The 113,151-nt window shown below is 36.9% G+C and overlaps 3 protein-coding genes across 4 annotated transcripts; 2 read left to right on the top strand and 1 right to left on the bottom strand.

Annotated features, from left to right (window-relative positions):
• Window positions 1–6,455: 6,455 nt before the first annotated feature.
• Window positions 6,456–40,736, top strand: LOC129268195 (tetratricopeptide repeat protein 17-like). The gene is made up of 22 exons (XM_064104821.1): window positions 6,456–6,666; window positions 9,852–10,111; window positions 12,371–12,482; window positions 12,613–12,729; window positions 14,695–14,804; window positions 15,642–15,789; window positions 19,176–19,315; window positions 20,042–20,199; window positions 23,884–24,059; window positions 24,860–25,197; window positions 25,430–25,604; window positions 26,787–26,870; window positions 27,265–27,489; window positions 28,287–28,451; window positions 30,533–30,700; window positions 31,294–31,378; window positions 32,008–32,134; window positions 32,880–33,045; window positions 33,706–33,780; window positions 35,168–35,287; window positions 35,939–36,082; window positions 37,207–40,736. Exons 1-22 carry the CDS (start codon window positions 6,553–6,555, stop codon window positions 37,339–37,341), a joined length of 3,342 nt encoding a protein of 1,113 aa, XP_063960891.1. The 5' UTR covers window positions 6,456–6,552; the 3' UTR covers window positions 37,342–40,736.
• Window positions 40,737–42,651: 1,915 nt separating this feature from the next.
• On the top strand, window positions 42,652–62,878 carry LOC129268201 (cholinephosphotransferase 1-like). Its single transcript, XM_064104822.1, has 8 exons — window positions 42,652–43,043; window positions 45,793–45,940; window positions 47,916–48,057; window positions 50,956–51,040; window positions 51,497–51,628; window positions 52,674–52,832; window positions 55,197–55,322; window positions 55,711–62,878. The coding sequence occupies exons 1-8, from the start codon at window positions 42,786–42,788 to the stop codon at window positions 55,870–55,872; spliced, it is 1,212 nt and encodes a 403-aa protein (XP_063960892.1). The 5' UTR covers window positions 42,652–42,785; the 3' UTR covers window positions 55,873–62,878.
• Window positions 62,879–67,887: 5,009 nt separating this feature from the next.
• LOC129267638 (zinc finger protein 652-A-like) lies at window positions 67,888–99,065 on the bottom strand. Of its 2 annotated transcripts, XM_064104823.1 has the most exons (5): window positions 98,580–99,065; window positions 82,596–83,904; window positions 80,007–80,041; window positions 74,241–75,151; window positions 68,056–70,313 (listed from the first exon to the last, which is right to left on the bottom strand). In XM_064104823.1, the coding sequence occupies exons 1-4, from the start codon at window positions 98,774–98,776 to the stop codon at window positions 74,284–74,286; spliced, it is 2,409 nt and encodes an 802-aa protein (XP_063960893.1). In that variant the 5' UTR covers window positions 98,777–99,065; the 3' UTR covers window positions 68,056–70,313; window positions 74,241–74,283. The 2 variants fall into 2 exon arrangements, with proteins under 2 accessions (XP_063960894.1, XP_063960893.1); XM_064104824.1 differs by lacking the exon at window positions 74,241–75,151 and having other exon boundaries at window positions 67,888–70,313.
• Between the last annotated feature and the right edge of the window lie 14,086 nt (window positions 99,066–113,151).

Consider the following 113,151-nt stretch of genomic DNA (forward strand, 5'->3'; position numbering starts at 1 on the left):
TCCGCCAGTCAAATAGAAGGATTTCAGTAGCTTTCAAGTGTTATTGAAAATTTTATATAAAACGGGCCCCTGGTTTATATTTGACCCCCCCCCCTCCGCTTTCTCTCGTTCTCTCATCCTATATTGCTCTTATTTTTGTCTTCTATTTCAAAGGAAACAAACAGAAAATAAAGGAATTTTGCACACCGTTTATCCTCTGCTCTTTTGAAAATGAAAAACGTCCATGTAGTTCTTGATCTCGGCACTCCCCAAACAAAAAGAAAGTCATGGCGGACGCTCAAACAAATTCCTTATAAAAAGAGCAGGGGACAAATAGCCAACGCCCTGAATAAAAGGAAGATTAGTATATTTCGTCAGGATGACCTACTGAATGCTTCTCGTATTTAGCAATACAAAAAGCTCTTACTGCTTTTCATATTAGGACAGTAACATTAAAAAAATAAATGTTTACTCATTTATTGACAAAACATGGCAGGCGCTTAAGACATGGCAAGAACATTTTCTTCTTGAGCATGACAGTGCTTTCTTCACAAAAAATACAATTTCCCCTGGGTGATGATACATAGAGGGATGGAAGAAGATGCAAGTGAGATTTTAAAAAAAGAATAGAAAATGCAAATCGAGATACATGTATAGGAGAATGAAAAAAAAGACAGAAAGGATGGAAGGGCAAAAAGAGGAAATGGACCAAAAAGGTATAATGTAAACCATAATGTGCGCTTTTGCTATTTCATGAATATTTACTTATAGAGAATTATAGAATACTAGTCCCTCACCTCAATTTGTAACTCACGCCATTTTATAGAATGAATGTGTCATGTTAGGTTTTGGAAGAATTTCATCTCATTCTCTCTTTCTCTCCCAAGCAGGTGAATTTTTTTGCATTGAAAATTCGACAAAAGCATAATCAGTTCAAACGCTAAAACTAACAATGAACTAAAAGTTTCCTCGCCGGAAATTAAGGAAATAGAATAAGAATTTACGTTGAGGCATCCACCTAAAAAAAAAACATGTTTGTTTGACGTGTCCCGACAAACCCCTCTCAATTTTACACCTAACCCTCCCCCTAAAAATGTTATTAATTTTTTTCGCCAGTTTCTTTCTTCTTTTTTTTTTTCTTTTGTTTTTCTGGCGAATAGCGTAGCAGAAAAGGATCCATATAAAGAAAAAAAAAGACAGGTTGACCTTTTTTTTTTGGGGGGGGGGCGCTAACCCTGGTGAGAATCAACACCCAAATATTTGAAAAAGATGTATAAATATATTTAATTCAGATGCTACAATTTCAATAGATAAAAATAATTTACTTTCTCTCATTGTGACGAACAGTAATCGGTAGCATGGTTATTTTGGAGGGAAAAGGGAGATAGAAAAATGAAACGTAGAACAAGACGAGGAGAGCGTTGGGAGGTATGATTTCAGATCCACTATTTGAGTCACATTTACCTCCTTCGCTCTTTGAAATTGCAACAGGAAAACAAATCGAAGACTGGTATGCAATCTTCAGGAACAAAATAATCTTTTTATTACAAACTATAATTCATTAAAGGAGAAACAAAAGGCGATTTTAGTAAAACATTGAGGCCACCGTCTTAAAGCCCAGAAGCCAAAAATCACAAAATAGTTTCGGACTTTCGTTGCGCAGCATCATCATTGTACTTGCAACCCGGGGAACATTCACCCTTTTTTATTCATTCTGGAAAATAAAGGTATTTGGTATGCTGTGATTTCACCCAAAACGGATTATCGTCGTAATTATTCACTTTGCAAATGATCTGTATACAAGGGGGTTAAGAGACCATTCATGAGGAGCGTGACAATAGGCAATGCCGAAAAAAGGCACCAGAGCAGACAACAAAGCGGTATCGATCGAACCCGACTTGTCCGCGCGTGCTGATTGCCCTTACGCATTTTTGTACACAGTGCCTATTGACTTGGGAAAAAGCGAAGATTTGGCAAAATAACAGAACTTTTTCCTCATAAATTTCTTAACTATTCTGTTGGTTTGAGAAGCGAGACCTTTAGTTCTAGAAAGAAAAATGTCTGATCTTTCATCTTTACATTTACTAAAAATCCTGAAAATACTTCAGTTTGGCGCAATTAGCAATAGATTAGGAAAACACCGCCACAGATCCAAATACCAGCAATGTACAAAAACAGCTCCGCCGCAGGGAGGGGTATCCGGTTTCACGGGCCCGCACGCAAAGGGATAATTTACATGTTTTGTATACATATGTATATACTCAGGCGGCGGAAGCGGGGGGGGGGGGTCCTGTCCCCCCCCCCCCGGCCCCTAAATTTGAGGTGGGGGGACATTCCCCCCCCCTAAATTTTTTGTTGATAACCTTTTTTTTTTTTTGCTTGTCAAAAAAAATTGGGTGGTCCCCCCCTAAAATTTAGGTTGATAACCTTTTTCTTTTTTTTTTGCTTGTCAAATTTTTTTACCTGTGTCCATCCCAAAATTTCAGGTGGACCCCCCCCCCTAAATTTTTTGGCTTCCGCCGCCAATGCATATACTGGATTGAATTGAACTGGAAAGAATACAAATATTGTTTTTTTTTATGTCTTCCAGGCATTGATATGCTTAAGTATTATGCATGCATGAAATATCATTTTTTTTTTTTCAGTTGCAGGAGTTTCTGCATTTTATTCATAAATCAATGATAAATTAACATGTTCACATAATTGAATGAATACAATTTAAATGTGACAATTAAAGAGATACATTGTAAATAATACAGAAAAGACTGATAATTAAATCATACCTAAGCATGTGATATAGTTCGGTAAAATACAGGGGCCAGCTATTATAAGCACAGAGGTGCTTGAAGCAATAGCAGCCAGGAGAGGGGGCTACATGAAAACCATCATAAATCATATTTGATAAATTGATCGTCACGAAATATAAGATTAAAAAATATATATATATTGGTAGAAAAAAAATGGTAAAAAGAAGTGCAAGTGTGTGCATGTGGGTAGTGCAGGTGAATCAAATTAGGTATACTTAGAAATAAGAAATTTTTTCAACGAAGCTTTAAACGAATAGAGAGATGTACATTGTTTAATATCATGTGGCAATGCATTCCAAATATCTGGGCCATGGTCAGATAGTGGCGTATCGTCTTATGAGCGAGTAATATTCTTGGGTTGGTTAAGTGAAAAAATCTGTTGAATGTCGTGTTGGATATTTGTGAATGTCTTTGTTGTAAACAAAAAAATTGCGAAATGGAATCATCGGGATAATATTGGATGAAAATTTAAACATAAATATGGCCGTTTGATAAATGTTAATATCTTTAATTTTCAATGTCTTTAAGTTGTGAAATATTGGATCAGTATGTGCAATGAAATGTGAATGAGTACATATGCGGAGTGCTTTCTTTTGGAGACGGAAAATCGTTTCTATTTTTACCTTACTACTATACCCCCATACTAAGTTGCAGTAAGATAAGTGGGATAAAACGAACGAATTATAAAGCATAAATAATGATTTTTTTTGGAGAGATAATATTTTAATCTAAACTAAATTCCTATTCCTCTGGATGCCATCATGCAAATATTGTGAATGTGACTGTTCCAGGTTAAATTTGAGTCAATCCATACACCTAAAAATGTGGTTTCTTGTTTTTCAATGATAGGTATGTCATCTATGTATATATTAAGGAACATATGTTTAGTTTGAATGTGTTTAAAATACATAAAATTTGTTTTGCTTATATTTAGGGAGAGTTTATTAGCTTTAAACCACTTTGATAATTTCTTTAATTCTAAATTAAGTGTCGGGACGAGTATATTTAAGTCTTTGTGGGAATAGAAGACATTTGTATCGTCTGCAAATAAAACGTATGTTAATTCTCGAGATGCATTTACAATATCATTCATATAAATCAAAAATAGCAAGGGACCTAAAATCGATCCTTGTGGTACTCCACATTTCATGGTACAAATATTGGATGTTTTTTTATTTGAAAGAAATATAATGGCGTCGATTGTGAAAACCACCCACCTGATTCCATATCTCTTTAATTTCCTAAGTAAAATGCGTTGATCCATTATTTTATCGAATGCTTTCGATAGATCCATAAAAATCCCAACAGTGTGTTCTTTTTTAGAGAGAGAATCAGATATTTTGTCGAATAATTGTAAAATAGCATAATCGGTTGAATGATTCTCTCTAAAACCATATTGATTTGGAATTAAGATATTATTATTGTTCAAAAAGGAATACAATCGCTTGTAAACTACTTTTTCAAGAATTTTAGAGATACTCGGTAATAAAGATGTGTCTTGATAGTCAACTTATAGTAAAATCTCGAATCGGTTATATTTTTCTAACGCCATTACTATTTCCTTCATTTGTTCTTGCGTAACTTGAACAGATTGTGGTGCGTTAAGTTGTTTTTTTCAACCCCCTATTTGGCAGGGGACGACTAGTCTGCAGGCACAGACCCTCATTGGAACTTTGATCAACAAGTGTGCCTCCACGCAAAGACTAGCACATACAAAACTTGCTCAGAGCGAGAGAGCCTTCAGTACACAAGGCACGAGTAGGCTGCACATTCAGACCCTTAACTCGAGCGAAGGGTTTGCCCAGCAGACTAGGGGACGACCGTGCTCACCGCTCATGGGAAATGGTATTTGATAGGGCAGTCCTAGCTGAGCAAAACAAAAGCTTTTATATGAGCCATGCGGGGTGCCATATTTTCCCGGGCGGATAATTGCGATTTGCAAGATACATGTAATGTCAATAAGATTATGCCTATATGGATCGCTAGATCTGCATGCTTTTTTAATCAAATAAAACTGAACGTTGGGAATGAACTTGCATATATGCAAGTTCATTCCCAGGTAAAAAAAACGGCGGGCCTAGATTAATTCTGAAACATAACACTGTCATAAATAAAGTCCTTCCCCATCATTTAGGCGACCCGGAATATTCTAAGGAATAGCCTATAATGGAGAAATGAGTTAAAGGGGAATCCAACCCAAGTAAAAACTTGTTTTTATAAGAAAAAGAAAAATCAGACAAGTTGATAGGTGAAAGTTTGAACAATATTGGACAAACAACAAGAAAGTTATGAATTTTTAAAAGTTGTAAATATTGGTAATCACTATACTCATGGAGACTTCAAATTGGCCGCATATGGGACGTCATAGTGATGTAAGGCAAGGACTACTCTTCCATGTACCCCAATACATATTATGGCTAAAATGTCATTTTTCCCAAAAGTTTTATTTCAAATTATATTTTTCTTTCATGAGGACATAAAGCAATATACTACCTGGGTTATATTTAGATTACTGCCCCAGGGGAATGGGTACTTATAGGAGATAACCACAAATCCCTGATAATAAAGTACATGGCCTATGCATGGGAAAGTTGTCCTTGCCCCTTGTCATAATTTACTTACCTAGTTGCCAATTTGAAATCTACATACTATTAGTGATCTCAATTTTAAAGCAGCTGTAACTTTCTTATTGCTTGTCCGATTTCTTTCAAACTTTCACCATTCTGTTTAAATTATTTTTCTCCTTCCCGACACAATATTTTATGGCCAAGGCTGGATTCCCCTTTAAGATTCGAGGCCTTGATATTAGGCCAATATTGTGCCACAATATTGGCCTAATATCAACATGATCAAGGCCTCGAATCTCAAACGGTTTTAAAAAAGGCGAATTTTATTAAAAGAAAACGCACTGTAAGAAAGAAAAAAATAATTAATGCATATAAAAGGGGAAAAGAAAAAAAACACTTTTAGTAACAAAGGAAATAAAGAAAAAATAAAACAGGGAAAAGAACATAGAGAGAAGAAAATATAAGAGCAAAGAAAAGATGAAAGACAACAATATTCAAGTGGAATGAAAACAAGGCATAAATAACGAATATTTCTATAGTAGACAAATTAGTAGATGCAATTAAGAACAGTTGTGACAATTATATATAGTCACTCTCATCATAATAAACAAATAGATGAAATAAATATAATATAAAAGGGAAAATATATAAGAAAAGTATTTAGTTCCGGGAGACTGGTAAACTTCATTCATAACCCCAGCAGTATGGTGTACGTGATGCCGACAGTGATGGGTCAAAAATTTTGAGGGGCCAAAAAATTTGGATTTCTGTACAATATGTGTACTGTCAGCTGTCCAGAAAATAATGTTACAGCTTTTTGTTCTCATCTTCTTTTTTCTATTCTCTAGCTCTCTCTCTTTTAAGGCCTACTCATGAAAACTTTCGGGGGGGGGGGGTCCATGGCCCCTAATTAAGCCCCCCCCCCCATCTGCCTTTAAAAGGGAATTAAGAAAGCAAATTAGCAAACTACAGACAATCAATACATCCCCAATCCAATTTTGTTATGGGGGCGCTAAGCGTGTCAAAATCGAGAGAACGTGACCAATTTTCAATTTCATCATAAATTTTTAATTGATATATCAACTCGAGCGCCGAGCCTTCCGCTTAAATTGCGCATTGGCGGCCTAACTAGCTAGCTAGCTAGCTATGCTAGCGCTCACAATCAATTTTCCAATAAATAAATAAATGGGAGTTAAAACATGGCGGAGTCTGTACGCGGAGTTCTGCTATTGGTTACAATTTCTGTTTTATTTTCATCATGTCAAGCAACAACACATTGGGTAGTAACAGAAGATGGAATGATTACACAACAGGTAATTGATTCTAATTGTATATTTCTTTAATTTTCTTCCTAAAACTCTGCTTTTGAATTACTATTGTCGATGAAGATCCTGGCTCTGCTCTGTGTTATTTGCATGTAGACCTTTATGTACAGTCCCACTAGCTGCTTAATGTGTTTGTTGGTTTTCTTCACGCAAGGAACACGAAAAGATTTCGGGGATCTTTGATTGAACTGAATCACTGTGAGTGTGAAGCAGGGTGACCAGATTTCACAAAATGAAATACGGGACAATCGACAAAAAGATCAACAAAGAAGGCTACACAGTGTTAGACTTGTGAAAAAATATAAAGAATTGGAAGGGAGGATGAACGAAAGAATGAAGGAGAGAGAGAAACAACGAAAAAAAAAAATGAATTGAGAAGAAAGAAAAAAAAATGAAGGAAAAAATAAAAGGAGGATGAAAGAAGGTTTCCGTCATTTGAAATAAATATAGAAAGAAAGGAAGGGAAGATTAATAAATGTGTGAAAGACAAAAAAAGGAGAGAAAGAAAAAGAAAGTAAGAAAAATGTTTCCTTCATTTGAAAGAAAGAAAAGCAGAAAGGGAAAGAAGAAAAAAGGAAAATAATGAGAAGGAATAAAATAAAGAAAGGAGGAAAGAGAGGGAGGAAAGAATGAAAAAAATATATATAATGGAAGGTGAGAAAGAACGAAAAGCAGAGGGGGGGGGGGGAAGGAAGCAAAGAAAAGTTTAAGGAAAGAAAGAATGAAGGGAAAAAAAGAAGTTTAATAAAGATGGAAAGTAAGAGAAAGAAAGAAAAATGAAGAGAAAGGTTCAGAAAAAACGATAGGGAATAAAGATAGATGGAACAAAAAAAGGGCAAGCAGAAAGGATAGAAGGATGAAGAAAGAAGGATAGAAAAGAAAGAAAGAGGAAAAAGTTCAAACTTCAAGCAAACAAAAAAATCCAATCATCTAACAAAAATCATAATGATATTTGCCGTTTTTTTTTGTCTCGCCTGCATAGCAGAGCGAGACTATAGGCGCGGCGCCGCTTTTCCGACGGCGGCGTCGTCAACATTGAAATCTTAACCAAGGTTAAGTTTTTGAAATGTCATCATAACTTAGAAAGTATATGGCCCTAGTTCATGAAACTTGGACATAAGGGTCATGAACTATTACTGAACATCCCGCCTGAGTTTCAGGTCACGTGACCAAGGTCAAAGGTCATTTAGGGTCAATGAACTTAGACCATGTTGGGGGAATCAATATTGAAATCTTAACCAAGGTTAAGTTTTTGAAATGTTGTCATAACTTCAAAAGTATATGGACCTAGTTCATAAAACTTAGACATAAGGGTAATAGTGTATCACTGAATATCCTGCCTGAGTTTTGCATCACATGGTTAAGGTCAAAGGTCACTTAGGGTCAATAAACTTTGGCCATGTTGGGGTTATTTGAGGAGTTGTCATCATAACTTTAAAAGTTTATGGATCTAGTTCATGAACATCCTGTGCTAATTTCAGGTCACATGACCAAGGTCAAATGTCATTTAGGGTCAACAAACTTTGGTAATGTTGGGGGTATTTGTGGAATTGTCATAACTTTACAAGTCTATGGATTTATTTCATGAAACTTCGACATAAGAGCAGCAGTGTATCCTTGAATACCCTGTGTGTGTTTCAGGAACATTGCCAAGGTCAAAGGTCATTTACAGGTCAATGTACTCTGTCTGTGTTGGGAGTATGTGTGAATTGGCATCATAACTTAGGAAGTTTATGGTACTTGCTCATGAAACATCGACATAAGGGTAATCAAGTATGAATGATAGTTTTGCACAATCCTTAGGTCACATGATCATGGTCAAAGGTCATTTTGGGTCAATGGACATAATATTTTAATATCTTATTAATGTTTCTTCTGTGAATAATTATTCATTAGCTGTTTTTCAAAGGAAGCAATGCTGCTATATCGAATTGCATAATGCAGGCGAGACTGCCAGAGGCGTTCCACTTGTTTAATATATTCTAAGAATTAAAAAAAACTAAAATGTTTTAGAAATGAATGAAAAGTTTAAAGTGAAACATTGTCAAACTTAAAAATTAGATGAAACATCGTGGCATCATACACAACAAGACTCAAAACAAGAGCTGAAACAACGAGATCTAGTTATGAAAACTCAATAACTTGTTCCTCCGATTACATCTCCGAATCAGTATTCTGAGAATCCATAATATTATTATAACAATTTCCCGCCGATTTTGTGATTATTTTGATGGAAAAACTAATTATCATGTGAGATTGTTTGCACCATTGAGAATCTGCTCCGATCCTACATGCCTAGCTAGTATAGCCTGCCACACACAGGCAGGAGGCAAGTTCGTTTGTTGTATTGGGTTAGCAAGAACATCACCGCAGAACTTGCTAAAGTTTACAGTTATCGATTTTATTATTGTTGCCTCTGCTTAGTCATCTGTTTTAAATGTATTAACTACATTTTGTTCAATATTCTGAAATGCGGGACAAATAGGCGTCCCGGGAACGGTTTGTCGGGACGCCGGGACAAAGGAGCAATATACAGGAAGACCCTGGGAAATACGGGATGTCTGGTCACCCTGGTGTGAAGAATTGTCGGGAATTTCTTATCATTCAATTAAATCATCATTTCTTGAGATTGATATTTTAATACATGGGCTTGATGGTGGTTGTATGTGAGTGTTGATTGAATTTGAAAAATGATTAGCAACATATTTATCATCCTGTCAATTCTTATTTCATAACTTTTAATTCAGCCCCAATGGCAAAAAACAGCCAAATAAAAAGTCTAAACATGATGAAACAAAATTGTCATTATTATTAAAAATGTTCACAAGCTCACACTGGAATAATTCTATTGTCAAGTTTTGATCTAGTTCAATGTTTGGTTGTTTGAACTCATACTCCATACCGAAAAGTGTCAGCATTTAGAAACAGGCTTTTTTTTATGGGGGGAGGGGGTTGTTGCACATTTTATTGCCTTTTGCCTATAGGCCAATGATAATTCAGTCTGTGTGCTGAGATAAATGAAATTTTATATGAATCGATCATGTTTTAATTATCTACAATACACAGCTTTAGTAAGGAAATGGAAATACGTAGTGTTTTTTATTACAAATTTTATATGATCCAATACAATGTTCACATTCATCCAATTATATATTTCTACATTCCTCCTACAGTTGGATTCAGTGTTCAACCTTCGAGAGCCCTACAACTTGATCGCAGTCCTCGGGCAGGAGAAGCGCTCCAAGGAGGTGAACCTCCTGGAGGAGAGTCTCCGGCTCCAGAAAGTTAGCATCGAAGCCAATGAAGACAAGGATACGGATCTGGAGCAGCGCTTCCTGGAGACAGATGGAGACTGCGTGGCTGCGGGGAGACCGCTGTCGGAATTTGAGCTTTACATCAGCACAGCTCTGTCGCTAGAACAAAAGGATATCAAGTGAGTGTTTTGGGTGTCAAACAAACTAGAAGGTGATGATGATTGATGAGTGCTTGATAAAACTAAACAGGAACACCACACTTAATTTGAGTTATTATCATAGCACAACTCTCTCATTAGAACAAGTGATGGAGATGAAAAACATGTAGATGATGAATATGAAAATGATGATGATGGTGATGATGATGATGGTGGTGATGATGATGGTGGTGATGATGATGGTGGTGATGATGATGATGATGATGATGAGGATGATGGTGATGATGGTGGTGGTGGTGGTGGTGGTGGTGGTGATGATGATGATGATGATGATGATGATGATGATGGTGGTGGTGGTGGTAATGACAATGATGATGATGGGGATGATGATAATGATAATGATGACGGTGGTGGTTGTAATAAAAAACGTTTTTTATAAAAAAAAAACAGTTTTTTATTGTTTTAAATCGTTTTTAAACGTTTTTTTCCAGCGAATGATGCAATTTTCTGTAAATCAATTAAACTATACAGTCTGATTCAAGCTCTTGATGTTTTACATACATTTTGGGAGTAAGTAAGAGAAGACTACAATTTTTGTTACTGAATTTCCAACAGAAAGATTCAAATTTAAAAAAAAAAATACTAAATCATAGAAATTGAATACCCCCCAAAACCCACTAAAGTTGACATTTTATAAGTTTATTCCTTATACATGTACATGTAGTCTCAGGGTTTTTTGAGTCTTGTCAATCTAGGGGGGAAGGCGAGAAGAATTTTCACAATGGAAGAAAATGACATACTGTAATCTATGGGGTTTCAAAGCTTAATTTTATTAAATCAAGAAATGCTTTATTTCATTTGAATCAATTATGCCAATTTTAGTTAAATCTATAAACTAAGCCCTTGAATTGCTTATTTTTTTCATTTGATAAATTTAGATCAAATGCATATAAGAAAAACATTCAGTATAAAAAGTTTTTGACTTTTTTTTTTTGGGGGGGAATGGAAATTATTGGCAATAATTAACAAAAGAACAATTGGCTTTATACATGAATCACGTTTTTGTGTAATTCGGGGTCTGACATATGCACTTGTTGTGTAATATCATAACCACATACCCATGCATACATCCTAAAATAGTATTGAATGATATGGCGTGGACCTGTCATGTTTATAGATTTATCATATAAATTTTTGAGGGGGCCATTGAGGTCCCCTGGGATTGTTAGGGTAACTGTTAAGGTTTGCCTGCTGATTATCTTAAATGTTTCTTTATCTTTACAAAGCACAAAGTTTCACCTGCCTTCCTGCACAAAGGCCGTTAGCACGCACTGCGTGTCGCCTTTCCGCACAAAGGCCGTTAGTGCGCTTTGCACGTTGCCATCCCGCAGAAAGGCCGTTAGCAAGCAGTTAACAGTTCGCGCTAACGGCCCTTATACGGGAAGGCGGCGGTTTGTAAAATATTATTATGCTTGTGCAACACTACCATTTCACTCAAGTACTACTACATGTATGTATTTGAGCTTATTTTAAATAGTGTTTCTTTCCCTGTCCAAAAAGTTAGCACAACACTCAGATATGTTTGTTACAATGAGAATATTCAAAATGTGGATTGATGTACACAACTGAACTGGGAAGAAAGGAACATGACAAAGCCATGGAGAAGGGGAGAATAATGGGGGAAAGAGAAAGAGGGGGAAAGAGAAAGAGGAGAAAAGGAGTGGTGTTGAGAAAGAGTTTTAATTAGTTAGAAGAAAATAATACACCACTTCAGAAAGAAAAGTATGAAAAAAAACATTCATCTAAAATCACATCCATGCAAATTTACAACACACAAGCCTATGCAGTGTTTTAAAACACTTTTTTTTGTGTAAAAAAAACGGGTGTTTTAAAACGCGTTTTAAAACATGTTTTAAAACACACCGTTTAAAACGTGCCAACCCTGGTGGTGATGATAGATGATGTTGGTGATGATAATGATGTTGATGATGAAGAAGAAGGTGCCGATGAAGGTGATGATGGTGGTAGTGATGATAATGGTTATATAATGTTTAATATGATTAATGGTGGTGATGATGGTGACGATGGCAATGACTACATGTCTTAAAGATGATCATTTCCCGAATTAAAGTTTGATGTTGGCACAGCTCTCTCAAAGTTAACATCCAACGCCAACATGAAACACACAACACTGCTCGAAATACAAAGGAATAATGTGATTCTGGATTCTAATGCAGAATGTTGAAAGTGTATTAAACACACTGTTGACCTTTTTTTCAGCCCGTTGGACCACATGAAGATGAAGATCGGTGAAGTGAAGAAGTTCCGTCAGCCAAACTGCTCAAGGGTCCTAGAACTGACCTACAGCATACATGCATTTGACCATCTAAAGGTACATATTTATTTATTTTTTTTTATTTATTTTTTTTTTCGTTCGTTTGTTTGTTTGTTTATTCATTCATTAATCTTGTCACATGAAAGTATTAAAGATTTGTATATACATGAATTTGTTTTTATGACAGGCTATACAGGAGAGACATAACATCAGTAGCTTCCCAGAACCTGAGCTCATGTATCTGCTGCCCTCTGTTGGTAGCTTAGAGAATGCTGGTCACATGATCTACAAGGCCATGTCTAAGGTGCGTATCCATTCTAAGAGGGGCGCTGCAAGATCGTTAATTTACATTTGAACCCATATCAACTACATTAGTGTTTTAATAACCATACGACTTGATTTGGGGACTTATTGCTCGATTTGGAATTGAATGTAATTTTCTTGCACCCCCCTCCCCCCCCCCCCCCATTAGACCTTGCAACTATTCTGCATTTGGAGGAAAGAATCCAAACTTTGACAAACCCGAGGGTTTGCATTGATATTTCTTGCATTAAAAAAGAGGCAAATTTATTGGGATACAATAACATGCAGGGGTTCTCAAACTACGGCCCGCGGGCCGGATCCGGCCCGTGGAGCTTCTCAATCCGGCCCTCGAGACTCTGCTGGGGTTTTTTAATAACTTTTAAGTCACAATATGAAACATAGCTCAATATGATTACATTGTGTATCCATGTAGACCTAACCGTAATAAAAGTAATGGCAGTCAAATTAATTTGACTTTTAAATATCGTTTAGTGGAGTCTTTTCTGTCTGTTCGATCTATAATAGATGACCAGCGCTGTTCTCACCATGTTTGGATCTACATACAGGTGCGAAAGTGCATTTTCCACTATGAACATTTTAAAGAACTAACTCATACCGAAGTACCTTGACAGGGGCCGCGGAACGGTTTTCAAAGTGGGGGGGGGGGTTGCTGCACCATGCAAAAAATCACAATCATATGGTCATTTTTACGTTTTTGTACATGGTTTTGGAAGAAAGTGGGGGGGGGGGGCTGAACCCCCCCCCCCCCCCCCGCGGCCCCTGCTTGACCAGTAAACATTTGCACCAGTGCCTTCGTCTGACAATTACACCTTTTGTGCCAAGGTTCAAGCAACTTGTTGCTGACAGACTGTCACGTTTCCCGTATTGAAAGTGACTATAGGAGGCTGACATCCTTGTTATAGTCTACAACAGACATGCTCTATTATTCATTCTACTTTGACTACAAAAAAATATTGATACTTCAAGACATTATCTGTCTCCCCAATACCAGGTATATATAGGTACAATCTAGATTCCTTTTAACAAAGTACTACAATATTGTTATCATTAATATTGACTCTCGATGTTTCTTGAAATCTTTTCTAATTTTGCCTGCGTTCTATATGAAACTGTTATAAATTTGTTGGATGAAATGCTCCCAAAATAAGGACCAGATTCCACAAGAGAGCATCTCGGAACCCGACCGCAAGGATCTTTGCGCTTCGCGCACATTTTTTTCCCCTAAGTATCCACTTCACCCTGGCCCTTTCAGGTTTACTTGGAGTCTCATCTGGCCCTTCAAAGAAAAAGTTTGAGAACCTAAAATTGAGTAATATTGAATTGAATTAAAAGGTATTCAAATCAAATTATGATGATTCAAAGTTTTGAATTGACCTTGAATGGAATGTTTTGGATTATTCTTTTGTGTCATTTGGTCTCATTGAATTGAATTGAATGGAATGTGAAAGAATTGATATTGTAATTGTATTGAAATGAATTCAATTTGATTAAATTGAACTGAATTTTAAAGTCAATTGAATGAATTATATTCTGTGAAATGATGTTGAAAATGAAGGTGAATTGCAGTGGCCTTTCCAGAGGGTGGGGAAGTGATGTGCACCCCCTCTATATTAGGAGAATACCCTATTGAAGATACATGTAAATGTAGTTAAATCTAAGACAATATTCATCTACACCCCCCCAACCCACTTTCAAATTTGCTCTATATGCCGGGTGGGTGTTTCACAAAGCTGTTCGTAAAGTTACGAACGACTTTATGCATGACTGGAACATGTTCTTAGGTCATAACTCAATTACATAGGGATATCACATAGCACAAGAAAGGTTCACTAGTCGTGCGTAAAGTCATTCGTATCTTACGGACATCTTTATGAAACACCCACCTGGATCTGCTGCTGGGATTGTATGGAATTGAATATTATGTAATCATATTTCTCTCTCACAGAACAAAACCTCCTGGGTTCTCTTCAACCTGGCAGCCTACTACTGGCGGGTCAAAGGTCGTCCGGAGCAGGTCATCGAGTGCTCAAGGAGGGCACTGCACTTCTCACCTCAGTAAGAAATTATTCTTTCTCTTTCCATCATTTTTTGTTGTTGTAAATTTAAGGTATGTAAGATAAAGGTATGCTCCTGTTTATTGAAATTATTGCAAGATTCCAAGTTCTTTGCAATCTTCAATTTCAACCCAATTGGAGACTGAAAGATTATGCTATAAGTATAACACAATCACATGTTTTTCACAGATTCCAACCTTGGTCTCCAAAGGATTAAGAAGACTGTTAGATCAGGGTCCCCAGCCCATCAGGGGAATTTGATCAAAAAATACCTCAAATGACGGAAAAATCAGGGAATCTTGATCAGCCCCAAAGTCGAAAGCACAGTATTTTTTGTTGCATATCAAAATAACATCCATTGAATGACTGGTTATGGTGGTTATAGGGTATGGTGGATGGCTGTATGAGGAGAAGGGAGGCCATTACATGCCTGTGTAATAGTACTAGTTTGTTTTAAATTTTTGTTTTTATACTGAAAATACATGTAATTCATGGCAACTTAGAAAACATGCGAAACTGGAAATGGGTTTGAATAATTATCAGGGAATTTTCAAACGTCATCAGGAAATTTTGTTCTTTTGATAAGCTGGGAACCCTGTAGATTGGAAGGTCCACTGTAAATAATTGCCCTTCAGGAAACTGTTTCATCAACATTTTGTCTTCTGACAAGTTATCAGATTTTACAAATACCCTCGATTTTTATTTGGCGAGAAAAACTGTTCCTCATTGATAAATATCGGATAGAACACACTTCGTAGGATAGAACATCCGACAAGTCCTTCCATGAAATGCTATTCAGATGCTCTATAACAGAACTTCTGTTTTTCTCTCATTGCAGTGAGCACAAGAACGTTGCATTGATGAATATGGCTAACGTCCTGCACCGAGGCCATCTTTCTGCGGATGCGTCGGTTCTGGCTGAAGCAGCCCTGGAGGGAGATCAGGAGATTGATATTGTGTACTTCACCCTGGGAAATATCTATGCGGTAGGTTGGATTGAGATTGTACTGAGATGGGAAGGAGTGGTGGTGGTGATTATTCTCATGGAAATTGTGATGATGATGATGATGGTGGTGGTGATGATGTTGATCGTGATGATGATGATAATGGTGGTGGTGGTGATGATTGTTGTGATGATGATAGGGATAAAGATGGTGATTATGATGATGATGATGATGTTGGAGGACGAGGATGGTGATGATAATGATTAAGCTTTTTCGATATACCGGTATTAGTAATACCGTTCGGTATGAACGTCATACCGGTATGGATACCGCCGTTAAAATTTCAATACCGAAATACCGTCATACCAAAAGCTGAAAATATCATACCGGTATTTTCTTTTTTTTACAGTAAAATTAAGCCAAAACAATAAGTTGTTTGGCTCTCTCAACGTATTTAATGAAATCAGAATCCGATAATCTAACCTCAAAATGAATACATCGCCCCTGAACTAATGTCTGAGCTCCGCCAGCCGCTGCATAATGCCTCGGCCCCACCGCTACGTAGGCCTACATGGGGTGCATGTCGGCTCCATGCACTTGTGCACACAGCTACAAAAAACAAACGAAGCCGATCGAGATGGGGAGCATTTCATGAAGATTTTTTTCAGTGGTTTCAACAACAGATTTGCTTTCCGCCAATCACATGCGAGGGTTTGTCATAGCTTGTAACATCCCTCTATAAACAAACAAAATCACCGACAAAACTCTTTTTGAAACACTCCCCAGCCTGCCTTTTGACCACGTGGTGTCTTCAACAAAGTATCAACCTTGGAGCGTTGACTGACAAACCACAGGGATTAACACTTGTTTTTTCTGTATGCAAGTTTTTTTTCTCGGACTGCCCTTAACTTGTTTCAATGGGATTAATTTAATGTTATACAGCCTGCTACAAAAGTCGTTTGACAACCTCCCAAAAAATAAATACATACATAAATATAAAAAATAATTGAAAATAAATTGTAAAAAAAAGAAGAAAAAAAATGTTGACAACAGGAAAAAAATGTTACGCAATCCCTCTTGGTTTATTTTGAAAATGATCTGTGAAGTGATCGTGAATGGAAGGAAGAAAATGGCTGGAAAATTTGTGTGATTTGTGATGGGTGCTGTATCCTTTTTGTGCATGTGCGGTCATGAATAAAATGAAATAAACTATTGGATTGATTGTGATTTAAATTTATGATGGACTGGTGGCGTGATAAGATGATGATCAACTCAATTTTGGCATGTGTAAAAGATAGAATTGACATTATTAAAATGAAAAATTATTGATGACCAGGACTTGGGGGGGGGGGGGGGGCGAGAGAAGAGAGAAATAGAAAAAAAAGGGGAAGATCGAGACTCGGAGAAGAGGAGGTTGTTGATTGTTTGTGGTAAGAGGGGTGGTGACGGGGAGAGGAGGGGCCGATGGGAAAGAGAGAGTGAGGTCTGGGGAGATAAAGAAAAACAAAATCAAGAAAAAAGAGTGAGAAAGAGGCGGCAGCGGATAAGAAGTCCAGGGGGAGGTTTTTACTTTTAGACAACATATGGAGATTCACAAGAGGGAGAAAACATGGCCTGAAGGGAGTTAGCTAAGAGGGGGGGGGGTTCAACACAATGGACATAAGAAAAGTTAATTACGAGACGTCAAAATTTGAGGTCAACAAACTTTGAACCTTCGACGAACACGTGTTGATGTGAGTGGTAAAAAAAGGGGCGAATCTGAATGTGAATGAGTGGGGCAAAATCGGTGAAGGGAAAATCACGCAAATCTCCTTGACTGTTTCAGCAGGGAATTTGGTGCTTGGAATTTGGGGCATGTACACACGTTTAGCAAAGTAGCAGTGAGTAGGTACGGTATAGCATTTGGTAACTTGACTACATCTAATTCATTTCATCATGGAGATAGGATTAATTGTACCACATGCTTGCTGAGATAATTTCGCGCATGTGCACAGGTAACTCCCTCTCGCCGCCGCCGGGAGAGAGCACGATCGTATAACTTTTTGCTCAGGTCTTTAATAGTTGGGACTTGAAATACGATAATTTCTCATTTTCTAATCTTTAATAAACAAATTATGATTATTTCCATTTGAAAATCTAAGGTTAGTGGTGACTTGCAAGGCTCAAGACAAGTCTCAACTTCGTCATATTTAAATTTTTTTAATCTATGAAAATATGTTTGAGAAAGTTTCTGTCAATGAGAACGGACCATGCTGAGCATTCCTCAGCTGACTGCAAGCATCCACTCTTTATCCGAGGCCATATCAGGGCTAAACAAACATTGGACACTGTTTGCACAATAAATTTGGGAATTTACACCGGTATTAGTCGGTATACCGGTATTGAAGCAATTAGTAATACCGGTATTGAAAATATCAATACCGAAAAAGCTTAATAATGATGATGATAAGATGATGTTGATAGTGGCGATGATGTCATGATGATTATCTTTCTGCGGATGTGTCAGTTCTCGCCAAATCTGCCCTGGAGGGAGATCAGGAGATTTATATTGTGTACTTTACTCTCTGAATTATTTATGTGGTAGGTTGGATTTAGATTGTAATTAGGAGGAGGAGGAAAGTGGTGATGGTGATGATGATGATAATGATGATTAGGATGATTTTGATGATGGTGATGATGAATAATGATAATGATGATGATGGTGGTGATGATGGTGATGATGATGATGATGATGATGATGATGATGATGATGATGATGATGAAGATGAAGATGATGATGATGATGATGATGGATGATGAAGATGAAGATGATGATGATGATGATGATGGATGATGATGATAGTTATGATGATGATGATGATGATGATGATGATGATGATGATGATGATGATGATGATGATGATTATGGTGAAATGATAACTACAATAGGATTATTTTCCATAAAGCTGACCATCGCTAGTGAGTTCAACAGTTGAAAGAAGGAATTTTGCCTAAAAGTGGACCAAATATCTATGGTCCCAAGAGGATCTGTTTAGGCACATTCATCTGCATTATGTTTCTGGCATTTAAAGCAGATACGAACCAATAGCACCATCTCGATTACTCGTACCTGGCGGCAGTTTCCTGACCCATAATGCTAGTGTAGTCTAGTAATATAGACCCACTTGAATGATAACACTCTAATTAACTACTCAATACATTTATACCGCAATAATTATGTTACCAATAGGAAAACAATTACTTTTCCTCTCAAAACATTTTAGTTTTCTTTACAAATACAATTATAGGTCAATTTATTCTCTGTAATATTAGTAGATATCTGAAAAAGTATATTTTAAGACTTTGTATTTATAACACACAGCCAATGCGAGACCACACACAGTTGACTCCCCCTTTAAAGCCTGATTTTACCGTTTGTATTTGAACAGGCAATAGGAGAGTACAACAAGTCTAGCTGGTGTTTTGGTCATACCAGTCGCATCAATTCGGCCTTGGGGGCAGCAGAGAAGAGACAGCATGCCGTCAAATGCCATCAGAAACTAGAGAGGGCGCTAGAAGCTCAGCATTCGTAAGTTCCTGCAGTCATTTTCATGTACAAGTTGGGCAATCTGGGGCTCGAAACACAAAGCTTAGCAATGATCATAGAATGTTTTGCATACGAATGATTGCATTGACTACAATGTACAATTGAATGAAAATCAAGTGTATGATTAATCGCTAATATTTGTGTTGCGGGACCCAGATTAGATTTTTTTTCTATATTCATTTCACTCTATTTCACTCATGAATTAAACAATATGGCATTTAATTGACTCAGAATTTTTACCTTCAGGTTTTATTCTATAAAATCAAGTGCATATTGGTTTCTTTGAATCAGTAATTTACAAAGCAAATAGTTTATCAAGTCTTCAGTCAATTGCTTCCACAATAGGTTAGATCACTGTTACAAAGTTATTTGATTGAGTAATTATTAGAAATCAGAAATTGATTAACTTGATATAAAATTCAGGACTTTGGTGTTCATTGAAAATTAATTATTTCCTTTACGTACACTCTTATGTTTTATGCAGGTCATTGCAGCGAACCATGTCTGAATTGAAAGACTATCAAACAACACTTAATTTCACAATCTTCCATTATAGTTTTCTAAGTCCTTTACATATTTATCATATTTTGTTTTATGCAGTTCATTGCAGAGAACGCTGTCTGAATTGAAAGACTATCAGCCCAAGCAAGAACACTTTTTTTTACAGTCTTCCATTATTTTTCTAATTCCTTATTATGTTTTATGTAGGTCATTGCAGAGAACCCTGTCTGAATTGAAAGACTACCAAACCAAGCAAGAATACTTTCTTGAGCTTCAGAAGAAGATGTTGACTATTCAACGCAAGGCTGAAGACCAGTACGAAGCAAACCTGAGCTACCAGAAGCACCGCTTCCTACAGGAGATGGGTAAGTACATGTGTGTTTTCATGGGGGATGGCACCAGTCGGATGCATATCGCCCAGAGTAGAACAAGATGTTTGACCAGCAGACGTTATATAATCAGGGATGCCAGAGTTCCGGTTAGAGCCGAAATTCCAGCTCTTTCATTTTTTTCCCGTAAGTTCCAGCTGGTCGAGTTTTCTCAAGCTAGAGAAAACAGTCACCGGACAGGCACGGCTGGCTGTTCAGAGAGCACCGGCACCGCATGCGATATGCAACCCAAGAGTTGCAGCTGCCATTCGCTCCTGCATTACGCTCGAAGCATGCCGTCAACTTGATTTCTGTGCAAATTGAATGCGGTAGACTTACTCCATTTTTTTATTTTTATTGATCATTTTGAAGATATGATCCTAAATTTGTGAGAACGTTCGCAAACTCGGAACAAAACCACAGATTTCTTCTTTTTTTTTTTTTTAACGCATTTTTTGGTGACTCCTTATCTTAAATTTGAGCTAAGCCGCGGCATAGTCTGGAAATATGGCACAGATTCCGATATTTGGATTTTGATATATTGATTTTTTTTTTGGTGAAAAATTTGACTTTTAAAAGGAGATTGTAGAGTTGAAATTGAGACTTTCATGGGATAAGTGATAGTAAATGTGTATATAAACAATGTGTTTAGTTTGTGTTGTGCACTTTGGTGATTGACTGCTGCAGTTATGAAATGAGTTTGCCATGTCGAATGGAGGCATATCTTGAATTTCGGGCATGTTACTCATTTTGTAGACATCATTATTACTTATGAATTGCATGTACAGTATGTCATGTCAAAACTTGAGCTAAATCTTTGGGAAAATGATCCCTGAAAAAGACTTAGATCGAATCAGAGAGCATTTAGAACCCAAGAGCTTCTAGGGCCCTTACGCGGACCCTGGACCCCGGCCGCAAGAGGCTTCGCACTTAGCTTTCACGATGTGTGCAATTTACCTTCCGAAAAATGTTCAGGCCCAGGTACCATTTTCCACGGGCTTCCATGTATAATGCTTTATTTAGGGGTGTGAGGGTTCAGATTTTTATCTGATTTCAGATTTTTTTCGTTTTGATTTTCAGCTTAATTTCAGCTTATTTTCGGCTTTCCTCTGGACAAAAAGTATGGGAGCTCTTTCTATTTCAGACTTTTTCTACAAGTTTCAGCTTTTTTCAGATCTTTTTATTTGTGACCACTCACACCCCTGTTTATTGTGAAGTCATTGTCTCACTTTCTCTGGCCTGACAATTGCACAATACTAAGCAGGGTGTGCTGAAGAACTTCCTTCATTCCTTCTGGGGCCCATTTCATAAAGGACTCAAAACTGTTGTAACTTTGCCATTATGGCAACTACCATGGTAACCTTGATTCTGATTGGCTGCTGAGCCCTGTTACCATGGTAGTTGCCATTATGGCAAAGTTACAACAGTTGCAAGTCCTTCATGAAACGAGCCCCAGGTTCACCAAGTTTGCTTATTCTTAGATACATCTCTGTTACAGTCATTTTCCATTGAATTTCATCTAACTATGAATAATAATAAAGAATAAAAACGAGTATTATCTTAATAAGTGGCGTTAGACCAAGTGGAATTTAGACAAAATGGGTAAAGCTCAAATTAGCTCAGTGCCACTTAAAGCAAAATGACAGTAGTTGCAGTAAAACACTGATTTCGTGAGAAAGTCTGTAAAACCAAGGTTAAGTATTAATATATCATCGTGGATCTAGATCTGGTACAGTTACATAAACTGAACTTTGTGAAATCATAATATCTAGCTAACAAACGATCACATTGAAGATCGCCAACACAGATAGGCACACGTGGGACAGTGTATTATTATTGCTGGAATAAAGACCCGACGGAAGTGACCGAATCCGCGCTTATTTTGCTTATTTCTCAGCAATTACACAATTTCTTCCAGAATCCTTTGGCACATATTTTTTATTCATACAAACAGACACTTTGGTGATCATTATATTAAATTCTGTAAAAAGTCATTTTGAGATCATTCCCACAACTGGAATTTATCTTTAAACTGAGTAGACAAACTGGTTGGAGATGAACAAGGATTAGACCATGTGGGATTAGACCAAACGGAAAAGAAGCGAAACAGGTGTTTACCAATTGGCAATTTACTAAAGGGTTTTGTGTTTGAATCTTACCAAAGCACTGGTGTCCTTTGGCAAGGCATCAATTCGCACTTTGCCATCCTTCACCCAGGTGTTAAGTGGATACCTCATGTCTGATAGGATGCATAGATATCGTTTCCTTAGTAATGAGAGCATCGTGACTGCTCTTCGCTGGAATCTTCCCCAGGGAGTGGAGATTGTGTATCCACCATTAGCAGCCTACCCATAATCAAAGGACTTTGAATGTGGGTTTGATCCCCCATTAAAGGGGAATCCAGCCTTTGCCATAAAATGTTGTGTTGGGAAGGAGAAAATAAATTAAACAGAATGGTGAAAGTTTGAAAGAAATCGGTCAAGCAATAAGAAAGTTATAGCTGCTTTAAAATTGAGATCACTAATACTATGTAGATTTCAAATTGGCAACTGGGTAAGTAAATTATGACAAGGGGCAAGGACAACTTTCCCATAGGCCATGTACTTTATTATCAGGGATTTGTGGTTTTCTCCTAAGTACCCATTCCCCTGGGGCAGTAATCTAAATATAACCCAGGTAGTATATTGTTTTATGTCCTCATGAAAGAAAAATATAATTTGAAATAAAACTTTTGGGGAAAAATGACATTTTAGCCATAATATGTATTGGAGTACATGGAAGAGTAGTCCTTGCCTTACATCACTATGACATCACATATGCGGCCAATTTGAAGTCTCCATGGGTATAGTGATTACCAATATTTACAATTTCTAAAAATTCATAACTTTCTTGTTGTTTGTCCAATATTGTTCAAACTTTCACCTATCAACTTGTCTGATTTTTCTTTTCCTTATAAAAACAAGTTTTTATTTGGGTTGGATTCCCCTTTAAGTTTTTCCTCCAAATTTTCATATGAATAATTTATTTATGAAGATGTCATGTGACAATTCAAAATTCAAATTCATATATTTCACATCTCTTAAAAAAAAAAACAGGGTACAATACATAGTGAGTTAATGCAATAGAGTAAAAACAACAATGACAGTTGTACAATTTAGACAAAAAATGACAAGAAAAAAAAAAGTAATGAATGGGATGCAGGGTGCTACATAACTTTTCAGAAGCACTTGCCCAGTCGGGAAAGGAAATTTTAGAATAGTTGGAATATACTTGTCCAAAAATCTATTTCACTTGCCCGAAAAAATCCTGGAAAAATGTTTACTCCTTCAAAAGAAAGTTTTGCGGTTTTATAAACCATTAAACTTTTTCTCTCTTTTGACATGAACTGATGTACCTTGTTATTGCATTTCTTTTTCCAAAGTGATTTTATCTTGCCTGCCATGACCAAAATTAGAGTCAATATCATATCAACGACCCTAATTTTGGTCATTCTACTGTGAGAATTTTGCTTGCCCAATTCAGGCAAGTAGTTTTGGTCTTTACTTCAAAACACTTGCCCAACTCTTACTTTTACTTGCCCCAGGCAATCGGGCAAGCACCCTGGGGTGTGAGGGAGTAACAAAACGCCATTGGCCTGTCTAGGCTGCTCCCTTTTTACATTCATTACTGATGTTTTTACAGGTGAGAACCCCCGATGTGAGGTCAGCCAGCTAGGTTCAGGGACTCAGTTCTTGATGTGCCGGAGGGACGGGATTCCAGAGACCGATGTTTACGGCCAACCCTTTGATGACGAGAAGGAGATCGAAGTACTCGATGAGTCTCGTTTCCAGAACAACTGTGTAGTTTTCCCCGATGGGGTAAGTAGGGGTGTTGAGTATTTGTTTTTGTAAAACTTAAATGGCTTGTATTTCTTAAAAGTTCCCAGTTTTCTGTTTTCTATAATGTAAATTCTGTTTTCTTTAGTTTAATGTAGTTGCATGAGATTATCCAAAGTCCAAACTCTTCTATTACTAAACATTATGGCCCGTATTCTGAAGTCAGGTTTAACTTAGACCACGGTCTAACTCTGTGCTAAAATTATGGGGAACCAAAAGTTCAAAAATTCTGTTTATATTGTATATTTCTTATGTTTACTATATTGTTTCCTTTTGCTTTCATAATGAAGAAAAATACTTCAGTTATCATTCCCAGACAATTATGAACAATTTGGGTGACATGAGTTAATATATTGAACATGTACTGTTAGGGATTTGTGCTCCAATTGGCTCTCCATAGTTAAACCACAACTTTAAACCAGAGTTTAATTTAAACCCAAGTTCAGAATACGGGCCAATGTGTAAATACTAGTTGTGAAAAAGCACCCTTCCTACCATTGTGATTGTGAGATTATGATTACAATCACGGTCATGACCACAAATGATATTAATATTGTGATAATTTATAATCATGATCATGATTGTCAAGTAAACATGGCAACAACAAGGAAGGGTCTATCCTTTATTTCTTTAGAATTCTGAAGCAATTTGAGAGTTCACTCTTATTATTTGCTTTATTTCCGCTATATAACCATGACATGTCTGCAATGCCCTTAAAGATACTCTTCAAATGTATTAAGTACTAAAATTGGGATATTATTATCATCCTATTGGTCCTCTAGGACAAGAACTGCTTAAACCTAAGCGGAACTGGAGGTCCACCGGAGCAAAAGCTATATATGGCCTCACAGGACACGGCCCCACATGGTACGGCCCCTCAGGGTTCAGCCCCACATGGTTCCGTGTCTCAGGGTACGGCCCCACATGTTTCGGCCTCTCATGGGTCAGCCCCACGTGGTACAGTCCCCCATGAAACGGTCCAGAGAGATTCGGTGTCTTTGACACATCTCCCTGATAAAATAGAACAACCCAGTGATTCGGAGTGCGCTAGATGGAAGGGCATCAACGTGAGTTGGAAAGAGTTTGCACAACGACTTGTGCCGATGGGACTAAATGAAAGGTAAGATAGTAAGAATTTAAGTGGCATTTTGTCATTTTAGAAGTTGTACTTGTATTATTCATAAATTAATCTGCCATTTCTTAAAATGGGAGTATAGCTTACCCTTCCTTTTAGCAGTTTTGTACTCAACATTATGTTTTAACTTAACCAAATGCAAAGTATTCTTTTTGATCTCTAGTTATTCCTAGCCTTTACTTTTAAACTTTGTTTGCATCTGATTTTTTTTCAACAGTCTAGAAGCATTGAAAAAGAATGTGGGAATGCCGGCTGACTACCCCCACTCGAACGCCCCCAGCTGCTCCCATAGAGCACCACTCTTCAATGGCAATACAGGCGTAGACTTCATCGAAGGAATCGCAAATAGGGAATTCCTACCAAATGTCGGCTGCCCAATTAAACTCATGATGGTAAATAGCAATATTATCTAACTAGTACATATTAACAAGGGCGTTAGTCGAAATTATCCTCCCTTTTGTGATTTCATTAGGATTAACAAATAGGGAGTTCCTATCAAATGTGGGTTTCCAATTAAACTCATGCAGGTAAATAGCAATATTATGTAACTAGTACTTATTGGCAAGAGCATTAGATATTAAAGTTATTAATTGAAGAATAGCAAATGGGGAGTTCCTATCAATTGGGGGCTGCCTAATTAAATTCATGCAGGTAAGATGAAATATTCCCCAAATAATGCACATTAGCAAGGGCATTTGTCAGAATTATCCACCTGTTTGTAATTTCACAGGGATTAGCAATTATGTCGGCTGCCTAATTAAACTTATGCAGGTAAATAGCAGTATTATCTAACTAGTACCTATTAGCAAGGGCATTAGTAAAAGTTACTTCATTGAAGGAATAGCAAACAGAAAGTTCCTACCTAATGTGGGCTGGCCAATTAAACTCATGCAGGTAAAAAGCAATATTATCCTATGAGTACATATTAACAAGGGTGTAAGTAAAATCCACTTTAATAATAGGGAGTTCCTACCAAATGGGAGCTGCCCAGTCAACCTCATGTAGGTTAGAAGGAATATTCCCAAACTATTGGACATAATCAAGGGTATTAGTCCAAATTATCCACCTGTTTGTAATTTCACAGGGAATTATAGCAAATAGCAGAATTTCTAAAGAACATGGGCTGCTCAATTAAAGTCATGCAGGTAAAGAATATTATTGAAGTGACACTATTGGATACGAAAAAGACACTTTGTTACCACTCCCAATTTAAAGCCGGAGATGGGATTGGATCTTTATTCTAGGAGACTGATAACATAAAAAGTTATCCACCGGATGTGTACACACCACAGTCCTAATGGCGGCCATTTTTCCTCTTCTATTTGTTCCATTATACATTTTTGGGGCAAATCCATCACCCCTACATTTTTTTTTGTAGTTGCCAGTGTAGGCTAATTTGCAGTGGAAGAATTCTGAATGAAATACTACAAAAGAAAGTATTTATAGGTTCTCAATACAACACTAATTATTCAGAACAAAACAGTACCTAAAAGCTAGCCTTGTGTATTCCATGTTACAATAGTGTATGTATATCTGATTGTGTCTAATAATTCTCTTGTTTTATTGTTTCTTAGGTCTTTAGAAAGTATCTGGATGCTCAGAATCTGATGGGCAGAGAGTTTGATTACCGTGTAACATATGCCATGTCAACGAGAACGGTAACAATCTATTTTTTTCTCACACTCTTAGATAGATATTGTTACAAAGAAAATTCTGTATGTTTAAAAGGGAAGTTGGAATAAATTTTTTTTAAATTAAGAAACAAACGCAATGTTGTAATATTGGCATTTTCAAGATTTTAGTCATTATTTTCCTTCTATTTTTTCCATCAAACAAAGTATACTAATGCAATTGAAATTGGCATAGGGTGTGTAAATTTTTTCAGTGTTTGACAGTATTGAATTAAATCTTTTTAGAGTTTTGAGTTTTTAGACAGCATAAAATTGGATCTCAACTTTAGTCTTGACAAGATGTAATATAATTTTTTTAACTTTTTGTTCAGGATAAAACTTGGGTTTTAGGAATCTTTATTTGATTTTTTTTTTTTTACAGGATTATAAAGATATATGGCTGATATACAGTGCAGCAGCTATTTACTGGCGGGTTCACCCGGACGATGGTAAATCTATTGAATGCCTACGGAGGGCACTTTTCTATGCACCAGTTGACCGTGTTGATGTTCCACTCACCAACATGGCGATGGCCATGGTCGACCAAGAACGCTATGAAGATGCAATTCAGATTCTGCGTATGGCTCTGGTTGTAGATAGTATGAAGGTATGCGACATAGAAAATATAGATAAGGGTGTAAAATCAATCATTAAAGATCATCAAATCTTATTTTGAAACTATAATGTAATATCGAATACATTTGGAACAATATTTTTATGAGTTTTATGTGTATATATGATTCATTATTGGTAAAATAGAATCTATAATACGCAAAGTTATTAGAGATGTTGTTTGTCGCTGACGTCACAACTTTGAACTAACCTCGCAAAAAATGTTGATCTTCGAACCTGAAGAATCCAAATTTTGATAAGGCGATAATCCATACCGGGATATCAGATTGGGATATCAGTGGATTCATTTTGATTATCCTGTATTTTTCAATGATATTATATGGTATTAGATTTTGGGTTTCATTTTCCTTTAACAGTCGTCTAATATACCTATTCTGTTCGTTATCTATAGCCTACAACCCGCTACCTATTTGGCTGTCTGTATGGTGCGTTTGGTCTATACCCTAAGGCATGATGGGAAAGTTCCCTAGGTTATCTTAATAACCCTTGCACTGATAATGTAACAATCATAAAAAATACTTTTTTCGTTCTTTCTACGTAGCCTACAACAATCATCTAGAATACATATCTATTCTTCATCTATAGCCTACAACTTTCTTGGCTGTTTGTATGCTGTGCTCGGTCAATATACCATCAATCAATGCAAGAAAGTTCTCTCGCTTATCTTAACATTGATTCTGAGAATTTAACAGTTATCAAAAATACTTATTCTGTTCTTTATGCATAGCCTACAACAATCAACTACAATACCTATCTGTTCTTCCTCTATAGCCTACAACCCGCTACCTGCTTGGCTGTTTGTATGCTGCGCTTGGTCAATACCGTCAAGCCAGACAGGAGAGCTCTCTAGCCTACAATCTTGATCCAGAGTCCTCGGATGCTTTTGAGGTCTATTCCAGGATCAGATGTCTGCTGAAGGCAGGAGAAAAGGATAAGGTAAGAATATTTTCTCATTTTATTTCTCCTTATGATTTTTTTTTTATGTTTATAGTATCAGGGTTCCCACAGTCATGGGAAATTCCTGGAAAATCCTGAAAAATTAGCGGTCATGGAAAGACGGGGAAAAATCAGGAAATTTGAAAAATTTGTGAAAAGTCATGGAAATGGGATTTTGGTCATGGAAAAGTCATGGAATTGCATTTACCTCTTAGCTATCGCAGCTGTACAGTTTTTCGTGTCTTGCAACTCTCTTACTCTGTGATCATACTCTGCTATTATAATTGGTGTTCATGAGGGGAGATGGAGGGTGGAGGCCATCATAACGTGTTTGATTTTGGAAACCGTGCCAGAAAGGAAGTCATGCAAAGCAGCAATTTAGTCATGGAATTCTGTTTTCAAGTTATGTGGGAACCCTTTATAGGTACTTGACAGCAACTACCAACCACCAAACATGTATGTCACCATCATAAGTCCTCAACTACTCAAATCTGGCCAGGGCCCTAACCCATAATCAAGGCTCCACTAACTTTTTTTCTTGATGGCCCGATTAGTCCTCCAAAATCATCAATTTCATATTTTTGGTGGCCCTAAAACAATAGAAAACATTACAATTTATCCAAACTTTTGTAGCCTAACCGGGCCAGCAAGTGTGGGCTTTTACAGCATTTTGGTGGCCGGACTCTCATTTTTGGTTGCTTTGGGCCACTGGGCCTCTGCTAATCTTGAGCCCTGCCATAATGCAACCTTCTGAGCGGTGTTGTCTTGTAATATAGACCCACTTGAATGTTAGCACACTAATTCATTATATACATTCAATAATTATTTAACAATGGCAAAAAGAAGCTGCTGAAAACTGCTTATCTAATAAAAGAGAGCCAATGGAGTAAATTAGAAAGTAAAAAATGAGCCTAAGCTATTGATCCTAGCAGAATCTTCGTCGGAGGCAAAATGACAAACATATAAAGTGGAACAACCATAATATAGACCACAAACAAGCTACAGCAACGCTAGAAACAAGGAGACAAAAGGGGCATTAGTGAGTAGAGAAGACCAATCAGGTTTAGTGAAGGGGATGAAAGAAAAGGAGTAGGCAGACACAAAGGGAAGTTGGTGTAAGTAGGGCCAGTAAAAGACCTCAAGCCAAGAGGGATTAAGATAATGAGGCACGCAACATCAAACAGGATCTGGAACAAAACAGTGATAGAGGGATGAATAACAAGAGAATTAGTGAGAGGTGGGCCAAACAGGTTACAAAGAAAGGCATAATAAACTGGTCCATAAGAGTGGGGGAAAAAAGGAAAAGAATGGGGAACAACTGATAATGTGCAAAAGACATAAGTATATATGATAAAGCATAAAACAAACTAAGAGAAGAAGGTAAGTGTAAATTTGTATCTACATGTATAAGTGATATGTATATAAATATATCCAAAAAAGAAATGTATATGAAAAAATATAAATAAACATATGGTGTAACTGATATTGTAATCCGCTAGGTGTGACGGGAAAAAAACATAAGACTATATAGTAGGAAAAAAAAAAAAAAAAAAAAAACCTGTATATGTGAAAAAGAGGAAGCAAATTGCCTAAAAAGGTAAAAGCAAATATAGAAGAGAGGTGGTGTATTATGAAGAAACCATAGTATACATGTAAATAAGCAAATGTGGTAAATTATTTAACAAATTAGTTAAACTGTACATTTCTTCTAAAATCAGTCTATCTGATTTGATTGTGGTCATCTGAGAACTAGCTTTATTTTATGTTTAGTGCTGTGACAGGTATAAGAATTAGCCAAACACCAATCTTGAAATCACCATCAGACTTATAGAGGTCAGTGAGCACCGGATTCTTTTTTCGTTCGGTGCTGTGACTGATGTAAAAATTAGCCCAACACCAACAATTTTAGTCAACACCAAACTTGAAATTACTAATTGACGTATTGAGGTCAGTCTGAGCAGCAGCTTCATATTTCATTCAGTGCTGTAGATGGTGTTAAAATTGGCCCAATTCCAGCTGTCAACACTAAACCCACAATCACCACCTATCCCTTTTGATGTTTGTATTCGTTTTCTCAACAGCCCAACCCAATGAATGAAGCCAAAACAGGCCAGGGTATATTGGGGAAGTCAGGGCTATATGGAGCAGTTCCTGCGTGCGTCCAAGGCCCGCCCCAAGGGGAACAGACGGGTCAGAGACAGCCTTCGGGTGGACCTCCAGGGGCGAGTACTAACCCTCTGAATAATCAAGTAAGTGAAGCTAATATCGTGAGGCCATCTTACAAAGAGTTGTGATTGATCCAATTGATCATAAGTATGGAAAGCAAGCAACGCAAATATCTGGAGTGTGTATGTCAGTTCCAAGTGTTTTATACATATGAATGTCTTTAAGTATCACTGTTTTGACAAATCAATATGCTCATTTAAGGGATGTAGTCGAGGCCAGCCTCAGGGACACATTTTGCTAGCCTTGGCCTCGGTACAAGTTACATGTGAAAAGTCTATGAAAGAAGGTTTTCTCCAGTGGCCTCGTGAGTCAGAAGTACCGGCCTGGACTACATTGCTGCCGTCTTTATTTCCAAAGGACGGTTATTAAACTTTCTCAAATGAAGAAATATAACATTTATGGATGGCAATCCAAACGGCATTCACAGCCATGTCCTTGATTTCCTTTGATTACTGGATTAATTTAAACCTCGTGATGATATTGCTTAAAAGTTGATGAAGTTGAGCATAGATCCAAAGATAAATCCTGCATAGGTTCTGGCAGCATGCCATGTAAATTTAAATAAATCTAAACTCACTGCTAGCATACCTTTTTTTCTTTCCTCCCATCTTTGTAGGTTGATTTCAAGTCCTGCAATGCAGGCTCAGTGCCTTCAACAGCTTTTGGTCCTCAGATACCAGCCGCTCCCGCTCCTGATGTAGGTAGGTACCCTGGCACATAAGGTCAGGAGTTCAAACCCCCTTCTGCTCTCATCTTAAAGGGGTTTCAACCCCATTCTGTCACTCGGCCTTCCCATTTTAATAGTTAACTTCAAATTCTTTAATGTGAGCTCAGTGCCCTTTTCAATCCTTTTCACTCAGATTCAAGCCATACCTTTTCTAGGTAAGTGTCTTGACTCAAAGTTGCTTTGGAATATTGGCCTTAAGAATATAAATCCAGCAATTAGAGGAATACAGTTGTGCTAAAAAATAAGTGAACCTCACCACATAATGCACTCCTTCATGCAGAGTGTTGAATGTAGACAACACTATACAATGTTTGGCGAGCCAAGAGCAACAGACTTATTGAATGTAATAATTTGTCACCTGACTTCACAGTGATATGTCTAAAACATGGCAGAGCTTGAACACTTTAAATGTGTTCATTTTCATTTGGGGTCTACTTACTTCTGAGCACTACTGTATATAGAGGATGCCGATTTGAAAAATAAACACTGATCCATAAAGTCCCAGTAAATTGATTGTTTCACATTGATTTCACTAAATATTTGCTCATTTACATTTGCTTCTTGTTGATATTATGAACATTTTTTTCTTTTATTGTGTTCTAGATGTGAATAAACTCTTTGCGAAAAGAGACAGTCACTGGCCCACAGTAGAACAGTGTGCTGGATACAGGAAACTTAATCTCAAGGCTTTTTATAGTACGTGGATCTCCATTACTGCTAAAGATATGAGGTAAGAATCATCTCTCTTGTCATCACTATTCTTATTGTTATCATAGTCTTCATCATCAGCATTTTTATCATCATCATCAGCACCATTATTATCATCATCATCCTTATCATCATCATTATCATCATCATTATCATCATCATTGTCATTTTTTCATCATCATTATCATTGTCATCCTCTTCATATCATCATTGTCATCATCACCATTATCTTATCATCATCATCAGTATCAACATCATCATTAGTAGTACCATCATTATCATCATCAATGTTATCATTATCATCAACATCATTATCATCATCATCATTGTTAAAGAACTCATGCAGCCTTTAACACAGCCTTTCTTTTGTGGCAATCATCTTTTGTGTTTGGTGTTTTTTTTTTGTTTTTTTTGTTCTGATTTGACTAACAAGTAGTACTAAACAATTATATTGTGTTATGCCCACAAATATTATTGGTCCAATGTGATACATTATAAATGGACTTAACCCTATCTAGGCCAGGGTATTTTGGGAGTTCATATGGCCGGTGGGAGGGGGTCGCCTCCCAGAGAAATATCTTTTCCAGCAACTGTATAAATAGTATGTGACATGTTGGGGAGCTTTGAATGTTTTTACAGATAAATGGTGCTATGCAAATGCTTTTCATCATCATCATTTACATCTGGTAAGTCAAATTTTTTGCAAAGTGAAAAGGTTTTCAGTGATTCAAGAATATCAACCTGTCATTTTAAATATCTCTCTTCAGACTGGATGATTACATTGACTTCCACTCCCAGCTAACAAGGGAGGAGTTACAGATCCAACCGTACTGCGATGCTAAACTTCCGGCCAGCATGCATACATTAGATCATATACCTGCCATGGCTCTGAGAGGAACTCTGACGTACGAAGCAGAACAAGGTCTCAAGGAGGTAAACGTTGTCAGCTTGGATATTGAGGGATTTTGTTTGATCGTATGCCATAACCAGACTGACCATGGAAAAATCTGCTGACTTCTAGCATTTTACTTTAAGTTGGCCCTCCCCCTTCAAAAAATGTAATAATAATAAATGAATAAATATATGGATAGATTGAATAAATAGATGGATGGCCGGACGGACAAACGGACAGGCAGCCAGACAGACAGATAGATAGCATAAAAGAAAACGTTTCAAAAGAATAAAGAGTAGAGATTGAATTTATCAGCTTGTTTTGTCACTTCAATCATTTGCACATGTGTGATAAAAATAACTGGGCCCTGTCTTACAAAGAGTTACAATTGATCCAATCAACCTCAGCTATATGGAAATCCATCAATGTCATAATTTTTTCTACAGGAAATTTGCACAATGTACTTTGTGAACAAAGATAAGCACACTGAATTGTCAAGAGAATGAATGTATGAATATACATCATATCTAGAAAATATATATAAATAAACGTGCATTTGAGATGTTGACGTTGCTGGCTTTCCATTGTTGTGGATGATCGGATCAATCACAATTCTTTGTAAGACAGGGCCCTGGTATACTTTTTTTTTTACCATTATGGAAGTTTCAAAATACTTGCAAGTGCTTTTTTTGTGACTACAGGTGATTCAGTCTATTAACGGTGGATACATGGATCATGATGAGGTCGGGACAAGGGTTGCCAAACTCTTGGAGAAGGTAAGACCTTAAAAAGATGAATACCAGTTGTGGTAATGATCTCAAAAATAAGTTCAAGCAGACTCAAATAAACTTACCAACCATGGCAATTGTTTGTATGTCATAAAAAATATGTGCCAAATGGCTCAGGAAAAAGACGCGTAATTGCTGAGAAATTAGCAAAATAAGCACGGAATTCCATAACAAAATCAGGAATTTTTCGAAGCAATAGTAATACACTGTCCTACATATTTTTTTTGTGTTGCTGATCATCAGAATTATCAGTTTTGAACTAAGATTTCATGATTTTACAAATATACGTTTACATTTATCAACCAAATCTAGATTAATGATTATATGGTGACAATTAACCTTGATTTAAAAGCCTTTTTCATCAAATAATAGTTTGCTGCAATTACTTTCTTTTACCTTTAAGTGCTCATAAGCTATTGTGTAGTTCCATTCTGCACATGATCAGAAGAAGTTCATTGGTACTAAAGTGACATGGAGGTTTAGTATTTAATTTAGATAAGCACCAACTTTGATGTCTTGATTATTCATATATCTTTTTTAATTGTATTTTTCATTAGATCCACAATAAACAACGATACGTCCACTAGCGACTGGTATTTCACAGTTTGCCAAGTATATACATTGTTATAACAACATGCTAATGCTTTCAAAGTAAAAATGCAACAAATACCTTCATAGAGTGTTCATTGGAGTGCTATTCTAGTCTCCTGGTCTATTCAATTTCTTCATCCTGCTATGTAAGGCATGCTTACATGATATCTTGCTTTGAAATCTGCCTTTCATATAATTGCCAATGAACTACGAACTGGTCTATTGGCACACTGACATTAACTGAACTTTGTGAAATCATGAAATCTAAGTTGGAAAACAAACTGAAGATTGCCAACAAACAAGCACATGCGAGACCTTGTATTCTTTTTGCTTGGGAAAAGACCCAACATTTCGCTGTAACAGCATTCATGTTTTGCTAATTTCTCAGCAATTACACATTTTCTTCCAGTCTCCTTCAGCACATATTTTCTTATTCGTACATGCCATCATGTGAGAGGTCATTTTATTGGATTAAGTCCAAACTCATTTTGAAATTATTACCAAACTGGCATTCATCTTTGAATGCTGGTAAATTTGAAAGTGATTGTATAACACATTTCCTGCTACAAGCTTTTAAGCGTCTATGACCTGACCCTCGATCAATGCGTCAATTAAGTCAAATCGGATCCTATCGTTAATACAGGTTTCTGTGGTAAGCCAAAATTTTAGAGGTAAAATTTTTCCTGTACTGAGACCACAAGTTTAATTTCCGTTAAAAAAAATAAAAATAATCAAAGATCTCGAGTCCTTTATTATGTTTTCCTTCTCTTTGTCTCAATTACAGGATCCTGAGTCTTGGGTAGCAACAAACATGGCTGCCCTCTACTGGCGAATAGAGGGAAAGTCTTTGAATGCCTTGCACTGCCTCCGACATGCTCTTCATTACTCCCCATCAGATATGAAGGTAAAACAAAGAAACCTTAAAAGATTTCTGTTCAATTATTCATAATTTCCTTCAAAAATTTCTTGAAAAGTGCTTTGGGCATTCTACAGAGTAGATTTGACACGATACAATTCCGATATATTGTTATTAGTAGAAGTAGATTATGTCATGCTTGGCTTGGTTACTTTACAATACTTGTTTGTATAAATTGCATTTTGTTTGTTTTCTGCATAGTAAAGGAATATAATGATCAAAGTGCCTATGTTGGTTTTTTTTTCGTGGATTCTGTTTGATATGATAAGGTTGCTTTTAACCCATTACCTACCAGGGTTCCGCTTTATAAAGACTTGTTATTTCTATAACAATCAGCCAATCAAATTGATAGATTTCAGGAGTTTTAAACTTATTGCGAATTTGTAATTATAACAGGTTTTATGAAACAGGTCCCAGATCTGACTTGTCTCTGTACTAAACCCATGGGAATTGCAGAATTGAGCTTTCAACAGGTTACAGTGATATTGCCTTAATATTTCTTAATAATTCTCACTTGTTATAGTGGTTATGAACCTGGCCAGATTTAAGGACTGGAGGTTGGGCTATACACTGCTGCTTCATATCTGCCTTAATTAATACATGTCGTGTATCAACATTTCTTGAATGTTTTTGTATCAGGACCTTGCGATGGTCAGCATCGCCAATATTTTTCACCGAGTTGGGATGTACGAAGATGCTGCAACCGTTGCGAAGATGGCCATTGATATCTCGCCACAGCTTGTCATTAATCACTTCACCTTGGCTAATATCTACTCGTCGAAGGTAACAATTATCATACTTTATTTCAATGGATTTGAGTAACTTTTAGTATCTTAAATGGTCGGATGTTATTATACTTAAAGTCTGTCTTAAGCTTGGTAAAGGTGCAGTGATATAAATCATTATTGATCTTACAAACGTGTAGTAGCTGTCAAATTAATTTTTCACTTATTTCAATTTTAAAATCTTAGCGGAAAGTCGAACTGTGATGTTTATACACCCACCATATTCTCTCAGAAATTCTTTTTTTTTCCTTTAAAAGGGGCCTTGATCACTTATCTTATGAATTTAGTTATTGGATGTCAGAAATCTATAGACAAGATTGAATTTCCAATCCATGTCATGCTGAAAACTAGTTATATATAAAAAAAATAAATAAAAAGAAATCATGAAGGTATTATTTTTTGATCAGGCACTTCAAATAGATTTTATGTAAAATTACAAAATAAATCCAACAAAATATTTTCATTTTATATTCTTCATATCATAACTGATTTCTGGTAAACATTCATGATTCGGCACGTTGTGGTGGAGTGGTTCTGACTCATGCCTTTCAAACAGAGGGTCGTGGGTTCGAATCCTAGCCATGGCATGTTTTCCTTCAGCAAGAAATTTATCCACACTGTGCTGCACTCGACCCAGGTGAGGTGAATTGGTACCCGGCAGGATTAATTCCTTGCATGCACTGAGTGCCGATGATGGTAGCTCCAGCTAAAGCAGGGGTAATAAAAGCAGCGCTTCGTGTCCTCAGGCAAAAAGCACTTTATGAATCCAGCTATTATAATGCACGGTTGTGCTCAAAAGTTAGTGAACCCCGCCACAAAATGGACTCCTTCATGCCGAGTGTTGAGTGTGGACATCAACCCTACTCAGAGAAACAAACTTTATTGAATGTAATATTTTATCACCTGACTTCACTATTAAATATCTAAAACATGGCAGAACTTGAACACTTATATGTATTCGTGTTCTGGTGGGGTTCACAAACTTTTGAGCACCATTGTATCGGAATGGCAACATTCACTTTTGACAGATTTATTTAAACGAAAAATCTTCTTTGTCTTCATGTTCTCCTCTTTTTATTCTTTTTCTTTTTTCCTTCTTCTTTATTCCTATTGACAATGTAGGGTCAGTGGGATCATGCTTTGGATTTCTACCAATCCACCCTGAGGCTGCAACCAGACTTTCAGCCGGCCGTCGAGAGACTTAGAACCATACAGTGTAACGTTCTCCAGCTGACTGCCAACAAGAATCCAGCATAGGCTACATGCATTATCGTAATAAGACACCGTTCTCATTATACTTTCTAAAACTGGTTTACTGAAACCGGTTCAGGAAACCAGTTTGGAAGATCGCTTTGCTAGCGCTCCCATTTGATCACCCGAAAGTGGTTTTCAAACTTCACGTATAGCGGTCTTGTTGCTATGGGAACACTCTCAGTTGGGTGACATGTTTCGCACGAAATTTGAAACTGCAGCGTAGGCATTCCACATATAGTGTGTGGAGTAGCGCGCTCGAAATGTGTGAAGATCGCCTCCCCAAGAACGGTTGTGTCCCCACTTACGCTAAAACCAGTTTAACGAGTCAAAGCGATCTTCAAAACTACATCGCGAGTTGGTTTTCTGAACCGGTTTGGAAGATCGCTTCCAAGACCGCTTCGACCGTTCTCATTACATGTTAAACTAGTTTCCACTAAACTAGTTTTAGGACGGTAGTGAGAAAGTTGTCTTAGATTACTTGACAGTCCTGTTTTTTGTATCAATATGGAAAACGCAAATATTGGAGGCAAACTTATATTTAATTACCAAAATTTTATTGTAAAAATCTTATTTTTCATTAGCAGGGATGTAGTCAAGGCCAACTTTGAGGCTACATTTTGCCAGCCTCGGCCTCGGCCATGAGTCGCGTGTTCAAAGTCTATGGGAGAAGGTTTTTTCCAGCGTCCTGGTGATTCAGCTGCATGCCTTCATTAGACTCTCAACATTAAACTTTAGTGCCATCAATTGTGCCATTCTCATTACATCCAGTTTTAACTGGTAAAAATTGTATCTTTACATTCGATTTAAATGACATTTCAATTTTACTAAGGTCCTCATGGATCTTTATTTTGATGTATGAGAATCAATTTGAAGAAGCACCTCTTACATGTGCAGTTTACAATTTGAGAATATTGTATTAGGAGGAAGTACAATTTGTAATAATTATAATGAAAAAATATGATATTTTTATATTTCACTATTTACGTATATCTAATATCGTTATCGCGAGGGGCTTTATGAGACACAGAAAGGTTTAATAGAAGGAAGAATATGAAAGGCTGTCTAAATTAGTGAGAAAATTAGTGTTCACATCGAATCAGATTCTGCACCTCCTCTTTCAATTTTTACTAAGGAGATGATGTCGCTAAAAACTTTTCAGTGTTTTTATGCCTTTTATTGGCAGGGCATGCTAAAGAAATACATACAGCCCATATTTCGGGGGAAAAGGTCCATGAACGCCCAAGATATGACCTCATGAATATATAACAAGCCCCATTAAAGTCTATGTATCGTCGTTCTGTTTCTAAAAGTTTAGAATCACGTCAACCAATTGGTGTTATTGTTTTGGGTGTTTTTTTTTGACGTCACACTTTGCTAATCTATTCTTTATTATTTTCTTAATCCTTAGATAGTTGTCATATATTTTAAACTTATGTGTAAAATGTCTGAAAGCATATTATGTAAGTGGGGAAGCCAATTCCAGTTGTCCAGCTTAATGCATTTAATCTTATATAGTTCTAGCTGTACGTACAAGTTTAAAAGGCATCAATAAAAAGCAGGAAAGCATTCTTTCATATCCAGTTATATTCAAATTAACAATATTTTGATCAATTTTTATCATCAGTTCTTTAGGTTTTAATTGCCTTTATTTTGATACATATTGTATTGCTTTTTGGATGAATCTTGTAATATTATCAACAACTGACCATTTGTTCTTGTCTAGCGCAAAAGTAATTTTACAGCTGGTTTGGGGGGAAAATTATGTTAAAAGGTACTCCAGGCTGATAATAATATGTTTTGAACAGATAAAGAAAATTCACACAAACAAAACACTGAAAGTTTGAACAAAATCGGACAAGAAATAACAAAGTTATAAGATTTGCATTATTTCTGTGAAACAGTTCTAGGCATGTCTTTATTAATATTCAATGAGCAAACTGATGATGTCATATCTCTACTTCTTGTTCTTTGTATTTTATTATATGAAATTATGTTAATTCATTTTTTCCAATCAAGAAAAAAAAATTGAATGACAACTGATTTGGTGCATTAGATATTCATTGCTGCAACTTATTTCATTTCAAGGGAGACATATCATTCAGACATGGATGAAATAATATAAAAATGAAAGTGGGGATGTGACATCATCAGCCCACCTAATGAATATTAATGATGATGTACATATAACTGCTTTCACAATATATTGCTAAACTTTAGAATTCATTAACTTTGCTATTTGTTATCAGATTTGATGAAATTTTCAGCATTTCTGTGAATTTTACTCTATTTACTTAGATATAGATATTTTCAGCCCAAAGTTTAAGGATGTATATTCATTATTGCATTTGTGTCTTTTGTTCAGTGGTAAAATCATGTGTTTTTAAATGAATATAAATTGGCAATACAATTAATTTTCCTGCTTTCTGTCCAAATAAGCAAAGTTCTTCAATTAAGCTCTAAACCTTCAATCATTATTTATTTCTAAGGCACAATCTATAGAATGATCTATGCTTCAAGGAGATAAATTTTTACAGATCTTGCCATTTTGAAGAAAGTGAGAAGATCGATTCATATAATTCAGTGTCTAAAATGAGTTGCGTCAAAGCAGTAGGGGGGGTAGGAATGTGTTCATTTGCCGGGATAGCTAAATTGAGATTAATTGTCTGAATAAAAAATGGAGGCTTCATGAGGCTAAATCTTTGCGCAATAACAGTAATAATCATGATAATGATGATGATAATAATGGAGATAAAAACAATAATATTCATAATATTAATATTGATTAAAAAAATTACTACAACATTAACAATGATAAGAATTTGATGTATGCATAATTTGTCAATTGGATGTGTATTTGTTTAGTTTATGTTTGTAGTATCCATGTGTTTAATTAGAACAGACATTCAAAGTCTGACACAATACTGAAAGTCAATCTACACAGACACTAAATACTAATGATGCAATGGCCTGTATTTTCAAAAGAGGTTTTAATTGTACCATGGTACAAAACCACGGACTGAAGATTTCTGCTATTATCGCACTTTAATCAGACGCCCTTTCCCAAGAGCGTGGATTTGTAATTGGACTTTTATTAGTGTACGCGATGAAATAAGGTTAAATGGTTAATTATGTACACAAACCTGCATTGTCCATGGTTTTGTGCCATGAAACATTTGGAATCCCTCTTGAGAGTACGGGCCTATGAGACTCTATAGTCGGTTTCAATATCTTATGATTATAGTGTGTGATGATTTGGAATTATTGTTTTAATTTCATCGTTTTATGATGAGGTTTAGTAATGAACCGAACTTGTTCTTTTTATGAGACACATTCTTACGCTATTAAAGAATCACCGAATAAATACTGAAATTTAATTTCTTCAAGTATAAACTATGAAATGCTCATTGTTATTGGGTTTTTTTTGGTGTGTGTGTTGGTCTAGCTATTAAAGTGCTTCAAATTTTAATAGGATGTTTCATAATTCCTAGACCCCCCCCCCCCCCAATCCACAAGATTTACTGCCTGGGGCGCCCCATTTCATTAACATTGTTATAACAAGTGCGCAATTTCTATAACAAGTTTACAATCAGCCAATCAAATTGAATGATTTCAGTAGCTTTAAACTGTTATTGCAAATTTGTTTTTATTACAAGTTTTCCAAAAATGTCCTGGATCCCAGCTTTCCCTGTAGTTCACTAGCGTACCTATGGCGGGGGGGGGGGGGAGGCAGACTGCCCCCCCCTGACGAGTCACAACCCATGCAAGGGACGTATCCCTGCCCCCCCCCCCCTGATGAGTCATAACTGATCACTGACGAGCCACAAGTGGCCTCCTGCTATGAACTTGAAGACCTTTTTTTTTTTTGCTTGTCAATTTTTTTCTGGTGCGAAATGTCCGTTTGTGTCCATTTGTCAAATTTTTGGGCGGACGAATTCCCCCCCCCCCCCCCCTTTGAAAAATCCTTGGTACGCTACTGCTGTAGTTATTTGTATAGGATAAGCACAAATGTAGGTTAATTGGGGGATTCAAAATAAAGTTCCTTTTAACACAGTCTTTGAAAAAGGGAATTCCAAAAGAGCGCATAAGAGGGATTGGGGCAGGACCTGCAGTGGCTATGGTAAATTGCCAATTCGTCTACTCACCATATGGTCTACTTTCATCTAGTCTAATGCCATTCTGTCCATTAACATTTCGTCTAACAACCATTTGGTCCAATCACCATTTCGTCTCAGCCAGTTGGTCTAATATCCATTTCATTTTCATTCCTTTTGCACAATTAACACTTGATCCAAGTAGACAAAATGGTGTATGGACTAATTGGCCATTGGAACTACTGGTTAACTTATTGGATGAAATGGTGAGTGGATGAATTGGCTATTATACCATGATATGCATAGTGGACTAACTGATGGTAGACCAAATGAGAGTAGATGAGTTGGCAATTGGACAAATTGGAAATAAACCATGGCTATGTCACCTCCCCCATGAACATGCATCCACTAAAACTTTCTTCTGCACTAACTGGGTTGATTCCGTGGAATTCTCAATGGTCAATTCTCAACTAGCACACAATATTTTCATGAATATTTTTGTAAGGTAACGGAAACGTTTTTCAACTATAGTGTTTTAAATAACATTTCCATAATAATACTGTACAACATTATTTGGTCCAAATCATTGTGGTATTTAGTATTCATTACTCAACAGAGCTGCCAAATAGTAATGTAGTCTTAAAATTTTCCACTTCAAACATGATTTTGTGAGATATATAGGACCCTAAATGGTCATTTCCCAATTACATAACATTTTCAAAAAATTAACATAATTAAGGTATCAGAAATGTTTTCCAGTTAACTTCTTTTTTTAAATGTTTCTATAACAGCTAGTAAAAAAAAAAAGAATCATATATCTAGTCGAAAATGTTGTTGTGGTATTTTTATCTAAGTTTTTGTTCTTACAGAACGTAAACTTCCCACTTAAAACATGAGCTTGTGAGAAAGCTATATCTTGATATATCAAGGATAGTGTTTCATTCTTTGAATATATAAGCCCTATCCATGGGACCCGTGAAGAACCCCTGCAAACTCATGAAAATACACGTTGCCAACAATCAGTAGTCGAAGCATGCACTATACATAGAGATATACTATAGGCCTACTAATTAATTAGTATTGTAGTATCGTAAATTTGTCCAAATTAGTATGATTGATAAAAAATAGGTGGGACTGTAAGAGTTTTCTAGAGTGGTGGGTCGGGTTGAAGGTGGCCATGATGGATCACAGCATGCATAATACGCAATGCACGAAAGGACGAACTGCCCCAAAATTCACACTGTTTGTGTATATAGGGCAGGAGAAGGAATATCGGCATCTACGGCTACATGTAAATTCTTTGGAAATATTATTCAGACACCATATTTCGTGGAGTTTGTCCTCACACCTTTCAGAATGTCACCAGCACCGGTTCTAGACAGTTTTCTAGGCATGGAGGTGCTTTCTCAGCCCCAACTCAAGCGACTGAAGGAGCACAAATACAGCGCCGAGGGGAAGTCGTTCGCGGAGCCCGTCATGCAAGTTTTCTGGTGCTGGCTTGTGGAGCAGATCCCGCGGACCATCGCACCGAACACCATCACGATCATTGGGCTAACCGCTAACATAATCTCTACTTTGATACTTATTTTCTATTGTCCAACTGCAACAGAAATGGTGTGTAACTTAAGGTTCTTTCATGCTGATTTCTTTCCTTTGAATTTTGGCTTTGACTTCAACTCAAGTTCAAGTTCAGGTTCAATTTTGACAGAATGATTAACGTTAATAATTGATTAAAATGTGAACCAAAAAGGCAAAAGGCAAAAGGCAAAATATGGACTCAATGGAGATCTAAATTGACTGAAAATGAAATACAAGACCAATTTAAATTAGGAATTGCATGAATGAAGAAATTGTCAGTGGTTAAACTGTATGGCATATGTCAATGTCAGTTGGCTGATCACTCAACCGAACAACCCAGAAGGAAAATCCAGTTCCACTGGACCAGTTAGACCAGTATAATTTTAACTGGTAACTCTGGAAATTGGAACATCGGTTTACTGGTCTTACTGGTCATACTGGTCCAGTTAAAATTTTACTGGTCCAGTTCAAAATTAAACTGGTCTTGAATTACTGGAATTTTATACTGGTCTTGTTTCTGGTCTCACTGGTCTTCATACTGGTATCCAATTCAAGCTGGTCTTTACTGGTATTTTCTACTGGTCCTCAAACTGGTCGAACTGGTCCTCGTACTGGTCTTACTGGATCAATTTATTACATGCATTTGGTTTGTTATATACCATTGTCAGTGAAATGTGATGGAAAAGATGGTTAGTAAATTAATTTTTCTGCTGTTATTTTAAATGTGATATATGAAATTACACATTTTCATTGTAAATTAGTTCACACACTTATTTGGAAAGTTTTTAAACAACAATGGGTGCCATTGCAAGGATATTCCGTTCTAAATCCTGATTTTTCTTTTTAAAATAGGAAATATGCAAATGAGGTTAACTACGTGATCAGCATCATCAGAATTACTGGTATTACTGGTCTTGACCAGTTTAATTTCAAACAATGAATTACTTTAGACCAGTTGACTATATCAGAGGAATATATCTTGCTTTGATCTTAATCATAATTAAAGGAAATAATTATTTTAATGATAATGTTAATACTTGATAATTATGATAATATTAATAATAATTATTACAATATCGATAACAATGATAACAGTAATAAGAATGGTGACAACAATTTTGATCATAATAATCATAATAATAATAATTATGATAATTATAAGAATGATGATTATAATGATAACGATAATAACTTTCTCTGAATTGCAAAATTCATTTTCCATAATTCGTCAAATGATCTGACTTGAAATAAAGAGATTATTTATTGGACCCGTAACACCAGTTTGATGAAAAACAATTTAATTGGTATTACTACTTTGCTTCAACTGGAATGCAATTGTTTGAACTGGTCTCCAGTTGATTTTTACTGGTCCAGTTAAAAACCAACTGGTCCAGTAAACATAATACTGGAAACCAGTAAAAATCTACTGGAAACCATTTATTGGACCAGAAACACCAGTTTGATGAAAAACAATTTAACTGGTATTACTAATTGCTTCAACTGGAATGCAATTGTTTGAACTGGTCTCCAGTTGATTTTTACTGGTCCAGTTAAAAATCAACTGGCCCAGTAAAAATATACTGGAAACCAGTAAAATTCTACTGGAAACCAGTAAAAATTCTTACTGGTCTCACTGGTTTTTCCTTCTGGGAATCAAAACACTGGCTTTCAATAATTAATCATTGTAGCAGTACTTCGTAGACGTAGTAAATCGTAGTCGTACTCGTAATCGTATTCGTAAAGCTGGTGCTGAGTGCTGGTCCAAAAATTGGGATTGTCCCAGAAAACAAGGATATCTTCATAAAGTAACAGACAAATCATGCCTTGATGAATTGGGATTGTCCTTGTTAAGTTGTTTATGCCTTATGCCTATGGGGACAGTTTTTTTCACTTACCCCTGCGGGACAAAGACTTCAATTTCGGGGATTGAGAGTGCAAGTGCTAAAAATAGATTCATTGACCTCCATTCCCCCCAGGCCCAGTTCACTGTCTATTTTTATGACTTGCTGTCTTCCAACAGACAGGTGAATGAACTCTCCTATTTTCTGACCAGGGCAGCACCTCTAGTAGTAGTAGTAGTAGTACTACTACTGTAGATGGAGATGTTTTAATGTGAAGTTTCTACTCAACTCTTCAAGAAAACTTGAGTCTTCTTAGGTCTAGAATAGATCTACTTGCCTTTGTAGTTTGTACAATCCCTAGAGTACTCCTGTCAAGTTGTCTGTCTGGTGATTAGCCCAACGATCATGTGATTCTCTTTCTTACTGTATATATCCAAAGTTAATCTTATCTTGAAGTCTGTAAGGTTGTTAATTTCCATTAATGCAGATAAAAAGGGAAAAAATATATATATTTCAGAGAAAGCAGTTTATTTGAAAAAAAAATGTGTTTTCCAAAGTTTAGGTTAAAATGTTTCATTCCTGATACAAACAACAGTTTTTCTGATTAAAAATCACAAAACCATATAATCAGTATTTGCTCAATATTCCATATTTGCTTTTTCCGTATCAAAATCAGAATAATGAAATATCCCATAGTCTACCCAGCATTTTCAGGAACTATGCAATCAGTATTTCATAAATTGAAAGTAATGTTTAATAGACAATATAATGACAGAAAACTTTCACAGTTATTTCTGATATATGTTAAGCAATCCCAGATCAAATGTTGATGCTTTTATTTGCTTACATGTAAGTGCCCTGACAATGGACCCACATCATACCTTGATTTATGTCCTAAATTATCAATATCAAGAAAGTTTGTTTTTTTTACTTACAATGTACAGGCTCCACGCTGGGCGTATGCCTTTGCAGCTTTGTGCTTGTTTGCATACCAATCACTGGACGCCATAGATGGAAAGCAAGCGAGGCGAACAAACTCCAGTACGCAGCTCGGAGAACTCTTTGACCATGGCTGTGATGCAGTATCCATTGGTGATTATGATCTCTTTAATCCCTTCAGGGCTCAAATTAACCCAAGGCCACCCTTGGCAGTGGCCTCAAATGCCCTCAGGGGCAATTCCATGAAATATGTACGTCCGACCCTGGTATGTGGGACCTTTTTGTCTCTGATTTCTGGTTCTTATGACAGTCTTATGTTCTTGTATATTTTCTTCCTCCGGTCTTCGGAGATCGGCGGCAAGCCGCAAGGTTCAGGTCCTTTCTTGATGGTGCTGTCGACATAGGTGGATTTTTAAGATGTATCTTAGGCAGTGACATGTCAAAGAGGAAGCAGAGGAGGAGGGAAAGAGGATGGAGGATGCAAGGATGAGGGGGTCTTTTCCAGTGAAATCATTTAGGATGTGTGCAGGCAAGTCAAGGTTCTCAACATGCTGTAGTAGGTCCAGACGCTGTGTCAAAAGGACTGGACATGAGGCAAGAAAATGGGTAGTGGTTTCTTCTTCTAGAGAGCAGAGCTTGCAGGTTGGGTCTGTGCTCTTCCCGATGGTGACTAGGCGTCGTTGTGTGGGATAAGTGGACGTAAGCAGCTGAGCGCGTAAGATCACAGCTGATCGAAGATGGGTCGGTAGTGAAGAGGGGTAAAGTGACGATATCTTGGGGAGCATTGAGAGGTTACTCCATAGGCTGAGGGATGAGAATTTCTCAATGCACACTCTGGCTTCTTCCATTTGGGCATCATACACTTTAGTCTTTAATGCCGTCAAATGACCATGACTTGGGTCAGTTTATTAAGTGAAGTAAGAATGGAGAATAATGGGGTCGAACGTACAAAAAGGTTGAAAATTTTATGGAAAAATCAATAACCCTCAGAATGTCCTTGATACACAAGGTTCGAAATACTTCTCGACTTCAGGCCAAAATAAGGGCCCTTTTTGCCTGAGGCCTTGGTGCCCTTTGGTATTTCAGTACATGTGTCCCACTGAAAAGTACCTTTGATTATTGATGGCCTTTGATGCCCCTCAAGTGAACGCTGCCATCCCTTTCTTTTAAGTGCCCTATTGTTAAAAAAATGGCCTTGCTCCGTTGAATTCTTCATTCGAACCATGCCCCATGGTTGGATCCAATTGGTCTACAAGCTTATCGTCTATTAACCCCATCATGGCTGAGCCCATTTGCCGTTGATCTGACCATCTCTTGGCCCAGGCATTTCATAAAACTTGTTTTCATAACAAAAAATTTTCAATAGCAGTTTAAAGCTACTGATATCATTCGATTTGATTGGCTGGTGATAGTAAACTTGTTGTATATCTATCATGCATTTGTTATAATTACATTGTATTCTTTTTAAAATGGGACATTGGTCCACTCATGGTTTAACTGTCTAATGGCCAGATGGTCTAATTCCCACTTTGTCTGAGCACTAACTTTTCTTGCATTGTATTGAATTAAAAATGTGGATCTTAAACAATTCATTAAATCATATAGACTAAATATCCTTATTTGGACACTGGAATTTAGACAAAATGTTAAATAGGCTAAACCGCTAATTTTGACCAAAATCACCAAATAGTTATTCAAAGAACTGGTTGTATATGAACTGGGAATGATACCAAAGAGAAAGTAGACAAATTCTTTGACAATGAACCAGTTTAAGAACTTTTGTAAAAAGATTTCAAGCTGTGGGACTATGGAATAAGATTACCATGATACAGGACTTCTCAATTTAATACCTTGTCTGTCAGCTCATGACATTATGATAGATCGTTGGATACTCTGTGGATGCATGCTGACATATTTGATACTTTGTCTCACTCTCGAGATGGTACTTACTCCAGAGGGGCTATGAGTTGCAAATAAACATAATGACCATGCCAATACAATGCACATCTTACAAGTTGAATAAACCAAGCAAAAAATGCATTTGACTTGATCCTGGTTGTAATGCTATTACTGCGTTGTTTTGTTTGTTTGTTTTTTAATTATCGTCCTTCTTTGCAATCCTCTGCAGTTTATGTGAGTATAGGAGTATGTACTGCAATGCAGCTTGGGACCCATCCATGGCTGTCCTTTTTGACGTGTGGAACAGCTTGCTTTGTCTACTTCACGGCCCATTGGCAGACGTATGTCTGTGGAACTCTCAAGTTTGGAAAGTAAGTTCGGATTTGTTCGAGTTTTTTTTTTTCGGGGGCTACTTTACACAACCTACTGCTTAAATCTACAACATTGGATAAGCTTTGACATTGTGATGGATGGAGATTTCCGGAGTCCCGTAACACAAAAGTTAGCGATTGATCGTACGCTTGATTTTTGTGATTGATTGTACATTATAGTCAATGCAATCAATCATAGAAAAATGTTTTACGATCATTGCGAATGTTTGTGTTACGGGCTTGGCTTAATTAGTTTTCAGTGCTCTTTTGAATATTTTCGGGGCCTAAATCATCCCCGTGTGAATTTTTATTTCCCCTGGTTTGAAGATACAGAATATAACTTTGTGGAGATTTACAAAACTCTTAGCTATTGGGGCCCTACTTGTCAGGCAAAAAGAAAGATTTCTTTTCGGGGGCTACTTTTCGCAACGCTGAGTAAATCTGCAACATTAAAAAAGCTTTAAAGGTCAAGTCCACCCAAGGAAAATGCTGACTTGAATAAATAGAGAAAAATCAAACTAACATAGTGCTGAAAATTTCATCAAAATCGGAAGTAAAATAAGAAAGTTATGACATTTTAAAGTTTCACTTATTTTTCACAAAACAGTGATATGCACAACTAGGTGAGTCAGTCGATGATGTCCATCACTCACTATTTCTTTTGTTTTTTATTGTCTGAATTATACAATATTTCATTTTTTATAGATTTGACAATAAGGACCAACTTGAATGAACCATATAGTATCAAACAATGCTAATTCCACATGTTCAGGGAGGAATTAATCGTTGTATCACTTGACAATGAGGAGAAAATTATAATATTTCACATTTCATATAATAAAATACAAAAGAAATAGTGAGTGGATGACGTCATAGTCTCCTCATTTGCATACCAGCCAGGATATGCATATAACTGTTTTGTGAAATTAAGCGAAACTTTAAAATGTCATAACTTTCTTATTTTACATCCGATTTTGATGAAATTTTCAGTGTTATGTTTGTTGGATTTTTTTCTTTTTATTCAAATCAACTTTTTGTTGGGGTGGACTTGTCCTTTAACCTTGCAGTGAATGGGGATTTTCCAGGGCTGTTTTGCGGAATTTTGGAGCGAGATCACTCCGAGACCGTGTAATGGTTTTCTTGCCGCATGCTGTCTGTGGATGCAATAATGTTTCAAGAAGAAACTTTAACCCGCTGCCTACTGGAACTGGGTTATACCTGTACAAAGTCTATGGGAATGACAGAATTCAGTATTCAACAGGTTAAAACGTTTATTTCATAAGCATCATCATTATGGCTTCTGAACATTAAAAGTGAAGAGTGATTATTTTCCCTCCCCCTACAGTATTAAAGGGGAATCCAACCCAAATAAAAACTTGTTTTTATAAGAAAAAGAAAAATCAGACAAGGTGATCGGTGAAAGTTTGAACAATATTGGACAAACAACAAGAAAGTTATGAATTTTTAAAAGTTGTAAATATTGGTAATCACTATACCCATGGAGACTTCAAATTGGCCGCATATGGGATGTCATAGTGATGTAAGGCAAGGACTACTCTTCCATGTACTCCAGTACATATTATGGCTAAAATGTCATTTTCCCCAAAAGTTTTATTTCAAATTAGATTTTTCTTTCATCAGGACATAAAACAATATACTACCTGGGTTATATTAAGATTACTGCCCCAGGGGAATGGGTACTTAGAAGAAACCACAAATCCCTGATAATAAAGTACATGGCCTATGGGAAAGTTGTCCTTGCCCCTGGTCATAATTTACTTACCCAGTTGCCAATTTGAAATCTACATAGTATTAGTGATCTCAATTTTAAAGTAGCTATAGCTTTCTTATTGCTTGTCCGATTTCTTTCAAACTTTCACCATTCTGTTTAATTTATTTTTCTCCTTCCCAACACAACATGTTATGGCCAAGGCTGGATTCCCCTTTAACTTGAGCATCCATATGGACACTTCTGACTGTAGTCATCATTATGGCAGCAATTAAAGCAACCAATTAGACTAATATTCTCAGGTGATTGCTTTCCATATCCTAAGGATTTACACGAATGATTAGGACAGTACTTGTATTTGTAAGAGGAAAAATAATTCTAGATCCTGAATGAATTTTAATAATCTTTTTATAGGGCTTATTTACATCATAGATGCATTCACACAAAATATCTTAAGCTAGGGTACTATTAAGCTAATCAGTCACTTGCTGCAATAATGATGACGACGATGACAATCGAGCCCTTCATGCTTGTATGGCTGTTCTAAGGCATCAAAGAAGGGTCCTGCTTGGATTTCAACCAAGTAGCCTATATCCAAAGGAAGAGGGTAGCCAGCAATTATTTTGCTGTTACCAGAAGGGAATGTGGTGCTTTGCACTGCTGGCCCACCACCAAGAAATTGCTAGTGACTGGTGGAAGAACAACTGATGATTCTCTTCTCATGTTTGTTTAGCACAAAGACACCTGGCCCCCGTCTTACAAAGAGTTGCGATTGATCCGATCAACCACAACTATGGATGGCCAGCAATGCCAACATCTAAAATGCAAATATGTTCATTTTTTTTTTATATGAATGTTAAAAAAAATTCTAGTTATATGTTATAATCATACATTCATCGTTCTCTTTCCTTGAAGATTTAGTGTGATTCTCTTTGTTTACTATTGTGCAAATTTCCGATAGAAAAAATTATGGTGCGTGGATGGAATTCCATACAGTTGAGGTTGATTGGATTAATCGTAACTCTTTGTAAGATGGGGCCCAGGGATGTTGTCTCATGGAACCTTGCAACGACGCTTGACACATGCCCTTTTTTTTTCTTCAGTTCTGTTACCCCAACTGCTATTCACGTCTTATTTGGTCATGCATAAATTTGGTTTCTTATATACAGATTAGATGTTACAGAAGGACAACTAGGTTTTTGCGCTGTTTATCTCACTGCAGCCTTCTTTGGACCAGACGTCTGGATTAAAAAGGTATAGTAACTATATACAGATATTGCCTACCTAGAGTTTCCCCAAGGGATTATATTTTGCCCGAAGTGCGTACATGTAGCAATGAGGGAAAATATTCTCACTAGGAAAAAGTATAGCTTCGTATTTGGTCTTCTTCTCAGAGGGTTGTGTGTTCAAATCCCACCGCAGCCTAGCGTCCTCCGGCAAGGCGTCAATCCACAATTTGCCACTTTTCACCCAGGTGTTAAATGGATACCCGGTAGAATGCCTATGTAGTATGTCAAGCAATTGAGTCTTGGAACTCTTGTTGAAATGCTCCCCAGGGAGTGGAGAAAGGGCATACATTGTGTGCGGGCATGCCAGGATCCGATGACCGAGGTAATAATAATCGCAATGTAAAGTGCTTAGAAACAAAGTGTAATAAGCGCTATATAAATGTAACTATTATTATTATTGTAATGCGTTGTATTATTTCAGATCCCATTTTTGGATGCAGAGGTGAAAGCAGTAACCACCATATCCGGTCTCTTAGGTTCATGGTTTGGAATCTACAATCACGTAAGGGTCATTTTTGGAGGGGGCAAAGGTCGTAATGGATCCACAGTCGCGGTAAGCTATCACAAATAAAAGGTTTAGTGATTAAGTCATGCTTATTGCGCCTCCTGTCACCAGTTCTCTAGCTATAGACTTCTTAACGGTAGTCGCAATTTAAGGACAATAATTTTTTTAGGCTGAGTTGGTTTATCTTAATAAAGCTGAAAGTAAATTAATATCATGTAATAACTATCTGACATTGGAAAGTCTGAAAATAAACTAACACTGTATTTTTACACTTTTAGGCTAAGGATGAGGTGTATGACCTTGACACATGTTCTGTTTATTTTGATATGTTCTATTCATTATTTTTGTCTTAAAGTTGATGTTGTGTTGTTCTTTTGGTAATTTTCATGAACCATAAATATTATCATTGAATGAAGATGAAACGTGTTCTGTTTATTTTGATATGTTATATTCATCATTTTTTGTCTTTAAGTTGATATTGTGTTGTTCTTTTGGTAATATTCATGAACCATAAATTATCATTGAATGAAACCATGGTGAAGCAGTGGACTGGTTGGCGAAGGCGAATGGGGTACGTTGGTATTGGTATGTGCTGAGGATGGATGACAGGAATGTTTTAAGAAGGGCTTTTGAGTTCGAGGTAGGTGGTCCAAGGAGAAGGGGACGGCTAAAGAAGACACGGAAGAGGCAAGTGTAGGAGAAGAGTAGGAGGGTTAGGTTGAGGATGGAGAATGCACTGAATCGGGCAAAGAAGAGGGAGGGGGCAAGGGCGACTTCCTGCAAGTGTGAGGTGAATCCGGCCACCCTCGTCCATGGAGACAAAAAGGGGATTATCGGTCGATAGAGTGGGGGGTTCGGATCCCGATGACCTGGGTTCGATTCCCACTTGGTGCACGGGTGCCCTTTGATAAGGCATTAATCCTCATTACCAGGTCCCTTCGAGAGGACCTTAAGTTGTCGGTCCTCTGGTTGCTTGCTTACAAACATTCATGCTTTCTTAAATCAGGTAAAAATATCACCACCATTTACCATTTAAATTGATGATGATGATACATTGTTATTGTTTTTTTTCTTTTGTTTATTTTCGTTTCAGGACACCAGTGTAATAACACCATTTTTCCACATTGGCGCCGTCATGCTGCTCTACTTTACCATATGGCAAAAGTCAAAGACGGCCATCTTCGAAAGACAGCCTTGTATGTACATGTTAATGTTTGGCATGCTCTCTGCAAAAATCTCTATTAAATTAGTGGTAGGTATCACGACTATAGTACAATTGCCTGTAATCTGAAGACCAGTTTGACTTTTAGGCATTGCTCTTACTCTGTGTGGACATTATGGGAAACCTATAATGTTAAAACGTTGTTTACATTGTATGTTTTGGGGAGGTTTTCTGTGCCGGTTCTTTCCACTGGCGTACTTTTGTTTGCATGCACTGATATTTCTTTGTGTGCTAAACAGTATACCCGTAAGTAACGGTGTATTAACCGCACCCCCCATTTTCGGATGAAAAAAAAAAAAAATCATCCAAAAAAAAAAATCATCCAAAAAAAAAGTCATCAAACTGACTTTCTATCTCTAATATGCGTATTAAAGAAAGAGTCAAGAACCAAAAATGTAAATTTAAAAAAATATCAAAGTACCGGTATTACTGGTAGAAAAAATGATGGGAAATCAGCGCTTCGTCACTTATCTGCAAATTGCCGACATTATTGGCCAACTACACACTCACCTCACACACACACATATGGTACCGGTGTTCTTGCAAGTACCGATACCAGCATCAACATGGGGGCTCACCCATTCGAGAAGATCGTTCATACCATAATTCCTGCATCACAGCCCCACTTTTGCTTTCAGAATTCTGTCTAGCATTCAATGTCTTGACATGAATTTCAGACACGGGAATATGGGAAGGTTCAAGATACAAGAAATTTGCGATTTTGTTCAGGTGTTTTTCTTGTCTGCTTTGAACCACTACCGGTAGTTCTCAGTACGTGTGTGGCGGTATCTTACAGACAGCAAATAGGAAAAAAATGCTAGTACCGGTATACCGTATTTTCAATGGGAGCTCTAGGCGGGAATAAAATGAATAATAATAATTTTAAAAAAGTCGGAAGGAATGAAGACGGGGGTTGAAGATTGATTTTAAGATGATGGATGATAGAGAGAAATGAAGGAAAGGCAAATGAAAGAAATTGGAGTTTAAAACACAGAGAAAAAAGGTAACGTGGGGAAATGATAAAGAGAAGAAATTTAAGAGCAAGAATGAGATGAAGAGAGATAGGACTTCGAGATAAATAATTTGTCTTTCTTTCTTGCATATTAAGAAAAAAAATCAAAAATAAGGAAATGAACGAAAGAATAAAGAGGAAAATTATAGATTGATTTTAAGATGAGGAATGACAAAGAAAAAAAATGCTCGTTCATAACGCCATTAGGCCTTCTCTTTCTGTTCCAAAATTTGCTTAATGCGTGACAGAAAACATCAAAATAATAATACAGGTAATCAATAAATGAGTCAAATTGAAATTATGACATGAAGTTCATGAAACTTTCTTCCGTTTACCTCCCTCCTCATGGCACAAAATTGTCAAATGATACCAATAATTTGTCAAACATTTTAACAGCCACGGAAAGGTAAAGCGCCAGCTTACGTTGACGTTGCGATAAACATATGCGTGTCTTATTCGGCTAGCCGCACCGTGCTGTTCGGTCGATTGTCGATTAGCGTCTGAACTTTGCCGCGTTGACTAATAAATGACAACAAAGACAAAGTCGCACCATTCAAAATGTCAGTTTCATGAAGGTAGGTGCGTTTGTTACCGTAATCTAACTTTGAGGGACATTTACGGTAGATACCGGTAGTCATAGTTGCTTCCCTTTTACATCCGCGGCTCATGCCCCTCTAAACGGCATTGCCCCAAGCGGCTACGCTCGGCCACCCGACGGGAGTTGTAAACTGGTAGTGGTATCGGGCCGAGATTGGCTTGGCTCAGACCTATCACCGTGTATAAACCGCACCCCCGACTTTTGATTCTGTCCCGCCGAGAAAAAGGTGCGGTTAATACACCGTTACTTACGGTACTAACAAATATGAATACTATGATATTGGGGGCGTCGTATTGTAGTGGTTATGACTCTTGGCTCTAAAAAAGAAAAATTTGCACTATCTGCAATACTACATTTGATTAGTACATTTGACATGTCATCGATATTAGGGAAAATGGAAAGGTTCGTTTTGCAGAGTGCAGGAAGAGTCACAAAAGAAACAGTAAAAAATATGTTATTTCTTGTTGTAAATATCTAAGGCTAAATAAATACACAGTTGTCTGTAATCTTCCAGTCAGAGGGGTATTGGTTCAAAGCCATGGTGTGTTTTCCTTCAGCAAGAAATTCACCCATATTGTGCTGCACTCAACCCAGGTGAGGTGAATGGGTACCCAGTAGGCATGATTCTCTGAATGTACTGAGCGCTGAAAGGCAGCCCTAGCTGACGCTGGGTAATGATAATAGTGTGCCTCGGAATAGATTGATGGCGGTATACGAATGCCTCTTATGATTATTATTATTATTATAACCAAATAAGGCTGTTCCCTCCCCCCCCCCCCCCCAGGTTGCTCATATGACGAGAAGTGGGATAAATTTCTTGGATACAGCATTCATAGGACCAGGTCTTCTCTTCTTAAACCAGTACCTGGATACATTGATCTCAGAAGACTATGTATTATGGCTAGCATTGGTGAGTATACCTACACTCTGTTCATATAAACCAACCATGCAATATAATGCAATATGCCCCTTGTCATATACACCAACCATGCATTATAATGCAATATAACACTCTTCGTATCCACCAATGAAGCAATATAATGCAATATACCTGGATACATTGATCTCAGAAGACTATGTATTATGGCTAGCATTGGTGAGTATACTTAACGCTGGTCATATACACCAACCATGCAATATGATGTATTATTACCCATATCACACATCTGAGCAGGTCATTGACAAAACCATATTGCCCAGATTTCATAAATATTGCGAAGAGATAAGTATATGAGTTGTATTTGCTCGGTCTCTAGGATACACTACTAAAAACTATTCTCTCATTTTCTTTCTTTCAGATTTGGTGTACGTGTGACCTTATTCGCTACTGCATCGGCCTCTGTAATCAGGTATCTCAATTTCTTGGTATTTACACGTTCGACATTACGAGTAAACCTGTTCCATCTGAGCAGAGAACGGGAGTCACAACGAGACGTCAGGCGAAGCTAGCGGCACAATGAGATAATCTCCGTTTGTGATCTGCCACCCCTAAACCAACAATAAATCACCTAAAATTATTAATGAGATATCCATTTGGCTTAAAAAAAGCACATCTTAGGCTTTGACATGATATATATAAATTGTCAAAATAGGTCAACAATAACCCACTCATGTACTTGATTGGAAAAAGAATAATTTCAACGGGAGATCTTGGAAATGAGGAGAAAACAAGGTTTGAAGTTGGGGTGCACTCAAGCATGAGATGTGCACTTGTGCAATCTTGGTGAAACTTTGCAGCAGTCGGGGGGGGGGGGGATAGTGTCCCCCCAAAAAATCTTGTATATCGTCTTTTATTTAGCTTTGCAACTTCTAATTTTGACAGTATGAAGAAAAAATACTCTATGGGCTAATATTCTATTTTTCTTTTTGAAGACCAAATAATAAGCCAGTTCACGGTTAGCTCATGATCAACTTTTCTCAAATGGCCTTTGTGATTTTTCATTAGGATAAGCGCTATCATTTTCAAATGTAGATGTTGCGTAAGCTTTACCGGTAGAGTATTCAAATTCTAAGAACAAAATGCATTGTATAGACCAGGTGACTAGAATAGTACATCAGGGATAAAGTTTGGAAATCTGTTTATTGTCTGCCTTTGGCACATTTGACTATTGTTTAGGCTAGTGTCAAATACCAGTGATTATGAAGGCTCTATTTATTACTCTTCAGCTTGGATGTGATAAATATTTTGAAAGGAATACATGAATAATCATCAAATCACAAATGCCTATGTCAGTGAATTTGAAAGCCACCTTCATGGTTGTCTCCAATGACCTTTTTCTGCTCGTGCGCAGTTTACAACCGTGAACAGGCTTATTATTTTGGCTATTTTACAGAGAACCTTCCCTGGCAACCTATTGTCAGTTTGGGGGTGGCTGGTCATTGGCTGTTGTAATGTGTGATCATTCTATGTACAGTTCATATTATATTTCTGGCAATTTGAAAAAAAAAATCCAATGCTTTCGCATCGTGTAATTATTCTTTAAACTGTGTCATGTTGATTGTATTGCAGGCATATTTTCTCTCTATAACCTTATTGAATCGAAGGAAATTATTTTGAAAATAATGGGTGTGATGATAATGACTTATTTTAATTTAATCTTTAAAAAGAGAATTTCTATTACAATACCAATGTGAACCAGTTGTTACTCTTCATTTTAAAGGTGCACGATCCCCAAATTCAAGAGGGCACTTATAGACATATGCACGCGCTGCGGAAAGCGCTAGCTGCCCATTGACACCACCGTTATATGACGCGTACGCAGATGCCATGTTCCGAATGCCCAAACTCAATTATACTCAGTTCGCGTATGCTTCGGCTGCTGTTAGAAGATCTGGGCAGAATGGCTCAACCTCCTTCGGCTGTGCGAGGTGACGTCAGCAGATGATTGGGCCAACGCCAATGTAGCCAAAAGTAGTGCAGTACATGTGCACTGTGCTGTAAGGCTGGCTGATGATTGACAGCTGCATGCAAATTACTTGGATGATCTTCGTAATGAAGATAATAATAATAATAATAGCCAAGTTTTATATAGCGCTTTTCCCAGAACGGCTCAAAGCGCTTTACAGCATATTACCCCGGTCATTAGATTTCAATTCTGCACGAAAAGTGCACAATTTCCACTCCCTGGGGAGCATTCCTTGCATTCATCGCAGCGTCATTATGGCGCTGGCAGATTCAAACATACAATATCGTTCGCATCCTACCGGGTACCCATTTAGCACCTGGGTCAAGAGTGGCAAAGTGTGGATTAACGCCTTGCCAAAGGACGCTAGACCGCGGTGGGATTCAAACACACGACCCTCTGTTGACAAGGCGAGAGTCAGAACCACTACACCACGGCTCTTCCAAAAAGATGGCAGCAAGTACAAAACCGTCCAACAGCGCCGGGGATTTTGCACCTTCGATAAAGAGAAAATCAAAGAAAGAAGCAATGGAGGAAAGAAGGGAGGAAGGATGATAGCAACATACAACGGCTTGAAAATATAGATTCAGTAGGTTCATAGATATGCGCCCCAAGAAACTTCTGTTCAAATTATGTAAATTTTACTAGATTCCCTTTAGCATCACGTTGATATCCATATTGATATGAATGTCACATGAATTAAATAGAAAGGGATATTCAACCACTTTGTTCTGTCCGAATAGAATAATTATTTGTGTTTTTCATTTTGACAATATTTTACCTTATATTAAGGAATTCCGTGCATTTAAAATAAATGATACTGAACTCAGGTTCTTATTACTTTTTGCTTTGATTGGGATGGCTTTTAAGCTATCATGCACTACTTTTATATATTCGGCTTCCTTTGATATGGCAGTAAGCGGGTCTGGGTATTTATATGTCAAAGGTAAAACAAATATTATTGAGGAAGAAATATATAGAAATACAAGGTACACATAATTGCGATCAAGTTCATGTCTAACAAGAAAAACAAAAAACAGAATTTAGTTTTGTTTATCTAGAGCAAGTGTAACAAGAAGACCTAAAAAGGAGAATATTTAAAAGCAAGTTCTTCAATTGAATTTGGTCACGAAAATGAACTTTGAAACACAAACGTGAATTGCTGAAAACGAGATGCATAGTGTTGTTAGATACAAACAGAAGTCGGACTATTTACCACATTCAGAAAGAATGTGAAGATTTTTTTACCTGAGGAATAGCAATATGCCTGCATTTAGAATATTAATTGTTTTCCATATTTTATTTTTAATCTGTATATTAATATTTCCAGTAGAAAAAATGTGTGTGTGTCAGAATTTTGCTGTTTGTTTTATCATTCTCTTTTAATGATAGTTCAGGTTTTACAATATTAAATTATGTTGAAATGTCATTGTTGATTAATTTCTCATCAGTGTAAAAGATAAATGAAATTTCTTAAACGCTTGAGCGCCGAGGCAGCCCAGTTAGCGCCAGGTAATAACAATAATAGCATGGCCTGCTGGGAGAACAGTTTTCAGAACTGAAGTAGCTACCCTGAGTAAATATGCCATTATTATTATTACCTTTACCACAACTTGCATTTATCTGTAAACTGTAAAGTAGCATGGTAAATCCCGCCGCCACCTTCTCCTGAAAATCCTAGTTACTAATACTACTTACTAGTAGTATGCATGAAGATGCTCACAACAGCTTAAGGTACTTCCATATGTGTGTTCAATATTATATTGTTTATTGTCAGCAATACTGTATATGTTCCCATCTTTTTCCTTGAATTGAAATGTTAATTAATCATAATTGCTCTTTGCAATATTCTTTTGGAAATTGCTCAAAAATCATGCGACTGCCATTCTCACCACATGTTCCATAATAGCAAATAGGGCTTCTCTTTGCATATTTGAGTATCACAAATGGTAATTATGATTAGGTGATTATTGTCAACTTATATTAACATCATATTTCCTACTGAGAATATATCCCAAGTACATGTCCATCTAGAGGCAATGTTGACCTCATGAATACATTGCAATCATATTCTGCAAATTTCTTAAAATTTCATTTACAAAATAAATCAACAATTGTGATAATACTCTCTTCTATGTGAATGAATAGGTGTGTATTCTGTCTTGTAGATTAGTCTGCTGTGCAAACCCTTCACTTGAGATTAAAGAGTCTGAATGTGCAGCCTACATTGACTTGTCCAGTGAAACAGCAAGTTTCATATGTGCTAGTCTTGTGTGAAGACCCATTTCAATGTTTCAATCAGGTTCTGTGCCAGTAGACTACTTGTAGATGGATTTGTATCTTTCGAAAAACTATTGTGAATAGAATTTTGATTTGGCTTTACTGGGCATTCTTTATTGTACACTGTACAAGACAATATATTTGTACTCTTGATTTGTCTTAACATGCGTATTTCAAGCAATCTTACTCATGTTTATATTGCATATGTCAATATTAAGCTCTGTCGCTCTGTATTTACCTCTGTGTGGTATTGTTCTGTCTTTCTTTGTATGTAGCAGAGTATAATGTGATCAGGGGCTGTTTGCACAAAACAGTTGCATTTGATCACAACTTTTAAAAATGCAAGCATCTGATTTGTCGGAAATCAAGTTGCATGTGATTTTTGGGGAATTGGGATTGATTGCAACATACTGCAGGGGTCCCCAGACCTGTATGTAACCGTTGAGTAACGATACTGTAATTCTAATGCTCTTTGTCGTCATGTCTTATCCCATAAAGCTATATTCTGGAATTGCATAGCCCAGTAGTGGTGGAGAGGGGCTTATTTGGTCCCCCACCCCTCAGATCTTAGCTATTGATCATGCGATTGCGCCGGAAATGAGCAGGCTGCCTACAATATGAACTACTAAATTGTATAATAAAGTGTTCCAAAATTGATTAGATTTGGTATGCCTATGTATGTATAAAATTTGAATTCGGCTGTAAAATCTTGAAATGAAGCTCAAAAATTTGTCACCTATCTTCATTTTATTTTTCCATGGATGCTCTTGATAGATATTCCTTTAACATTTTATCCATCTTTTTTACAAATATGCTTCCTTCTTTTCTCTTGTGGATGTGAAATCCAAGGACTTAACGCCAGTTTTTTGTGTGACGTTGATGATATATGTCAATTGAAATCTTATGAATAAAAAGAGACGGGTTATATGAAATATTTCTTATGCTGCATGCTCCGTAAATGACTAATCTTAGAATCTTTGAAATCCTGCCTTTCATGGAACAAGACTCTCTGGCCTGTATTCTTACCTTGGGTTTAATTCAAACTGGTCTAAAGGTCACCGCACACTTTACGACTGTTCGCGATCCGATTTTGGAACAAATCGCATTTTGCTCATTTTCTGAAATGTGTATGGAACATATCATTTTATTTGAGGTTAAAATTAATTGAAAGAATACTAATATAACCATTTTGAAAGATTGCAAGCCTTTATTTTGGAGTAAAGGCCATATTAGTTTCAAATCGTAGCCAATCGTACGACTGCTATGACGTCATTACGACTAGATATTAAATTTGCTTTTATTCTAAGAAGGATGAAAGCATAGTCGCAGATTTGAACATAGGTATTCGTACGATGATTTAGAACATTACACAGTAAGATATTCCATGTCTCAATATTAGCATCAAATTCTACTACATTTTATTCTGAAATCGGGTCGCAGACCAATCGTAAGGTGTGCGGTCGCCTTAAAGTTATGGCTTAACCAGGGGTGGATCCAGGATTTTCCAAGGGGGGGGGGGCACATTTTCCCCGAGGAAGAATTTGACAAGCAAAAAATAAAGGTTTTCAACCAAAATTTAAGTACGTTTTCGTCCACAAAAAAATTGACAAGCAAAAAAAAAGTCCCCACTTTCAAAGGGGGGGGGGGGGCACACTTGTGTTTTAACGGCATTTTTACATTACTGGCATGAGCCGGCTGTGCACTATAAAAGCACTGAAGTATTATGTTAAATATTACAATTTGATTCTATCATTTTACTCAACATTGAAATTAACAAGTTGGCGCACAGCTTTTTATATGGACTTGTGCTCATATTGTGTTCGCTATCCTCAATTTGAACAATGAAAAATCTTTAGTCAAAATAGACAATCTTTAAGGCCACCGCACATCTTACGACTGTTCGCGATCCGATTTTGGAACAAATCGCATTTTGCTCATTTTCTGAAAATGTGAATGGAACATATCATTTTATTTGAGATTAAATTCAAATGAATTGAAAGAATACTGATATAACCATTTTGAAAGATTGCAAGCCTTTATTTTGGAGTAAAGGCCAAATTAGTTTCAAATCGTAGCCAATCGTACGACTGCTATGACGTCATTACGACTAGATATTAAATTTGCTTTTATTCTAAGAAGGATGAAAGCATAGTCGCAGATTTGAACATAGGTATTCGTACGATGATTTAGAACATTACACAGTAAGATATTCCATGTCTCAATATTAGCATCAAATTCTACTACATTTTATTCTGAAATCGGGTCGCAGACCAATCGTAAGGTGTGCAGTCGCCTTTAGATTGCCGATACTGGGCATTGTGTAAAAGTCCATTTGATTTGAGAAAGTCAAAAGATGCATGTATCAATCACAATTGTAATGTTGGCATTGACAATATTTTGCGATGACGTCATCGTCTTACGTTTGTCAACTTCAAAGTTCTACATTCAATTGGTTATATATCTATTTTGTTAACTTTTTAAATCCAAGCATTATAATTTTTTTACTGACCCATGGCTAAAGCCACAATACAGAGAGTTAATATGCTTGTAGGCGATGTAAAAATGACTCTTTACACCTCCTATATTGATATGTGTGTGTTTTATTTTAATCAGATTTCTTTATATACACTGTATGAAGGCCCTGTTTAAAATTCCAAATTCCCAGTTCATTCAAGAAAAATACCAGAGAAATTGTTAATTGTATATTAAGGCTATAAATTTGGCTTTAGAATACAATGATAAGACTTGCAGGTAACTCTACCCAGGTCGAATCTCTTGGGACCAGATCGAGAAATATGTTTGACTTGGGCAAAATTTGACTGTGTAGAGGTATATAACATGTTTTGAATAATCCGCTCTAAAAAAATTGCTTTGACTTTTGCGATTTTTTGATGTATGGAAGGTCGACTTAGGCAGAGGTACCGTTGTGTCAGCCAGGGCCAAGCTGAAAAGATTTCTGCAATAAAAAAGATTTGGCTTTGGCAAAATTATCTGCAACTCTTTAAACAATGCCCCTTGGCACACTATCGGGTGGCAAATGGTGATGTGATAGGCTCCAAGGTATTGATAAGCAGTATTGTCAACATAAAGCTTGTTTAAACAATTTCATGTGAAGTTTTAGATAAATCCACAGAATTAACTATGTAAAAATTATCTTGAACGCGAATACGACGATGCTATTGATGAAGACAGTAAATGCATGGTGGGCAAGTCTTGTGTGTTTGTACATTATACAAATAAATCAAGTTGGTGCGAAAGTGCCACGATTCGTGATTAACATGAATGTGTTGTCCTTTGTCTCATAATCTGTCTGGAAGGGTGTGTGCACGTGGGTGTGCTTGGGTGTGAGAAAGTCAAAGAAATTGGGAAAGAATTGAGAGTTAGAATTTGAAGGGAGTGGGGAATATATACACTCATGATGAAATTTCTATTTGAGTGGAAATTAAAGGAAAATAGAACCTTTGGAACAAGTTTGCTTGTGTGGAAACAGAAAAATAAACAAGTGGAATGCCTCTGGCCGTCTCACCTGCATCACGCAATTCAATATAGCAGCAGTGCTGATTTTGAAAACTACTATAACTCGCACAAGATGTTCAGTGATACTTGGTTACTCTTATTTCCACGTTTTATGAACTAGACCAATACACTTATAGAGATATGATGGCAATTCAACAAATACCCCCAACGTGGCCAAAGTTCTTTGACCTTACATGACCTTTGACCTTGATCATGTGACCTGAAACTCGCACAGGATGTTCAATGATACTTGATTACTATTATGTCCAAGTTTTATGAACTAGACCAACACACTTTCAAATTTATGGCTGTAATTCAACAAATACCCCAATTTGGCCAAAGTTCATTGACCCTAAATGACCTTTGACCTTGATCATGTGACCTGAAACTTGCACAGGATGTTCAGTAATACTTGATTACTATTATGTCCAAGTTTCATGAATCCGATCCATAAACTTTCAAAGTTATGATGGTAATTCAACAGATACCCCCAATTCGGCCAAAGTTCATTGACCCTAAATGACCTTTGACCTTGGTCATGTGATGTGAAACTCATGCAGGATGTTCAGTGATACTTGATTAACCTTATGTATAAGTTTCATGAACAAGGTCCATATATTTTCTAAGTTATGATGACATTTCACAAACTTAACCTTAGGTTAAGATTTTGATGTTGATTCCCCCAACATGGTCTAAGTTCATTGACCCTAAATGACCTTTGACCTTGGTCATGTGACATGAAACTCAGGCAGGATGTTCAGTAATACTTGATTAACCTTATGGCCAAGTTTCATGAACTAGGTCCATATACTTTCTAAGTTATGCTGTCATTTCAAAAACTTAACCTCAGGTTAAGATTTGGTGTTGACGCCGCCGCCGCCGCCGCCGTCGGAAAAGCGGCGCCTATAGTCTCACTCTGCTATGCAGGTGAGACAAAAATATAAAAATACAGTTTGAGAAAAATCGGACAAACAAATGAGAAAGTTATGAGCATTTGAATATTGCAATCACTAATGCTATGGAGATCCTCCCATAGGCAATGTGACAAAGATGTGTGATGTCACTTGTGAACAACTCTCCCCATTACTTTTGTATATATTTCACTAACTCTGCCTCTTTTATCACATCTATCAGTAGATCATGTGTATTTTCTATAGGAGGGCATGTAAAACAGATTTTCAAAGAATACATTATGGTTAAAGAGTTTGTATCACCTTATGAAAGAGCAAAACGAGACATTTGGGGGATATCTTATAGTCCATCAAAGGGAAAGTTGTTCAAATCACACATCTCTGTTGCATTGCCAATGGGAGGATCTCCGTAGCTTTAGTGATTGCAATATTCAAATGGTTATAACTTCCTCATTATTCGTCAGATTTTTCTGTTTTTATTCTTTGATTTTTCTGTTTCCACACAAGCCCACTTGTTCCAAATGTTTCATAAATGAATAATTATGGGAGAGAAGGGACACAAAAAAGTAGGGGTATAAAATGTTTAGAGTTGGTAATTTGAAGTGAATAGGCAAAGTGGGAAAGCAAGTTGAAAAGTACAAGGGGGTGAGAGCAGGGGAAGAAAAGAAGGTGGTATGGGGCAAAAGAGGAAAGGATTATAGGGAGTGAGGGGGGGGGGGAGGATGGAGAATTGAGAGGAATCATCAACTGGGCCTAACACCATTTCTATCAATATTGTCACCATCATCAATCATATCATTGCAACAATCATCAATATTATGATCCCTACCATCAACATCACAAACACTCGCCATCATCATCACCACCATCATCATCTTTTGACACAATCATCACATTCATCACCCCACTCATTATCGGCATCATCATCACCATTATCCCAATCATCATCACCATCATCTTTATCACAATCACCACCATCATCCTCACATTCATCTTCATCACAATCATCATCGTCACATTCATCACCCCACTCATCTTCATCATCGTCACATTTATCATCATCACTAGTATACTCACCATCATGATCATAATCACCATCATCAACACCATCATCATCACTACCACCATCATCTTCATGATCATCTTTTGACACAATCATCACATTCATCACCCCACTCATCATCACCACCTTCATCCCAATCATCATCACCTTTTATCACAATCACCACCATCCTCACAATCATCATCTTCATCATCGTCACATTCATCACTAGTATCCTCACCATCCTCACCACCATCATCACGATGGTTCAAATCAACATCTGTACACCATCATCTTCAATTCAAACTCCAGCTTCATGTACATGTATAATACATTTCTCAAAGAGTTTTTCAAGTTTATGAAATATTACTTTATTTCATTCCCTTCTTGGCATTCACTGATGATATCCATGACAACAATCATATCAACAACAAAAAAAGATTTTCTACATGTATATGTAATCTTAAAAGACTAAAAAGGACAAGACATGCATGATCATCTGAGTTTGGTTATTAAACATAACATCACGTTAAAAAATTGCTAATCTACATGTTTGTATGTATTACACTACAGTTACTAAATGATGTCACTGAATTCTATAAGCCTAAATTAAAAAAAAATGTAAAAACTAAAAGTTATACTAAATAACGTGATTAAATTCTAGAAGCCTAAATAAAAACAATGTGAAAACTAAATGATGTAAAAATAACAAAAATAAAAAATAAAATACAAATTTGATAGGGGAAGGGGCCAGAATAACTAAAGTTATAACAATATGAACCTTTACTGGGGTAAGGGAAGTTAAAGTACTAAACTACATGTACATGTACGTATAAGTAAAGTATATTGCAGAAGGGGAAGCGATTACTTCACGTTATAGCAGGACCATCATCATAGGAAGTTCCGAGTCGATGGAACTTAGTGGCAAGAGTTGTAATGATATCTATAAATATAATTAATACCACCACAGAGTTAAAATCATGATATAACGGTAAATATTTTTGTCCAAACACGTATACGTTGCTGCAGCATATCCAGTTTTAAGTTGTTTCAAATCATCCATTTTCTTCTCAAATATGTTCGAGAATTTCCTTACACCAGTAGTTCATTCTAAGTTGGGTTAACAAAAATAATTCATTGAAAACTTTGTGTACATGAACTGTTAATGCAATGTATTTATTACAGCAATTAATCATAAACTCCAACTCAAAAATTGATTCAATTTGATTGATTGCCTATCAACATTAATATACTAGTTATCAACCATTGAGATATCAGCATTACAATCATATCAACCCCTTTCCAGGATTAATATACTAATAAAAAGAATAGGCATTAGTATAGCGCCATCTATCTAGAAACAATCTATTTCGAGGCACATTGTTATTATTATTATTACCCCGGTTTTACATGTAGCTCGAGCTGCCTTACAGCGCTCGTGCATTCAAAGAATTGATATCAAGACCCTACAACATAAGGCTTAGCGATTGATCAAGCCGGTGAATTTTACAATTGATCATACACAATAACCAATGCAATCGATTGTAGAAATCAGCCTTATGATCAATCGCTAAGCTTTATGTCACAAAGACCTTATGATCATTATCATGCACCAAGGAGCAGCACCGGGTAGGTGTTTCATAAAGCTGCTCAAGAAGTTACGAATGATTTTACGAACGATTTACTAACGACTGGTGAACCTTTGTTACACGCTAAATAATCACCATTGAACATGTAATGGTGAATATCATTTACCACAAGAAAGAATCGCCTGGGCCCCGTCTTACAAAGAGTTACGATTGATCCAATCAATCGTAACTCTATGAAAACCCATCAGTGACATAATTTTTTTCTGCAGGAAATTTGCAAAATGTCCTTTGTTACCAAAGGCGAACACACCAAATTTTCAAGAAAACCATGAATGTACAGTATGAATATACATCAAATCTAGAAAAAAAATTGAATAAACATGCATTTTAGATGTGGGCATTGCTGGCTTTCCATAGTTGCCATGGATCAGATCAATTAAGTCTTTGTAAGACAGGACCCAGTTGTTCTTAAATACCCTTTTTACACAGGATTTTCTTAACCCCGGACTATCGCTAACCCCGTACTATCCTTAACCCCGTACTATTATTTTTCCTTTTCACACATGCCAAATTGTTATCGCTAACCCCGGATAAGGAATGCTTGCTTTTCACACACGAAACTCGCTAACCCCGGACTAGTGGTTTTTGTCGATCATTCGTAGTACAAGTACTTCACTCGTACCTTTTTACACACGCTAAAATTTCCTTAACCCCGTACTATAGGTGGGGCTAAATTGCCATTTAGCCCCACCTATAGTACGGGGTTAAGCTTAGCCCACTTTCGTTTTACACTAGCGATCTTAACCCCGTACTATCGCTCTTAGCACCGCAATTGCTGGGATAACCCTGCTTTTTTGCAGGGCCAAATAATCCTGTACTAAAGGTGGGGTTAGCCCACTTTGCAAAAATGCTGTGTAAAAAGAAAGTGGGCTAAGCTTAACCCCGTACTATAGGTGGGGCTAAATGGCAATTTAGCCCCACCTATAGTACGGGGTTAAGGAAATTTTAGCGTGTGCAAAAAGGGCATTAGTCACTCTTCTTAACCCTTAACGTGCCATGAACACATATCTGTGCATCCACTGGAGTGCCACAAACAAATTTTCGTGCAATGGTCATACAGCTATTGTTATGCCTATTGCATTTTGAGTGCATGCATGAGTGATTCCATTGTTCAGTTCAGCTTATGGTCAAGAGGTTTAACATTATTGTCTCAGGAGTGATTCCATTTTTTTTTAATAAATAAAACAATTAAATAAAGACTCAGAAAAAAAAGGCACTCGCTGATTACAGTGAATGGCACATTAAGAGTTAACTTACGAACAGCTATATGAAACAGCCCCCGGGCTACATTATAAAGGAAGGTAAAATGACGAACATATCATTTTTTATATTATCTTTCTTTCAACTTTAGAAATATGGTTACGGTATAAATACATATTTACAAGCCGTAGCTATCACTTTTCTTTACTATCTTTGATTTTCCCTCTTTTTATTTCTTCTACTTCAACATTTGAAAATCAAGGGGAAGGGGTGTCCCGACCCCCCCCCCCCCCCAACATCACCTTTTGCTCATTTGAACAGAATTGTTTATATGTTATATGGATGTATTAAACTCTCATCCAGCAAAATTACAGTGGTTTACAGAGTTTGCCTGTTTACAAAAGAAGATAAATATAATTCTATATCTACCGTAATATGAAACTTGCCCCCTAAAAATGTGATATATAGGCCCCGTCTTACATAGAGTTGCGACTGATCTGATCAATCGCAACTATGGAAAGCCAGCAACATCAACATCTATCATGCATGTTTATTCAAAATATTTTCTAACTCTGATGTATATGAATGCATTGTTTTCTTGAAAATTTGCTGTGCTTCTCTTTGTTTACAAAAAACATTGTGCAAATTTTCTGTACGGAAAATTATGACATTGATGGATTTCCATAGAGTCACGATTGATTGGATCAATCGACGGTCTTTGTAAGACGGGGCCATGAAATGTATACCCAATCTTGGCACATTACATGTATGTGAGCATCGTTCCGTACCTATTAAAAGGGGTGGTTCTTTGTACCTACCTAGGAAGCATTCCATGAAACAAATAGTCTGTGATTTTCATCGAGTATTGTTATAAGCTACTGGAATCCACTGCATCTGAATTACTCACTGAAAACCACTAACTTGACTCTTCATGGCATTCTTTCCATATCTTCAATGTATTTGAATTCAGTTTCTCCTTGCTTGACTCATCACCTTTATTTTTCTCCCTCAGGGCCCCATCTTACAAAGAGTTGTGATCAATCCGATTAATCGCAACTACGGAAAGCCAGCAAAGTCAACATATAAAATGCATGTTTGTTCAAAAGAAAATTCAAGATATGATTGTATATCCACAAATTAATTGATATCTTGACAATTTGGTGTGTTCTCCTTTGTTTACAAACAAAGGACAGTTTGCAAATTTCCTGTAGAAAAAAATTCTGACACTGATGGATTTCCATAGAGTTACAACTGATTGGATCAATTGTAACTTTTTGTAAGACGGGGCCCTGGTCTACCATCAATGATTCTGTATGTTCGCCAATCCATGCCTACCAACGCCAGAGGCCAAGGCCAAGGACTTTTCAGACCTCAAAGGCAATAAAGGCCGATGCCAAGGGCTTGACGTATAAGGCTAAGGACAAGCTCAATTTCTCCTGAAGGAGCATAACTCTGAAATGTATAGTCTGACTGAAATGTACATGTATTGATGACCGACCTCTAGTCATGCTTGAGCAAGATGGTGCAATGCAAGCACTGTTTACAAGGTTGGACTGTGAGTCTTTTCAGGATCGGGATCATGATCCTTCAACGCTTCTGTCTTTCCACCAGTCGATGCCATGAAGTTTCTTCTTGTGGTTTTTCAAGCTGACTTTATTGACAAAAGCCGCCTCGCAGACCTCGCAGACGTACGGCTTGTCTCCCGTATGCTGTCGCATGTGGATCATCAGGTTGCTTTTCTGGGTAAACGCCTTGTCACAAACCGAACACGGGTGAGGCTTTGTTGCGGCATGAATCACTTTATGCTTACTCAGTTCGTTAGCGCGTTTGAACATCTTTCCACAGGTGGGGCACTGCAGAGTCCTCTTCAACCTATGGACCCGGTTCATGTGAGCTGCAAGGTATTTCTTGTGCTTGAATTTCAACTGACACCGGGAACACTGGACGTAATCGCTTTCGTCCACCTCCATGTGAGAGATCAAATGATCTTCCATCCGTGCATTCACCACCTTCCCACAGTGATGGCACAGCTTGTGAAGAGTTGCAGTGTGGCATAACATGAAGTGACCCCTGAAGTTCATGCACAGTTTCTTGCACTCTTCGCACCAACCCATGTTATATTGGTGTCCCTTTTTCAACTTGCTCTGGATCAGTTTCACAGCCTTCTTGATAGCATCCGAGCCCTCTCCCACCGGGATGTGCGTTTCAAAATGTTTGATCATTTCTGGTTTGATTTCCACCGCCTCTGAACAGACTGGACATTCTTTGGGGAACTTAAAAGTTGGTTTACTCTTTTTACTCTTGGCCTGCTTTCTCATTCGACGGGGTTTGTCCTCTTCACTGCTAGATGTAAATTCAAGACTGTCGTTGCTCTCATTGAAGTTGATGTCATCATCAGGCCTATAACAAATATAAGAGCAGAGAAACCTTGATGAGAAAATCATCATGACTAGGAATGGTGTCTCAGTCTATTGCACAGTACTTACATGTACAACCAGTCTATCAGATGCAGTTGTTGGTAATATCAAGTAATGTTTTCCAGGCTTTTTGCCGAGACCCCCGCTTTAGCAGGGAACCCTCCTTTGCTCAAAGGGTATTCAAGGCAAAGTACACAAATACTTTAACAGGGCTCGAACTAACCCTGGGCAATGGCCTCCGGTGCCCTCTCAATTGGCCTAGTGGCCCTTCCAAATATTTGTAGACCTGGGCCAAAATAAGTGCCATGTTGCCCAAGATCTTGGTGCCCTGTGGTAATCTAGGGCAAGTGTCTCATTGAAAAGTACAAGTTAGTATTGATGCCCTTCCTTAAAGTGAGCATCACCTTCACTTTCCTTTAAGGTGCCCTACAAAAAAATGACCTTGCCCCTTGGAATTTTTCAAATAGATCCCTGATAAAAAAAAGCTCTGAAAAGTTAGCATCACACATGGAATATTTGTACATTGTTTGCCTCCATAGATGTCCTGGTTTGCATGTGCAAAAGCACTTGTGACTATTAAACACATTGGTCCGTATTCTGAGATCAGGTTTAAAGTTGTGGTTTAAATATGGATAGCCAATAGTGGCATAAATCTCTCGGTATAATTTCAATTTATCAACTCATTTTTCTCTCAAATAATTCTGAACTGTTTCGGACAGATAAATTATATAGCTTTCTCCATCATTCACGAGTTAGGAAAGAGCACAGTAGACATAAAAAATATACACTGTACGGAAAATTTTGACATTTTTGGCTTTCCATAACAGAGTTAGACCACAGTCTTAAGTTAAACCTGACTTCAGAATACAGGCCATTGGCTCCAGAATTCTGTAGTATAGATTTGTAGAGCGTGCAGAACATCCAAAGCCACAGATGGTTCTCTTGGTTTAATAAAAAAAAAACTACACTACATATCCATCATAGAAACATGTATATAAATTTAATTTTCTCATAAACATGATACGTTCAATTCTCGTTCTTGATAAAGTAAATGCTTGCTAGCAGCCACATATTTAACGGCTACATTGAATTGAGATTTTTATTATACCGCGCCTATGGTTTTTAAAAAACATTGTCCAAACCCAGTTTCAGTTTCATGTGATTTTCTGTCTGTATAAATATTGGACCAGCAGTACAAGTCTCACTTGATCAATGAGAAAAAAGCATGAAATTCTGAAGAAGTGTGTTTCGAAAGGTGATTCTTAATTGAATGATAAAGGGGGAGTCAACCGTGTGTGGTCTCGCATTGACTGTGTGTTATAAATACATAGTCTTAAAAATATACTTTTTTCAGATACATGTATCTACAAAATATTACAGAGAATATATTGACCTATAACTGTATTTGTGTAGAAAACTACAATGTTTGAGAGGAAAAGTAATTGTTTTGCTACTTGGTAACATAATTATTGCAGTATAAATGTATAGAGTAGTTAATAGCATGTTATCATTCAAGTGGGTCTATATTACTAGACTACACAAGCATTATGGGTCAGGAAACTGGCCAGGTATGAGTAGTTGAGGGCTTGAGATGGCGCTATTGGTTTTTATCTGCTTTTTGTTTTATCAATCATATCATGAGGGAAAAGGAGCACAGTAACATAATAAATATACAATGTTAAATTTCAACATTTCCGGCTTCCCATAATTGTAGCAGAGAGTTGGACCATGGCATACGTTGGACCAGACTTCAGAAAATATGGGCAAATGAATCAATCTAGTATTAACGCTCTCTATATTCAGATTCTTCTCCTTCTCCCACATGTAGTAAAGTCAATATCTCACCATTTTGGCTACTTCATAATTTGGCAAATCGGGTAAAGGGATACCTGAGATCCACAGAGATCAAGACCGCTGAATTTGAATTTTTGTTGATCTTTCAGAGGTCTCTCAATGAACCTACAATGGTCTTTGAGGTCTTATATGAGTCCTGACCAATCTTTCAGTGGTCTTCATGGGCTCCAAAACTTTTTGAAATGGTTCAAAACAGTCTTACAACAGTCTTACAGGAAAACAGTCTTTCAGTGGTCTTTCAGCAGTCTTTCAGCGGTCTTTTGATGAACTTTCAAAGGTCTTCATAGTCTTTCAATGTTCTTTCGGCAGTCTCTCAAGATTTTTGCGGAGATTACTGTAAGACTCATGGGAGATCATTCAAAGATCACCGAAAGACCAGGCAAAGTCCATGGAAAGATTTCTGAAAGACCATTAAAAGATCTCTGTAGGACTAGTCTAAGACCAGCATGACAAGAAATATCCATCAATCTTTCAGAGTTCTTTGAGGGGTCTTTCTGAGCCATTCCATAGAGATGACAAATTTCAGTGATCTTGAAGACCGCTGTAAGACTTCACAAATTTTAAGTCTTTCAGTGGTCTTTCAACGGTCTCCGTTCTGTGGAATGCGGGCCTTATACAGCATAATAATCCGAGCTCAAATTATGTTACAGGAAGTTCAATTACTTTTCATTATCTGGTGTAATATAATTATAATCAATTCATGATGAAAGCTCAAAGATAGACCAACTGTACAAATTTTGATTGAATTTTCTTGTTTTTCCTCTAGATATTCTGTAAAGGTAAAATGCTGAAGTTGTAGCAAACATTTATTTCATGAGAAAGTCTTGTCAAAATATTATCAAACAACATATAGATCTGGTACATTAATATAAACTGATTTTTGTAAAATCATGGAATTGTAGCTCAAAATCGCTAATTCTGATGATCCCTAACAAAGACAAGGCAAGAGCAATTCTGTGTCTCGCCCACTTATGAAAATAACCAGAAATATTGTGATTTGCGAGGGCACGCAAGAGAATTATATCGAAACTTCATTGTAAAATGACTTGGATGGAATAACACTTGTCATAAGAGCCTTGCACGTAAACTTTAACGTTGACCTCACAATGACCTTTGACCTTACCATGTGACCTCCGACTGCAGCATAACATGTAGGTCCCCCAAGTCCATCTACCATCCAAGTTTGGTTGAAAAGTGACTTACGGTTGCGGAGTTAGGTGTCATAAGAGTCTTGCATGTAAACTTTAACGTTGACCTGAAAATGACCTTTTACCTTAATACTATGTGACCTCCAACGTCAGCATAACATGCAGGTCCCCCAAGCCAATCCAAGTTTGGTTGAAATACAACTTACGGTTGCGGAGTTAGTCATAAGAGAGTCTTGCATGTAAACTTTAACGTTGAGCTGAAAATGACCTTTGACCTTACCGTGTGACCTCAGACTGCAGCATAACATGCAGGTCCCCCAAGTCCATCTACCATCCAAGTTTGGTTGAAATACAACTTACGGTTGCGGAGTTAGGTGTCATAAGTCTTACATGTAAACTTGAACGTTGACCTGAAAATGACCTTTGACCTTACCATGTGACCTCAGACTGCAGCATAACATGCAGGTCCCCCAAGTCCCTCTACCATCCAAGTTTGGTTGAAAAGCGACTTACGGTTGTGGAGTTATGTGTCATTACAGGTTTATGATGGACGGACGACATTTGGATCCCTAAGTCTCGCCTTCACCTCTGGTGGGCAAGACAAAAAGCATACCCGGTATGTGGGCCAGTGCAATAATATTGCTACAAAAATATCCGACATTTGATGAAATGCCAAGCTTACATTGCTCATTTGTCAGCAATTACACCTTTTTTTCCAGTGCCATTTGGCACATATTTTTATTTATACAAACAAAGACTTTGGTGGTATTTTTCTTATATTCTGTTCGAACTCATTCTGTGATCATTACCAGAACTGGCATTTATCTTTCATGTTGTTCATTTTCTAAATCTCTATTCAGTGAACAAAGTAGAGTCCGACCAAAGTGTATAGGATACTGGTCATATACCTTCAAGACATTCTTCACCAAGATCATGCTGGGGAATCATTTTTTATGAGGTCAGACTCTCGGTTGTCTCAAGATCATCATCTTTCAACGATTCTCTGTCTTTCCACCAGTCGATGCCATGAAGTTTCTTCTTGTGGTTTTTCAAGCTGACTTTATTGGTAAAAGTGGCCTCGCAGATCTCGCATCCGTACGGCTTGTGTCCCGTATGCTGTCGCATGTGGATCTTCAGGTTGCTTCGCTGACTAAATGCCTTGTCGCACTCCGTGCACGGGAACGGTTTCACGGAACTATGAATAACTATATGTTTGTTGAGAGCATGCTGGGACCTGAAATTCTTCCCACAAGTCGAGCACGTGAAACTCCTTTCATCATTCCCAAAGTGACAACGGCTCATGTGTTGCTTCAGGTATTCTCGATGCTTCACCCTTGCAGGGCACATGGGACACTGGGCGTAGTCCTTCTCATCGACGTGAACGTGAGTCAGCATGTGGCTCTTCGTTGCGCCGACCCTGATCATCTTTCCACATTGCGTGCACAGCTTGTCCCGTCTTCGGTGGACGCTCTTCAGGTGAGACGGGAGACACGCGCTGAACTTATCGCACTCATCACACCATCCCATGTTGTGCGTGTACTCGTTGCCAATCCTCTTCTCCAAAGATTCAATAGCATCCTTGAAGGCTTCCCGACCCTTATTTACAGGTAGGTGGGTCATCATATGGCTGGTTTTATCGGCGGCAGACTTCCAAACGTAAGAACACATGAGAGGGCAATTGCCTGGGTATGGAAACCCTATACGAGAACCCCTGCGACTCCAACCTTTCCTGAATCGTTCTGGTTTATCTGGAAACCCAACACCAGTGTTTCCATCCCTTACAGGATCCTTTTGAAGGCTACCTTGATCCTCAGAACTCCTACAAATGGGAATGCAATGATATGAAAAGATTCTCCTGTAATACAAGGTACAATGTACAGTACCTCAAAACTAAACAAGAGTGTCGCTAAGGCGAGCACATAATACGCCCGCCTGTAATGCAGAAAATGGAGTTATTGGTCAAGCAAGAAAATTGGATGGTGGCGACTTCACCATTGACCTTCTGACCTCAAAATCAAAATCAATAGAATTGCTGGGATCTATGCTAGTATCATACACGCCAAATTACATGAGCCTTGGTTAAGTTCAACTAAAGTTATCGCGTTAACAAGGACTTCTTCAGAAGGGTAAGATAAAAACATGTCACGTGATCTTTACCTTTGACCTTTTTATCTCACAATCAATAGGGTTTCTGGGATCCATGCCAGTATCATACACACCAAATTATATACATGTAAGCCTAGGTTAAGTCAAACTGAAGTTATCGCTTTTAAAAGGAAAATTGAACGGACGGACAGACGGACGTTACGACGGACACCGAGCGTGGTACCATATGTCCTGTCTAGGATGGGCGTATAAAAATGCAGTTTATACTGTAAAACCGCAGCGGAGTAGGCATAACTGATGGTCACAAACAAGAAGAACAAAATGGCTGCTACAATGCAATGATATACAGTCCGACCTCTCTTATCCGGCCTCCCCTTATCCGGATCTCTCTATTATCCGGACGCACATTTGCCGAGATTTTTTTTTTAAATTCAATCTAGTACGTGAGTAAATTGAGATGGCAATCTTAACTCAATCCTATATGCAAACTCCCTTTGATTACATATATTTTTCAATAGTCTACCTAAAACAACATTATTTTTCATGAAAATATCTCGCCCAAATCACCGAAAGAACTTAGGCAGGATAATTTTCCAGGAAAATGGGGCGCAATGTAAACATTTCATCACGTTCTCTTTTTGTTTCCCGGGAAAAACAACACATGTCTCGCTAGCTAACGCTAGGCCTCAATATGGACAGCGCCATCTATCATGTTTAAGCCTACAGTCAGTGTAACAATGGCTGACATTGCGAAGCTGCGATAGCCGCCGCGATGATCTTATTGTAAAACTTAGTTTCATCGAGTCATTCATTCTCTTTCTTTCGAAGTATGCTCGATTTATTCCTCAATCATTTGAGCAGGTAAATTATCCAACAGTTTTGGCCACCAATCGATTTTATTTCCGTAAAAATACCGCCGATAATTTGCACTGACACTGCAGTGAATACTGTCTGTGTATGCCCACTAAATAGACTACGTGCAGCTTCTATTGCGGAGGCAGCTGCATGTATTTAATATTGGGTCTCCCAGATCCGGATAAATCCCTTATCCGGATTGGTGCTGGTCCCAACGTGTCCGGATAAGAGAGGTCGGACTGTACTATACAACTGATAAATTCAAGAAGGAAAAGTCTAGCATGGCAATCTAATTTCCACAATGCTACTCTTGGTTCATTAACTGTGTGAAATTTAATATTGTGTGAAAGTTTTGATGTTGTGGATAGAGCAGTAATGTGGTAAATGTTCATAGTATTTTGTGACACTGAAATTCTAATGCATTTCTTGAGCTCATTGTTTTGTCGGTATTCACCAAAAATACATTGGCGGCAACCAGTAAAAAGACAAACATTAGGACATTGAATTTAGAAATGTACATTGGTTCTTTCAATTAAGTTTTATGTTTAAAATATAAATTTCTAAATGACTCTTGCACTTTCACTCAATTAAATACAAGTAATTTGCATTCTTAGATCCCCCCCCCTTGATTTCCTACTGAACTTGTGCTGAATACTGGTTCTTTTTATCAATTACTCATATTATTTCACTCTATTGAAATTGTATTAAGGTAATAATGTCTATTTCACATGTTTTGTATACAATGTATTTATGTTTGTTCTATGTATATATGTACTGGTGCAGGGCCCTGATTGAGAACAGTGTTTCAATCACTGAGCAGTCTACATGTACCTTGGGTTAATAATACAAATAAATAAACGAATGAACAAATGAAAATGAATTAATTAATTAATGAAAATGAATGAATGAAAATGAATGAATGAATAAATAAATAAATTGTCCTGAAAGCAACATCAAACTGGTACATGTAAGCAGATAACACATGCTTTGCAATCGTCTTTTATGATAAATAACACATGGTGGTTAATTGAATTATCTGTAATAGGCAGATTTTACTGTAGCCTATTATTCCTTTTCCTCTTTGGAGAGATGTGCATAAATTGTGTTTTCACCCAATGATAGATAGCATTTACACTGTATTGGCCCCACTGAAGAAGAAGAAGAATAATTATGCAGTATATAGTTGCAGCTAAAAAATAGGCTGGCAGTTTATTGCATTCACATCTACTTTCAAATATCAAAATGAATGCAAGTACAAAATCTAGAGTTATACTGATCAACATCGATCATCAGAATATATTACAATATAATTTCTTTGATTAGGCTGCATCCAGGGGACACTCTTTAGATCCTGAAGTGATGTGAGACTCACATTACATATGAAAATATATTTGGTAATACACTTCTTTATCACCAAAAACAGTACATTTGAATTGTGATTCTGCCAGAATTACATTCCCAGGAATCCCTTGAACACATCCAGAGTACTCGAACATGTTGCTCCTAAAGTCACAAAGCCAACAGCAGAAACACATTTTCTGCAAAGCAGTCGCATCCTGTGTTTGGAATCCATGATTTGAAACTATGATTCATGCAAATTTCATTCTTTATTGCGATCAATTCAGCACATGTACTGAGAAAGAGTCCTATAATTTGTGTGCTTTCGCATTATTGTGTCTGCTCAAAAATATTAATAGAGCATTCACAATAAAAAACAATGTGTATTGCATGTACATACTGAACATTCTTAAGATAAACCTAAAGCTCTTTCAGGCAAGGGAGAGATAAACATCTATTTAAATTGATCAACCTTCCCCCCCCCCCATATTTTGTTGTTCCATTTAAAAAAAATACTTTTTAAAAGAATACTCTGAAGATTATAAATAGAATTAGGTTAAAGTTTGAGGTTCATCATTAGCTTAAAGGAGAATGAAACCTTTGGAACAAGATAGCTTGTGTGAAAACAGAAAAATCAAAGAAACAGATCAACGAAAGTTTGAGAAAAATCGGAAAAATAATGATAAAGTCGTGAGCATTTCAATATTGCGATCACTAATGCTACAGAGATCCTCAAATTGGCAATGCGACAAAGATATGTGATGTCACTTGTGAACAACTCTCCCTATTACTTTAGTATATATATTTCACTTAAATTGCCTCTTTTATCACATCTATCAGTAGATCACGTGTTCTTTCTATAGGAGGGCATGTAATTTAAAGACTTTTAAAGAATATATCATGGATAAAGAGTTTGTATTACCATAGGAAAAAAGCAAAAAGAGACATTTTGAGGGTATTTTATAGTCCATCAAAGGGAAATTTCAGTTGTTCATATGTGACATCACACATCCTAGTGGCATTGCCAGTGGGAGGATCTCAATAGCATTAGTGATTGCAATATTCAAATACTCATTATTTGTCCGATTTTTCTCAAACTTTCTTTGTTCTTATTCTTTGATTTTTCTGTTTCCACACAAGTTTACTTGTTCCAAAGGGTTCATTCCCCTTTAAAGAGTACATGTTTCAGGTGCAATCGTTGGAAATGAAAATGACATGGAATCATCAATGATACATGGATCCTTTTATGAAACATGAAGAGTATTGACCTTGATTTTCACCAAGTCAAATGTATGGCTGTACACATGCATACCTAAATTATTTCCAAACACCCCCTAAACGAGTTTTTCCTCTGTCTGCAAAATAACCCCCATAACAAGTTTTTCGCTGGTTTCATTTTAACATTTTGGCCACGAAACAAGTTGTCGCCAGTATATGACCCCGGGGAAAAAAACATACCCTAAACATGTTTGGCTAGACTTTAAAAAAAAAGCTTTGTAAAAAAAAATACCCTAAATACGTTTGACCTGCGACTGACCATTGACCAATCTTTCAAAACCACCCTTTTTCTTAAAAATCTGTGTTTTTATACCCTTAACGAGTGCACGTGCGGCCCACGTCCAAAACTGAAAAAACACCCCTTTAAGGGTCAAGTCCACCCAAGAGAAATGTTGACTTGAATAAATAGAGAAAAATCTAACAAGCATAACGCTGAAAACTTCATCAAAATCGGATGTAAAATAAGAAAGTCAAGACATTTAAAATTTTTCTCATAAAAGTTACACGCACAACAGAGTTATATGCAAATGCGAGTGTCTATGGTGTCCATCACTCACTATTTCTTTTTGGATTTAATTGTTTGAATTATACAATATTTCAATTTATACAGACAATAATGTAAAGCTTGAGTGAACTACATAATGTTAAACAATGTTAATTCCACATGTCCAGGGAGGAATAAAACTCGATTTAAAATGACATGGAGAAATAGTGAGTGCGTGATGTCATCAGTCCCCTCATTTGTATACTGGCCAGGATGTGCATATAACTATTGTGTGAAACTAAGCAAACTTTAAAATGTCATAACTTTCTTACTTTACATCCAATTTTGATGAAATTTTCAGTGTTATACTTGTTGGACTTTTCTCTGGGGTGGACTTGACCTTTAAACCCGTTTTAGGGGGTCATGCATGTGATTTCTGACTCCCCCCCCCCCCCCCGGATTTTTACCGACTAATTTGCACTCAGCAAAATCAGACTAGAGGGTATTCAGTAGCTCATCTGTCAGTGAAAATCACTGACAAAACTCTTCATGAAATGCTACAATGGTGTTTATTTTTTCGGGGGGGGGGGGGGGAGGTGATATTAATACTTACGTAGGATCTGAATTATCTTTGCCTTTCTTTGAACGCTGTCAATAGAGGAGAAAAACAAAGAATGGACATTCATTAGATTGTTACAGCATTATATTGAATAATAAATGAAATGAAAGTCTTCCTTTGGCATCATCATGTGACATCATGTTACTGACAGTTTGATGTTCCAACCCAAATAAAAACTTTGTCTTTAGAGGAAAAATAAAAATCAGACAAGTCGATAGGTCAAAGTATGAACAATATCGTACAAACAATAAGAAAGTTATGAATTTTCAAAAGTTGTAAATATTGGTAATCACTATACACATGGAGACTTCAAATTGGCTGCAAATGTGATGTCATCGTGATAAGGCAAGGACCACTTTTCCATGTACTCCAATATCTAAAATGGCTACAATGTAATTTTATTGAAAAGTTTTAAATTTCAAATTATATTTCTCTTTCATGAGGACATATAACAATATACTACCTGGTTTATATTTAGATTACTGCCACAGGGGGATAGGTACTTATAGGAGAAAACCACAAATCCCTGATAATTCAGTACATGGCCTATGGCCTTGTCATAATTTACTTACCGAATTGCCAATTTGAAATCTACACATATATAGTCTTTATAATGATCTCAATCTTAAAACAGCCATAACTTTGCATTGCTTGTCCGATTTCTTTCAAACTTTCACTATTCTTTCTTATTTATTTTTCTCCATTCCAACACATTTTACATGTATGACCAAGGCTGGATTCCCCTTTAAAGGGGAAGTTCACCCTAAAAATAAGCTGGTTTCAATAAAAGCGGAAAAAAATTGAGAAGTAAATTAATCAAGGATTTCAGATCTGTCAAAGAATACTATGTGATATAAAAACTTTTAGATTCATGACTCCATTATTCTTTGATGTATTTTCATCAAACCTTTATCAATTTATTTTTCCATTTATTACAAATTTACAACCAACTTTTGGTCAGGGTACAAACATACCCTTTAAATGTGCCAAAAGTGGACTGAGTGCGCCTGGAATAAAAATCTAAGTATACGGCCACTTGTATTTGTAAAACTGAAAATAAAATACTGTTACACTGGCACAAATTTTGTTAAAGGTCAAGTCCACCCCAGAAAAATGTTGATTTGAATATATAGAATTTAAAAAAACAAGCATATTACAGAAAATTTCATCAAAATTGGATTTAAAACAAGTTATGACTTTAAAGTTTCGCTTATTTATCACAAAACAGTAATATGCACAACTCAGTGATATGCAAATGAGGCAGTCAATGATGTCCCTCACTCACTATTTCTTTTGTTTTTTATTGTTTGAATTCTATAATATTTCATTTTTTACAGATTTGACAATAAGGGCCAACTTTACTGTGACATATAGTATTGAATAATGGTAATTCCACATGTTCAGGGAGGAATTAATCTGTTTAATTGACAATGAGGAGAAAATACAAAAGAAATAGTTGAGTGGATGATGTCATCAGTCTCCTCATTTGCATACCGACCAGGTGGGTGTTTCATAAAGCTGTTCGTAAGTTAAGAGCGACTTTAAGAACGACTGGTGATCCTTTCTTACGCGCTAAACCATCGTCTATGCTGTATACCATTTACCAAAAGAAAGGATCACCAGTCGTTCTTAAAGTCGCTCTTAACTTACGAACAGCTTTATGAAACGGCCCCCCGGATGTGCATATAACTGTTTTGTGAAATTAAGCAAAATTTCAAAATTTTATAACTTTCTTATTTTACATCCGATTTTGATGAAAGTTCAGTGCTTCAGTGTTACGTGTATGCTCGTTGGATTTTTCTCTTTACATTCAAACCAACTTTTCTCTGGGGTGGACTTGTCCTTTAAAAATAGTTAACATGCATACCCATTCTTTTGCCAAATGGGGTAAATCAAAAAAAATCTGGACAGTCTCCTTAATGTTTAACATAAAATTTTATCTTAAATTCTGTGATTTACTAATAGTCTGCGCAGACTAAAAACCTCAACACCAAAAAGGTCACTCGCATTCGATAAAGCTCAGGGAGAAACCCTTGCGCTTAGATGGGTGGTTGGGCACTTGCCACCATCCCCACCCCCCCCCCCCCCCCAAAAAAAAAAAACAGAGAAAAGTCTGTGTCTAAGAAAAACAAACTAAAAGGATTAGTGGTAAAAAGGAACACCAAAGGGAAAGGTTCAATGTATGTGATATTAGTTTCTGAAGCTCACTCGGTACTTTTTCAAACAGACTTTTAATAATTTCAGCTTTAATAAATTCTTTCTATATTAATTCACTTTTCTAGAAATTCAAATTCAGTCAATGGCACAACACTCTTATCCTCTCAAATAATTTTCCATCGTGAATGAAAAAAAAAATTGTTAGAAGCATCCGTATTTCTTGGAATTGTATGAGTTTTGGGTCATAATATCGACTTGGATAAAATTGTCTGTACTGGACCATTTGAAGTTGAATGTGCATCTTTTATTTTTATAATTTTTATTAACAAATAACAAGCAGCGCTTTCTCTGCGATTGGGTGCAAACAACTTAAAGGATTCAATTTATACTTATTTATACATTTGAAATTCACCCAAGAATAATTACCCGAACCGAAGATTTGCCCCTACTGCTTGATGGATCATAGGTAGGGTCAGCCTTCTCCTGTTTTTCATAGTCGATCTCTTCCTCATCTTCCATTTCGTCTTCCATCTCGTCTTCCATTTCATTGTAATCCTCATCCTCCTCTTCATCCTCCATTTCAGCATCTGCTTTCTCATCTTCTTCAAGCCCCCCAGTTCCAGAAGACTGCCCGGCGTTGCTTCCTTGATCCTGCGTTGGATCATACAGGAATTCCTCCTCCTCAGAAAGCTTTGTGTCCGGTTGTTCTACATCAGAGAAAACTTCCTCCTCTTCATCCTCCATTTCAGCATCTGCTTTCTCATCTTCTGCAAGCCCTCCACTTCCAGAAGACTGCCCAGCCTTGCTTCCTTGATCCTGCGTTGGATCATACAGGAATTCCTCCTCCTCAGAAAGCTTTGTGTCCGGTTGTTCTACATCAGAGAAAACTTCCTTTTTCACGGTAACTGTCGCAGGATGATCTACCGATTCACAAACCTCTTTGGTAGACTCTAGTTCTTTCTCGTGGTCCAAATTTATGTTACCGTCATCGTAGACGTGATCCTCATCGTCATCGTTTTCGTCAACACATTTGGTTTGTCTGAACGCTGGACCACGCAACTGCTCAAGGTCTTCAGGCGGTTCAGTTTTCACCACTGGAATTGATTCAGAGATACGTATGCCACCACAAGACAATGGATCAACCAGATTTGACAATGAAGCGGTGTTGCTTTGCTTGAAAGGGCGCAATACTGATGATGTTGAAAGTTTGTTAAGAGCTGTTGGGACATTCCTGAGAAATCCTGATGATTTTGTAGCAGGCACGTCTACAACTATCGTTCGGAGGTTCTTACCCGACCCTGTGGCAGCACCTACTGAGGACACAGATGATCCTGTCGGGGTTCCAAGTAGCAGATGACCACTTGGCATTACATTTGTCACAGCATGAGAACAAGTGCCTGACAGTTGCCCCTGAACTCCTCCTTTCGATTTTATAACCTTGATGACTTTAACGGTGGAAGGCTTCTGCACACCCGAGAGAGGAGGAGGGCGATAAATGTCATCGCTACGCTGAATAGTCTGCTGTTGTCCCGACTGAATCCTTATTCCTGCCGCCAAAAGAACTGTCTGTTGACAAGGTTTGGTAGGCTGGCAGCTCACAAGATGCTGACTTGCAGGTTGTATCCTTGCTAATGGTGGCATGGGTTTGCTGACTTGAGGTAGACCACAGTGGCAACAGTTGAATACATCTTGAATGGTTTGGGTTGCTTGGTCTTTCTTCTTTGTACCTACAAATCTGGAGATGACAAGAAAAAAGGGGGGGGGGGGAATAGAATGAAGTTAAAGTTTACTGTGTAGTTGTTACAAGTAGGTTTAATATGGTAACATCAGCTACCAGAAGGGTACTAAGAATACCAGGGCTTTTGTGGAGCAAACTCCTGGTAGGGAAATTGATTAAATACAGTGGGGGCTAATCTTCCTTGTATCATAAAGTTGGCGTTCAGTTTCATATGTCGGCACATTCGAAACTGTCGTAGCACCCTCACTTAAATATTCATTAGGTAAATGGTACGAAATGGAAGAAAAAAAATTTGTAAGATGATAGTTCGTATGAAATCACACAACACCTTCACCTTGCAAATCTCTTTTTCAACGGGAAGTTCACCCTGAAGAAAAGTTTGTTGTAATCATAGCAGAAAAAATAATTCAAAATATTAGCGAAGGTTTGAAGAAAATCTGTTATTCTCAAATAACCCCGGAAATATTACCAATATTGTTTGTATCTCTGGTTCGACCTCATCTGGAATATGGGAACGTTTTATGGCACGTGAGATTCAAAATGGATGCAGACAAAATAGAAAAGGTGCAAAGGAAAGCTACTCGCATGATTCCTAGGGCCTGTTGCATGACGAGATGAGTGATACGTAGGAACGTCCTAGGACCATTCTTCCGAGATAGAAAGATTGGCGACAAATCAGCGCTTTCCGTTTCACGAAGGCAATTTTGTCTTTCAAGTCCGCGACATCGTTTTATATCGATAGTATCGGAAAAATATTTAGTCTTCATCGTCACCTGAACCTTTTATTTCGGAATGACGACTTTTCATAAAATCATATATTTCAATAAAAGTGGATCAAATAATGTTTTATTTATTACTGATTGTAGAATTGATGCATGGAGCCTACTTTATGAGGTAAAAAGAGAAAAAAAATTCAAGATTCACAAACATAACTGGATAAAATCGAAATTTTCATAATTTCCCTTATTTAGAACACGGTGTCCTTTTAGAGACACCTTTCATTGATATTTCAACGAAAGAGACCTTTGTCCGACATAAAAATTGTTTAACTAAGTAATTTCTACATTTTATTAGTTCAATATACTGATTTTTTATAGAATACATATATATGATAATGATTTTGCAAATTATGCGTTAATATGTTATCTGTTGAGGTAAAAAAAGGGTTTGAATGGAGTAAACAAAATCAACAGTGTCTGATTGTATGAGACTAAAAAGGAAAATATGAGAGGCTGCCTGTGAAAAATATTATTTATTTATTTATTGTCAGATATAACGCAAGAAATACAAATGTGAGTGTTTAGAGTATAAATATACCTCAGTTGCATGATGAGTAACCGAAGACAAGGAAAATATGAAAATTGCTGCAAACATGTCCCAGTGGATAAAGTAGTGCTTTGAAATAACAATTAAAACATAGAAAAAGGTGTGCAATCCGCAATGGAAAAATACTATTTACAGAAATAATGCGATATATTATAATGATCATAAACGTTGGTCATCTTTAAAGTTGATCACTTAATTTATGGAAGCTTATACAAGAATATAAGGTTTAAGAATATAAAAATATATGTTCAACATTTCAAAGTTGAGGAGTAGAGACTACATTATTGCTTTAACATTACATAGGGGCCCAAAGGGGCTAGCTACCCTACGATTTAAAATGCCCCTCTTTGTATGGACTTTCCATAATCTTTTCTTTAATGAACTAGCTTATCTTCATTTGTAATAATTGTGATGGATTTGTAAGCTATAGGCCTAATCTGTATCTTAAATTCAATTAGCTATTTTGTTACTGCAGATTTTTTGTTTTTTTTGTTTCACTGTTTCACATCTCAAGTTAGCCCAAATCCGACAATTAATTTTCATTGATTAAAATTAATCTCACCAAAAAACAAATACCGGTAATCATAATTAAAATGAAATAAAAATAAATGAATGATTTACAATGTTTAACATTTTAGTTTTGTATCGTGTTTTTTTTTTTGCTGAACGTTATAAAAACATTTTTTACCTTACATAATTTCTTCATAGTAAAGAAATTTGTTTAATTATCTATAATGAGAAATAGAGATAGTGCCGCCCATTTCGATATTTCAAAAAAAATAATGGAAATGGTGTGGGGATAGGACGGAGAATAAAAGAAAACATAAAAAAAAAATTATGGGCCTACATTACCCCCGGACCTAATGCCCGGAGAAGTTAAAATGACATCTATTTTTGGTCGTCTTGCCGTGCAAAAAGACGACCTGAATTTGATGACAACTAGCCCCCATATAAAAAATAACTTGGCGCCATCCCAGATAAAATGTATCAGTGTGCAACCCCAAAAAATGTTTAAAGGTGATATGTCAGTGTGGCTTGCCGTAAACGCATTTTCTCTCAATGCCGACGGTGGCGGGCGGTGTGCAAAGAAGATCATGCCTACGTAGGACATGTCTGGAGGTGTCTTTCCAAGGACCATTCTTCGTATCGCCCAATTCGGCTTTGTGAAACAGTTGAGCGATATCTTGTTCTTACGTGGAATGGTTCTACAAAAGACCCTTTCATGCAACAGGCCCCTGGTCTCCAGAGCTTACCGTATGAGCAACGTCTAGAGGAGATATGATTACTGTTTACAAACTGTTAAATGGAAAGTTTGGGATCTCGAGTGACACATTCTTCACACCAGCAATCCATTCAGCAACTAGAGGTCACAAGTTCAAGTTTTTCACAGGACGACCTCGCCTGAACCTTAGGAGTAAATTTTTTTAGTCAAGAGTAATTTCTGACTGGAACAAACTGCCTACAGAAGTAGTGGAAGCTAAATCAGTGGAAATGTATATCTGTTAGATAAATTTTGGTGGGGGGAAAGATTAAAAACCGCCATTTCTCAACGCACGTAAAGTCTCACAAGTTTAAACTGTCTAGATAATCGTCAATTACCAGAAGTAAAGACCGGTAAATCTACAGAAGTCCTTCATTTCCGTACCTGATGTGAAGTGATAAAGATTAAGAGTTTGAAGTTTTGGATTTGGATCTCTTAGTCTTACTTTTTTGGAAAGTGTTCCATATGCACCCCCACCAAAAATAACAAAAGATTGTTGAGACTTCCAGTTCGTTCACTTCAGATTTTTCTATCATATTTTTACTGTTTCTTACCTTAGTTGGGACTCGAACTCACCTCGTTTTATTTGCAGTCAAGACCTTTCCCGCTATGCTAGCGAGAAGCGCTGATACCGGAAGGGGCATTTTAACGATTATCAGTTTGACTAGTCTCGACTCACAGACCCTTTACTGACTAAATAAACCGATGTCTATGGACAATTACACGCACTAGATCCTGCTCGAAATTTGACGGAATAAAGCCATAATTATATTTTGGTATGTATTTTCATTCCACTCCCCCATCATGCCCATCATATATGTCCTATATTAGGGCTAGATATATTATTCTGAACCTTCTCCACGTTTTTATTTTCAATTTTAGTGGGGGGTGCTGGTGCATATGGAACTCTTAGTCTTACCACTTTTTTTAGATATAGGCTATGTTACTAGATATTAAAGGGGAATCCAACCCAAATAAAAACTTGTTTTTATAAGGAAAAGAAAAATCAGACAAGTTGATAGGTGAAAGTTTGAACAATATTGGACAAACAAGAAAGTTATGAATTTTTAAAAGTTGTAAATATTGGTAATCACTATACCCATGGAGACTTCAAATTGGCCGCATATGGGATGTCATAGTGATGTAAGGCAAGGACTACTCTTCCATGTACTCCAATACATATTATGGCTAAAATGTCATTTTTCCCAAAAGTTTTATTTCAAATAGGAGTGGGCTATAAATGGGTGATATTTGGTTTTACTGTGGCAACAGATTTTTTGTGTTCCTTTTACCTTATCTCAACATGAAATGACAATATTTTTTGTCTTGGGTCCGAGAAAAAAGTGTGCCGGGCCAAAATCCAAAATGGCCGCCAAAACCCCCCAAAATCACATTTTTGGCCACAACTTCTTTATTTGGTGGTCTTTTTCTCTGGTTTTGGTGTCTATTCATATGTTTTTCGGGGCAAGCAATTTGTTTTTCCTAATATTAGTACTTTTGAACCATTATTTGTAGAGTTAAAAGGTGATATTACCTAAATTTACAAATTTTTAGAACCTTTTTTCAGCAAAAAATTAGGTTTCATCATCTTGTGGTTCTTGGATATTAGACGATACTATTTGAACAGTAGCAAGCAGCTTTCATATAGCTTGCTTTTATTCTTCTAAATTGGAGTTTACGGATATTTGCGAAATGCATCTTATTGAATAAAAGAGAATGTCATTTATCCATAGGGGCTATATCGTATACAATGTACTGTACATACTACATGTACACTGCATACATGTATATCCATGCATTGACCAATATAACAAGGCCTGTATATAAACTATAGTGTCATAGAAATGAGCTCCTGAGGTTTAGAATTAGATTGAGAATTGGAATTTAATTACTTGTCAGCTGATGTACATGATGTCACCCGAAGTAACATAAATTGCACATAAACATCACATATACAGTACGTACATCACATTTTTAGACATATCTTTTTGATTTGGAGGATATTTTTACCTGGATATTGTGTCTACCGTATGTTTATGGGGTCAGGTAACTACCATGGTAATGCTGATCAACAGCCAATCAGAATCAAGGATTCCATGCAAGTTACCATGGGATGGCAAAGTTACCATAATTGCACCTTTTATAGCTACAGTGTAAATGCCATAATGTAGGGTTGACTATAAATCCATTGTACCTCATCTCTCCGCCCGATGAATTAGCACATTTGACAAAACATGTCTTCAATTTCTGAGACAAAACATATCTTCAATTTCTGAAGCATCTAATTCTAAACATAAGAGCTCATTTCTATGACATTATTCAAGGCTCCACACTAACATTTTTTCTTGGTGGCCCGATCTGTCCAACAAAATCATCAAGTTTCATAATTTTGGTGGCCTGCTAAGCAAATTTAGTGGCCTGAAACAATAGAGAACATTACAATTTATCAAAACTTTGGTAGCCCAACCGGGCCACCAAGTGTTTACTTTTAGAGGAATTTTGGTGGCCCAATTCTCATTTTTGGTTGCCACGGGCCACTGCTAATGTCGAGCCTTGCATTATTGTTTATATGCAGACCTTGTTATAAGTCATGGTGGTCAATGCATGGACATACATGTATATGTGTATGCAGTGCAGTATGTACAGTAATTTGTATACTGTGTAGCCCCTATGGATAAATGACATTTTTTTATTTAAAGTATACACACAAAAAAAATTCACGAAAGTGATGATTATAGACAAATTATATATGAATGGAAAGGTCTTGCCGTTTTATACACAAATATGTCACTAAAAAGTCTTATAGATGTCGTGGAAATGCAAGAAATAAAATTATTAGAGACCCTTCTCAGCCCCCCAGCCACCCCCACACCTACGTCTCACGCGGTCGAAAACAGTAGAGAATAATGACGTCACATGATCGACTCGCATATCATCTCTCTGTGCATAAGACACTGATCCACCTTCCTGGTCTCTATATTTCTTCGAATTTACCGTTTTCTTCATGTATTGTGATATCCGATTTCTGTTTTCGACATCTTCAGACTATAAGGGAACCAGAACTGTGTTACTTTGACCGTTTTTATTGAATTGTGAACTGTTAAGACCGATTTTGTCCACTCGACAGTCTTCATTACTTGTGTTGCTCCACTCCACTGTCCAGTCACTGTGTTTATTGAAAAACTGCAAGCTGGACGGGCCCATTCACTTGCTGTCGATGTTGCAGGGATACGCTGTTTGATCCATCCACAACAGTCAAGGTAAGTGTTCTGAGTGGAACTTTTCACAGTCTAAACCTACCATTATTTGTTGCTGACCGGGAATTACATGCCACCGCACATCATCAATCATCAAGATAATAAAATTCATACTTTGATTTGATTATTAAAACTATTTCTTTCTTTTTTCTCTCCTACACACAGATCTGCACACTTGCTGACTCTGGTGACTTCTGGTCTCTGCTCGCTACTTCAATCTGGGAGATTCCATCATGTCCTTTTACTATGTCTATGATTTGGATGTAGCCATTTTTTTCTTCACTCTTTCCAGGAGCTACGGTTTGCAAGTTTTAGACTGAAAATGATACAACAGAAAATTTATCTTTATCGATCTTGGAAACAATTTTGAGCACAGTTTTGGAGAGAACTAAGAAATTTGACTTGGACAGGAATACAGCTTGTCAAAAATAAGAACACACAATTTAAAACGAAAGAACAATTTTAATGTTACTAGGGCATTTTGCGAGAAATTTTCTACTCAATCACACGTCCCAAATCAAGGGTAAGTCCTTTGATTAAACACAAACATGTAGTTGAATTGCGATTGCAACTCGACCTCATTACGCTTGAGTTTGGATTTAAGACTTACGCTTGATTTGCAATTGAACATAAGTTTCTTGCAGTGCTGTGCCCCATAATTATGTTTTGTTATCAGATATCTAATGTGCTGATTTTTCTTGAAAGGTATAATATATTTGTCCTTTTAAACGGTATTTGAATATGGGTATGCCTTTTATTTGTTTTCCACAATATTTATTGCATGTATGAACATGTATGTAATTATTATTCTGATTGTTTGTTTGGGTTAGTTAGGTAATTCTTTCCCCTTTTCTACTTTAATTGTTCAAATAATGTATTATTTTATTTGGGACGGCCGTACATAAGGTTAACTTCTTTTTGGCTGCTACCCTTTCAGTATAATACTTTATTTATGTCAATGTCTGATTTATTTCATGTTTGTACTATTTATATTGTTCTTATACTGAGAAAAATAAATTGAATTGAAATTGAAGTGAAATTTTAATTGTGAAGCACTGTGAATGTGTGCTGTTGTGTGATGGTTCATCATTTTTGTTATAAGACTGTAAGCCTGGTGGATGTGAGGAAGTGGCCTGGATGAAAGAAAAGTGAACATTTGTCCAGTTACTGATTTGCATATTCTAAGACAATTTTGTTTCTGGATAAATATTGCCATGCATTCCCAACATTAAGAGTAAAGGAGAAGTACACACAATCAAAAATTCATTTGAATTTAAAGAAAAATAACATATTGCTGGAAATTTCATAAAAACTTTTATTCAAATTTAAATAATTACTATTTTAACATTGAGAAATTTTGCCTAATTTATAAAACGATGATATGCTCATCTGTGTTGACGTGCAAATTACACTAACCGATTATGTCACACGCACTAAGTTCTTTTGTATTTTGTTGTTTGATATATGTACATGACATGTAGATTAAATATTTAATTTTCTAATTATTTTCTTTAACAAACTTTTGGAGGGATTTTAATTCCTCCAAATAACATTTAGAGTTGCAGTTCCGTAAATGTAACCTATTGTGATCGGATGAAGAGTTTCCTATCGTCAAATCTGCAAAGAATAAAAAATAAAATGCACAAAAAATTAGAAACGAATGTGATGTGACATAATCAACTCTAATTTGCATATCATTGTTTTGTGTATATGACAGGGTTGGCGCGTTTTAAACGGTGTGTTTTAAAACATGTTTTAAAACGCGTTTTAAAACGCCTGTTTTTTTAACAAAAAAAACGTGTTTTAAAACACCTCATAGACTTGTGTGTTATAGATATGCATGGATGTGATTTTACATGAATTTATTTTTTATACTTTTATTTCTTAATTGGTTTATTATTTTCTTTTAACTAAATCTCTTTCTCAACGCCACTCTTTTTCTCCTCTCTCTTTCCCCCCTTATTCTCCCTTTCTCCATTGCTTTGTCATGTTCCTTTCCTCCTGTTCAATTGTGCACATCAATCCATATTTAAGAATATTCTCATTTCAACAAACATCTGAGTGTTGTGCTCACTTTTAGACAGGGAAAGAAACACTATTTAAAATGAGCTCAAATATGTAATAGTAGTACTTGAATGAAATGGAAGTGTTGCACAAACATAATAATATTTTGCAAATAGACTGTATAACTGACATTGTAACCTTGAGGTACACACGAAAGTAGGTGAAACTTTGCGCTTCGTAAAAGATGAAGAAAAGTAATTTAATGTAGTATACCTTTTTTTCCTCCCTGAACATGTGTGGAACTACCATTGTTTTAACATTTTTTGGTTCAGTCAAGTTGGTCATTATTATCAAATCTGTAAAACTTGAAATATCATTTGCACATCACTGAGTTGTAATAAATGTTTTGTGAAAAATAAGCGAAATTTAAAATGTCATAACTTTCTTATTTTACATCCGATTTTGATGAAATTTTCAGCATTAATGGCCCCCTTAAAAATTTCAATGATAAATCCATAAGCACAATAGGGCCACGCCATATTGTTCAAGACTATTTTTTGGATACATGCATGGATATGTGGTTATGATATTACCATGGAGCTATCAACACATTAATAGCTCAATGATAATACAAGTGCATGACAGACCAGAATTGCTCAATATCGTGATTTCATGTATAAAGCCAATGCAAATTTTTCGCCAACATTTTTATCTGTATCAATATTTATACCTTTTGTTAATGATTGGAAAATTATTGCCAATAATTTCCATTAAAAAAACGATTAAAAAAACACAAAAATAACCACAAAACTGTAGATAAGAAATATGTAAAAAAAAACAGTTAAAACAATTTGATCACAATTCCTCAATTAAAGAAATAAGCAGTTCAAGGGCCTAATATTACAGATTTAAACCCAATTTTGTATTTCATGCACTTATGGGTACCCGGTAGAATGTAAAAGTCATTGTAGCTTGTCCAGTACTGTGTGCGCCTCACTGGCGACTGACTTGAATACTACCCAGGGAGTGGAGGATGTGCATACATTTTGTGCGGGAATGACTGATTGAATCCGATGACTGTGGTAATAAATCTTTAAAGCGCTTAGACATGTCGTTCCGATGTATTAAGCGCTATATAAAAGCGGACTTTTATTATTATTATTACTTAAAATTTGTATAATTGATTCAAATGAAATAAAGCATATTGAGTAAATGAAATTAAGCATTGAAAGCCTATAGTCTATAGATTATGTAATTTTCTTACATTGTGCGAATTCTTCTCACCCCCTAGATTGACAAGACTAAAAAAACCTGAGACTACATCATATGTATGAGGAATAAACTTATGAAATGTCAACTTACTTTTTCGGCATTCAATTTCCTTGATTTAGTTATTTGGGGGAAAATATGAACTTTTCTGTTGGAAATTCAGTAACAAAAATTGTAGTCATCTCTTACTTACTCCAAAAATGTATTTAAAACATCAAGAGCTTAAATCATACTGTATTAAGAGTACAATTTAATTGATTTACAGAAAATTACATCGTTCGTTGGAGAAAAAATCGTTTTAAAACGATTTAAAACGTTTTAAAACAATAAAAAGCGTTTTATTTGTTTTTTTTAATAAAAAACGTTTTTTATTACAACCCGAACTGTTTTGAGTAAAGACAGCAAGGGAAATTACTCTATTCAAATAATTTTTAGTTGATGTGGACTTGACTTTTAACTCATCCTCTACCCCTCCCATCCCAAATAAGAATAGAATCTAAACAAGAACTTGAAAATCAAAAGCAGCAATTAAGAAGTAAGATTTGATAAAAATACAGGTCTGAATAGGATTTCACAAGAAGATAAAAAGAGAAAAAAAGCTGGGTAGGGACGGGAAGGAATTAAAAAAAATATAACAGGAAAAATCCGAGTTTTGAACCAGGGTCCTCGCACAAGACAAAACAATGGCCAACACGTTTGGCCATAGACCATTATTCTTACTGTGATAGGATTTTTAAGATATATAAAACAAAGTTCGCTCGCCGCTGTGGGCTAATCATGTTTCGGCAATTCAACTGCAATTTCAATCATTTCGCGATGGATATTGCCGTGTTATTTTGTGGTTCCTGACTTTGCTACGTAATGAAATTTCATAATTTTTTTTCAGTCGTGAAGAAGAATGTCTATGCTTTATATTGATTATAATATTAATGTGACGCAAGTGTGATTTCTAAGTGAAACAAGTGGAACGCCTCTGGCAGTCTCGCCTGCATTACGCGATTTAATATAGCAGCAGTGCTAACTTTGAAAACTACAATAAAATAATCATTCACAAAAACACCATTCATATAATGACATAATACCACGTTCATTGACCATAAATGACATTTGAACGGTGACTTAAGACTTGTCAACTACACCCATGTCCACATTACATTCCCTCTATCCATAAACTTTCAAAGTTATGATGGTAATTCAACAAATACCCCCAACATGGCCAAAGTTCATTGACCTTTGATGACCTTTGACCATGGTCATGTGACCTGAAACTCGTACAGGATGTTCAGTGATACTTGATTACTCTTATGTCCAAGTTTTATGAACTAGATCCATAAACTTTCATAGTTAGGATGGTAATTTAACAAATACCCCCAACACGGCCAAAGTTCATTGACCTTAAATGACCATTGACCATGGTCATGTGACCTGAAACTCGCACAGGATATTCAGTGGTACTTGATTAACCTAATGTCCAAGTTTCATGAACTAGATCCATAAATTTTTTAAGTTATGATGGTAATTCAACAAATACCCCCAACTTGGCCAAAGTTCATTGACCTTTAATGACCTTTGACCATGGTCATGTGACCTGAAACTCGTACAGGATGTTCAGTGATACTTGATTACTCTTATGTCCCAAGTTTTATGAACTAGATCTATAAACTTTCAGTTAGGATGGTAATTCAACAAATACCCCCAACATGGCCAACGTTCATTGACCTTTAATGACCTTTGACCATGGTCATGTGACCTGAAACTCGTACAGGATGTTCAGTGATACTTGATTACTCTTATGTCCAAGTTTTATGAACTAGATCCATAAACTTTCATAGTTAGGATGGTAATTTAACAAATACCCCCAACACGGCCAAAGTTCATTGACCTTAAATGACCATTGACCATGGTCATGTGACCTGAAACTCGCACAGGATATTCAGTGGTACTTGATTAACCTAATGTCCAAGTTTCATGAACTAGATCCATAAATTTTCAAAGTTATGATGGTAATTCAACAAATACCCCCAACTTGGCCAAAGTTCATTGACCCTAAATGACCTTTGACCTTGGTCATGTGACCTGAAACTCGGGCAGGATGTTCACTCATACTTGATTAACCTTATGTCCAAGTTTCATGAACTAGATCCATAAATTTTCAAAGTTATGATAGTAATTCAACAAATTCCCCCAACTTGACCAGTTCATTGACCCTAAATGACCTTTGACCTTGGTCACGTGACCTGAAACTCAAGCGGGATGTTCACTAATACTTGATTAACCTTATGCCCAACGAACGTAGAGGGCAGCAACACACGACAGTGTTGCTTTTAGGAAGGTCCACTCCGCTCAGATTTTGTGACCACTTAAGCCCCGCCCCTCACTCAGCGCACTTTTTTGGTAGATTGTAGAGTTGATTTTTTTTCGTTTGTTCAATTTTACTATTTTTTATGGATACTGAAAACTCCAAGAAATAATGTAAATATTCTTTAATAAATGTTCATTTATTTTTTGAAAAAAGTAAGACAAAACGTAATCATGATTCTTGTAGTTTGCACATCAATAAACATACATAGTCTGATGACATTGAATTACCTCTTTTCTGCTTAATTTCGCTGCCCCTACAAAGCTACACCAGCCAACACGAGAGCCAATACCTTGATCTTCTGGCATAGCCGCGCCGAAACTTCCGGGACACATCGGTGCGCGTACTGCGCAAATGCAATGCTGGCCGCACTAGCTGGACTGGCAGGATATCTAGACGCTACTCGACTTAGCACGATATGGACTTAATCTGTCATTGATGTGGCACTAACTGCCAGTTGCAACGATAAATGATCAAGGTTAGGATCCGAATTTCCCCTACAGTGTAGATCGGAGTCTGAAAGTATAAAAGAATTAATCGATATCCACAAATCCGACCCAACTTTTTTGCAAGACATCAGACAGAGCTCGAATACGGCCACCAGTCAAGCTCAAGCCCAGGTAAGTCCTAGTCTAAAGTTAGACCTCATTAACAGACCAAAATTATCTGGTCCAGTATTGAGCCATATATGTTTTGACGGGCCTTGACTTGTGAACTATCAAGAGACGAAGGTATATGTCACAGCTACTTTTTTCATTCCATAATTTCATCCTAATTTGTGCAATTAGCATGCACAAATACCAGCCAACCGTATCCTACCTCCGCATCGACCGGCCGGCCGGGGCGCTGGCGCGGTCAGCCATGGCGCTTGCACTCAAGCGATGGCACTGTTGCTGGATTGTGTAGGCGCATTAATGTGGTGCAGCGAAACATAGATGAAGAATGTTCAACCTCACGTATATTTGTTATCATGTTGATATGCGAAAGTCATGAAATTGTTTTCACCACCACGTAATATTTTAGGAAAAATACAGAAATGAATATTGAATATTTGTATGCGTGATATTTGCTGTAAAAGTCTATCAAGTAAAAATGTTGAAAATGAGGAAATAAAAAAAAATCAACTCTACAATTTACTAAAAAAGTGCGCTGAGTGAGGGGCGGAGCTTAATAGCGGTCACAAAATGAGCTTGACTAAATCGGGGTGAAATTAGCAGATTGGTTTATTTGATGGCATAATCAATCCTGTTTACTGAAGAATTAAAAAAACAAAAGACAATAATCTGGCAATATTTTTAATTTTGAAATGTGGTACATTTTTTGTCAATTGTTTTTATATTTTTCTATTTCTATTATTGGGATTTAGTCTTGTCATAATCTGTTATTTTACCTCTATTTTGTTATTAATCTCTGAATGTATCGCGTCGGTTCATGGTTTCGTTGGCATGCCTACCAAATTGTGCGCGCACTTCATTTGTAAGCGCGTATCGAGTGGACCTTCCTAAAAGCAACACTGTCGTGTGTTGCTGCCCTCTACGTTCGTTGCTTATGCCCTAAGTTTCATGAACTAGGTCCATATACTTTCTAAGTTATGATTTCATTTCAAAAACTTAACCTTCGGTTAAGATTTTGAAAATAATTCTCCCAACATGGTCTAAGTTCATTGACCCTAAATGACCTTTGACCTTGGTCATGTGACCTGAAACTCAGGTAGGATGTTCAGTAATACTTGATTATCCTTATGGCCAAGTTTCATGAACTAGGTCTATATACTTTCTAAGTTATGATGTCATTTCAAAAACTTAACCTTAGGTTAAGATTTGATGTTGACGCCGCCGTCGGAAAAGCGGCGCCTATAGTCTCGCTCTGCTATGCAGGCGAGACAAATATGCTTTGTTTATTCACATATATTTCTTGAAAAAAAAAATCATTTTTTCTAAGCTAAATATCGGTTACCAAAATACGTTAAATGTGCACTTTATTTCACTGTTCAGTAAATTCAAACTTTTATCTATATAACAAGACCAATCTTGTGAGGAATAAACAATTCTAAGAGCAAAAAACGCTGATTGGAAAGATCGTCTTCAATGGGCTGCTCAGCTCAGCTCAGCTGCTCACTGCTCATTGTGTGACGTCACTCAGCTGGAGCTCGCAAGAGGACCGGTGGAAGGCCGAAATATGGCATGAAAATAAATCATTTTTGAGAGCTGATTTCTGCAAACTCTAATGACTATTTTGAAAAGTGAAGTTATATAGCTGATTAGTAACCCTAGTAATACTTCCCCTTTACAATGATGAGCACAAAAAGGCATTATAAAATACTTTTGATTCTTCGGGTGTATTCGGGATTATTTCACTTTGTGACCAATTTAAAAAAAAACATATTGCTCTATGAAAATGGTATGAACATTTGACTTACAGTTTGAAAATACCTATGTGAGAGTTTGGGATCATAATATATTCGGGAAGGGTTTTTAAACGACGAAATTCTGGGGCGATGTTTGGAAAGAAAATTTCACTTTTTGACCGTTGAGTCGCGATCTATATTCAGTTTAAATCGAAATTACACAGCGCCACCTTGTGATGTAAGCGATAAAGTAGGTGGAGTTATCACGTTGACATTCGCACTGTCGCGAGTGTGGGCGGAGCTTGTGGGGTGTTTTTTCATGCGATGCATACACGTGCATTCGATGCATTCGCTCTCGAAGCGGTCTGTAAAGTGTAAAGCCTAAAGGATTCCGTGGGCCAGCCCTGTTTTGCGAACGTTGAACATACCTAGACGTACAGCTCTAGCTAGCTAGCTCTTCGCCTTCAGGAGTGCTCTCCACGACATGTTTTGTGATGCGAACGAGACATCATAAATGTGGAACGTGTGAGTTTCCCGCACATCCTGGTGACTTGGTGTATATGTCTCTGCATGTTTGATCTGTAAGGCACATGTACGAATCACTCTATTTATTATTATAAGTAACGCTGCTACACCCACGGCACCAGTACTGGCAGTTTCTAACGATAAAATTGATCGTCCGGACACAACCTGTCAATGTCATGCCTGTGTCCAGACACACAACCTGTCATGCCTGTGTCCGGACACACAACATCTTATTGTCTTGCTTGGTATTCTAACGTTAGATCTAATAATATTTACATTCATTTCACTCTCATGAATTTGACCCAACAATCAAACGTTACTTACATAGATACGAGATGGGATAGAACATCCCTGTCGGATGACAACCCTTCCACTTCGCCGATTCTCCTCAGCTCCTTCGTGAGTTCAACTGGAACCTGAAACGTTTTCTGACCGTATCTTTTGTTGCGCTCTCTCCTCGTCGCCTTTTTTTCGGAGTCTGTTTTTCCTCTTTTCAAACGAACTTTCACCTCCTGGTCCATACTTCGACTACCGTTTGAACCGGCAATTAAGGCAGTAAAATGACAATGTAAGTAATGCAGATCGCAGAAGCAGTGAGAAGTGATACGTGGGTTCCGTTGCGCTGAATGTAATGTTTACGGTTTGACCATGCATGTGCGCCAGGGCCCGCCCCGGCGGCCTACGGCGCCGGACGGGCCGGCCGCGGCCACGTCTCGACAGTACAGCTAGCCAGCAATGCCAGCAAGCCAAACAGCGAGCGCGCGCTATAGAAAACCCCGATGACGTTGATTGACATTTCTCTTGAGAAATATGTACGATCTCAACGCAGAGGGAGGCACACATTTTTAATTTTGAATTACGAATGTGAAAACTCGTCTAGTAGACGGTTGACAATATAATCATAATTTATCACCAACTTACAACTTTTCATCACAAATAAAGACGATTTCCAGTGTTTTTAGACACAAATACATAAACTCATAAACATATTTCATCTTAGTTTGAGATTTTTTTAAATCGGTTGCTCACAAAGTTAAACGATCCCTTTAATAAGATATATTTTGCAAATATCCGTAAAACCCAAAGTAGAGGAATAAAAGTAATGTAGCTATATGAAGCTGCTTGCTATTGTTGAACTCGTATCGTCCAATATGCAAGAACCACAAGACAATGAAACTTACTTGGCTGAAAAAGGGCTCTAAATATTGGTAAATTTAGGTCAAATCAGCTTTTAACTCTACAAATAATGGTTTAAAAGTACTTATTTTAGGAAAAACAAATTGCCTGCCCTAAAATACATTTGAATAGACACCAAAACCAGAGAAAAAGACCACCAAATGAAGAAGTTGTGGCCAAAAATGTGATTTTGGGGGATTTTGGCGGCCATTTTGGATTTTCGCGCGGCACACTTTTTTCTCGGACCCGAGACAAAAAATAATGTCATTTCCTGTTGAGATACATTACAAGGAATAAAAGAGACTGTTGCCATATCAAAATTTTAAAAAAAAAGTATTTTTGACCCATGTATAGCCCACTCCTACATGTATTTCAATTTTTTTTTTTTTTCATGAGGACATAAAACAATATACTACCAGGGTTATATTTAGATTACTGCCCCAGGGGAATGGGTACTTAGGAGAAAACCACAAATCCCTGATAATAAAGTACATGGCCTATGAGAAAGTTGTCCTTGCCCCTTGTCATAATTTACTTACCCAGTTGCCAATTTGAAATCTAAAGTGAGTGATTGCATTACCGACCGGCCTTGTATTACCGAACGTGCGCATCATACGCATCAGAAAATAATTTCATAAGCTCAAATTTTGCAACATCCTTCCAAAGAGAACTTGAATAGGAAGATGATGAAAAATTGTCAAAAACAAATTTTCAAAGTCTAAATATTCTAAAAATAATAAGATATGGTCAAAATAGCTCATCAGTGATTTTGTTTTCTCAACTTTTCCCATAGAAAATACACGTTCAGTAATACGATACCTTTTTCAAGTGACCAAAATATTTCACATGCGAAGAGGGGTCCGATTGGAAGCTAATATCGTAAGTAAAAAAACAATTTCAGCAAAATTTTTACATATTTATATTTTGTAGGTAATTGTGTATTTAAATGGTGAAAGATTGATGAAGCTTATGAGAATAGTGTGTTTTATGATTGAATTCATGATAAGTGTTCAGTAATACGATCCACTTCCATCATATAGTGATCTCAATATCAAAGCAGCTATAACTTTCTCATTGCTTGTCCGATTTCTTTCAAACTTTCACCATTCCGTTTAATTTATTTTTCTCCTTCCCAACACAACATTTAATGGCCAAGGCTGGATTCCCCTTTAATAGATTAACGTTAGACCTCTTGACTTGAGTCTCATCTTGATAATAGGGTATCCACTGCGGGTGCTGCACTTGCCGAATAAAAATAAATGCACGCGCGTTTTGACGTCATCGGTAATTGTCGTGTGATTGAGCAAGATATTATGGTTAAAATTACAGAAAATGAGCATTAAAAAAATAATATGACATCGAATTTAGATTAAAAATTGTGTATGATAAAAATATATACATATATATATATATATATATATGATAGTTAGCTTACCCGAGTCATGAAGGATGTTTCAGATTTTTCAGGATTTCGGGAGCCATATTTCCATGCTCATTTGCGGAAGTCGAATAAAACGGACGCATTCCAAATTTCTAGAGGGAGACAGACTAAATTTTTTTTTAAGTCTTTGCGCTGGCTACTGCAATTTGATAAAAATAAGAATTAACTAGAATTTAATTCGTCATGCGGACGAATTAGGTGGTCTGTCCTTATTCTCGGCATCATGATCACTATCACCATGTTCATGTGGATCAATATGATCATCATGATGACAACGGAATGTTCATTATGGATAGAATAGTTGTGAAAGACGGGAGATGAGGGGAGATGATAAAGCACTGTGAAAAAGGTCTCATTAATATATGACAATTGAAGTATGAAAAAAAGTATATCTGTTTTATCTTGCTAAATTTTAACTTTTATACCTTTTAATTGTCATAAAGGATCATGTACAAGGTGGTAAAAAGAAAAAAAAAATCATCTTGTTCACCCCAAGACTCGAACCTGCGCCCCCGAGGACGCTAGTCAAGTGCGTAAGCGTTATCCATTGAGCCACGATAGTCCCCATAGGAATTTTACGTTCCCATAGAGATTACACGTAAAGAAATTTGAGAATTACAAATCCAATTTTGTAAGCGAAAAACGGGCAGGATCTCGGCATCTGATCGAGAAATGAAGGCAACAGATCCGAAAGCTAAGAATCTCAGCTACAACATACTAAAAGCTCAGGGATAACTTACAAGAAAAAATGGAGATATAGCTCACGAAATAGAGGAATGTAGAATCTAGTTTTGAGAAAAAGTCATGTCCCATAGAGATTACACGCAAAATGAGGAAAAATGACATGCCTCTTTTCATCGCCGTTTTACGCCATGATGCGTTTTTCAAAATGAAAATTCATGTGAACTGAGGAGAAAGAGTACATTCTAAACTACAACATATCGAAATCTGGGCGAAAAACAATCAATATTTACGGAGTTATGATCAAATTTGCATAAATTTGATGACGTCATTTTTGAAAAAAATGAAATTTTCAGTTTAGGCGCAATTTTGATGACGTCATGATCAAATTGAGGGACAATGGTGACATGAAATCAAATCTACAACTCATACTCTATCGATATATGAAAAAAAAATTGGGGGTCAACGGACTATTTAAAAAGCTACAGTGAATTTTCAATAGGCATGTTTTTGCCCATATATGGCCTGTAGTGAGAGCTCGCGCGCACACGTGCTGCAAACTTTAACGGGTGTTAATTTCGTTATTAATGGTCATAGAAGGTTGATCAAGGTATCAAATTGCTCAGAATTATATTATCAATGCAATGATATAAAAAAAAAACGGTGTTTCTGCGTTGCGTTATGGCGTTACGCGCGCATAATTTTAAAATGCTTAAAATGACCTGAAACGTACCCAAAAATCTTTATAGGCCATTTTGAGCATTTTTTTAGCTTTGACGCGCGAATACGCGCGCGTCATGACCTTTACATGACCTTTGATGACATTGACAGATGACCTTTGACCTAAAGTTTGTGATGCAAATATAGTTGATTACTGATGATCCGTTATGTTGATATGATCAAATTGAGAATTTTACAAAATGGTGCGTAGATGACGTCATCGTGACCAGATGACCTTGAAAAGCTTAGTATGCTGTCTCTATGATAGACTCTATATGACAGAAAAATCAGCCAAATTGATTCAGCCAATTCGGAGAAAACTTGGCGACAAACATAGGTGTAAAGAATTAATAAATAATAAAGAAAGAAAATTCTGACGAAATTAATAATAATAATATTCCGCATTTATATAGCGCTTAATACATAGGAACGACGTCTCTAAGCCAGGGACATGGGAACGATTTTTTCAGTGGGGGTGCTGAAATCTCTCCTCAGAGGTGGGGGGGCAGACACAATTGACTTTTCCATAATTACACACACACACACACACACATATATATATATATATATATATGACAGTCACTTCTTAGCTTTCTTCTTATAAAAGAACATAAATATATAATAAGATAATTCACGCGCGAAGCGCGAGCTATTTTTTGTGGAAATTTCATGTATTTTGTCCTGAAAATTGAAAATTTTGAGCAATGTTTGTGGTCCAAGATGCGTATGTAACAAATAATAATTGTGAGCGCGATCAGCGCGAGCAGATATTTTTTATATATGCTCTGGCCTGATCAAAAGGGACGTGTTATAAGGACTGCTTGCAGTTACCCATGAAGACGATGCATATATCAACAATCAAATAATGCGAGCGCGAAGCGCGAGCTGAAAATTTGACATTCCGACGTAAATACTGGACATTCTAAGCACGTTTTTTAATTATGAACAGGATAGGTATATATACAATTGATGCGAGCGCGAAGCGCGAGCGGAAACAAAATTGAGATTTCAGACCAAAAAACGAGAGATTCTAAGTACTTTTCTAATCATGATGAGGATAGGTATAAAACTATTATCGATGCGAGCGCAAAGCGCGAGCGGAAATAAAAATGAGATTTCAAACCTAAAAACGAGACATCTTATGCACTTTTCTAATCATGAACAGGATAGGTATATAACTATACAATTGATGCGAGCGCAAAGCGCGAGCGGAAACAAAATTGAGATTTTGGACCTGAAAACGGGACATTCTATTCATGTTTTGTAAATCAAGAAAATGATGGGTAATTGGATATATTCTTAAATTAATAATGTGAGCGCGAAGCGCGAGCAGAAAATTTTGATATTCTGAACTGAAATTCCACACTGAATGTAAAATGGTTTGAACAGATAAAGAAAACTCAGACGAACATAAGAATACAGATTTGATCAAAATCAGACAAGGAATATCACAGTTATTGCATTTTAAAGATTAGCATTATTCCCCACTTGTTCTTTTGTATTTTATTATATAAAATTAGGTTTATTCAATATTTTCCTTTCAAGAACCAAAACAGTTGAATTGACAATTGATTTAGTCCATTAGATATTCTTTGCTGCAACTTATGTCATTATAAGGGAGACATATCATTCATTCTGGTTAGAAAAAAAAATGTGACAATTTTGATTCCACAAGGAACAGCTAGGATAGAGGGGATGTGACAGCATCAGCCCACCTATTGAATATTCATGACGACATCCATTTTCATAAAATATTGCTAAACTTTAGAATTAAATAACTTAACTAATCGTTATCAGATTTTGATAAAATTTATTTATTTTGATAAAATGTATTTGATATAAATATTTTCAGCCCGGAGTACCCCCCCCCCCAAATCAAGCTGCGTATCTGAATAAACATGCGTGTGCGTGTTTAGAGTTAGGCCTAGTATCTGGGCATTCTAAATACATTTTTCATTATAAAAATCAATAATGCGAGCGCGAAGCGCGAGCAGAAAATATTTGATATTCCGATCTGAAAGAGGGTGAATTTAAACACTGTTTCAAGTAATGTGTCGGAAAATTCTGAAGTGGGGGGGGGATGTTCTTCAAAACGTCATTCATTTTCATTACATTTCTGTCATTTATCATACCTACCACTAGATTTCTAGGAGGTGCGCTGCCTATGGAAAATAACACACGCAGCACCCCCAAATTTTGGGGGTGCTTCACCCCCAGCACCCCGCTTCCCAGCCCGTAGGGCGAAAAAGACTGTGAAATTTGATTTCTATTGTCTGACTTGTAATTTTTGTATACAATACACGGGCGGTCGGGCGAGCGCTCACTTGATTCGACATAAAACCTGGAAGTTTCAAGTCCAACCACCCCATGTCCCTCCTTGCTATCGAAGAGTGTGTATGGTTATCACGTATTGCGCGCGACCACGTCTGTATCGGAGTGCTGCCCCGCGGCTGGAGCTTGATTGAGTCGCGTTATAGGAGGGATGTTATTGGAATATGTGAAAGACTATGTAAATGATTTGCGATTGTCGGATGTGATAATTATGTACATTATAACATATTTTAAAAAATACAGGGGGAACCTGATTTCGTGGGGGTGCTGCCTATGGAAAATAATACACGCAGCACCCCCAGGATAATTTCTGGGGGTGCTTCAGCACCCCCAGCACCCCCGCTTCTCAGGTCCCTGCTCTAAGCGCTTTACAGACATATTATTACCTCGGTCATCGGATCCTTGCATGCCCGCATACAATGTATGCACCTTCTCCACTCCCTGGGGAGCATTCCAACAAGAGTTCCAAGACTCAATTGCTAGGCATACTACATATAGGCTTTCACATCCTACCGGGTACCCATTTAACACCTGGGTGGAGAGTGGCAAAGTGTGGATTAATGCCTTGCCAAAGGACGCTAGGCCATGGTGGGATTCGAACACACGACCCTCTGATTACAAGACGAGAGTCAGAACCGCTACACCACGACGCTTCCACGACGCTTCCAAATTAAGAGGTGATCTGTCATAGACAGACCACCTAAATAGCCACCCCTAGACAAAAGTAAGATGAACCTGCAGTGGAATGCCGAACTCGGTTGGTGCATTTGAATAAGAGTTAGAGCATAACAACTTGATAACTTTCTTAAAATAAGAGTTTTTAAACTCGGTAGGTGTTGGAAGGTAGAAAATGTGTTAAGAATCATTTTAAAACTACATTTAGCAAAATATTTTGAAGGATAAGCAAGCGCAAAGAGAAAAACTGATTTGTGACGTCATCAGCTCATGAATATTCATCATATCCCACGATACGATGATGTCAAAACTAGTATATCAATTGATCATTGATAATTTTTTTTGTGGAAATATAATTATGGTGTAATGTAAAAATCATTCTTTTAATGTTAGTTGAGACATGCTGGTTCTTGGAGTGTCCCGGCATCATTTGAATAAAATTTTGATTCATATAAACTGCTACATGGAATCTATAGATCTGTCAAAACAAAGTAAAACCATTTCACAACAAAGTTTTACTGTTTTACATATTGGCCATTATTATTACTAGGCTTATTATCACTTAGGCCTATCATGAACCATGTTATGGATCCCATGGAAGAACAGTATAGTCATGTTGACTAAACTGAATATGGGCTATCCATCCGTTTTAGTTTTTTTGTTTGTTTTTTTTTAAAGGAAAATAAATACTATACTATACTTTGTTATCTCATTTATTTATTTTTTCACAGTTGATTTTCATCTTGTCCAACATGACCCAATATCATAGTGAATTACTCTTTAATTAATTTTCTCTTATCACATTATAATAATTTGTTTTATTGGGGAGATTGCAGCACACAATAAAAAGGTGGAATCACTGAAAAAAACAGAAGTAAACAATTAAAAGAAAGAAAGAATAAATAAATAAATAAGAAAGGAGGATATTTTAATTCAGTAAACAATTTTATTCCAAGGCCAGATTGCATATTTAGCAGAATACAAATAAAATGGTTGACAAATATAAATTTTACATTTCAATAACAACAATTCAAAATGACCAAATATGAACTCAAAGAGTTTACACTCATAAAAACATCTCAAGGATACTTATAAAAAATATTAAAAACGATAATCCCCTCCAGTGGCTCCTATGATGAATACATATCTGAAATAATAAGTGAAACATTTATTTTTACCTTAATTATATTGTATTTATTTTAAAATATCTTTCGACCATTATATTATTCTATAGATAACATAAATATTTAAATACAACATAATGAAAAAAGAAAATGAAGGAAAACAAAAAAAAATAAAGGAGGGAGATAGAGAAAGAAAGCCGGAAGGACATAAAAAGTGAAAGGATTTTTAAAAAGATTGAAAAGGACAAATAAATGGAAAGAAAGACAAAAAAATGAAAGGAAGAAACGAGAGAAAGAAATACAACAGTCAACAGAAAAAAGAAATAAACAAGAAAGGAAATATCAGGAAACACAAGTGTTTAATTTGATATATCGCGGCTCTTGAATTAAAATCTATGCAATTTTGATCGAACTAAGTATAGACCATATACATACTAAACGCATCACGGCAGCAATTTTCAGAAAGCGACTGGCGCGTCAGTGTCTATGCTTATTGGTCGCTAGGTACATCCTGGCAAACTTTCGCCGCACTGCTAGAACATAATTTTCAAGGGCTCGCGCGGAATATCAGTGCATTTTTCTTCGGTAAAAATGGAAATTTCTACCTCAAATTATAGCTTTCCTGGATGATTTTACATCTAACCTTGGTAAGTGGTCTTAGATAGATGAATTCTTATCTATGTTAGATATGACATAAGCACATTTTGCCTAATAAAAAAAGTAGAAAAATGTTCTTGATAGTTGATACCCTATTCATTTGTCTTGATAAACCTCCATTATCCATATTTTTTTTTCAATTTTAGTTTTACTTTTAGTTTTTATTTTATTTTTAGTGGAGCACTGGAGGGGATGGACAGTCTTGCCCAAATTAGTTAATCTCCGAAGCCGCAATTAATCATGTTAATCTACCTATTTTTTGACGATGCCACAGATTTTGAATTCGGATTTAGCACGATGACGTCAGTACCGGGGGCGGAGGCGGTTGACGATTCTGAAACACCGGCGCTTGACCTCTCCTCGCGGCCGCCTCGTCGGCCGCCTGGGGTAGGGCACGCCTCGCACCAGTTGCGGTGGACGTCGAGCAAGTGATTTGCAAAATCATCGTGGGACGAAGACTGTAATTTATGTACACGTTTCCGCACTTTTAAAGCTTCTTCAATAGCTCTTAACTCCCCATCATAGATATTCTTTACTTCCTGCCATCCTTGCCATGAATTTGAAATTCTAATTCTAATGGACGTGGACGACATTCTATTCTTGCTGTCTGCCTCTAGAAATAGGGACAATAAGCTTCCAAACACTCCCGCCCCACAGCCACATCGTGCCATGTAAGTGCTCGGCCTTTACTTTTGAACAACTAAGCCATACTAGTATTCAAATCCTCGTGAAGAGGAGGAATCGTGCCCGGGGAGGGGGGGGGGCAGTCAAATATATTGCTGTACACACGTGTGGCCAAATTATGTCCAAACACCCCCTAACGAGTTTTTCTCTGTGTGCAAAATAAACCCCTAAACAATTAGTTTTTCACGGGCTATTTACACATTTTGGCCCCTAAACAAGTTGTCGCCAGAATATGACCCCGGGAAAAAATACCCTATAAACACGCTTGGCTAGTCTTAAAAAAAAAGCTTTGGAAAAAAACATACCCTAATGGCCTAAATACGTTTGACCCTGCGATTGACCATTGTCCAGTCGTACCTTTTTTTTTTTTTTTTTAAACGGTGTTTTTGATATCCTATATTTGACTGGCCCCCGGCGGGCGAATCGTGCACTTTTGGGTTCGATTCCGAGACTTGGTAAAAAAACAAAACTTTTTGCATATTAATTAGCTTCTTGCCATATAGGCACTCGTCGTCGTTTCAAAACTTAACCTTCATGTTTCAATGTTGATCAATACTTGCTACAACACGATCAGTGATGAGGGCTATGCAGTGGCGTACCTAGGATTTTTCACAAGGGGGGCAAACACCGTCCGCCAAAAAATTTGACAAGCAAAAAAAAAAAAAAAAGGTCTTCAATCACAAATGAAGGATTTCGTACCAGAAAAAAAATTGACAAGCAAAAAAAAAAAAAAAAAGAGCTTCAAGCTCGTCAGGGGGGCAATAAAGGTCTTCAAGCTCGTCAGGGGGGGCAAAAAGGTCTTTCAAGCTCGTCAGGGAGGGCAGGGATACGTCCTTTGCATGGGTTGTGGCTCGTCAGGGGGGCAGCTAGACTGCCCCCTCTGCCCCCCCCCCCCCGTAGGTACGCTAGTGGGGCTATGTCCAAAATGAACTTGCGTCGGCCATTATATTTCTAAGTTACTGAGGACCGTTCGAAAACATTAACCTTAAACGTTGACGACGCAGCCGCCGCTGTCGGAAATTAAAGCGACGCCTATCTATAGGCCTAATAGTCTCGCTCTACTCGAGCAAGACAAAAAAAATGGATTGTGCTGCTGGAAGTGTAATGTAAATTTTCCATAATGGAGACTGCACACAATGACGTATATGCCCCCCCCCCCCCCTATATAGGCCCTAATGCATGAAGATTAATATTATTTGACGTAATACTCATGATGGTGTGCAACTTGTTTGCAAAGTTTCACAAAATTCAATTATTATTTCTTATCAGATTTTTAGTAGATTTTCGGCATTTTGCCCGGTGAATTTTAGAATGTAGCACGCTCCTGAGGTCCCATAATGATAAAGAAAATTGCAAAAGAATGAGATTTATTAACTACTTTCTTAATTCAGGAAGGAACAGTTTAATTAGACATTTGCAGACTGAACAAAAAAAAGAAGCCCATGTTCTGCAGGTTATCATTAAGGAAATCATTCTTCAGAAACCAATGCAACATTGCATAAGGAGCAACTGTTAAGGATACAAATCAAACAATCACTGTCAAACTATTATTTTTAAAGCAGCTAATTCCACACGATCAGAGTGATCCTTTCTCATCGTTTGCAACGTTTCCACTTTTTATGGCTCTTTCATATAGCCTAGATTTATTCCCAAGTTGTTGTTTTTTATCCGAGGCCTATATAGGTTTTGGTTTAGGCATGATGAAACATATGTGATTCAGCGTAAAGGTGAAAACAAATCCTCGAATTAAGGGATGGTCCAGGCTGGAGATATCTCTATCTCAATAAACAGAGTAAAATTCACAGAGCAAAATGCTGAAAATTTGATAAAATCGGATAACAAATATCGAAGTTATTGAATTCCAAAAATTTGCACTATTCCGCGGTGAAACAGTTCTAGGCATGTCGTCATGAATATTCATTAGGTGGGCAGATGATGTCATATCCCCACTTGTTCTTTTGTACTTATATAAAATCAGGTTTATTCAAACATTATTTTCTTTATACCAAGAACAAAAACAATTGGATTGACAACTGAATAAGTGCATTAGTAATTTATTGCCGCAGCTTATTTCATCATAACGGAGACACATCATTTACTCATGTATAAAAAAATGAAACCTTCATGATTTCATGTAGATGTGACATCATCAGCCCACCTAATGAATATTCATGACGATGTGCATATAACTGTTTTCACAAAATATTTATAAACTTTAAAATTCAATAACTTCGTTAACTTATTTTTCATCCGATTTTGATGAAAATTTCAGCATTTTGCTTTGTGAATTTTACTCTATTTATTTAGTGGCAAAAAGAAGCTGCTGAAAACTGCTTATCTAATAAAAGAGAGCCAATGGAGTAAATTATAAAGTCAAAGAGGGGCCTATAAGCTTTCGATCCTAGCAGAATCTTCGTCGGAGGCAAAATGACAAACATATAAAGTGGAACAACCATAATATAGACCACAAACAAGCTACAGCAACACTAGAAACAAGGAGACAAAAGGGGCATTAGTGAGTAGAAAAGACCAATCAGGTTAGTGAAGGGGATGAAAGAAAAGGAGTAGGCAGACACAAAGGGAAGTTAGTGTAAGTAAGGCCAAGAGGGATTAAGATAATGAGGCAGGCAACATCAAACAGGATCTGGAACAAAACAGTGATAGAGGGATGAATAACTAGAGAATTAGTGAGAGGTGGGTCAAACAGGTTACAAAGAAAGGCTTAATAAACTGGTGCATAAGAGTGGGGGGAAAAAAGAAGAAAAAGAATGGGGAACAACTGATAATGTGCAAAAGACATATAAGTATATATGATAAAGCATTAAACAAACTAAGAGAAGAAGGTAAGTGTAAATATGTATCTATAAGTGATATGTATATAAATATATCCAAAAAAGAAATGTATATGAAAAAATATATAAATATATACACATATGGTGTAACTGATATGGTAATCCGCTAGGTGTGACGGGAAAAAACATAAGACTATATAGTAGGAAAGAAAAAAAATCTGTATATGTGAAAAAGAGGAAGCAAATTGCCTAAAAAGGTAAAAGCAAATATAGAAGAGAGGGGGTGTATTATGAAGAAACCATAGTATACATGTAAATAAGCAAATGTGGTCAATCTAAAAGAGGTGAGTGGAGAAAAAACAAATATATATATATATATATATATAATAATTATTATATCGCCTGAATAAGGAAGGAAAAATTGGAGCTGAGCTTGTATGAGATATGGGAGGAAAGTAGAGTAAGAAACTATAATGTAACTATTCAAAAGGGCTGAGGGGAAAAATTATATGTATATATCCCGGGTATATATAAATTGAAAGTGGATAGGAAAGAAAAATCAGTCGTTCCCCTCTTGGATGTTCAGGCCATGAGGTTGGGTGGTGCGAAGTCGTCTCATCCAGATCGAGCTTCTCCCTGCTAGTACGGACTGAGTCAGGACGGGTACCTAAAGATTCGATGCCCTGTAGCATCATGTCAGTGATGGAGTGGTTGGGGAGGTTAAAATGGCGGCCAACTGGAGTGTCCAGCTTTGCTGTGTTGACGGTGGATCTGTGCCCGTAGAATCGTTTCTTGAGTGTGGTCTTGGTTTCCCCTATGTATTGTACCCTACAAACTCTGCAAGTGATGAGATATACAACATTAGTGGTAGTGCATGTGATGTTGCCCTTGATTTGGTGAGACAGGCTGGTCGAGTTGCTGGTGAAAGTATCGCCCTCGTGAAGGTGTATTTCACATATTAATCCCTCTTGGCCTTACTTACACTAACTTCCCTTTGTGTCTGCCTACTCCTTTTCTTTCATCCCCTTCACTAACCTGATTGGTCTTCTCTAATACTCACTAATGCGGCCCCGTTTGTCTCCTTGTTTCTAGTGTTGCTGTAGCTTGTTTGTGGTCTATATTATGGTTGTTCCACTTTATATGTTTGTCATTTTGCCTCCGACGAAGATTCTGCTAGGATCGAAAGCTTAGGCCCCTCTTTGACTTTCTATTTATTTAGATATAAATATTTTCAGCCCGGACCATGCATCCCTTTAAACATAACGAAATCATTGTCGCCCGATACGCCCATGCGCATGCGCGCTAGCTAGAATTAGGGATCTCCCCCAATGTTCCCCTGTCGGGCTGAGTGCTGCAGTTTCAACCCCCCCCCCCCACACACACACACCCCCACAGACACACACACAACAATCCCCCCCCCCCCTTCGTTTCCATTGTGATCTCACAGGAGTGGAGCAAAATAATGTGGTTGAATCTCCATGACACCTATACATTTCAACTGCATCCACATTATTTGAAATCTCCATAAAAATATTGATAACAGATCAATATTTCTCAATTTAAACAATTATTATTTACATTCGATAAAGTTTTGTTCCATATCTGCTTTTCCCCTCTAAAAGCAATGATCAATTTGGCTTAGATTCTCGGGAGGGCATCCCAATACATGCAAGATATTTTTTTTCATAAAAAATGTGCTTTATTTAGTAAAACTTTTAAATCTCCGCAGTTTCGTGTGTGAAATTCGAATATCGTTATATTTTTATGTATTTCATAGTTATGAAATATTTCCATTTATCATTTTCTCCCTTTTCGCCCCTGAAGGAGAACAGGATTATCTCAGGGTGAATTATACTCAACGACTGCGCACTTGCATCCCTAAAGTACATCTTGGCAGGCCCCACCTGGTATCAACGGTAGGTCATGGGCCCGGACGCCCCCCCCCCCCCCGTCCTCATAAGTTTTCATTTAATAATGTTAGACCGGCCCAAACCGAGAATAAATGTAAGACCCCTTGAAACCTGTCTTCGTCTGAGATGGATCGAAATTATTTTTGCCACTGACGAGGCACGTCGTATTGTCTGTAAGGGGCTTTCACAATTAAAGGTCAAGTTCACATCAGAAAAATGTTAATTTGAATCAATAGAGAAAAATCAGACAAGCACAATGCTGAAAATTTCATCAAAATCGGATGTAAAATAAGAAAGTTATGACATTTCAAACTTTCGCTTATTTTTCACAAAATAGTTATATGAACGAGTCAGTTACATCCAAATGAGAGAGTCGATGATGTCACTCACTCACTATTTCTTTTGTTTTTTTATTGTTTGAATAATACAATATTTCAATTTTTACAAATTTGACAATTATAGGACCTCCTTGCCTGAACCACAAACCGTTAAAATAATGGAATTCCACGTGTTCAGGGAGGAATGAAACTTCATATCACATGACAATGACGAGAAAATCAAAATAATTCATATTTCATATAATAAAATACAAAAGAAATAGTGAGTGAGTGATGTCATCAGTTCCCTCATTTGCATACCGAACGAGATGTGCATATATCTGTTTTGTGAAATGAAGCGAAACTTTAAAATGTCACAACTTTCTTA

This window comes from Lytechinus pictus, chromosome 9 (assembly GCF_037042905.1).
Source record: "Lytechinus pictus isolate F3 Inbred chromosome 9, Lp3.0, whole genome shotgun sequence".
Classification (NCBI taxonomy): domain Eukaryota; kingdom Metazoa; phylum Echinodermata; class Echinoidea; order Temnopleuroida; family Toxopneustidae; genus Lytechinus; species Lytechinus pictus.

What these genes read in the sequence shown, in the direction of transcription:
- LOC129267638 (XM_064104823.1), bottom strand. Translation starts at nt 98,776, where the DNA reads ATGGACCAGGAGGTGAAAGTTCGTTTGAAAAGAGGAAAAACAGACTCC. An exon ending in GGGGCAAATCTTCGGTTCGG is followed by an intron (nt 80,042 to 82,595) that starts GTAATTATTCTT and finishes CTCTATTGACAG; the next exon opens with CGTTCAAAGAAAGGCAAAGA. An exon ending in AAAGATAATTCAGATCCTAC is followed by an intron (nt 75,152 to 80,006) that starts GTAAGTATTAAT and finishes TCCCATTTGTAG; the next exon opens with GAGTTCTGAGGATCAAGGTA.
- LOC129268201 (XM_064104822.1), top strand. Translation starts at nt 42,786, where the DNA reads ATGTCACCAGCACCGGTTCTAGACAGTTTTCTAGGCATGGAGGTGCTT. An exon ending in GGAACTCTCAAGTTTGGAAA is followed by an intron (nt 48,058 to 50,955) that starts GTAAGTTCGGAT and finishes TCTTATATACAG; the next exon opens with ATTAGATGTTACAGAAGGAC. An exon ending in AAATCTCTATTAAATTAGTG is followed by an intron (nt 52,833 to 55,196) that starts GTAGGTATCACG and finishes CCCCCCCCCCAG; the next exon opens with GTTGCTCATATGACGAGAAG.
- LOC129268195 (XM_064104821.1), top strand. Translation starts at nt 6,553, where the DNA reads ATGGCGGAGTCTGTACGCGGAGTTCTGCTATTGGTTACAATTTCTGTT. An exon ending in ATGCATTTGACCATCTAAAG is followed by an intron (nt 12,483 to 12,612) that starts GTACATATTTAT and finishes TTTTTATGACAG; the next exon opens with GCTATACAGGAGAGACATAA. An exon ending in TTGCCAAACTCTTGGAGAAG is followed by an intron (nt 33,781 to 35,167) that starts GTAAGACCTTAA and finishes TCTCAATTACAG; the next exon opens with GATCCTGAGTCTTGGGTAGC.